At 44.0% G+C, this 144,179-nt stretch overlaps 3 protein-coding genes and 1 long non-coding RNA gene across 12 annotated transcripts; 2 read left to right on the top strand and 2 right to left on the bottom strand.

Annotated features, from left to right (window-relative positions):
* The first annotated feature begins 80,432 nt into the window (after positions 1 to 80,432).
* On the top strand, positions 80,433 to 86,586 carry LOC123403370 (protein Brevis radix-like 2). Of its 5 annotated transcripts, none has more exons than XM_045097312.1 (7): positions 80,433 to 80,773; positions 81,203 to 81,357; positions 82,959 to 83,144; positions 84,906 to 85,366; positions 85,465 to 85,603; positions 85,706 to 86,103; positions 86,193 to 86,586. In XM_045097312.1, exons 3-7 carry the CDS (start codon positions 83,040 to 83,042, stop codon positions 86,269 to 86,271), a joined length of 1,182 nt encoding a protein of 393 aa, XP_044953247.1. In that variant the 5' UTR covers positions 80,433 to 80,773; positions 81,203 to 81,357; positions 82,959 to 83,039; the 3' UTR covers positions 86,272 to 86,586. The 5 variants fall into 5 exon arrangements, with proteins under 5 accessions (XP_044953247.1, XP_044953244.1, XP_044953245.1 ...); XM_045097309.1 differs by having other exon boundaries at positions 85,703 to 86,103; XM_045097310.1 differs by having other exon boundaries at positions 80,447 to 80,773; positions 81,184 to 81,357; positions 82,982 to 83,144; positions 85,703 to 86,103.
* A 100-nt stretch (positions 86,587 to 86,686) lies between these two features.
* Positions 86,687 to 93,612, top strand: LOC123403371. Of its 3 annotated transcripts, XR_006611460.1 has the most exons (3): positions 87,242 to 89,162; positions 89,268 to 89,319; positions 93,249 to 93,612. XR_006611460.1 is itself a non-coding variant. In XM_045097313.1 (2 exons), the coding sequence occupies exons 1-2, from the start codon at positions 86,856 to 86,858 to the stop codon at positions 93,365 to 93,367; spliced, it is 309 nt and encodes a 102-aa protein (XP_044953248.1). In that variant the 5' UTR covers positions 86,687 to 86,855; the 3' UTR covers positions 93,368 to 93,612. The 3 variants fall into 3 exon arrangements, 1 of the variants encoding a protein (XP_044953248.1); XM_045097313.1 differs by lacking the exons at positions 87,242 to 89,162; positions 89,268 to 89,319 and adding an exon at positions 86,687 to 87,045; XR_006611459.1 differs by having other exon boundaries at positions 87,242 to 89,319.
* A 5,984-nt stretch (positions 93,613 to 99,596) lies between these two features.
* Positions 99,597 to 117,369, bottom strand: LOC123404346. 2 transcript variants are annotated; one of them, XR_006611750.1, is made up of 3 exons: positions 117,327 to 117,369; positions 116,893 to 116,959; positions 99,597 to 99,815 (listed from the first exon to the last, which is right to left on the bottom strand). It is a non-coding gene; the product is annotated as an uncharacterized LOC123404346 (long non-coding RNA). The 2 variants fall into 2 exon arrangements; XR_006611751.1 differs by lacking the exon at positions 99,597 to 99,815 and adding an exon at positions 116,638 to 116,680.
* A 1,882-nt stretch (positions 117,370 to 119,251) lies between these two features.
* Positions 119,252 to 125,015, bottom strand: LOC123406239 (cyclin-dependent kinase F-4-like). 2 transcript variants are annotated; one of them, XM_045099724.1, is made up of 17 exons: positions 124,759 to 125,015; positions 123,482 to 123,727; positions 122,833 to 123,184; positions 122,677 to 122,755; positions 122,516 to 122,584; positions 122,342 to 122,431; positions 122,120 to 122,258; positions 121,807 to 121,909; positions 121,671 to 121,723; positions 121,523 to 121,589; positions 121,287 to 121,395; positions 120,712 to 120,777; positions 120,558 to 120,626; positions 120,409 to 120,475; positions 120,216 to 120,329; positions 120,014 to 120,127; positions 119,252 to 119,911 (listed from the first exon to the last, which is right to left on the bottom strand). In XM_045099724.1, exons 3-17 carry the CDS (start codon positions 122,838 to 122,840, stop codon positions 119,673 to 119,675), a joined length of 1,386 nt encoding a protein of 461 aa, XP_044955659.1. In that variant the 5' UTR covers positions 122,841 to 123,184; positions 123,482 to 123,727; positions 124,759 to 125,015; the 3' UTR covers positions 119,252 to 119,672. The 2 variants fall into 2 exon arrangements, with proteins under 2 accessions (XP_044955659.1, XP_044955660.1); XM_045099725.1 differs by having other exon boundaries at positions 122,833 to 123,727.
* Positions 125,016 to 144,179: the final 19,164 nt, after the last annotated feature.

The following is a 144,179-nucleotide window of genomic DNA, read 5'->3' as shown; positions in this document are numbered from 1 at the left end:
CGAGGTTGATATAATAATCAAGACCGGACTAAGACAAGATTTTCAAGACCTCGGACGCAATGCAACTCTGGGTGAAGGACGGTTGATCGGCTCCCTGGAGGACCCAGTGGATGCCCGGGATGCTGGAGAGGCCATGTCATCCTGCGGAAAGCTTCACCCAGGCTCGAAGAGACGGACGGAGACTTCAAGACTCAAGGCTTACCTGCACAGCCACATGTCATTATGGGCTCTGGCTTGGTTGGATAACGCGGCGACTCTGGACAGGCGGTGCTAGCAGATGTAGACGAACGGTAGGAATGGATGGGCACCGACAAGGATTCAGAGGGACCCGTTGAAAGACCATGTTTTGATCATCCGGTCTTCAAACACCCTGAAGTGCGAGGACAAACCCGGAGGCGATCAAATCTTGTGGGGAACATGTGCAAAACTCTGCAGAGTGCCCAACCTAATCGATTAGCCGTGTCCACGGTCATGGACAACTTGAGCCGAAGGCATTGAATTTCCCCTGAACTCTCGACACAACTTAATAATGATGTGGGTGTTAACAACTATTCGGGTACGAGAATTGGTTGGCGGAACCATCTCGTTAACAACAAACATTGTAGTAATATTTTGCTTTCAACCCCTCTTGTTGTAGGATAAAACTGGCTTTATGCAAAACTTAGCTCCACCGGCCAAATATGCATGTAGAGATAGTTGATTATTTTTACTCCTATCTTTGATGACTTGCCGGCATATTCAATATGCTGACCTACACGGCTGCAACGTATCATGTTGCAGAGTAATTTTCCGACCAGGAGTGAGGCTACGATCTACGCTCAGCGACATGCCCTTGGAGTCGGATGGACTCGTCTACCTGATGCTTCCGCTTAGTCTTCGTTAGATAATCTCATGAGTTGGCCTTCAGCCACTTTATTGTAATCCTTTATTGTAATAAAGTACTCTTTATGAGATTTCGATTAATAAAGTTGTGTGATTGCACTCTTGAATATATACATTATGTACTGTGTGTGTACCAGCATGATCTTGGGATGGTATAGAAACACCAGAGGCTTGACTCGTCTTGAGTCATGTCGCTACACCGAGGAACCCTTGTATCCTGAGGGTCATCCGAAGAGAATTGAACAAGATTCTCAAGGAGTTAGCACTGATGCACCTAGTCATCCTAGGAAGAAGAAGAAAGATGATAGGAACCTGCACGCTAGCAACCCTGTTGCTGCTACACCTGAGACCAAAACAATGTCTCTGTCTTTGATGCTGAAACACAATCTGGTGATGAACATGAGCCTAATGATAATATCAATAGTGATGCTCATGATGATGCTCAACCTAGCAATGATAAGGATGTGGAGATTGAACCTGTTGATCTTGATAACCCACAGCCTAAGAGTAGAAGATACGATAAGAGTGACTTCGCTGCTAGGAAGCATGGTAAAGAAAGGGAACCATGGGTTCAGAAACCTATGCCCTTTCCTCCCAAACCATCCAAGAAAAAGGATGATGAGGATTTTGAGCGCTTGGTTGAAATGATCAGACCTGTCTTTCTGCAAATGCGTTTGATAGATATGCTCAAAATGTCTCTGTACGCTAACTACATGAAAGATATTGTGACTAATAAGAGGAGGATACCTGAGGTTGAGATTTCCACCATGCTTACTAACTATACCTTCAAGGGTGGAACTCCTAAGAAACTAGGTGATCCCGGTGTGCCCACTATACCTTGCTCCATTAAAGGCAACTACGTTATAACTGTGTTATGCGACCTTGGAGCCGGTGTTAGTGTTATGCCTCTCTCTCTTTATCGTAGGCTTGAACTGGATAAGCTGACACCCACTGAAATCTCTCTGCAAATGGCTGACAAATCAACTCCTATCCCTATCAGCATTTGCGAGGATGTGCCTGTTGTGGTTGCTAACGTTACTATCTTAACGGACTTTGTTATTCTGGATATTCCCAAGGACGATGCCATGGCGGTCATCCTCGGAAGACCCTTTTTAAACACTGCAGGGCTGTTATATATTGCAACAAAGGCGATGTCACTTTCCATGTCAACGGTAATGAGCATACGGTGCACTTTCCAAAGAAACAATATCGAGTACATTGCATCAATGTTATCAAAAAAACTTCATCGATTCTTATTGGGAGCTTTGAATGCCCTATTCCTCATGTTAAGATGAAGTATGATTTGATTGTTGGGGAGATACACATCCCCATTGAGGTAACCTGGTGACTATTCGAAAATTCTCCATCTTCTTTTGCGATTCGAAGAGGTTTGTCGAGGAGACTTGATCAACCTCATTGACGGATTTCTTTCGATGACCATGAGATGGATGAATCGAGGAGTCACAAACCTCTGTTCCAAGCTTTCACCTTCGGTTGCTTAGAAGAAAAATGATAGATTTAGTTTAGTTTTCCCTGTTTTCTGCTTTTAGCATCCCGTGGAAAAGTACCCCGAAAATAAAAGTTCTCCGAACGTCCTGAAAATCAAGTATGATTTTTTCCGGAATTTTTGAAAAATACTGAGACGAAGAGCTAGTCTGGGGGTTGCACCAGTGGGCCACAAGCTCTGGAGGCGCGGGCACCCCCCTTGGCCGCGCCTACCTGGCTTGTGGGGGCCATGTGCACCCCCTCCACTCATTCTAGCTCCCATCTGCTTCTCCTACCTCCACAAAAAATCGTTTCGCAACTCACACCCGTGTTCTTGCTCTTCTTGCTGGGATTTTCGATCTCCTTGCTCAAAGCACCATTCTCCGAAATGTTTTGGGAAAATTGCTCCTTGGTAAGTGACTCCTCCATTGGTCCAATTAGTTTTTGCTCTAGTGCCTTATACTTCACGTATTTTTGCTGCCTTGGTGACCCTGTTCTTGAGGTTTACATGCTATTTTTAGCTGGTCCGAATTAGTTTTGATGCGTAATATGGCCTCTAGGCACTTGTGGGAGTAGTTGCTACGAGTTTAGTTGAGCCTTGTTCACTTTTCCTTAGAGTCACTGAAAATTCCAGAAAAGGAAAATGTTCAGGAGAAACTATCGTGGTGGTTCCTCAAGCTAGAGAGGTCCCCGTCTTGCAATTCGGGAGCCCGATCCTTACCAACCGAGGAACGCACAGGTACAACCATGTGAATGGCCTTCTTATGAATTCATGATTGACACGGGTTTCAAAGACGAGTTTGATACACTTGTTCACAACGTCGGACTCAAAGAATTCATCTCTGATAAATGTGAACAGTATGTTTCTCTCACTGCCTCTTTTGTTCGTAGATTCAAATTTTGAGTTGGTCGTGATACATGTGTACTGTTTGATCTCTATGACAAATCGTATACCATGGATTTAGAGGATTTCAATAGAATTTGCAAGATACCTATTTGGGGTAGTCTCAATGATCCTCCTAAATCTTTGGTTAGAGCTTTTTTTCTCTGGTATAACTGTTGGAGAAACTAGAGATATTACAGAGGCTACCATGGGGAGCATTCATTTTCCTGCCTTGCATTACTTTGCCCTCTTCATAGGCAGATGCATTAATGGCAAGATTGAGCATTGTCACCTGTGCGCACCCGACCTTAGTATTCTTAAGAGCGCAGTAACGGGTGATAAAAGTTTCAATATGGGAGCTATTATAGCAAGGAGGCTAAATAATAATGCTAATGAAGGGGATTTCTTTGGTTGGATCTATGCCACTCGCATAGCAAATTTTCTTGGAGTACCCATCCGCGAAGGAGATCCCCCGCTCCATACAGCTTTCCTTGACGGCGTCGCTTTGACACGCTACCAGTTCCTTGAGAGGGATGATGAATCCCTCCTATACTGTTTGATATTTAACCGGCAGTGTGTTTTCCATATTACCCTTCCTGCTCCTCCCTTCTTTAACTTTCAGGTAAAACGGAGATATTGCATAACCAAAGGAGAGGCAGAGGTGTATGAGAGGGAGGCAAAGGCTGCTCGTCTCCGTGAGGCAGCTATTCAGGCAGTGGCTACAGCGCTCCCGTATAACCCCCATTATGATTTTGGGTATCGCCTGGACCATCCATGGGAGTAGACCAACTTAGGCCAAAAGCCTAAGCTTGGGGGAGTACGTGTTTCTCACCGACTTTACATTCTTTCTTATGCTTTCACTTTGTTCGTCGGTGTTCACACTTTGCCAGTGTATCATCCATGCAAGTTTTCTTTTTCTTGTTTTCTTTTCGTGTGTTTGTCTAGTTTGAGAAAAACCCAAAAAGATTTTCTTTTTCTTCTTTTGCTTGTTGGGAGCTTTCCCGTGTAAATAGTTTTCTTTTTCTTTGTGTCAAGGTAGAAGACCATGGTTACAATGTTTATTGGCTCTCGCATGCATATCTGTTTATCTATCAAAGAGCCATATTACTTTGTCTTCTCCTTTGTGTTTGCCTGCAGATTCCAGCGTAGTCCAATGCACGAGCACTCTTATTATTGTTCACATCGTTCGGTCGTGCAAGTGAAAGGCAATAATGACGATATATGATGAAGTGACTGAGCCTGGAAAAGCTGGTATGAACTCGATCTATTTTGTTTTTGTAAATATGACTAGCTCACTGTTCCTAGTTCAGCTTTGTTGTGAGAGAAACATGTTTGCAATGACAACTTAGAGATCATAGTTCATGATGCCATGCTTAATTAGCTAGGAGCTTATTATGGTTTGCCTTGGATGCCAACATGGATTTTGAGATGACTATGATGTAGTATAATAGGATGGTATCCTCCTTCGAATGATTCAAGTGGCTTGACTTGGCGCATGTTTATGCATGTAGTTGAAACAAAATCAACATAGCCTCTATGATATTCATGTTCATGGTGATTTATGTCCTACTCATGCTTGCACTCAATGTTAGTTAATCTCAATGCATTTTGATGACTGTTGTCGCTCTCTAGTTGGTCGCTTCCCAGTCTTTTGCTAGCCTTCACTTGTACTAAGCGGGAATACTGCTTGTGCATCCACTTCCATAAACCCAAAGTTGTTCCATATGAGTCCACCATACCTACCTATATGCGGTATCTACCTGCCGTTCCAAGTAAATTTGCATGTGCCACTCTCTAAACCTTAAAGAAATAATCTGTTTTGCATACCCGAACTGCTCATGTGGTGACAGGCGGCTATCAGTATCTTCCATGCTAGGCGTGTTATCCTCGATATGTGTGTATTCAATATCATTCACGAGAAAGGGGTCGGTAATTGGAATTCCCAGTTCCATGCTCAAATCGAAAAGATAATTGCAAACAAAACTCCCCCTGGATTTATGTTGGTATGGATGGTACCCGAGGATCCGGCTAGCCGTGGAGTGTGATTGATTGGGGGTGGGGGAGTCAAAACTTTACTTTTCTGTTTGGGAACCGCTTATAGCATGTGTAGCGTGGAACATGTTGAGAACTCTTAGTCATTGCGTTGACAATGAAAGCATGCCACCCAAAATTATCATCTCTGTTTTCGAAGCTTGAGCTCTGGCACCTCTGCAAATCAATGCTTCCCTCTGAGAAGGGCCTGTCTATTTATGTTCCTGTTGAGTCATCCTCTTCTTATAAAAGCACCAACTAGAGAGCACCTTTGTCATTTTTATGATTTGCTTTTAACTGTGTTGAGTATGACTGTGACTGGATCTTCTTTGCCATGAATTACAATGTTTAGTCAGCCCTTGGTCTTTGAAAGTGCTATGCATTTATGTTTTGCGGTCTCAGAAAGAGCTAGCGAGATACCATCTGTTCGTACTGCTTCACGATTGTGTTGATTGAAGTGTTGATGTTTGAGACTTGTTATTATTTTCTCGCTAGTTGATTATGCCATTGATATGAGTTTACCGTGAGACCTAGATGTCATTTGCTTATGTGGTTAGCTTCTGATCTTGCTGAAATTCTGGTTATGAGTTACACATAGTTGCAACAACAAGATCAAACAGAGTTCGTCAAAGTTTTTCTATTGTCACTTTTAGTTTGTCAACTGAATTGCTTGAGGACAAGCAAGGCTTTAAGCTTGGGGGAGTTGATACGCCTCCATCGTATCTAATTTTTCGAACTCTTTTGCCCTTGTTTTGGACTCTAATTTGCATGATTTGAATGGAACTAACCCGGACTAACGCTGTTTTCAGCACAATTGCCATGGTGTTGTTTTTGCGCAGAAATAGAAGTTCTCGGAATGACCTGAAAATTTATGGAGAATTTTTCTGGAATTTAGGAAAAATACTGGCGCAAGAATCAGCGAAGGAAGTGGAGCCGTGAGCCCACAAGCCCACCAGGTGGCCCCCTGGCCGCGCCTGGCATGCTTGTGGAGCCCACGACCCTCCACCGCCTCCAAATCCAGCTCTATTTAGTCCATCTCTCCCGGAAAAAAATCAAGGAGAAGAGTTCATCGCGTTTTACGATACGGAGGCGCCGCCACCTCCTGTTCTTCATCTGGAGGGCAGATCTTGAGTCCGTTCTGGGCTCCGAAGAGGGGAGATCATCATCATCAACCTTCCTTCAACGCCAATTCCATGATGCTCTTCACCGTTCATGAGTAATCTCATCGTAGGCTTGCTGGGCGGTAATGGGTTGGATGAGATCTATCATGTAATCGAGTTAGTTTTGACGGGGATTGATCCCTAGTATCCACTATGTTCTGAGATTGATGTTGCTACTACTTTGCCATGCTTAATGCTTGTCACTAGGGCCTGAGTGCCATGATTTCAGATCTGAACCTATTATGTTGTCGCCAATATATGTGTGTTTTAGATCCTATCTTGCAAGCTGTAGTCACCTACTATGTGTTATGACCCGGCAACCCCGGAGTGACAATAACCGGAACCACTCCCGGAGATGACCATAGTATGAGGAGTTCATGTATTCACCAAGTGTTAATGCGTTGGTCCGGTTCTTTATTAAAAGGAGAACCTTAATATCCCGTAGTTTCCATTAGGACCCCGCTGCCACGGGATGGATGGACAATAGATGTCATGCAAGTTCTTTTCCCTAAGCATGTATGACTACATACGGAATACATGCCGACATTAGATTGACGAACTGGAGCTAGTTACTTATCTCTCCGTGTTATAACTGTTGCATGATGAATCACATCCGGCATAATCATCCATCACCGATCCAATGCCTACGAGTCTTTTACTACTGGTCCTTGCTATGTTACTTTGCCGCTACTGTTGTCACTGTTGCTGCTGTTACTCTGTCGCTACTCGTGTTACTTTGCTACTACTGGTTATTGTTGCTACTGCTGCTATCATACTACTTTGCTACTCATACTTTGCTGCAGATACTAAATCTTTCAGGTGTGGTTGAATTGACAACTCAACTGCTAATACTTGAGAATATTCTTTGGCTTCCCCTTGAGTCGAATCAATAAATTTGGGTTGAATACTCTACCCTCGAAAACTGTTGCGATCCCCTATACTTGTGGGTTATGAGTGACATTGTTATATGTTTTGCTACACTTTTATACCTTTTGACACATATTTGGACTAACCTATTAACTCAGTGCACTCAGTGCCAGTTTCTGTCTGCTGGTGTCTTTTTTGCACGTACTTTTACCCAAATTTCTAGAGCCCCAAAAATCCCGAGAAAATATATAAAAATTAGTGTACGGAAGCGTCCAGAGCACCAAAGGTGGGCCAGAGGGGAGCAGGGCTTGCCCAGGAAGCCTCCCTGCACGGCGTGGCCCCTATTTTTACCCCCGTGGAGGAAAAGATGATTCCGGAGATCTTTTCTCCAGAAGCAATTCCGATCTCCGCCGCCATCGCCAACAAGTTTTGGGGGACCAGAATTCCTGTGCCGGCACCCTCCCGGGACGGGGAAGTGCTCCCGGGTTCATCTCCATGGACGTTGCTTCTTCCCTCCATGAAGCGGGAGTAGTTTCTCCTCGGGGTTGAGGTCTTCTACAGTACCTATGTGGTTAATTCTCTCTCCCATGATGTGATCTTGATTGTGATCATGGGCTATGTTAATCTAGGGTGATCCCATGATGTTTCCCCTTCTTTTGTGTTTTGGATTGATGTATTCACTTGATCTTATTTGGTATAATCCCCGAGACCATGGTGAGAGCGGTCTATTGGACATGGATTAGAAGAATGTTTTCATGAGTGATTTCCTCTTTTGTGAATTGATTCAAGATTGAGAGTCTCTTGGTGCTTGTCTTTGACTATCCTTGAGATACGTTGTGGTGATTGTGTTACTCTCTTTGGATGGCCGCGGTGACATTGGGAAATCCATAGATGAGAACTACGAACTCTGAGGTGTGCTTTTGTAGCCCTACATAATTCTCGTCCTCTCTTGATCACAAAGGAATGGCCTTCGAGTACGTCTCCATTGCATGTTTTAGTGGAAATATCATGTGATTAGACTATGTTAATGTTGTCGGGAGTTGCCACTAGTGAAAGTATGAAGCGTAGGCCTTGTTTCTCACCATTGTTACACCCTTTATGCTCAATTTTTTCACTTGCTACCTTGCTGTAATTTTTATTACAGACTTATATTACCTTGCTTTACCACACATATCACCCATATTTTACCATCTCTTCGCTGAACTAGTGCACCTATAAAATTTACCATTGTATTAGGTGTGTTGGGGACACAAGAGACTTCTTGTTTCTTAATTGCAGGGTTGCTTGAGAGATATCATATTCAACCTCTACTTCCCTGAGTTCGATAAACCTTAGGTCATTCACTCGAGGGAAATTGTTGTTGTCCTATAAACTTCTACGCTTGGAGGCCCAACATAGTCTACAAGAATAGAAGTGTGCATATACATCACAGGGTAATACCGCATATAGGTAGGTATGGTGGACTCATCTGGAATAACTTGGGTTTCAGGTTTTTGATGCACAAGCAGAGTTCCCACTTAGTACAGGCCAAAGGCTAGAAAATAGGTTAAGAAGCGGTCAGCTAGAGAGAAACAACGGTCATGAAATTGCATTATGCATAAGTAACATTGGATACTAGCATGAGTAGGATATGAACACCATGAACTTAAATATCATAGAGGCTATGTTGGTTTTGATTCAACTACATGCATGAACATGTGCCTAGTCAAGCCACTCGAACATTCAAAGGAGGATACCATATCATCATACTACATCACAATTATTTTAACGCCATGTTGATATCCAAGATAAGTCATTACTCACTCCTAGCTACTTATGCATGGCATGAGGAACTATAATCTCTAATTGTCATTACAAACATGTTTGATCGTAATAGGTTGAATCATGGATACTAGGTTAAACATATTTACAAAAACAGAACAAGTCGAGTTCATACCCGTGTCTCTCTGCCACGGCTAGTTCATCTCATATCATCATTATTGCCTTTCACTTGCACGACCGAACTATTTGAAAATAATAATAGTGAAAGAGTGTCATGGACTAAGCTGGAATCTGCAAACATTTTATTCAAGAGGAGAAGACAAGGTAATATGGGCTCTTTATCAGATCAATAATGGTGCAAATGAGGGCCACTCAATATTTTCAGCGTAGTCTTCTCCTTGGTATAACTTAATAAAAAGAAAGGAAATTTAGAGAAACACACTAAAATATTTTTGGAGTTTTCGGTTTTTCGCAAACGAGCAAATGAAAAGAGAAAAGCAAAAAACGAGAAAAACTATTTACACGGGAAAGCTCCCAACAAGTAAAAGAAGAACAAGGAAATCTTTTTGGGTTTTCTCAAAGTTTTTCGAACGCACAAGAAGAAAGCGAGAAAACAAATTAAATAAGGATGATACAATACAAAAAAGTGTGGACACCGACAACTAGGATGAAATGTGTGAACATGAATGTAATGTCGGTGGGAATACGTACCCCCTCCAAGCTTAGGGTTTTGGCCTAACTTGGTAATCACCAGTCGTAGAAGCCGTGAGGTACCATGTTGAAGTGCTGGGGAGCAGGCACCATAGGGTCCCATTGGTGAGGCTCCTCCTGTGCGGCGACTAGGTTGTTCCAGTAAGCGACAATGTCCTCAGGTATAATCTATTTGCACTCAGCTGCAATGAAGTCGGCGAGGCCGGCATTAGCAGCATATTGTGTGAACTCTTGAAGGATTCCAGCCCCTTCCATGAACGCATTATGCGGCGACTCGCACGGCCGCAGTTCCGCCAACCCTCGGGTATGGAGATCATTGTGAGATGACTCCCCAATAACCCCCTAGGAGTTCTTCTTGGAAGCAAACTTCCTAAAGAAACTCATCTTTTTCCTATGAACAAAATTCTGAAATTTTTAGTCCACAAAATGTTTCTCAACAGAACTTCACAAAAATGATAGCAACTACTCATAGGGATGTATAGAGGCCATAGCAAGCATTCAAAATACTTAGAACTCTAAGAATTCAACATGCAAGCTCATCTAGAGCAGCACCAAGAGTAGCTAATTATTCCAAATATAAACCACTAAAATAAAAACTAATGGTACACATGGAGGAGTCACATACCAAGCAACAAATTCCCGAAACAGTTTCGGAAATGGAGCTTCGAACAAAGAGATCGAAATCGGCAGTTTCGGGAGCAAGAACACTAGAGAGAGAGAGAGCGATAGTGATTTTTTTGGGTGAACGGAGTGATGTGGGAAGAAGAAGTAAGTGAGGGGCCCACGTGGGGACCACAACCCACCAGGGTGCGCCTGAGTGTCCTGGCGCGCCCAGGTGGGTTGTGCCCACCTAGTGCACCTCCCTCTCGTATTATTTGCACCAGAAATTCAGAAATATTGAGAGAAAAAATCATGCTGAATTTTCAGGGCATTCTAAGGACTTATATTTTTGGGTCATTTTTTAGTGCACGGAAAACTAAAAAAACAGAAAAAGCCTGGCATTTTATTTTATTTAACTAAGAAAAACATAAAACAAAAGGTAGGGACAGAAGGTAGTGCTCACTAAATTCATCAACTTCATTCCTCTCAAAAATGATCCATTAATAAGGTTGATCAAGTCTTATTAACAACCACTTTCGCTTAATATGAAACTTAAGAACTTTTGTAAATCACTAAGTTACCTCAATGGGGATATGAATGTCCCCCGCAATAAGCATTTCATATTTCTTTTGAAAAGTAGGTAGAGGCAGTTGAAAACTTCCAATATTGATTGTTGGAGATTTTTCAATAACATTAATACCATTCCTTGGAATTGTTTCTTCGGAAAGTGCATTGTATGCTCATTACCATTGATATGAAAAGTGACCTTGCTTTTATTGCAATCAATAAAAGCCCATGTAGTATTCAAGAAGGGTCTACCAAGGATAATTGACATGTTGTCGTCCTCGGGCATCTCAAGTATAACAAAGTCAGTCAAAATAGTAACATTAACAACAACAATGGGCACATCCTCACAAATAATGGCAGTTGATTTGTCAGCCATTTGCAAAGATATTTCAGTAGATGTGAGTTTATTCAAATCAAGTCTTTTATATAAAGATAAAGGCATAACACTAACACCAGCTCCGAAATCACATAAAGCAGTTTTCACATAATTTCTTTTCATGGATCAAGGTATAGTTGGTATTCTCGGATCTCCAAGTTTTTTAGGTACTCCATCTTTAAAAGTATAATTAGCAAGCATAGTGGAGATTTCAGCTTCCGGTATTTTTCTCTTATTGTTGATGATGTCTTTCATATACTTTGCATAAGGAGGCATTTTTAAGATATCAGTCAAGCGAGTTCGCAAAAAGACTGACCTCAACATTTCAGCAAAGTGTTCAAAGTCTTCATCATCTTTATTTTTAGTTGACTTAGGTGGAAAGGGAATAGGCTTTTGAACCCATGGTTCTCTTTCCTTTCCATGTTTTCTAGCCACAAAGTCTATTGTATCATATCTTTTATTCTTTGGTCGTGGGTTATCAAGATCAACTGTTGGTTCTATCTCAACATCTTTATCTAGTTCTTTATCATTTGTTTGAGTGTCTTCATGAACCTCATCATTATCTTTTTCATTATCAGAAGGTGAGAGATCATTACCAGATTGAGTTCCAGCATCAGAGATAGAAACTTCATTCTCATTATCAGGAGGTTTTTCTATTTCAGGTTCACTAGATGCACGCAAAGTCCTACCATTTTTCTTCTTCTTTTTCTTTTTAGAAGGACTAGGTGCATGAGTGTTAATTCTTTGAGAGTCTTGTTCAGTTCTCTTTGGGTGTCCCTCAGGATAGAGTGGTTCCTGAGTCATTTTACCTCCTCTAGTGGCTACTCTAACAGCAAAGTCACTTATATTATTGTTCATTTCATCAAGTAACTCCCTTTGAGATTTAGCAACTTGTTCTAATTGAGTTTGAACCATAGAGGATGCTTTCCTACACCTCTAACATCATTTGAGATTCTAAATAACAAGTCACTTAAGTGAGCAATCATATCAGATTTGTATTTCAATTGTTTCATAACATTTGGATTGAAGTGATCTTGCTTTCTAATGTAATTATCAAACTCATAAAGGAATTGACTAGGATGTTTATTACGAGGATCATCACTATCATTGAATTTCATTAAAGATTTTTCCTCTACCACCTTAGGTGGTGGTGGTGCTTCAAGACCATGTATTTATTTGATAGGTGGTAAACTTTTAACATCCTCGGCTTTAATACCTTTTTCCTTCATAAATTTCTTTGCCTCTTGCATATCTTCAGAACTGAGATATAAGATACCCCTGTTCTTCAGAGTGGGTTTAATAGGTGTTTCAGGAGGAGTCCAATCATGATAATTTTTCAATATGTTATTCAATAATTCTTCAACTTGCCCAATAGTTCGTTCCCTGAAAACACAACCAGCACAACTATCTAGGAAATCCCTAGAAGCATCGGTTAGTCCATTGTAGAAGATATCAAGTATTTCATTTTTCTTAAGAGGATGATCTGGCAAAGCATTAAGAAATTGGAGAAGCCTCCCCCAAGTTTGTGGGAGACTCCCTTCTTCAATTTGCACAAAGTTAAATATTTCCTGCAAGGTGATAACCCACAAGTATAGGGGATCGCAACCGTTTTCGAGGGTAGAGTATTCAACCCAAATTTATTGATTCGGCACAAGGGGAAGCCAAAGGTTATTCTCAAGTATTAGCAACTGAGTTGTCAATTCAACCACACCTGAAAGATTTAGTATCTGCAGCAAAGTATCAATAGCAAGGTAGTGTGATAGCAATAGTAGCAACGGTAACAGTAGCAGCAGTGGCAACAGTAGCGACAGAGCAACAGTAGCAGCAGTGACAGCAATAGCGACAGAGTAACAGTAGCAAGCACCAGTAGGAAAATCTCATAGGCATTGGATCGGTGATGGATGATTATGCCGGATGGTATTCATCATGCAACCGTTATAACACGGAGAGATATGTAACTAGCTCCAGTTCGTCAATGTAATGTAGGCATGTATTCCGTATATAGTCATACGTGCTTAGGGAAAAGAACTTGCATGCATCTATTGTCCATCCCTCCCGTGGCAGCGGGGTCCTAGTGGAAACTACGGGATATTAAGGTTCTCCTTTTAATAAAAAAACGGACCAACGCATTAACACTTAGTGAATACATGAACTCCTCATACTATGGTCATCTCCGGGAGTGGTTCCGGCTATTGTCACTCCGGGGTTGCCGGGTCATAACACATAGTAGGTGACTACAACTTGCAAGATAGGATCAACAACACACATATATTGGCGATAGCATAATAGGTTCACATCTGAAATCATGGCACTCGAGCCCTAGTGACAAGCATTAAGCATGGCAAAGTAGTAGCAACATCAATCTGAGAACATAGTGGATACTAGGGATCAATCCCCGTCAAAACTAACTCGATTACATGATAGATCTCATCCAACCTGTCACTGTCCAGCAAGCCTACGATGAGATTACTCATGAACAGTGAAAAGCATCATGGAATTGGTGATGAAGGAAGGTTGGTGATGACGATGGTGACGATCTCCCCTCTCCGGAGCCCAGAACGGACTCCAGATCTGCCCTCAAGAGGAAGAACGGGAGGTGGCGGCGCCTCCGTATCGTAAAATGCGATGAACTCTTCTCCTTGATTTTTTTTCCGGACGAAAGGGACTAAATAGAGCTGGATTTGGAGGCGGTGGAGCAACGTGGGCCCCACAAGCCTGCCAGGCGCGGCCAAGGGGGGGTCATGCCTCGTGGTCTTGTGGGCTCCACACTCCACCCCTCCGGTTGATTCTTGCGCCAGTATTTTTTATATATTCCACAAAAAATTCCAGTAAATTTCCAGGTCATTCGGAGAACTTTTATTTCTGCGAAAAAACAACACCATGGCAATTCTGCTGAAAACAGCGTTTGTCCAGGTTAGTTCCAATCAAATCGTGCAAATTAGAGACCAAAACAAGGGCAAAAGAGTTTGGAAAAGTAGATACGACGGAGACGTATCACAAGGTAGCTTGTTTCTTATGAGCAGGGAAATATTTTTCTCAGAAGTACTAAATCATATCCTGGGGATTGCGCACACAACCAGGAACAAGAGTATTGTACCAAGCTTTAGCATCACCCTTTAATGAGAATGGAAATAACTTGAGAATATAGTAATAGTGAATCTTCTCATCATGAGCAAAAAGGCTGGCTATATCATTCAACTTAGTAAGATGTGCCATAACAGTTTCACCATGGAAAGGATCAGATTCAACCAAAGTGATTAACTCTGGGTCAACAGAGAATTCATAATCCTTATCATTAATAAAGATAGGTGAAGTAGCAAACTCAGGATCACATTTCATTTTAGCATTCAGAGATTTTTCCTTATACTTGCATAATAATTTCTCTAGATCATCTCTATCCTTACAAGCAAGAATATCTCTAGTTTCCTCCTCACTCATAGTATAACCTTTCGGTACCTTTGGCAATTCATATCTAGGAGGACTAGTTCTAGTAGGTGTTTCAAGATTCTCAGTTTCAAGTTCATCATCATGTTCAAGAATATCATGTTGTCTTACTCTAGCAATTTGTTCATCAAGAAATTCACCTAGTGGCACATCATCATTAAGCAAGATACTAGCATCATCATGAGTAGTATTCATAGCAGAAGTAGCATCATCAATAACTCGCGACATATCAGAATTAATAGCATGTTGTGGTGTTACAAGTTTACTTATAACAGAAGGTGCATCTAAAGCAGAGCTAGATGGCGGTTCCTTACCTCCCCTCATCTTATAGGGAAACATCTTAGTTTTAGAATCCTTCAGATTCTTCATAGTGATAATATGATAATAGTCCCAAGTGAATCAACAAATATTGTTATGCTCCCCAGCAATGGCGCCAGAAAAATGTCTTGACAACCCACAAGTATAGGGGGTCGCAACAGTTTTCGAGGGTAGAGTGTTCAACCTAAATTTATAGATTCGACACAAGGGGAGCCAAAGAATATCTGAAGGAATTAGCAGCTGAGTTGTCAATTCAACCACACTTGGAGATTAATTATCTGCAACAAAGTGATTAGTAGCACAGTAATATGATAGTTTTGATGATAGTAGAAGTAGCAATAATAACGGTAACAGTGACAGCAGTGATTTTGTAGCAGTGACGATAGCAGTAGAAACAGTAGTAACTTAGCAAGAACAATATAAGGTAAATTCGTAGGCATTGGATCAGTAACTCCTTGGATGATATAAATCACGAGACAGTTATAACCTAGGGCGATACGGCACTAGCTCCAGTTCATAAATATAATGTAGGCATGTATTCCGTAATTAGGCATACGTGCTAATGGAAAGAACTTGCATGACATCTTTTGTCCTACCATCCCATGGCAGCGGGGTCCTATTGGAAACTAAGGGATATTAAGGCCTCCTTTTAATAGAGAATCGGAACAAAGCATTAACACATGGTGAATACATGAAATCCTCAAACTACGGTCATCATCGGGAGTGGTCTCGACTATTGTCACCCCGGGGTTGCCGGATCATAACACGTAGTAGGTGACTATAACTTGCAAGATCGGATCTAGAACATGGATATAATGGTGATAACATAAACGGTTCAGATCTGAAATCATGGCACCCGGTCCCAAAGTGACAAGCATTAAGCATGGCAAAGTCATAGCAACATTAATCTCATAACATAGTGGATACTAGGGATCAGGCCCTAACAAAACTAACTCGATTACATGATGAATCTCATCCAACTCCTCACCGACCAGCGAGCCTACGAAGGAATTACTCAATCCTGGTGGGGAGCATCATCGAATCGGCGATGGAGATGTGTTGGTGATGATGAAGTTCGAAGATCCCCCTCTCCGGAGCCCCAAACGGACTCCAGATCTTGCCTCCCGATGAAGAACAAGAGACGGCGGCGGCTCCATCTCGTGAAACATGATAATTCTTTCTCCCCAGCTTTTTCTGGAATAATGTGATTTTATAGCGTCGGTTTCAAGGTCAAAGGGGCCACCAGGTGGGGACAACCCATCGGAGTGCGCCTGGGGGGCAGGCGCGCCCTGGTGGGTTGGGCCCACCCAGGTGCCCCCCTCGGGTGGCTCTTGGCTCCAGAAATTCTCTTTATTGATATAAAAAATCCTCGCAAAGTTTTGTTCCATTCCGAGAACTTTTATTTCTTCACAAAAACAACACCATGGTAGATCTGCTGAAAACATCGTCATTCCGCGGTTAGTTTCATTCAAATCATGCAAATTAGAGTCCAAAATAAGAGGAAAAGCATTAGGAAAAGTAAATACGTCGGAGATGTATCATTCCTCATCTGAAGAAGAAGAATTTGACTGCAGTCTTGGTGATCCTGAAGAACTTGGTCACGAACTTGCTATGCTCGTGAGGAAATTCTAGAAGTTCACAAAGCGTGTCCAGTTCAGAAAGTCTTCAAGAAGAGATATGAGGAAATCAGAATATTCATCTGAGGACTACAAGAAGAGAAAATGCCATAAATGCAAGAAATCTAGTCACTACATTACTGATTGTCCTCGTTGGGTGAAGGAATCAAGGAAGAAGAAGTACACGGATGAAAGTTCCGACGACTCGAAGAAAAAGAAGAAATCCACAAAGTCTTCATCTTCAAAGTCCTCATCACACAAGACGACTAGTTTCAAAAAGGCTCGGGCACTCATTGGCAAGGAAATGGATTCTGAAGAAGAATCTGAGGAATGTGAGGAAGAGGAAGGTTCAGACCTCGAGTCAGAGTCTGGTGTGGCAAGTCTTGCACTCACTACCACATTCGTTAGCAAGTCCATCTTCAACCTTGAAGAAAATGACAACATCAACAACACTAATGACTGTGCTGATGACTTCACTCCCACCTATTGCTTCATGGCAAAAGGTTCAAAGGTACCAAGCCACACATCCTCTTCTGATTCCAGTGACTATGAACCTAATGATTATCAAAAACCCAGTTACTGTAAACTTGCTAACATTGCCACTAAGCAACAAAGTGCTATTGAAAATCTTCAGAAACTGCTAGACAAAAGTGATGATCTGTTGAATGATGAAATGAATCTTACTCAAATCCTCACTAAAGATGCTCAAAGTCTTCAGTCTATATTTGGTAGTCCTCATGATCGTTATGGTACACTCATAGCTGATCATGAGAAACTTTCCTATGAATTTCTTCAAAGGAAGCTTGTCCTATGATGATCTTCGACTGGAAAATGTTTCATTGCTTGCTCAACAGATCAGTACTACTCAGGAAGAATTCATTCCACCATGTCTGAAATGCATCGAATGTGAAACTGCTAATTCTTCACCTGAAACCTCAAATGCTTATATCACTACAAATTCTTCAAATGTTCCTATGGTATCAAATTCTTAACTTGAGGAAACCACAAATGCTACTGACGGAAATGTAGGACTGGAGAAATTGTATGTGACAGGTATATACAAAAGTCTCAAAGGGCATCAAACCCTTTGTGGTGTGCTCAAAAAGAAGATTCTAAATAGGAACCCGAGGAAAGAGGGCATTCCCTTTGAGAGGAAACTGAATGTTGATGGGTCATACTGGAAACGTGAGCAGTACCCCAAAACCTCATGGGTTGCTGCTAAAGAACCTCCCATTGATCCATCCACTCTAACAGGATTTGCATGTGAAATGTCTTATTCCTTTGATGAGTCATTTGACTCCAACTATAAACTATTCAAAAATCAATCTCGTGAAGTATTTGCTCGATATGTTGGAACTAACTGCAGGAATGGACCACCCCCGAGGAAAATCTGGGTTCCCAAAATCTGCTTGGAAAGTCTTCAGGTGAATGTTCTCATGACACCACAAGTGAGGAACAGGAACCCCAGATCAAATTCATTAGGTGGACCAAAGTCTTCACGACGATCAAACTCCTCAAATGGTCAAAATTATGCTCGTACTCGCACTAATGCTTCTGATATCCAGGGAAACTACAAGGGACATGAATATGTGCACTATTCTTCAAATCACTATGTTCATAAGTCCTCGAAGAATTTCTCTGTCTATTCATTTGAGTACTCTAACCCCCCTACTGTGAAAAGAAGTGCATTATCTTCAATGCCTCCATTCTCATACGGTGCTCGCGGGATGATGAACTCTTTACCACCCCTTCAGATGTGGGTGGTGAAGAAATCGAATTAATCACTTCTACAGATCAGGTCTCCAGATGAAAGTCATCGTCTAAAGAATTTGTTGGAGACCCGAGGAAATTTCTTTATAGGACGCAAGATAAATCATGATGAAATGATCTATCATTTCACACGTCCTCATTATCTCCTCAAATTTATCTTTCTGGTGAAATTCAAGTCTGATGAAACTGATATCATATTCTTCAAATCTGAAGCATATGAGATGGTAAGTTGTACTAATTCATCTACAGGATGATCAACCCAAGAAAACAGAGTGGGTTCTTGACAGTGGATGTACAAATCACATGACTGGTGATAAAAGCTTATTGATGAATATCCCACTGACTCCATCACCACTGAGGCATGTCCCCTACGCTAACAAAGGTAAAAGCAAGGTATTGGGACTTGGTAAAGTGGCTATCTCAAAGGATCAGGACATGGACAAAGTCATGCTTGTCGAATCCCTTGGGTTTAACCGCATGTCAGTCTCAATACTTTGTGATCTTCATATGATTGTCATCTTTGGAAAATATCGATGTGTATTCATCATGGAATCTGACAAATCCAAAGTCTTCGAAGGCTTTAGGAGAGGAGACTTGTATATTGTTGACTTCTCTACAGGTCCTGAACCAGCCAAGAGTCTACTAGCAAAAACCTTAGAAGGCTGGCTACGGCATCGACGACTTGGTCGTGCAGGCATGGGACATTTGCACACGCTGGCGAAGAAGAAGCATGTCATTGGCATCGAAATAGCTAAATTCCTCAAGGACCATCTCTGCGGGGCCTGTGAGTTTGGAAAGATGACCAGATCCAAACACCCCTCGAAGACTATCATGACTACTACTCGTCGTTTGAATTGCTTCATATGGATCTCTTTGTACCTACTCATTATGCTACTCTAACAAATGCAGCATCTCTATATGGCTTTGTCATCGATATACTTGGGTGCATATCATTCTGTATAAAACTCAAGTGCAGGAAGTCTTCAAACGATTTTTCTCAAGGGCCTTGACAATCTTCGACGTCAAGATCAAGCACATCAGGAGTGACAATGGGACAAAATTCAAGAATACTGGCCTTGATGATAATCTTGATGAACTTGGCATTACTCATGAATTGTCTACTTCTTATACTCCTCAATAGAATGGCGTCGTTGAGCGCAAGAAGAGGACTTTTGTTGAAATGGCACGGACTATGCTTGAAGAATACCAGACTCCTTGTCTCTTTTGGCCTGAGGCAATCAACACTGCTTGCCACATCATCAATAGGGTATATCTTCACAAATTCCTCAAGAAAACTTCATACGAACTCCTCACTGACAAGAAACCCAATGTAAGTTATTTCAAAGTCTTCCGTGCAAGATGCTGGATTAGAGATCCTCACCGTAGCTCAAAAATTGCACCTAAAGCACATGAGGGTTTTATGCTCGGTTACGGAAAGGACTCACACACCTACAGAGTCTTCAACACCTATCACAACAAGGTTGTTGTAATTGTAGATGTGTGGTTCGATGAAAATAATGGCTCGCAAAGAGAGCAACTACCTCCTGTGCCAGATAAATTGACTCGTGAGGAAGCTATTAAGCACAAGGCTACTGAAGATATCATTCCTACTGAGTAACAACCCCTTGTTGAAGAAGTCGTCCCCAACAATGATGAAATTCAAGTGGGTGCACCTGCGGAAAATCCTCTAGATCAAATTCCTCAGCCCAACCAAAGTCTTCAACCAACACATCCGAAGATTGCAAATGAAGTGGAAATTGACAAAACCCTTGATGACATCAATGCGTCGGGTCCCCTCACTCGCGCAAAAGCTTCGCATTTAGTTAACTTTTGTGGGCATTTCTCCTTTGTGTCTATCACAGAACCCTCAAAAGTTGTTGAAGCCTTCATGGAACCTGAGTGGATTCAAGCCATGCAAGATGAACTTCTTCAGTTCAAGCTAAATGATGTACGGGAACTCGTCAAAAGATGTAATCCTCACAAGCACAGCATCATCGCCACCAAGTGAATCTACCAAAACAAGAAAGATGTGGATGCTTAGGTTGTGAGGACCAAGGCCCGACATGTAGCCCAAGGCTACACGCAGGTTGAAGGGATTGACTTTGATGAAAATTTTGCACCTGCTGCTAGAATTGAAGCTATCCGTATACAACTTGCTTATGCTAACCATCACAATATTAGTCTCTATCAAATGGATGTGAAAAGTGCATTCCTCAATGGTAAGCTTGAGTAAGAAGTATATGTTGCCCAGCCCCCGGGTTTTGAAGACTCGAAGCATCCAGACAAAGTCTTCAGACTTAAAAAGGCACTCTATGGCCTCAAGCAAGCCCCTTGGGCGTGGTATGCTACATTGAAGGAATTCCTTGTGAAGAAAGGCTTCAAAGCCGGTTCACTCGATCCCACTCTTTTCACAAAATCCTATGATAATGAATTGTTTGTATGCCCAATATATGTGGACAATATTATCTTTGGTTGTACTGACAAACGTTACTGTGATAAATTTGCCTACATGATGAGTGAAGAATATCAAATGTCTATGATGGAGGAGCTGAAATTCTTCCTAGGTCTGCAAATCCGTCAACAATGCAATGGCATCTTCATCTCTCAAGAGAAATACCTCAAGGATGTCCTCAAGAAATTCGGCATGAATGAATGCAAAGGTGTCAAAATTGCAATGCCTACCAACGGTCACCTCTCCACTGACGTAAATGGTACAGATTTTGATCAGCAGGTATATCGCTCTATGATTGGCTCTTTATTGTACCTATGTGCATCTAGGCCAGACATTATGCTTAGTGTTTGCATGTGTGCATGTTTCCAAGCAAAACCGAAGGAATCACACCATAAGGTTGTGAAACATATTCTTCGATATCTAGCTCACACACCAACGCTTGGAATATGGTACCCCAATGTGGGGACACCGACTGGTAAGTCGAGATCGCAGTGCCTAGTGATCCCAAGGATCAATGCTCACTGAACACAGATACTGAATAATAGAGTCTTACATCCATACATACCGTTTGATACAATAAATGACCATTTCGGTCGAGTCTTACATATATAGGGCCTTAAAGGCCTACACTTGAAACTGAACCAATAACGGAATTATTGGTTGAAAGCGTGAACCCATGCCATCAGCCTTAACCTACAGGCATTCTGACTGGGAAACATCCTAGCTCGCAAGAACGTCACCGAGTTAATCTCCACCATTTCCTGTCTTTCACACCTGGTCAATGAAATAACCAGTGGCAAGCCAATGAGTACTTTGAATGTACTCGCAAACAGCTCATGATACGAACAATGAAAATGAAGGATAACAATATCATGCATCTCTAGTATAACTCATTTGGGTGGAATGATCATGGAAATGCATCAAGTTAAAGAATTACTCTTGAAGAACAGGTTACAAATACCAACATATCTGCTAAGGGTTGAACCATCCGGGTTCACCCTATATGTCAAGTCCTCGGACTTGTCATAACCTCAATACATCACCTGAGGGCTAAACCATCCGGGTTCACCCTATATGCCAAGTCACTGAACTTGGTCATATTATTATTATTATAACACCTTTTTAACACCACACACACACTCACACTTGGTTTATGTGGAAACGCTAGACGTAGTTTAAGCAGGATTACCCAACTATCCTTGACCGTGGACACGGCTATTCGAATAGTTTACACTCTGCAGAGGTAGTACGCTAGACCCACGAGATCCGGGAAACTTCCGTGTCATCGACGACTCGCGGTATATCACATATACCCGAGGTAAGTACCCGATCATCATCTTTCCCCTCACGATACTAGACACAGAGGTCCACTCGATTGGTACCCATCCCACATGTTGTATGTCTTACGAGACCGACTCTGGACAGTATCAACCATGTGGGGACCAACGGTGTGCCTGGAAATCATAATAATGGCATAGTCGTCCTACCTCGCATGACCCCATCACGAAAGTGACGACAATCACTCCCGCCACTAGTAATGTGGATCTTTGCTAGCACCGACCAGAGTAATCAACAAAGCCCCGTCCCATAAAGGGGTTTCGTGGCCGTACTGGTAAGGTTGGGACGATCGACACATCACAAATCTAATCCCATTTCCGAAACCATACTCACACAAAAACACCGGTGCATCACTTCACCAAAAGTGACCACCAACTCATCATCACCTTCGGGCATTAGTGGAACCCGACGGGGTTTTCATAAACTCTTGATTTAACTCATCATCATGCTCATGATAATATGCTTCTAACTTTACTTGTCAACATGGTATTAGCATGACCCTCAAGGGGTAGGGTCAAGCTCAATGCAATGGTCCTTTAATTCTACTAGTCAGCATGACAGTAGCATGATCCTCATAGATGGTAGGATCAAGCTCATCATGCTTGTGCTCAGAGGAGCCAAATGAATAACATCACCATCATGCAAGTGCTTCGAAGAAGCCTTCGGTACCCTCACACCAATGATGAACCGGCATTATGATCACATGCAACGGAAAAGTACTTGCTATACTAGCATGCATCAATGTATATGCTCAAGTCATGGTCAAAGGGTTGCTTGCCTTGCTCACGTAAGTCCTCGGGGTCTTCGAGGTCTTCCACTCCGACTCCGAATACTCCGTCTACCGTCAACTATCGTCGGAAACAGCCATAGTAAGCCACACATCAAGTAGAAATAAAAGTGTTCTAAAAATAGAAGTTTTATTTTTCTTGGACCTCTCTGGTCATCAGAAAAATACCTGAATCATTTTATAGGAGATTTGGGTCCTAAAGGATTTTTGAATGGATGGAAAAAAGGAATAGGTGACCATTGAAGAAGCCAACAGAAATCATTCTGGTAAAAATGAGTGGAGGCACCCATTTAACAGAGAATGATTTAAAAATTATTTATTAAGTGGTTTCACTGGATTTGGAGATGGTATGAATATTCTAGAGATTTTACAATGAGGAATAAATAGCAATAGGAGCTATCTATTTATTGCAACAGAAGTAAGTCACACGAAAATGTTGACCAGGGTTCTAAAAATAGAGAAGGATTTTAGAAGTCTCTGGAAGTTTGAATCACTCCAATTGGAGTTGAGTTGAGGCCTATGGGATTTTTGAAAGATGGGGCTAATACTATTCAGAGTTGGATTTTAATAAAACTCCACATAAACATGTCTTGGAAAATTGTGCAAAGCACAGATCTTGATAGGCCTCGATTTTAGAAACCTGTAGAATTTTGAATCAACATTTTTGGAGTTAGAATGAATTTATGGGAGATTTTTGAAGTTCGCAGATAAATGAAAAAGACAATAGGGGCCTCCAGACTTCACTATATTGCGCACTAGGTGCTAGAGAAGGAGGTGGGCCGGCCCGATTGGGCAGACCGCCTGGGAGGCTTGCTGATGTCGAAAGCGTACCCAGCTAATGCGCCTTCGCACGCGGGAGGCGCCAATCGGTCGGGGCACCGCCACTTAAAACTGGGGGCCGACTGGAGAGGGGCTGACACGGGGGCCCCGCCCGTCAGCTTTGTCTCCTACCTCGTGTTGGCATGGAAGAGCAGCAGGGGAAGGTGGCAGCATGGGCGCCGCGACTCGGGCCACCCCCTGCTTGGGCGAGAGCGCCGGCGAGCTCAGGAGGCTGCGCCGCCTCCATTCCCACACACAGCACCCACGGAGGGGCTGCCATAGGGGAGCCGGCGCGTACCTGTGGTCGACGACTCCACTGCCCACGGCAGCAACAACGAGGAGGAGGGGCTCGGAGGGGCTCGAGGGAGGAGATGTGGTGGCCTGGGGGGGTCTCCGGCAGGGCGGAAGGAGGCGAGGGGAGGCCCTGTGTATGCCAACCTGTGTGGAGGCCGGAGCTCTACCCTACGGCCATGGGGAGAGGAGAGAGCCCGAGAGGAGAGGGCTCGAGGGGGGTTCCTAGGAGGGGAGGAGGAGAGTCTGGGGGAGCCAGAGAGGCTCAGTAGAAGAGATAAGAGAGGAGGAGGAGGGAGGAGAGCTTGGAAGCTCTCGGGTGCACCCGTGGGCATGGGTGCCATACGTCCCAGAGGGACTTTGGAAGCTAGCCCGTGGGTGGAGATGCTTTGAATGGTCAAGGGGAGCCTCTGAGACACACTGGGGCATCTTGATTCAAAAAGGGATGGGCTGGAGGAAAGCAACAAAGTGCAGAGCACTCATATTGCAGTCCAGAGTGGTGGTCACCACCCCACCTGGTGTCCTGGGCCACCCCTTGGCCAGGCCAAGGTGTCAAGCATGCAAGGCATGCGTGCCACGAAGCACTGGTGGAGTTTGGAGCCAAGTGAAGAAGGTTTGAATGGGGTTTGACTGATGTAAACATTTCAGCAGGAAACTAGGGGCTGATACAAATGGTTTCCACAGGTAGAGAGGGGAGGTGAAACCATGTCCTCGAGCATGTGGTATGAAAGGACTACATACCTGCAAAAATTCAGCTCAAGAAAAGAAGTGTAGCTAGCACTTGTTGTACAAAGCTACTTTTCAGCCAGAAATGAACTTGGGGAGGTGCTGCTCATTTTCTCCACATGAGCATGCCATATTTTGGTTCTAAATGAAGCCTTGGCATATAATAGATGCTCTGAAAAGAGTTGGGGGTGATAGCATAAGCAGAAACATGCAAAGAGAGGTAAAACAGTGCTGCCAAGGGTGAAATTGAGAGAAAGCTACAAAGGAACCTTCTCCAATAATTGACCAGTGGCCATGGGGAAGTTACTGGAGGTAAAATATGACTATGTGAGGTTGTGGTAGAAAGTAGAGCTCAAGGGTAAAAGTAGAAGGGGCAAAAGAAGCCAAATTAGTGAGTGCACACAAGGTGTTTGATCTGTGGTTGGGATACCAGATGAATTCCAATTGCTATGAAACTTAAGAGGGTCAAATAATAGATGAAAATAGGCTTGCACACCAAATTTGGGATTTGCTGGAGAAATTTTCCAATGTAGACTTGAAAAACCCTAGGAATGGGTAGAAATGGGTTTCTGCTTAAACCTTATTCAAATAAATTCCCACAAATCCTATATTTGGTTTAGGAGCATTATTTGAACATTAAGGCATGCACAAAAAGTTTGAGCTCAATTGGACAAACTTTATAATGTAAAGTTTGTCAAAGTCAGAAATCAACAGAGAGGGTTTTGAGGGTCTTAGGACAAGTTCTTTTATTCTCCTTGATGTACCACTTTGTGTGGATTCCTCATTGGAGTATTACAATATGTCCACCAAATTTGAGCACAATTCGAGACACTTCACAATGTAAAGTTGCTCAAATTTGATTCTGGACGGGTAGGGTTTTAGAGTGGTTAGGGAAGCCAAATCAACTTGGATTGAAATGGAACTTGGCAAGATCATCAATAATATCATAGATGACATGCTAGAATTTTACTGCAATTTATTGAGAATATTTCTAATAGAAATATTTCAAAAGCTTGAAATAGGCAGGAATGGTTTTGAAGGGGTTTGCCCAATATTTTGAACATGACCATGTGTTTAAACTCATATATATGGAATAAATATATCCCATGAGTTTCCCTAAATTTTCTTAAATATTTTGGAAGCAATAAAAATAAATTTCCTTCATAAGAGGTCATTTCTCGCCTCACAGGAAGGCTTTTAAATAAAATACTAAAATAACTTTTAAAATAATAATATGATGGTTTTTTGAAGACATTTTGATAATACGTTTTAAATAAAAGTATTGGTGCAAAAGAAATTCCCTAATTTGAGGACTTGTAGTACAAACCTCATCTCACGGGTTTGAAAGTTTAATTCAAAGAAATGCTTTTTGGTGAAAATAATATTTGGTGAAAATAGTTATTTGTTTTAAACACATGGCATGATCATTAGGTAGGAGATTATGGAATGAGGAGGTGATTAGGAGGATGTCAAGAATTAATGGGGAGCAATCACATGCAATTAAACAAACAAGCAAACAATAGTCACTCCAAGCATCACAAGCATTCACAAAAAAAATTAATTGGTCCTAAATTTTGAAATAAGTTAATTAATTAGGGAAGCCAAAAAGAGGATGTGACAGGATCAAACAATGGGCAGGGTACTACATTACTATATTAAGGAAACACGTAGTACACCAATCCAATATCTTGTTTCCCTTCCTATGAATCCGATCAAGTGATCCACCAATCAGATCAATCATCACTGGATGTGTCACTCCTACGAATCCAACATTGATGGGGTTCTACATAGTCTCTTAGAGTCCTCATAACTCACATATTACTGCAAGAATTACGTCATCGTACATCCACCAACTTCAATAATCATGGCCATCTAATCTCCGAGGCCAAACCTCATAGGTTGTAAATCAATTTGACAACTCCAAGTATACGCACTCTATATCCACCGAGAAACATGGTATCATGATCGGGATTAACGAGCTAAATCCAATTTACTCCGAACCATGTGGTCTTTGTCATCCTTAATACTCTATTAAGATTACCTATTTAAATCCAAGACTCAAATCTAATAAGAAGTCTACTTGATATCCCGAGTCATCATGGTAAAGGCTTCAAATCATGCCAACTACTTGCTAAAGTCATGTATACCACCAAAATATTGTTGATCGCGATCAAAATCGTCGTACTAAATCCCATCTTACTCCAGATTATGTAGGTTATACTACTGTATCAACTCGTTCCACCAAATTCACCTACCTTTATAAGGGTCTCACGACCCACCAAAATAGTCTATCTATATCCTCAAGACACATATCATCATCACCATGACAGTCTTTAGTCTAATACTCTATATTCGAGAACGGTCCTCTTATGGCATCAAGGTTACAGTGCTAACTTACGATTGAAGGATACTTGTTCACGGTGATCACTCGTTCCATAAGGAACCTGGTGCTTAGCGGGGTTTATCGGGGACCTACACGAGTTTTGGCAAGTCCGTGTACTAGACACGTGACCAGAAAATCTGAGCCGGAAAGGCTTGTGGAGGTTAGTCTGGTCTAGTGTGGTTTTCTAATCTTAAGGGAAAAGCACACTCCTACGGGTTGCGTGTGATTAGGCATAGCACAGTCAGTGTCTTCAACGTCAGCCGTCCTTCGACGTGGGTCCTTGGTGCATCTTGTCTTGCTGTCTTGAGTTGTCGAGAGAGGTGAGAGAAAGAGAGAGAGCACAGAGGGGAGTGTCGAAGGGTCTTAGCGCAATCAAGCAAACATGGGAAAGTCAACTCAACAAGTGCCAGAAATCGCTTTGAACAAAAATAAGACGAGTGATATAACTGCATGCTTGTTGCCTAAGCAAAAGCGCGTCTCATATCAAGGCACAAACAAAAAATAAGCAACACACAACATGGTCCATCCGAACCATTCCACGGACTCGACTTCGCATAGGGAATTCACGACTTATCCTATCCTAGGTTCTGGGACTTGACAGTCGCGCTTGCTTCGTGCTCCGGAGAGGAGTCCGCTAACTCTTCTGGACCTTCTCATGGTGTTGTCACGCCTCTTGTTGTCGCTTGCTGAAGCAATTCGCTTGAGTTGTAAAGAACTCTTGTTGTCATCTTGTCTAGGAAGTTGCTGACGAAGGTAGTTCTTCATTGTTGTTGTTGACAGGGTCTTCTGTTGTCTTCATGATCTTGTCAGTGTCTTCTTGTCTTCCGAGGCTTCGAGAGTCGCAAGTGGACATCTTCATGCACCGATATTTGCATGACATGATAGAGTTCTGATCTGTCAATCATACCAATGCGATATCGACCCTTAAGAGCGGGGGATGAAGAGAATCGTTTTCCTGCTCACTAAGGTGAGGCGGACCAAATGGCAAGGTTCTCAGCCACCGGTGGTGGTCGACACAATTACTTATAACTCACGGTGTCGCTCTATTAATGATGCAGATCAAGGTTTTCATATATTATGTCCAGGTTATCGTACGCGAAAGTGGCATCATTCTGGAACAGTGCTTGTGGTTTCACCATTTCTAAGTCTCGATATCCTTGTCCCTCATGGAGGTACTTCTGTTGGTGCCACCTGGTCGTAGAGTTGTATTCTCTATCCTTCAGCACAGGTGTTTGCCTAGGAAGGTTACTTCCTTCCGGGCCGCCCACGAGGATTTCAATTTATCCCGTGGTCAGTGGGCATAAGGTACTAGCGACCATTTGCAAGTTTTGAAAAAGTAGACGAGGAGTGTTAAGAAAATAAGAATGGAAGGCTAGAGCATAACCTTCAATTTCTTTGAAAATTTAGGAGAGTCGAGAAAACATATAGGTTTTGTAAGTATTTTGAAGGATCTAGAAAGCGGTTTTATCCTAACTAACGTCCACGCTAACTAAGGGCTTCCTACAGTCAGGATGGCTCTGATACCAGTTCTGTGGGGACCCCGACTGGTAAGTCGAGATCGCCGTACCCAGTGATCCCAAGGATCAATGCTCACTGAACACAGATACTGAATAATAGTCACTCCAAGCCCAAGGAATGGGTAGAAATGGGTTTCTGCTTAGAACCTTATTCAAATAAATTTTGAACATGGGTTGGCCCAATATTTTGAACATCACCATGTGTTGAAACTCATATATATGGAATAAATATATCCCATGAGTTTCCGTAAATTTTCTTAAATATTTTGGAAGCAACAAAAATAACTTTCCTTCATAAGAGGTCATTTCTGGCCTCACGGGAAGGCTTTTAAATAAAATAACAAAATAACTTTAAAATAATAATATGATGGTTTTTGGAAGACATTTTGATGATAAGTTTTAAATAAAAGTATTGGTGCAAAAGAAATTCCCTAATTTGAGGACTTGTAGTACAAACCTCATCTGAGGGGTTTGAAAGTTTAATTCAAAGAAATGCTTTTTGGTGAAAATAATATTTGGTGAAAATAGATATTTGTTCTAAACACATGGCATGATCATTAGGCACGAGATCATGGAATGAGGAGGTGATTAGGAGGATGGAAAGAATTAATGGGGAGCAATCACATGCAATTAAACAAACAGGCAAACAATAGTCACTCCAAGCATCACAAGCATTCACAAAAAAAAATTGGTCCTAAGTTTTCAAATAAGTTAATTAATCAGGGAAGCCAAAAACAGGATGTGACACCCAAGGGCTCAAATCTTCACCTCGTTGAATATTCTGATTCTGATTATGCTGGTGACCATATGGATCGCAAGTCAATGTCACGCACATGTCATTTCCTCGGACGATCCTTAGTCTGCTGGTCCTCAAAGAAGCAGAACTGTGTATCACTCTCCACTACTGAAGGTGAATACATTGTTGCTAGATCATGTTGAGCTCAACTGCTGTGGATGGAGCAAACCCTCAAGGACTGCGGCATCAACATGAAGAATGTGCCCCTCTACTCCGACAATGAGAGTGCAATCAAGATCGCCTACAACACAGTACAACACTCGAATACCAAGCACATCCAAAGTTGTCATCATTTTCTTCGTGATCATGTACTCAAGGGCAATATCTGTTGGGTAACGTAGCAAAAATTCAAAATTTTCCTATGCCATATTCAGATCTTCCTATGGAGAGACCAGCAACGAGAGAGGGGTGAGAGCATCTTCATACCTTTGAAGATCGCTAAGCGGAAGCGTTGCTAGAACGCGGTTGATGGAGTCGTACTCGCTGCGATTCAGATCGCGGTGTGATTCCGATCTAGTGCCGATCCACGGCACCTCCGCGTTCAACACACGTGCAGCCCGGTGACGTCTCCCGCACCTTGATCTAGCAAGGAGGAGGGAGAGGTTGGGGAAGAGATCCAGCAGCATGACGGCGTGGTGGCGATGGAGCGACGAGGTCTCCCGGCACGGCTTCGCCAAGCACCATGGGAGACGAGGAAGAAGAGAAGAAGGGCTGTGCCGAGAGAGAGATGAAATTGTGTGTCTCCAATGGCCAAAACCCCCGCTATATATAGGGGGAAGGGGAGGGTGGTGCCCCCTTAGGGTTCCCACCCCTAAGGGGTGCGGCAGCCCTAGATGGGAGGCCACGGTGGTGGCCACGAGAGGAGGAGGGGGTGGCGCACCCCCTGGTGGGCCCAAGGCCCACCTGACTTAGGGTTTCCCCCCTTTTTCCGTCTCATGGCGCCTTGGGCTGGGTGTGGGGGTGCACGAGCCCACCCAGGGGCTGATTCCCTCTCACACTTGGCCGATGTAGCCTTCCGGGGCTGGTGGCCCCACCCGGTGGCCCTCCGGAACCCTTCCGGTGGTCCCGACACGTTACCGGTGGTGCCCGAAACATTTCCGGCGTCCAAACCCATCCATCCTATATATCAATCTTTACCTCCGGATCATTTCGGAGCTCCTCGTGTCGTTCGGGATCTCATCCGGGACTCCGAACAACCTTTGGTAACCTCGTATAACAATTCCCTATAACCCTAGCGTCATCGAACCTTAAGTGTGTAGACCCTACGGGATTGGGAGGCATGCAGACATGACCGAGACACCTCACCGGCCAATAACCATAAGAGGGGTCTGGATACCCATGGTGGCTCCCACATGTTCCAAGATGATCTCATCGGATGAACCACGATGTCAAGGATTCAATCAATCCCGTATACAGTTCCCTTTGTCTGTCGGTATAGAACTTGCCCGAGATTCGATCGTCGGTATACCTATACCTTGTTCAATCTCGTTACCGGTAAGTCTCTTTAATCGTTCCGTAGCACGTCATCCCGTGACTAACTCCTTAGTCACATTGAGCTCATTATGATGATGTTCTACCGAGTGGGCCCACGGATACCTCTCCGTCACACGGAGTAACAAATCCCGATCTCGATTCGTGCCAACCCAACAGACACTTTCGGAGATACCCGTAGTGCACCTTTATAGTCACCCAGTTACGTTGTGACGTTTGATACACCCAAAGCACTCCTACAGTATCCGGGAGTTGCACAATCTCACGGTCGAAGGAAAAGACACTTTACATTAGAAAATCTTTAGCATACGAACAACACGATCTAGTGCTATGCTTAGGATTGGGTCTTGTCCATCACATCATTCTCCTAATGATGTGATCATGTTATCAATGACATCCAATGTCCATGATCAGGAAACTATGATCATCTATTGATCAACGAGCTAGCCTACTAGAGGCTTGCTAGGGACACATTGTGATCTATTTATTCACACATGTATTACTATTTCCTGTTAATACAATTATAGCATGAACAATAAACTATTATCATGAACAATGAAATATGATAATAACCATTTTATTATTGCCTCTAGGGCATATTTCCAACAGTCTCCCACTTGCACTAGAGTCAATAATCTAGTTACATTGTGATGAATCGAACACCCATAGCATTGTGGTGCTAATCATGTTTTGCTCATGGAAGAGGTTTAGTCAACGGGTCTGCAATATTCAGATCCGTGTATACTTTACAAATATCTATGAGTCCTCTATGGACCTGGTCCTGGATGGAGTTGTAGCGGCGTTGGATGTGCTTGGTCTTCCGGTGAAATCTGGGCTCCTTGGCTATGGCAATGGCTCGAGTGTTATCACAGAAGAGTGTTATCGGACCTGACGTGCTTGGAACCACTCCAAGGTCGGTAATGAACTCCTTCATCAAAATCCCTTCATGAGCCGCTTCCGAAGCAGCTATATACTCCGCTTCACATGTCGATGTTGCCACGACGTCTTTCTTCCTGCTGCACTAGCTCACTGCCCCGCCATTCAAAACATACACATATCCGGTTTGTAACTTAGAGTCATGTGGATCTGTGTCGAAGCTAGCATCGATGTAACCCTTTACGACGAGCTCTTCGTCACCTCCATAAACAAGAAACATCTCCTTAGTCCTTTTAAGATACTTAAGGATATTCTTGACCATTGTCCAGTGTTCCATACCGAGATCACTTTGGTACCTCCCTACCAAACTTATGGCAAGGTTTATATCAGGTCTGGTACACAGCATGGCATACATTAGAGAGCCCACGGCTGAAGCGTAGGGGACAGTACTCATCTTCTCTCTATATGCTGCCGTGGTCGGTGACTCAGTCTTACTCAATCTATTACCTTGCAAAACTGGCAAGAACCCCTTCTTCGAGTTTTCCATGTTGAACTTCTTCAATATCTTGTCAAGGTATGTACTTTCTGAAAGACCTATGAGGCGTCTCGATCTATCTCTATAGATCTTGATGCCTAATATGTATGCAGCTTCTCCAAGGTCCTTCATTGAAAAACTCTTGTTCAAGTAGGCCTTTATGCTCTCCAATAACTCTATATTATTTCCCATCAATAATTAGTCATCCACATATACTATGAGAAAAGCTACAAAGCTGCCACTCACTTTCTTGTACAGACAGGCTTCTCCATAAACCTGTATGAAACCAAACGCTTTAATCACCTCATTAAAGTGAATGTTCCAACTCCGAGATGCTTGCACCAGCCCATAGATGGAGCGCTGGAGCTTGCATACCTTGTTAGCACTCTTAGGATCGACAAAACCTTCTGGTTGCATCATATACAACTCTTCCTTAAGATACCCGTTAAGGAACGCTGTTTTGACGTCCATTTGCCAAATTTCATAATCATGAAAAGCGGCAATTGCTAACATGATTCGGACTGACTTCAACTTCGCTACGAGAGAGAAAGTCTCATCGTAGTCAAATCCTTCAATTTGTCGAAAATCCTTTGCGACAAGTCGAGCTTTATAAACGGTCAGATTACCGTTTGCGTCAGTCTTCTTCTTGAAGATCCATTTATTTTCTAGGGCTCGCCGATCATCAGGCAAGTCCACCAAAGTCCATACTTTGTTCTCATACATGGATCCTATCTCGGATTTCATGGCCTCAAGCCATTTGTTGGAATCTGGGCCCGCCATTGCTTCTTGATAGTTCGAAGGTTCACCGTTGTCTAACAGCATGATTTCCATCACAGGGTTGCCGTACCACTCTGGTGCAGAACGTACCCTTGTGGACCTTCATGGTTCAGTACCAACTTGATCCGAAGCTCCATGATCATTATCATTAACTTCTTCTTCAGTTGGTGTAGGCGCCACAGGAACATTTTCCCGCGCTGTGCTACTCTCCGGTTCGAGAGGGGATACAGTTACCTCATCAAGTTCTACTTTCCTCCCACTTACTTCTTTTGAGAGAAACTCTTTCTCTAGAAAGGATCCGTTCTTGGCAACAAAGATTTTACCTTCGGATCTAAGATAGAAGGTATACCTAATAGTTTCCTTAGGGTATCCAATGAATACGCATTTCTCCGCTTTGGGTTCGAGCTTCTCTGGTTAAAGTTTCTTCACATAAACATCGCAGCCCCAAATTTTAAGAAACGACAGCTTAGGTTTCTTGCCAAACCATAATTCATACAGTGTCGTCTCAACGGATTTAGACGGTGCCCTATTTAAAGTGAATGTTGAAGTTTCCAATGTGTGTCCCAAAATGATAGCGGTAAGTCGGTAAGAGACATCATAGATCGTACCATATCTAATAAAGTGCGATTACAACGTTCAGACACTCTGTTACGTTGCGGTGTGCCACGCAACATTAGTTCTGAAACAATTCCACGTTTCCTTAGGTGTGTGCCAAACTCGTGACTCAAATATTCTCCTCCGCGATCAGATCGTAGACACTTTATTTTTCTGTCACGTTGATTGTCAACCTCACTCTGAAATTCCTTGAACTTTTCAAACGTTTAAGATTTGTGCTTCATCAAGTAAATATAGCCATACCTACTCAAATCATTGGTGAGAGTGAGAATATAACGATAGCCACCGCGAGCTTCAACGTTCATTGGACCACACACATCAATATGTATTATTTCCAGAACGTCGGTTGCTCTCTCCATTATTCCTGGGAATGGAGTCTTAGTAATCTTGCCCATGAGGCACGGCTCGCATGTGTCAAATGATTCAAAGTCAAGAGACTTTAACAGTCCATCAGTATGGAGTTCCTTCATGCGCTTAACATCGATATAACCAAGGCGACAGTACCATAAGTATGTGGGACTATCATTATCAACTTTACATCTTTTGGTATTCACACTATGAATATGTGTAACATCACGATCGAGATTCATCAGGAATAAACCATTCAGCAGCGGAGCATGACCATAAAACATATCACTCATATAAATAGAACAACCATTATTCTCTGACTTAAATCAGTAGCCGTCTCGCATTAAACAAGACCCTGATACAATGTTCATGCTCAAAGCTGGTACTAAAGAACAATTATTAAGGTTTAAAACTAACCCCGAAGGTAGATGTAGAGGCAGCGTGCCGACGGTGATCACATCGACCTTGGAGCCATTCCCGACGCGCATCGTCACCTCGTCCTTGGCCAGCCTCTGTTTATTCCGCAGTTCCTGCTTTCAGTTGCAAATGTGAGCAACATCACCGTTATCAAATACCTAGGAGCTACTACGAGCGCTGGTAAGGTACACATCAATAACATGTATATCATATATACCTTTAACGTTGTCGGCCTTCTTATCCGCTAAGTACTTGGGGCAGTTCCGCTTCCAGTGACCTTTTCCCTTGCAATAGAAGCACTCGGTCTCAGGCTTGGGTCCATTCTTTTTATTCTTCCTGACATATGGCTTACCGGGCGCGACAACGGCTTTGCCGTTTTTCTTGAAGTTCTTCTTACCCTTGCCTTTCTTGAAACTGGTGGTCTTATTGACCATCAACACTTGATGCTCTTTCTTGACTTCTACTTCTGCAGATCTCAGCATCGAGTACAACTCGGGAATGGTCTTCTCCATCCCTTGCATGTTGGACTTCAGCACAAAACCCTTGTAGCTTGGTGGGAGAGACTAGAGGATTATGTCAATTACACCGTCATCTGGAAGTTCGACTCCAAGCTGAGTCAGACAACCGTGCAACCCAGACATTCTGAGAATATGCTCACTAACAGAACTGTTCTCCTCCATCTTGCAGCTAAAGAACTTATCAAAGACTTCATATCTCTCGACCCGGGCATGATCTCGAAAAACTAGCTTCATCTCCTCGAACATCTCATATGCTCCATGTTGCTCAAAACGCCATTGGAGCCCCGGTTCTAAACTGTATAACATGCCACACCTAACCAGATAGTAGTCATCACTCCACGTTTGCCAGACATTCTGAACATCTTGGGCTACCGCGGGAATAGGGGGGGTCACCTAGCAGCGCATCAAGGACATAAGCCTTCTTGGATGCAATGAGGATGAGCTTCAAGTTGCGGACCCAGTCCGCATCATCTTTCAGCTTGTTTTTCTCTAGGAACGCGTTGAAATTGAGGTTGACAGGTGCGTTGGCCATTGGATCTACAATATTTGTAAAGACAACTTTTAGACTAAGTTCATGATAATTAAGTTCATCAAATCAAATTAAGTATGAACTCCCACTTAAATCGACATCCCTCTAGTCATCTAAGTATTACATGATCCATGTCGACTAACCCGTGCCTGATCATCACGTGAGACGAACTAGTCGTCGATGGTGAGCAACTTCATGCTGATCGTATTCAACCATACGACTCATGTTCGACCTTTCGGTCTCTTGTATTTGAGGTCATGTCTGTACATGCTAAGCTCGTCGAGTCAACCTAAGTATTTTGCGTGTGTAAATCTGGCTTACACCCGTTGTATGCGAATGTTAGAATCTATCACACCCGATCATCACGTGGTGCTTCGAGACAACGATCCTTCGCAATGGTGCACACTTAGGGGAATACGTTCTCGAAATTTTATGAGGGATCATGTTATTATGCTACCATCATTCTAAGAAATAAGATGAAAAACATGATAAACATCACATGCAATCATATAGTGACATGATATGGCCATTATCATCTTTGCTCCTTCAATCTCCATCTTCGGGCATCGCATGATCAGCATCGTCACCAGCATGACACCATGATCTCCATCATCGTGTCTCCGTGAAGTCGGCACGCCAACTACTACTACCACTACTACTACTACTACTACTACTACTACTACTATAGCTAACCGTTAGCAATGAAGTAAAGGTAGTAAACACATGGTGTTGCATCTCATACAATAAATTAAGACAACTCCTATGGCTCCTGCCGGTTGTCATACTCATCGACATGCAAGTCGTGAATCCTATTGAAAGAACATGATCATCTCATACATCACACATGTGACATCACATCCTTTGGCCATATCACATCAAATGTCAAACCCTGCAAAAACAAGTTAGACGTCCTCTAATTGTTGTTGCAAGTTTTACATGGCTGATTTGGGTTTCTAGCAAGAACGCCTTCTTACCTACGTGACAGCCACAATGATGATATGCCAAAGCTATTTACCCTTCATAAGGACCCTTTTCATCAAATCCAATCCGACTAGAGTGGGAGAGATAGACACCCGCTAACCACCTTATGCAGCTAGTGCATGTTAGCCGGTGGAACCTGTCTCACGTAAGCGTACCTGTAAGGTCGGTCCAGGCCACTTCATCCCACAATACCGCCGGAAAAGAATAAGACTAGTAGTGGCAAGCAATTGACAAAATCAGCGCCCACAACCTTTTGTGTTCTACTCGTGCAAAGAATCTACGCATAGAAAACCTGGGTCGGATGGCACTGTTGGGTAACGTAGCAAAAATTCAAAATTTTCCTACGCCATATTCAGATCTTCCTATGGAGAGACCAGCAATGAGAGAGGGGTGAGAGCATCTTCATACCTTTGAAGATCGCTAAGCGGAAGCGTTGCTAGAACGCGGTTGATGAAGTCGTACTCGTTGCGATTCAGACCGCGGTGCGATTCCGATCTAGTGCCGAACCACGGCACCTCCGCATTCAACACATGTGCAGCCCCGGTGACGTCTCCCGCACCTTGATCCAGCAAGGAGGAGGGAGAAGTTGGGGAAGAGCTCTGGCAACACGACGGCGTGGTGGCGATGGAGCGACGAGGTCTCCCGGCACGGCTTTGCCAAGCACCGTGGGAGACGAGGAAGAAGAGAAGCAGGGCTGCGCCGAGAGAGAGATGAAATTGCGTGTCTCCAATAGCCAAAAACCCCACTATATATAGGGGGGAGGGTGGTGCCCCCTTAGGGTTCCCACCACTAAGGGGTGCGGGCAGCCCTAGATGGGAGGCCAGGGCGGCAGCCAGGAGGGGAGGAGGGGGTGGCGCACCACCTGGTGGGCCTAAGGCCCACCTGACTTAGGGTTTCCCCCCTTTTCCCTCTCTTGGCACCTTGGGCTGGGAGTGGGGGGCGCACCAGCCCACCCAGGGGCTGGTTGCCTCTCACACTTGGCCCATGTAGCCTTCCGGGACTGGTGGCCCCTCCCGGTGGTCCCGGCATGTTGCCGGTGGTGCCCGAAACATTTCCGGCGTCCAAACCCATCCATCCTATATATCAATATTTACCTCCAGATCATTCCGGAGCTCCTCCTGTCGTCCGGGATCACATCCAGGACTCTGAACAACTTTGGTAACCTCGTATAACAATTCCCTATAACCCTAGTGTCATCGAACCTTAAGTTCGTAGACCCTACGGGTTCGGGAGGCATGCAGACATGACCGAGACACCTCTCCGGCCAATAACCATCGGCGGGGTCTGGTTACCCATGGTAGTTCCCACATGTTCCACGATGATCTCATCGGATGAACCATGATGTCAAGGATTCAATCAATCTCGCATACAATTCCCTTTGTCTGCCGGTATAAAACTTGCCCGAGATTCGATCGTCGGTATACCTATACCTTGTTCAATCTCGTTACCGGTAAGTCTCTTTACTCCTTCCGTAGCACGTCATCCCATGACTAACTCCTTAGGCACATTGAGCTCATTATGATGATGTTCTATCGAGTGGGCCCAGAGATACCTCTCCGTCACACGGAGTGACAAATCCCGATCTCGATTCGTGCCAACCCAACAGACACTTCCGAAGATACCCGTAGTGCACGTTTATAGTCACCCAGTTACGTTGTGACGTTTGATACACCCAAAGCACTCCTACGGTATCCAGGAGTTGCACAATCTCACGGTCGAAGGAAAAGACACTTGACATTAGAAAAGCTTTAGCATACGAACAACACGACCTAGTGCTATGCTTAGGATTGGGTCTTGTCCATCACATCATTCTCCTAATGATGTGATCCCGTTATCGATGACATCCAATGACCATGATCAGGAAACTATGATCATCTATTGATCAACGAGCTAGCCTACTAGAGGCTTGCTAGGGACACATTGTGTTCTATTTATTCAGACATGTATTATTGTTTCCTCTTAATACAATTATAGCATGAACAATAGACGATTATAATGAACAAGGAAATATGATAATAACCATTTGATTATTGCCTCTAGGGCATATTTCCAACAATAGCATCATCGACCATGTTAAGACTGATGGCCAGCTAGCAGATATCTTCACTAAACCCTTGGATGAGAAAAGGTTTTGCAACTTGCAGTGTGAGCTAAATATCCTAGAAGCTTCGAATGTTTTGTAAAAATGCACACATCCTAACACTTATGCAAAATTGATGACTTAGTTGCGCAACACACGAAGTAATGTTTTTTCTTCAACCAATGAAGAATAACACCCTAAGCATGAAGAAATTATTGAAGAATTTGATTCTCATGGACCTACGACAATTGTACGCGGCGCCAGAAATCACTATTCTTATACGGTGGGTCACGCCACCACCAAACATTGGAATTCGTGAAATTTTGAAATTCTTCAAAGTTGAAATTCTTTGAAACTGGGACTTTTTTGCAAATTCCTCAAATCTTTCAAAGTCTCCAAAATTTTCAATGTCTTCAAAAAAATGATTGTCTTCATTGACTATATATGAGCTCTCAAATGTCCTCAATAGCATTCACTTATTGCTAAGTTTTCAAGTTGGATTTTCATCTAAGTGAATGTGATCGGACCCGACTCCCCTCTATGCTAAGCTCAACCCAAACTATTCTCAATTCTTCATATGCGTTCTAACTGACACTAGTTCAAAGTCCTCACCGAGTCCTTGTCAGTTGAAGACTTTGCTACAAAATCCTCAAAAATTTCAAACTTCAATTTTTCTATCGTTACCGCTCTAACTGCACCCACTACTCACGATAGGATAACCACGATCTCCACTATCTCCACCGCTTCGTACATGGGTAACACGTATCATGCGGAGAGAAAAGAGCAGGGGCAATTCGGTCCGAAAGTTTCGCTTCGGACCGTTTTCACCTGAGCTACAAATAGCCCTTACCTCACCAGTGACATCTCTTCCCCTCGCTTTGATCTTCCCCCGCTCGAGCTCTACCCTAACGCCACCGCTGGAAATCTTAGTCGCCGATGAGGAAGAGCTTCGTTGCCTCGACTTCGCCATCGTCGGACTCATGCCGACTATAGTTCATCTCCCTCTGCCTTTGCCGTAGCTATCTTCAGTCGCCGAGTTAGGGCGCTCGAGATCTGAACTGACGAGCTTCATTTTTCACTTCCTTAGTTTGTCGTGTTCTTCATACACAGTAATTAAAATCTAATTTTACTGCCCCTGTTGATCCATTTATTTTCCTTAGATTTGTGAAATTTGTTATTCCTCGGAAAATCCTTCAGATGATCACAATCCATGTCTAGAACACCTGATGAATTTCTTTAAGTTACTAAATTCTTCACGAGATTCCTCAATTGTGTAAATTTCCAAATCTGCACAACTCTGGAACCAAAGATCATAATGCTTAGCAAAATTATTCAACACTGTATTGGTCAAATTCCTCACCATGGGTCATTTTTCAAATTCCTCAAATCTGAGAACGCATATCACGTCTCCAAGTTCTTCGCACCTATACTCTCTTCACGGGTACAAAATGTCAGCTGATGAATCACTAGGTTCTCATCAAGTTAACTCATTTGTGACGTTCCTTAAAGAACATATACCTGTGTCATCAGATTCCTCCAGAGTTCAAATTCCTCAGCAAAGTCCTCAACTGAAGAAAATAGAGGATGATAGGCAACAGAAGGGTGGCAAGAAGCCACAAAAGAATACTGTCTTTGAGATTCCCGAGGACATCTATGTTGACTATTGCACACATGATGAAAACATCTATGGGAAAGAAACATGTGCGAAGCGCAAGATCAGGCTTCAAAAGATTAAAAGGAGATGGGCTCAGGAGTGGAATAGATACATGTATGTCACCCCTAAGTATGCCAGGAAGTTTGCCGTCAAGCCTCCCTACTCCAGTCCCCCTGTGGAACAGCAACAAACTGCCCATCCCTCAAGCTTGCTCACAATTGAAGACTATCCCGATGAGAAGGCCAAGTATTTGGCAAAACTGAGGAAAACTGACAATGAAGCACCGAACAAACTCACTAAGGACTCTGCTGCTGCTGCCTCCTCCTCTGCTTTTGAGGCTTATGCCGCGGAACAACCTCCCAAGAAGGCACTGGTGAAGAAATCAGGTGTCAAACCAAAGTCCTCAACAACGCTGTCCAAATAGAAAATTCCTCACGCAGAATCAACTATGGCTGCAAATTCCTCAACGCCTGCAAAGTCATCAACTGCAACAAAGTCTTCACCTTCTTTGTAGCCCCAGACCAGTCAGCAACCACCAGGGACCTCAATTCCCTCAAAACCATGAGCCTCAAGTACTTCCCCTAAATCCTCAAGTGGCATAGTGAAGATAAAGACGACTGTTGGGCGAGGAATTAGGCCCAGTCCTAACAAAGTTGTCTTCAAGGTTCCCTTTGCATATGAGGGAAGTGATGAATATGATGAGGAAACCCTTCAAGCCATCATCAGAAACAAGCAAGAAAGGGTTGCACGGGCTAAGGGCTCCACCATTCCTCTTGCACTAGATCCAAAGGTGATACTGGATTTCATCGATCTATGGTACAGACATCCCAACACACCCATTGATAACTTACACCTTCCACCTGGACCAAGTCACATGGTGACTTCATTCATCAATGAAGAAAACTGGAAGGCTCAGCAAGCCAAACAAGCTCGGAGAGCCAAGGTTCAAAAGGAGAAGTTTTTGCAACAAAATCTTCTAACATTGACGCCAGAGCAACGTGTCTCCACTCAAGTTGAGATGAAAACCCTCACTGACAAATACACAAGTCTTCAAGCTAAAAGTAAAGGCGTCAAAGTGAGGCTTGTCAAGGCTACTACTGAAGCCATTGATGAGTACAACAACAGGGTTGCGGTCCCAGCGCAACCATCAATTCCTCAAACCAGATACACTGTAGACATGGCTGATGAAGATGAAGAACCTACAGCTGATGAACTTGTTGCTGATATACCCGTTGCTGATGCAACCGCTGTTGATGAAACTGCTAAAGAATTTGCTAGGCCTGCAACTGCCTATGCAACACCTGAAGAGAATCCACTATCACCAAAGTCTTCAAAGGTGAAGAAAGTCCCACTTCCTTCTGCATCAGAAGTGAAGAAAACTAAAGAAACGGAGAAAGAAGCTAAGAAGAGAAAGGCATCAACACCTTCAAAGTCTTCAGATGCAAAACACCTAAAGACTCTTCCTGCTTCTTCATCTGCTCCAATTGATGCAGCACCGAGGTGTTGCACCGTCATACATGATTGTACCATTTGGTGAAGAACAAGTCCTTCAACAAAGGGATAAGGAAATGGATGGAAACCGGTCTGCAGCATCCACACCCATAGATGAGGAAATTCAAGATGATGACATTCCTCAAGCATCAACTCCTCCTCTTCAGAACCCAGAGGTGACTGCTGAAGAAAAGGAGGATAATGTGGACATTGGCTGCAACACACCAGTGGTCCATGATGATATGGGAACAAACTCATCCAAATTCACCATTGGTCCCTCCAATTCCTCAAATTCCTGAATCCCCTGCTGTCACTGAAGTTCTGACTGGCTCTGAAGAAAAGAGCACTACAGCCAAGTCTGCACATGTTATGGAATCAGCTGCATCAGCTGATGACAATGACAATGTTGGAGGAACTGTTGAGCCTGTAACTAATACACTAACCCAGCACATTCCTTAGACTAGAGAACATGTGTGTGAAGAATCTGCTCCGTCACAAAATGAAGAATCTACTCGTGAACCACATGTTGCAAATCCTGAAACAGCAGTTGTGGTGGCTCAAATTCCTCAAGCAGGAAATACACGAAGACTTGGAAGCCACTTCAAGCCAAATCTTCAGCCGAAGGGAATCAAACACTACAAGGGAAAAAGGCCAAAGTTTGACAGGGCTCAATTCTTTGATGAACATCATTATTTTGTTGGCCCCAGTCCATATGAATATTCTCAATGCACACGCTGCAGATTTTGGACTCAAAGTGAGATGAACTAGTACGGTGTTGTGCTCTTTGACAGGGAAATGGTCTTTCCTCACATGCATATTCCTCATCCAGATATGGAGGAATTCCCTCATATGAACCATTCATGAGAGTTCTTCATGATTCTGGCCTGTTGCACTTTTACAATGCACATGTGGAGATCCTCAAGATGTCAACACATGGGTTATGGACTGGATGACACACACCACACACTTAAAAGCCCCTGCAACTGAATTACTTCAGGCTCTTCCTGTCCCAATACCCTCAGATGGTGCTAGATGTGTATATGATGAACCTGAACTAGGAGCTCACTATATGCAAGTCCTCATGAATCCATTGGCACCTAGTCATCCACCAAGAACCAAATTCCTTGCAAAGGAATTAATCTATGTGCCGAGCACAGTCTATTGCATTTTGGCCAGGACTTGTTGTCCAACCAAGGTTCATGATTGAAATGATAAGAAATAGTGGGCAGCATGAAGAATTTGCTCTTCAATATCATACATGGAATCCCCATAAATCTTCATGACTTCTTCCTGAGGACATTGTCCCACTCTACTCTCTCACAACTGGATTTGAAGCCTTACGCTCCCTCGATCATGAAATTCATGAGAAAGAGCTCAGGTATTCCATACAAAGCTGACATTCTGAATCATCAAACTTATATGCCTCCAACTGAGGTCGTCAAGAGCTCCTTTGATGAAATTGAAGGCAAAGGCAAATCAATGATTGATGAAGGCAAAAGGCCCCTTGATGGACAATTTTGCAAACCAGCGTCGTATTCTACCAATGATGACGCTCTATCTCAAGAACCACCAAGCCCAACTGCACCGCGTGTGATGACTGACCATTGATGTCTACTACACAACCTTCTTCTTGTAGACTCGTGTTGGGCCTCCAAGCACAGAGTTTTGTAGGACAATAGCAAGTTTCCCTCAAGTGGATGACCTAAGGTTTATCAATCCGTGGGAGGCGTAGGATGAAGATGGTCTCTCTCAAGCAACCCTGCAATCAAATAACAAAAAGTCTCTTGTTTCCCCCAACACACCCAATACAATGGTAAATTGTATAGGTGCACTAGTTCGGCGAAGAGATGGTGATACAAATGTAATATGGATGGTAGATATAGGTTTTTGTAATATGAAAATATAAAAACAGCAAGGTAACTAATGATAAAAGTGAGCACATAAGGTATTGCAATGCCTAGAAACAAGGCCTAGGGTTCATCCTTTCACTAGTGCAAGTTCTCTCAACAATACTAACATAGTTGAATGATATGTAAATACCTCTCGTGCGACAAAGAGTTCACTCCAAAGTCAAAAATAGTGGAGAACTAATGAAGAAATTATTGGTGGGTACGAAACCACCTCAAAGTTATCTTTTCCGATCAATCTTATGAGTTATCCCTATAAGTGTCACGAACAGCACTAGAGTTTTTACTAAAATAACACCTTAAGACACACATCAACCAAAACCCTAATGTCACCTAGATACTCCAATGTCACCACAAGTACCCATGGGCTTGATTATACGATATGCATCACACAATTTCAAATTCATCATGTTCAATTCAACACACAGAACTTCAAAGAGTGTCCTAAATTTTCTTCCAGAGAGTCAAGACAAAAACGTGTGCCAACCCCTATGCATAGATTCCCAAGGTCATGGAACCCACAAGTTGATCACCAAAACATACATGATCAAGTGGATCAATACAACATCCCACTGTCACCACATATATGCCATCGCAAGACATACATCAAGTGTTCTCAAATCCTTAAAGACTCAATCCAATAAGAAAACTTCAAAGGGAAAACTCAATTCATCACAAGAACATAGAGAGGGGAAAACTCCATACGGTTCATCTATATTAATAAAGCTCGTGGTACATCAAGATCATGCCATCTCAAGAACACGGGAGAGAGAGATCAAACACATAGCTACTGGTACATACCCTCAGCCCCGAGGGTGAACTACTCCCTCCTCATCATGGAGACCGCCGGGATGATGAAGATGGCCTCTCGTGATGGTTTCCCCCTCCGGCAGGGTGCTGGAATAGGCTCTCGATTAGTTTTTCCTGGTTGTGGAGGCTTGCGGCGGCGGAACTCCCGATCTAGGGTTCTTTTGGGGGGTTTTGGGATTTATAGGAATTTTTGGCGTCGGTCTCACGTCAAGGGGACTCCCGAGGGACCCATAAGTCAGGGGCGCGCCCTAGGGGGCGCCCCCTAGGCTTGTGGCTGCCTCGGGACTCCTCTCCGGTATCTTTTTGCTCCAGTATTTTTATATTTTCCAAAAATATTCTTCGTAAATTTTCAGCCCATTCCAAGAACTGTTATTTGTGCACAAAAACAACACCACGGTAGTTCTGCTGAAATTGCGTCAGTCTCGTTTAGTTCTAATCAAATCATTTCAAAATCATATAAAATTATTGTAAACATGGCATGAATACTTCATATATTATAGATACGTTGGAGACGTATCAGCATCCCCAAGCTTAATTCATGATCGTCCTCGAGTAGGTAAATGATAAAAGCAATAATTTATGAAGTGTGAATACTAGCGAGTGCACAAGTTTGATCAATGATACTTCCAATCACTTTTTGTAGCATCAATATAAATCATAAACAGTAGCTCATCTCATAAAACTTTTGATGATCAAGTAACAAGCTATTCACATGTTAAAGTATAGACCAAAAAGTTTCTTGAAAACTAACAAACCATAATCCTAGTCATCGAACAATTGCAATTCATCTTATTTTCACGAAGGGTCTATGTAAGAGCTTTGATTTAGCAAATTTCACATACTCAACTATCATATAGTCTTCCATGATTATTGGCACTCAAAGCATATTTTAAGAACAAATAGCATCCATCGAGCACAAAGAAAGATAGGGACTTAACGTTTTGCCTCCCAACTTATTTATCATATAGATAATTGTCAACAATAATAATTCATGATCAAATATATTTGTGTGGATATATATGTCTGGATCATTCTCAAACACAAGACGCTTGACAAGAGAAAAAGGCGAAATATAGGAAGTGGTGAAGATCACCATGACTCTTGCATAAAGGTAGGTGCTAGAAAGTAAAAGATAGGCCCTTCACAGAGGGAAGCATTGATTTGCACAGGTGCGAGAGCTCAAGCTTTTAAAACAGAGACGAATAATATTTTGAGCGGTATGCTTTCATTGTCAACATAACAACCGAGATATCTTGATATCTTTCATGCTAGATACATTATAGGTGGTTCCCAAACAGAATGGTGAAGTTTTTACTCCCCCTCCACCAATCAATCACACTCGAGGTGAGTCAAATCCACGGGTACCGTCCATACAAACAACAATCTTGGGGGAGTTTTGTTTCATTATATTTTGATTTGATTTATTTTAGCATGGGACTGGGCATCCCGAATACCAGACACTTTCTTGTGAATGATAGTGAATCAACACATATCATGAGAATAACTCACCTAGCATGGAAGATACTGACAGTCTCTAGTCACTATATTGAGCGATTCGGGCATACAAAACATAATATTATTTGAAGGTTTAGAGTTTGGCACATGCAAATTTACTTGGAACGGCGGGTAAATACCGCATATAGGTAGGTACGGTGGACTCATATGGAAGAACTTTGGGTTTAAGAGTGTTTGGACGCACAAGTAGTATTTCTACTTGGTGCAGAAGTTTTGGCTAGTATGAGGTGGAAGCAAACACCAAATGTTGGAGAATCCATAACAATATAACTTCCATACAAATATACTCAACCATAACTCATTACGTTGTCTTCCTTGTCCAACTTCAACTAATTTTCTCAAGTTTGAATATAATTAACGGGTATTCACAATCATAGAAGATTTTCAAGATAGTATATTTATATGTGAAATATCTCTTCCTTCAATATTCTTTCATGAATTGTTCAAGTGACCAATGCGGTGTTTGCTTACTTTCAATAAATTTTACCACCTATAATTCTTATATGTGAAGTCATTAATCCCCATGGGATAAGCATATAAAACATATATAATCTGATATTTATGATATTCAATTAATTCAACCATTTACTCATAGGATATAAGTGAAACGCGAAAGTAAATGACAAAACTACTCCAAAACATATAAGTCAAGATCAATGAGTAGTCAAACAATTAAGTAGCTATGTGAGGACTTTCTCTCTCTCTCTCTCTCTCTCTCTCTCTCTCTTAATAAATATTTTCATATCTGAGTATTTTATTTAAATATCAAATAAAAGAAAAGTAGCACTCCAAGAATAGGATGCATCATGTGAACGTGTAAAAACTTAGGCTCAACATAGGCTAACCGATAGTTGACGAAGAGAGGTGGGATGGGTAGCATCCCCAAGCTTAGATGCTTGAGAGTTCTTGAAATATTTACTTGTGGTGCCTTGGGCATCCCCAAGCTTGAGCTTTTGTATCTTGTTCAATCCTCTCGTATCCCAGTTTCACCTATTCTCAAAAACTTCATCCACACAAAACTTGAAAAGAACTCGTGAGATAGGTTAGTGCACATAATAATAAATCAACTCTTTATGTACTGCCAAGACAAGTTGCATAGTAATTTCAAACACCATCTGCTGTTTACTATCATTTCCACAATTTATATCTACCAATATAGGCTATGGAAACTATAAGATAACTAGATAACAAAACTATGACAACAATATGTCCAAACAAAAGAGGCTGTAGAAATTTATTAACCCACTGTACTTATGTAAATCACACAATTATGAAAAATTAGAAAAATCATAAGAATTTGTATGACAGTATTGTGTTAAAATTTCAGAAACTTTCCACGTTCCGGTAAAATACCATAATTCAAATACTACAACAAAAGTTTCTTATTTGTTAAAGCACACATCACACATGCAATTCAAGCATTCTAAATGCAATTCTTGGAAATTTTTATTGAAAAACACGATTATAAATAGCATCTAACAGAGAAAAACAAAATAAAATGAAGCTCCAAGAAAAACGCATATCATGTGATGAATAAAAATATAGCTCCAAGTAAGATGTACCGATAATGTTGGAGACGAAAGAGGGGATGCCTTCCGGGGCATCCCCAAGCTTAGACACTTGAGTATTCCTTGGAAATTACCTTAGGGTGCCTTGGGAATCCCCAAGATTAGGTTCTTGTCACTCCTTATTCTCCTCATATCGGTGTCTCACCCAAAACTTGAAAACTTCAATCACACAAAACTTAACGGAACTTTGTGAGAAGGGTTAGTGTAATAAAGATAGATCATTCACTTAGGTACTGTCAAGACAAGATTCATAATTGTTCCCACATGATACCTACTGTATTATACTATTCCCATAATTTATATCACTGAATATAAGCTATGGGAACACTAAAACAAGCAAACTATGCATGCAAAACCAAATCTGTAAAAAAACAGAACAGTCTGTGAAGATCTGTAGTGTAACCATACTTCCCTGTCTCTAAAAATCCTGAAAAATTAGGAAAATTCAGGAACTTTGTATATAAATCATGTGTAAAAACATAAAATCAAAATCACGTTCTAGTGAATTTACAAAATTCCCGGACTGAGAGCAAATGTTTCTGTTTTTCACAAAATCAAGTCAACTATCATCCACACTATCCCAAAGGCTTTACTTGGCACTTTATTGAAATAAAAGGCATAAAACATGATTACTACAGTGTCTTAATCATGTGAACACCAAAAAACAAAATTAAAAGTGTTTGATTGTCTCCCAATAAGCGCTTTTCTTTAATGCCTTTTAGCTAGGCATGATGATTTCATTGATGCTCATATAAGAATAATAATTGTAACATGCAAAAGAGCATCATGAATCTCATGACAAGCACATATAAGTCTAACACACTTCCTATGCATAGGGATTTTGTGAGAAAACAATTTATGGAGCAATAACCAACTAGCATAGGAAGGAAAAACAAGAATAACTTCAAAACTTTGAACATATAGAGAGGAAACTTAATATTATTGCAATTCCTACAAGCATATGTTCCTCCCTCATAATAATTTCATTAGCATCACGAAGGAATTTCACAATATAACCAGCACATAAAGCATTATTTTCATGATCTACAAACATAGAAAATTTATCACTCTCCACATAAACAAACTTGTTCTCATTCATAATAGTGTGAGCGAACTCAACGAAACAACTGTCATGAGGTACTTGATTGAAATAACCACTTTGAATATTAAAATCATGATAAAAAGTTTCATGGTTACTATCACTCTTTATAGCATACATGTCATCACAATAATCATCATAGATAGGAGGCATGCCATAATCATAATAGTTTTGCTCATCAAAACTTGGGGGAGTAAAAATATCATATTCATCAAAAATAACATCCCCAAGCTTGTGGCTTTGCATATCATTAGCATCATGAATATTCAGAGAATTCATACTAAGAATATTTCTATCATTCTCATCATTCAAGGAACTATCATCAAGTATTTTCATAATTTCTTCATCTACCAATTGAGCACAGTTTTCTGAATCCATATTTTCACAAAAGACATTATAAAGACGATACAAATGATGTAACCTAAACTAAATTTTTTCTATAGTTTTATTTTATAAAACCAAACTAGTGAAAAAACAAGAAACTAAAAGATTTAATTGCAAGATCTAAAGATATACCTTCAAGCACCCACTCCTGAGCAACAGCGCTAGAAAAGAGCTCGATGTATACTACACAACCTTCTTCTTGTAGACTCGTGTTAGGCCTCCAAGCACAGAGTTTTGTAGCACAGAAGTTTCCCTCAAGTGGATTACCTAAGGTTTATCAACCCGTGGGAGGCTTAGGATGAAGATGGTCTCTCTCAAGCAACCCTGCAATCAAATAACAAAGAGTCTCTTGTGTCCCCAACACACCCAATACAATGGTAAATTGTATAGGTGCACTAGTTCGGCGAAGAGATGGTGATACAAGTTTAATGTGGATGGTAGATATAGGTTTTTGTAATATGAAAATATAAAAACAGCAAGGTAAATAATTATAAAAGTGAGCACAAACTGTGTTGCAATGCTTAGAAACAAGGCCTAGGGTTCATACTTTCACTAGTGCAAGTTCTCTCAACAATACTAACATAGTTGAATCATATGTAAATACCTCTCGTGCGACAAAGAGTTCACTCCAAAGTTACAAATAGCGGAGAACTAACGAAGAAATTATTGTAGGATATGAAACCACCTCAAAGTTATCTTTTCCAACCAATCTTATGAGCTATCCCTATAAGTGTCACAAACAGCCCTAGAGTTCGTACTAAAATAACACCTTAAGACACACATCAACCAAAACCCTAATGTCACCTAGATACTACAATGTCACCAGAAGTACCCATGGGCTTGATTATACGATATGCATCACACAATTTCAGATTCATCATGTTCAATCCAACACAAAGAATTTCAAAGAGTGACCCAAAGTTTCTACCGGAGAGTCAAGACGAAAGCGTGTGCCAACCCCTATGCATAGATTCCCAAGGTCGTGGAACCCGCAAGTTGATCGCCAAAACATACATCAAGTGGATCAATAGAACATCCCATTGTCACCATGGGTATCCCATCCCAAGACATACATAAAGTGTCTCAAATCCTTAAGGACTCAATCTGATAAGAAAACTTCAAAGGGAAAACTCAATTCATCACAAGAACATAGACAGGGGTAAACTCCATATGATTCATCTATATTTATAAAGCTCATGGTACATCAAGCTCGTGCCATCTCAAGGACACGAGACGGAGAGAGATCAAACACATAGCTACTAGTACATACGCCCAACCCCGAGGATGAACTACTCCCTCCTTGTCATGGAGACCGCCGGGATGATGAAGATGGCCTCCGGTGATGGTTTCCCCCTCCGGCATGGTGCCGGAACGGGCTCCCGATTGGTTTTTCATGGCGCTGGAGGCTTGCGGCGGCAGAACTCCCGATCTAGGTTTCTTTCTGGGGGTTTTGGGATTTATAGGAATTTTTGACATCGGTCTCACGTCAAGGGGACTCCCGAGGGACCCACAAGACAGGGGGTGCACCCTAGGGAGACCGCTCCCTAGGCTTGTGAATACATCGAGACTCCTCTAGAGTATCTTTTTGCTCTAGTATTTTTTATATTTTATAAAAATATTCTGCATATATTTTCAGCCCATTCCGAGAACTTTTATTTCTTCACAAAAACAACACCACGGTAGTTCTGCTGAAAACAGTGTTAGTCTGGGTTAGTTCTAATCAAATCATACCAAAATCATATAAAATCATTGTAAACATGGCATCAATACTTCATATATTATAGATACGTTGGACACATATCAATCGTGAGCTCTTTCTAAGTGTTCATTAGAAATCAACTACAAAGAGTAATCAACACAAAACTCATCCTTGAAGGGAAGACAAAGAGATGGCGACTCCCACCTCCCACCTCCCACCTCGGTGACCCCATGGCGATCTGGTGCTCTAGCCGGCGTATCCACCCTCCTCGCCGCTCTTCTGCTCAGGTGAACCCTCCTGACCCCCCTCACGTGGTCGTGCATGGCTTGCATGGGTGGTTCTACGTTGGATCTGGATTTTTCTCATGGTTTGGCCTTCGCCGATGAGGTTTATCGTTATTCTCGTGTTACGGTGCACCCTATGAAGCACCGCCGCTCCTTCATCATGGTGGTTTCTTTTGGTCGTCATGTGTTCTGTCTCTCTGAGGACACGGTCGCCGCAGCTCTAGAATCTGTGATTGAGGGCTCTGCCATTGAGTTTCGCATCTCCCAAGTTACAGATTCAGTTTTCTCCTTCAAAGTGTCATGCATGCAAGTTGGTTTTCATATCTTGGACTTATGTTCATTCAAATGCTCCAATGTTAAGTGTTTCGTCCATCTATGGGGCCATGGTGGTCCGAATTGGCGTCGGGAATTCTCTCTATGGAAAAAACAATGTGATGCTGAATGGATTATTGTGAGTCCATCTAAGAGGAGAGCCTCACTAGGTCTGATGGCAATGCATTCCAGACCTCTAAAATCTTCTCTTAAAACTGGATCATCAGTTCGTAAGAAGCTCACATTCACATCCCTCCAGCAATATGAGGTTTGCAAGGGTTATAGATGTCCTGTTTCCCATGATGAGCTCCTCACGCTTGAGCAGGCTGGTTATACAGTGCCTTCTCCTGAACGTGTCATCATTTCTGTGCCACCGCCGGCGGAACTCCGGTGGACGACGGACACGCCGCATATTACGTTCGGCATTGTTTCTCGCCAAGAGTCACCCTCCGGATCTCCCAGACCTGATTTTCAAATTGCCAAGTGTAATGGAAATTCTCCCGTGCAACACGGAGCTGCAGCTGATCCCGCCGAGATTCATGGTGTTTCGAATTATGAGAATCAATTGTCGGTGGAGAGTTTGGATTCTAGGACGATTTCTATGCTCATTAATGAGCCTTCTGAGGTTACCTCCTTACCTCGGCCTGAACCCAATACTAGGATGGATATTCCCTCCTCACAAGAAGCCCATCTGGCCTTTTATGAACTTATTAATGGCATGGTTGAAGAAATCTTTTCTTGCTCTATTTTCAACGCTCGGGGACATCTAGCTGCCAACTGCACGGCTTCGCCTGGATACGCTGACAGAACTGTGGGTCACGCACGATCTAGAGGAACCTCTTTTATGCGTAATAATTGTCTTACTTGGAACTGTAAGAGACCCACCACCTCACATGTCACTAATATATCGGGAACTGCCGATACTCTTGGCGAAACCGCAACGCCTGCAGCACAGTTTCTCCCTGTCTCATCGCCGTCGCATCCTCAAACTCCCTTAGAGACACCGCCTACCACGCCGCCGCCGCCTCACACAATGGAGAACTTTGAGCTTGACCCGGAGTTCTTCCTCCCGCCGGGCCACAACATCATCGACGGTGGTCCTCACCGGCTGCCTTGGACCTGCACCACGCCTGCTGTCCCCATCACCAGGCGTCATGAGCGCTTCGTCATTGCTGATGTCCACCCTGCACCCCCGGCAGACAACTTGGTCTAGGTATGACAAGAAGTGGCCGCTCTTCTTCTTCACAGAGGACTTCATGTTCGATCAGCCCAGCCATGGATTGAGGGCGTGGGGTTGTTTGAACTTCGGGATGCGGCGGAGAGCTTCACTGTGGTTCAGATGGTTCCGCAGGAAGTTGCGCACAACTCTGTGGTTCGCTTCTTGCGGCATGATCAAGGCGTTGGCTTCAGAGGACAAGAGGGTTTTCGGCAGGGGTGTCTCATGCTCCTAGGGGTCCCTCTGGATTTCCGCAATACTTGAGACTTGCGGGCTGCTGTCAACACCTTCAGAGAGTTCCATCATTGGGTCAACGATGATCCTTACTTGGTTCGCTCCATTGTGTTTGCATCTTTCCCGGATGACCGATTCGTCCCTCACAGCATCAGCTTCTCTAAATATGCTGCTTGGGGGGCGAAGGTGTCCTGGTCCGCACCTGTCTACATCTTGGGAGCGGCGCCTGCTGAACTGCTGCCCAACGACGAGGATCCTATGCCCCTCAATGGCAACCCTCACCCGCTTCCTGGCCAACTGGTCAATGACAACCTGATGTTTGCTCTGCCCCCATACCCTGCTTTGGGCTGGAATGCAGTGCCGCCACCACCCAAAGAACCAGTGGCACCTGCTGCTGATGATGACGGTGGTTGGGGGCAGCCGCCGGCAGCTCCTGATGGAGGAGGATGGGAGCCTGAGGCGGCCCCAGAAGCACCACCTGCTGATCCTGTTCAAGACCAGGAGTCAATGGTGATTGATTAACTGAGTCCTTCTTCTTCCGACTCGGTTCATGAGCTTGTCGACTTAGACCCTCAGCCGCAGGGTGACATTGAGGCGGAAGCTGCTGATCTTGCTCCCCCTGCTCCCAACCTGGATGTGATAATGGCTGCTGACCCTGCCGCCCCTGACGTTGATATGGCACCGGTTATCCAGGCCCCTGCTGCTGAGCCGGAGGAAGAAGTGCAAGGGGAGGATGAGGCGCGGGACGACAATCCTCTAGCGATCTTCCCGTACAAACCTCCGCACGTTCAGTCTGACAATCTTTTTGTTGGGGGCTGCCAGGGTTTTTTATGGGCCCCCTCTGCCGCCAGTACTATCCTGGTCCCGAACTTTTGATGCTTTCATGGGAGCTGCCACCTCCATGCACGTCCCTCGCCAGCTGCAGATGCCAATGGTGACGCCCATTGTGATCCCCAAGCGATCCTCAGCGGTGGCTTTTGATACTGCTGCCCCAGAGCTGCCACCACCAGAGCCAGCAAGCAACACACTCTATTTGGATGAGGTAATCCCAGTCAGCCCCTCTTTGTCCGCAGAGGACTCCTTCTCCTTTCAATCTCCTGCTCCAACAAAGAAAGGGACCCGTAAGAAGGCCACTCCTGTCGTCGACTCCTCTGTTCGTTGATCTACCCGCGGCTCCATCAAGTGGGATGGCTTCAAACCGGTTTTGCAGGAGCTAGCGGTGCATGTCCCCAAGAAGAGGAAACCCAAGGCCAAGCCAATGCCTTCTCTGGTGCAGGAGTCTGCTGATGTGCAAATTCCTCCTGCCACTCCTATTCCGGTGATTCAGGCGGTCGGGCAGACGCTTGGCATCGCCCGTGAGAAGCTGACTGTGGATCGTCTTATGGAAGATCTAGCTGATCCCACGCCATCATCTGCAGATGTTTAGTCTTCTTATGTTAATTTGTTACTGTACTGGCTCCATGTACTGTCAGACTACTGTTTGCACTGTCTTTTGGTTAACTGAACCTCGGTTGCAAGGGCTATTACATACCCCTGCTTTTGCTCTATATATATCGTCCAATGGATAGTCGTTCTACGAGAAGTTGGCGTGTGCTGTGTTGGAATGTGCGTGGCCTAAATTCGGACCATGGACAACGTGCGGTTCGTAACAAGACTGATGAGAGCCTAGCTGTCGTGGTGTGCTTGCAAGAAACCAAAATGCAGTCTATTGTTTTTCGTACAATCAAGTGTTTCTGTCCTAAACGTTTTGACCAGTTTGCCTACTCTCCCTCCAGGGGAGCATCGGGGGGGCTTATCACACTCTGGAACTCATCCATTCTTACTGGTCTGTTAGTAGAATGCACACCTTATGGATTAATCATCTCCTTTACCTCAAATCATACTGGAGAATCCTGGACTTTGGTGAATGTCTATGGTCCTTGTCAGGGTGAAGCTAGAGATCTCTTTGTTAGATGGCTATATAATCTTCATATACCTACTGAGGCTAATTGGTTGCTTCTTGGAGACTTTAACTTCATTAGATCACCTGACAACAGAAACCTCCCTGGGGCTGATGTAAATGATATGTTCATCTTCAATGAAATTATTGGTCATCTGGGCTTACTAGAACTACCTATTAAGGGCAGATCTTTCACTTGGTCCAATATGCAAGATTCCCCTCTTCTTGAGCAACTTGACTGGTTCTTCACATCGGCCAGCTGGATCTCTTCATATCCTCTTACACAAGTGCTCCCCTTGCAAAGACAGCTTCTGATCATGTGCCATGTGTGGTCACTGTCAACACTTCCATCCCTAAGTGTAACCTCTTTCGTTTTGAAAACTACTGGGTTGAAATGGAGGCCTTCATGGAGTGTGTTCAACACTCCTGGGTCATTCCTTCCAAGAAAGCCCATCTTACTGCTGTCATTATGGATAAGATGAAACATCTCAGGCAGGCTCTGCAAAGATGGCAGACAAACTTATCCCAGCTGAAAATTTTCATCTCCAGATGCAATCAAGCTGTGTTATGTTTGGATGAGCTTGAGGAATTAAGGCCCCTTTTCAGACCTGAAGCTAACTTCAGGAGTATTATTAAGTTGCACTTGGAGCACCTATTGCATCTTCAGTGCTTATACTGGAAAAGGAGAGCCATTATCAGATTTGTTAAAGTTGGTGAGGAAAACACCAAATTCTTTCATGCTATGGCAACTGAGAGATATAGGAAGAACTCCATTGCCTCTCTCAAGCTAAATGATGGATCCATCATGTCTGGCCATGATCAAATTGTTGCATGCTTTTGGGCATATTTTAAGGATAGAATGGGAACTTCCCCTGGAATTAACATGGCCTCTGATTTACAATCTTTGCTTCAGAAGGTGGAGGGTCTTGATGTTCTCACACAACCTTTTTCTAAGTCTGAAATGGACAAGACTGTTCAGGAAATGCCTATTGAGAAAGCTCCTGGACCTGATGGTTTCAATGGCCTTTTCTTTAAGAAATGCTGGTCCATTATCTCTCCTGAGTTTTATCAACTTGTTGCTGCCTTTCATGCTGGTACTGCTCAACTTGAGAACATGAAGTCATCTTATATTACTTTGATTCCCAAGAAGAGATCACCTCAGCAAGTGGGAGACTACACACCATTATCCCTCACTGGGATGGGCCTCAAGTTTCTGTCCAAAATGATGGCCAACAGGTTGCAGTTGCAGATCATCAAGTGCATTCACAAGAATCGGTATGGCTTTATCAAGTCTAGAACCATTCAAGATTGTGTTGGGTGGACTCTGGAGTACCTGCACCAATGCCATCAATCCAAAAAACCAATAGTTATCCTCAAGCTGGATTTTGAAAAGGCATTTGATTCTATGGAGCATGAGTTCATCTTTCAGATTCTCAAACACAAAGGATTCAATGATAAATGGATACTTTGGGTATAGAAGCTCCTAACTTCTGGCTCTTCTTCTGTCCTGGTCAATGGTGTGCCTAGAAAGAAATTTATGTGCAAGAAAGGGGTCAGGCAGGGAGATCCCATGTTCCCACTGCTCTTTGCTATTGCTGCTGATTTTTACACACCTTGGTTAACCAACTGCTGATGGAGGGACTGATTCAGCTGCCCATCCCTTGTCATGATAAGGATTTCCCTATAGTCCAATATGCTGATGATACCCTTATCATCATCCCTGCTGATGAAACTCGGCTGTTGCAGTTCAAGAAAATGCTCTTGCTTTTCTCCCAATCCACTGGACTACAAGTGAACTATCACAAATCTGCCCTTCTGCCTGTCAACACTTCTCCACAGCAACTCCAAGACCTGGCAGACTCCATTGGCTGCAAAGTGGGATCGTTGCCCTTCACATACCTTGGCCTTCCAGTTGGGACAACTAAACCAAGAATCATTGATCTCATGCCACTGGTTGACAACATGGAAAGAAGGCTCAGTGCTAGTTCATCTTTCCTGGCCCAGGGGGGAAGGTTACAATACTTAAACTCAGCATTGTCATCTGTTCCTATTTTTTTCCTATGCAGTTTGGATATCCCACCTGGCATACTGAAGCAGCTTGAAAGAATTCAGAGGCAATGTCTCTGGAGGGAAAATGGGAAAGATCATGCACCCTCTCTTGCTGCCTGGAAACTGGTGTGCAGACCCAAAAATAAAGGGGGATTAGGAATTATGAATCTGGCAATCCAGAATGAAGCTCTGCCGCTCAAGAATGTTGATAAATTTCTGAACCATGCTGATATCCCATGGGTTCACTTAATCTGGAACACTTACTATCATAACACAGTACCTCAGGGAACTTCTCTTTGTGGTTCTTTTTGGTGGAAGGATATCTGCAAAAGGCTTGATAAGTTCAGATCAGTTACATATGTTCAGCCTAACAAGGGTGACACTTTCCTGTTTTGGTCTGACTCCTGGTTGGTTGGAAACTCTACTAGGCCTCTGGTTGCTAGATTTCAAAGGCTATTCTCCTTTGTTGCTGATCCTTTCTGCACAGCTGAGGAAGTTTTTAAACCTTCCTATGATGAAAGTATGCTCTCCATGTTCCACTTTACCCTCTCTGATCAAGCTTACCAGGAGCTACTTTCAGTCAAATCCCTCCTTCAAGCCATGGATATTGATCCACAGGCCTCTGATAGATGGGTATGGGGAAAGGATGCTAAGGCCTACACAGCCAAGAGATACTATATTCATATTCACAGGACTATAACACCAAACCCCTTGCTAAACTGGATCTGGAGGAGCTGTTGTACAACGAAGATCAAGATGTTTGCCTGGATGCTCATCGTGGATAGGCTTAACACCCAAGACATGCTTGAACGGCGTCACTGAAATGTTTCAGACTCCAATCTCTGTGTTCTATGCCATGCCAGCGTTAAAGAAGACAGAGATCACTTATTTTTCAAATGTCTTTTCAGCACCAGTGTCTGGACCTACCTGCAGATCACATGGCAGGGTCCTGTTTGGGAACGTCGCATGGGAAACAAAAAATTTCCTACGCGCACGAAGACCTATCATGGTGATGTCCATCTACGAGAGGGGATGAGTGATCTACGTACCCTTGTAGACCGTACAGCAGAAGCGTTAGAGAACGCGGTTGATGTAGTGGAACGTCCTCACGTCCCTCGATCCGCCCCGCGAACAATCCCGCGATCAGTCCCACGATCTAGTACCGAACGGACGGCACCTCCGCGTTCAGCACACGTACAGCTCGACGATGATCTCGGCCTTCTTGATCCAGCAAGAGAGACGGAGAGGTAGAAGAGTTCTCCGGCAGCGTGACGGCGCTCCGGAGGTTGGTGATGACCTTGTCTCAGCAGGGCTCCGCCCGAGCTCCGCAGAAACGCGATCTAGAGGAAAAACCGTGGAGGTATGTGGTCGGGCTACCGTGGAAAAGTCGTCTCAAATCAGCCCTAAAACCTCCGTATATATAGGTGGGAGGGAGGGGGCCTTGCCTTGGGGTCCAAGGACCCTCAAGGGGGTCGGCCGAGCCAAGGGGGAGGACTCTCCCCCCCCCCCAAACCGAGTTGGACTAGGTTTGGTGGGAGGGAGTCCCCCTTCCTTCCCACCTCCTCCTTTTTTTTTCTTTCTCTCTTGATTTTCTTCTCCTTGGCGCATAGGGAACTTGTGGGCTGTCCCACCAGCCCACTAAGGGCTGGTGTGTCTCCCCCAAGGCCTATGGGCTTCCCCGGGGTGGGTTGCCCCCCCCCCCCCCCGGTGAACTCCCGGAACCCATTCGTCATTCCCGGTAACTCCGAAAACCTTCCGGTAATCAAATGAGGTCATCCTATATATCAATCTTCGTTTCCGGACCATTCAGGAAACCCTCGTGACGTCCGTGATCTCATCCGGGACTCCGAACAATATTCGGTAACCAATCATATAACTCAAATACGCATAAAACAACGTCGAACTTTAAGTGTGCAGACCATGCGGGTTCGAGAACTATGTAGACATGACCCGAGAGACTCCTCGGTCAATATCCAATAGCGGGACCTGGATGCCCATATTGGATCCTACATATTCTACGAAGATCTTATCGTTTGAACCTCAATGCCAAGGATTCGTATAATCCCGTATGTCATTCCCTTTGTCCTTCGGTATGTTACTTGCCCGAGATTCGATCGTCAGTATCCGCATACCTATTTCAATCTCGTTTACCGGCAAGTCTCTTTACTCATTCCGTAATACAAGATCCCGCAACTTACACTAAGTTACATTGCTTGCAAGGCTTGTGTGTGATGTTGTATTACCGAGTGGGCCCCGAGATACCTCTCCGTCACACGGAGTGACAAATCCCAGTCTTGATCCATACTAACTCAACTAACACCTTCGGAGATACCTGTAGAGCATCTTTATAGTCACCCAGTTACGTTGCGACGTTTGATACACACAAAGCATTCCTCCGGTGTCAGTGAGTTATATGATCTCATGGTCATAGGAATAAATACTTGACACGCAGAAAACAGTAGCAACAAAATGACACGATCAACATGCTACGTCTATTAGTTTGGGTCTAGTCCATCACGTGATTCTCCCAATGACGTGATCCAGTTATCAAGCAATAACACCTTGTTCATAATCAGAAGACACTGGCTATCATCGATCAAATGGCTAGCCAACTAGAGGCATGCTAGGGACGGTGTTTTGTCTATGTATCCACACATGTAAATGAGTCTTCATTCAATACAATTATAGCATGGATAATAAACTATTATCTTGATACAGGAATTATAATAATAACCATATTTATTATTGCCTCTAGGGCATAATTCCAATAGGTCCATCCATGTGGAGCGCTGCTATAATTGCTAAGAGAGACTTCCATAACCCCTTTTTTGCTGAGGTGGTCTTCACTGCATGTTGGAACATCTAGACTGTCTGAAATGCCAAGGTGTTTAACCAGGAGCAGCCAGGTTCAGAAAATTGAGATCTGGGTTCATCCATGACATTTCCCTGTTAGCTCATAGGATTAAGGCTAGTTTCAGGGATGATCTCCTTAAATGGATTTCCTTTTTGCCTCATTGAGGTTTGTACCCATAGCTACCCATCCCCTTTGTACATTCTAACTTCTTCTTGTACATACTACTCTTATATATGGGAATAAAAGAAAAAAGGTTGTGGGGGAAAGTGTTCATCAGAAGGTTGATCGCAAAAACAAATGGGTCAAGCGTTAGGTTGGAGAAAATGTGAAAGACCTCAATGCAACCAGGAATGCAGTGAAGAAAAATCACTACTACGTGCATGAGATTTTTTGATCGCACATGGGCTATTTTGTCTCACCACAAGACTCCTGAGGAACTTGCGGACATGGAGTTCCAGCAAGACTTTGAATGGTCTTGGCCTCCGAAGAAGAAGTTCAAAACGATCCCTGTTCCCCAACTAGTGGCCAACTCCTTTTATTCAACACGCACACCCAATGAAGCTCGAGACGTTAATGACACTGCTACAACGGCCGACCCCAACGCACCTCCTCCAACTCAGAAGTGAAATTCTTCAAGGGCATTAGTCCTCAGTTGTTGTCCCTTTTTGTCACTTGATGACGAAGGGGGACAAATATGAGTTAGTTTTCAAGTGGGTCTACTTATAGGCTATAGTAAGTTACAAACTCTCGTTCTTCTGAAGTTTTGTTGTAATGAGTTGTAACTTAAGCCCTGTGGTGGTCTGACACTTTTAAACTTTTTATCGCATGCTTATTCCTCAAGTTGATTAAATTCATACATGCTAAAATTCGTCACACACCATTTTTCATCGTGCATTTAAAATTCCTCATACTATATGTTAAATGCATGCATGAATTACAATATATAGGGGGAGATCTCCATGATATAAATCATCAATGTGCATTTGCAGTTCAAAGAAAATTCCTCAAATATGCACATCTTCAGGGGGGGTTTCTCTATGTCTTGCAATCAAATTCCTCAAACTCTGTACTTACACCTCATATTTTTATCCCCGTTGAAAACTTAACCTATTTTTCATCAACCACCAAAAAGGGGGAGATTGTAAGTGCATCTAGTGCCCCTTAGTGATTTTGGTGGATTGAAGACTTATACGTTAAGAGATTGATATGTTTGTGAGTGTAGACAGGCTCTATAAGTTGTTCAGGAGTTTGAGTTATTCGATGAATATTGACCCCTAAAAATATATGTCTTCCGGTGAAGACTTTGATAGCGAAGAAATTGCGAAGAAATTGATATTCCTCTTGAAGACATTGAAGATGAGGAATTCCGTGTGTCCCGAAAAAATACTCTAAAGACTTTGAAGTCTAAAGATTTACTCTTTCTGTTTCATTTTCTTCATTCTTGAGTCATAGGAACACCGTACTGTTAAAGGGGGTCAAGGTAAAACTAAGGAAAGAATTTCCTCATGATGCTCAACTCAAACCTACACCTACCAGATCCTCAAAGTTAGGAACATGAGAGACCTAAGGACTTTCACACTTAAAAGTTTCGACCGTTGCCGCGCCATGCGCCACCTATCCCCAATCTTATCCACACAACGGTCATATCATTGGGGGCAATAATGTCATATCATGTCAGGATGCTCCCGGGCTATAAATAGCCGCCCCCCACAACCATTAGCTGGTTGGCTTCTCCGAGAGAATCTGACACTTGTCATTTAGAGCAACCCAATTCCTCGAGGACTTTGAGCGAAAATCATCAAGTGAGGAAAAACCCCAAACATCCAAACCAAAACCCAAAACCCAAAGTGATTGAGCATCATTGAAGATATTTTTCCTGTGTGGAACTAACGCTTGTTACCTTTGAGGACTATGCATCCTCCAGACGGTTAGGCGACATGGTCTAGAGCATCCAGCAGTCAACTATGGATCGCCGGGTGACCGAGTTTGTGAGGGTTTGGAAGTCTGCCCTGGAGATTTACCACTAGTGTTGGGCGAGGACTGTGTGTCCTTAGCTCAAGGATAATACGGTAGGGATTGTGTGTCCTTTGGTTTCAATACCAAGCCACCCCAAACCAGACGTACAACTATCACATTAGTTGGGACTGGGTCATCAACCACTATCTTCATCGAGCTATTGGTTCTATTTCTTCAACTCTTTTCATTTCCTCAATTGCATGTTGAAGACTTTCATCTGTACTATTTCAAGAATTTTACTGCAGACTTTCTCCTAATTCCTCACCTCAAATTATTCACCTGAGTAATTCATCACATGCTTATCCTGTATAAGTGACCCGTGCAAACCGAACCTATCCATTCACTCTGAGTACTTTGTTGTAGTCACTTTTGCACATCTGTATTAGTACTATTTCCGCTGCACCAAGTTCATGACTCAAGACTTTCTTCACTACGAATTTCCTTAATGATGAATTTGTAAAAATCGCCTATTCACCCCCCTAGTAAATATAACGCACTTTCAAGCGGTAGTACCGCTACAGCGGAAGTACCGCTTGTGCACAGCGGTACTACCGCCCTGGCACGTGCACCCTTTTTCTTTCCTGCATCTACCCATCTCTATTCTGGTTTACTATTTGACTCTTGCACTTTGTTTAGACATGGTTTCTTGCAGTTCTTCTTGTGAGTTCCAGGTGATAGCTCTGGTCCTATGAATCATTGCATGAACCCCAAGAGTGGCTCCAAGCGCCCACGTGCATCTGACGAGGCAGCTGCTAGTTCCAGTGCTCAACCACAAAAGCGGTCCGTGAGGAGGACAGCCAGCAAGAAGATGGGCCCCAAAGAGACCTAAGAGTTGCCCCAAGAAGAGTTCGTTGTGTTGCACAAGCAGAATCCCTATTCTATGCCTCGGGATGATGCTCTTGCAGGCCGTCCGTTTTGGAACAAGACTCAATCTCTTATCTATTCCAAGATCATCAAGACAAGGACCAACCTCTTTGTGGATGTCAAGAGCATTGATATGGGACACATGATCACTAATCCCCACACTGCTTACTTTGCTGACGCTTATGCTCTCTGTGAGAAGTGGGGTCTTGATCCTATCAGCAACTTCAACAAGGACTTTGACAACGAGATCGTGGCTCAATTCTATGTCATTGTTCACTTTTCATGACGGTGATCAAAGGCGCTTGACCTAGATGACTGGCACCCGTGTGTTGCACTCTAATTGGAAGACGTTTATGAACTCTCTAGGCATTGCTGACACGGGTTTGGATGAGCCTACTAGTCTGAGGTCTCACTGAGGGTATTCCTACTATTCATAAGTCCAAGCTCATTCGTTACTCGAGGATTGTGAAGAATGTCAAGGGTGACTGTACCGAGCTTATGCCTTTTCTAGACATCATGCACAAGATCTTTCGTAACTCTTTGTTTCGTCATGTTAGGAACAAGGACCAGGTGCACTCCTATCTTGTCAACCTCCTTCTTTTCTGGGAGAAGGAGCTCCACCACGAGTCTACCTTGGATGTTTCCCACATTATGTGGATGGAGTTGAGGTCTGTTGTGTTTGACAAGAAGAAGGTGCCCATCTATGCTATGTATCTGTTCAAGCTGATTGAGGACACCTGGAATGCCACCTTTCCTACTAAGTTGTTGGTGACTTATCACATGGTCTCTCATGGTGTGCCCAAGCTCCGTGTGAAGGAGAATTGGGGTGCCGCACGTGTTGTTCCAGAGATTGTTGTTACTGACTCAGATGACGAGCCTCAGCCCAACTATGAGTTTGTTCCCAGATCCGAGACTAAACCTTGTTGGGCCTCCAAGCTCAGGAAGAAGATGAAGGCTCTTTTCTACTTCCAGGTGAAGGGTCAGTACAAGGCGCATGTCGATGCCAAGAAGGCGTGTTCTCATGACAAGATGATCATGCAGAAGATTGGCCTTGATGTCTAGAGCGGTTTAGAGGGAAAGATCACTGATGAGGAGGACTGGATAAAGGCCAACTACCAACGGACGGAGTCTGAGGAGGAGGCGGCTACTGAGGAGGTGTCTACTCAGGAGGAGTTTGCTGCTTCAGATGAGTTTGAGGGAGATGATGAGGAGGACTACTGAGCTTCTCATGTCTCCTCTTTTTGGTGTCTCGATGCCAAAGGGGAGAAAGTATCTTAGTTTAAGATGGACTTGCCTTGCTGAGTGTGTTTATTTGCATTTTTTTCTCTATCTCGTGAACTCGTTTATTGCTTGCTTTGGTTTGCGTTTGTCCAAGACTTGTGTTTGAACTTATGTATGGTGTAAGACATATGCTATCCCATCTATCATGTTATGTCTTTACCTTTATGATATGCTTGCTTACTAATTTTCCCTATATTTTGTTCTCGCAAGTATATAGCCTTGTCTATAAAATATAGGGGGCGTATTGTTCCTAGTGTGTGCACTTTGCATTCCAAAAGCATATTTAAATAGAGCACACATCTAGGGGGAGCATATTTTGTAGGTTTTGGGATTGCATAAGAATTCTTAGTTCATTTTTTGGCAAATCCCGTATTGTCATCAACCCACCAAAAAGTGGGAGATTGTAAGAATGTAATTTCTCCTAGGTAATTTTGGTGGTTGATGATGATACCCTTTGCGGACTAATCGTGTGCGATGTGCTTTGAGAGAATTATCACGTGGCACGAGACGATTTCTTCCCCTCGGTAAGTAAAAGTGAAGATGGTGCTTAGCTATTTATTTAGGGTTGGTTGACTTGAGTCATAGATAATCCTGATATATCAAGAGGGGGTCCGCGTTTGGAAAAGTTGTGTGGAACACTTACTCTCATTCTTCTCCCCATCCCTTTCCGGAGCAAAGGCCTATTTTAAGTGCCAAGGAAGTTACACAAGCGGTAGTACCGCCCTGGTGAGCGGTAGTACCGCCCCAGGGGTACTGCCGCCCACCAGTGTCGGTCCATCTTCCACTTGTTTTTCTTCTCTCGTGTCGGGGGGCCTTGTCATTTTTGCCGAGCGGAATTACCGCCCAGGGGAGCGGTAGTACCGCTCCACCAGTGTTGCTGCCCCCTACTGCCGCGCCCACTTCTGCTTATTTTTTTCCTCTCTCGCTTCCTACCTCCCTTCGTCCTAGCTGAGCGGAAGTACTGCTCAGGGGGAGCGGTAGTACCGCCCTAGTGCACGGTATTACCGCTTAGTTGGGCGAGTAAGGGGCTGGTAACGGCCAGATCCCCCCCCCCATTATAAATATGGGTCTTCTTCCCCGAGGAGACTTCACCTTTTTGCTCTCCAACTCCAGTGTTTATCCACATGCTCAAACTTGCCCAATCTCCCTCCCTAGCCATCAATTCTTGTTGATCCTCTAGTGTTTGGAGGAGAAGGCCCTTCCCCACACTTCCACCAAGATAAAATTTGTTCCCCCCATTAATCCCTCGCGGATCTTTTTACTCTTGGGTGTTTGAGCACCCTATATGAAAGAGGTCACCTCGAAGCCATACTCCATTGTGGTGAAGCTTCATGGTCTTGTTGGGACCCTCCAATTAAGTTGTTGAGATTGCCCCAACCTTGTTTATAAATTTTCGGTCCTCGCCTTCCAGGGCACCACTTAGTGGAATCACGACACCTCGCATTGTGTGAGGGCGGGAGGAGAATACGGTGGCCTTAGTGGCATCTTGGGGAGCATTCTGCCTCCACACCGCTCCAACGGAGACGTACTTCCCTTCAAAGGGAAGGAACTTCGGAAACACATCCTCGTGTTTATCGGTTCCACTTGTGGTTATTTCTTACCTTTATTGTATTTACTTCTTGGTTATTATTGTGGTTGTTAACATCATATAGGTTGCTCACTTAGTTGCATATCTAGACAACATATTTGTTGTTAAATCTAATTTAGTTAAAGAAAAATTTAAAATATGTTAGTTGCCTATTCACCCCCCCCCCTCTAGTCAACCATATCGATCCTTTCACATGGTCCTTGCTCGTAGAATTCATTGCTCTCGGAATTGATTGATCTATTCATCACACTCTGAGAATAATCTGATGTAATCCAGCAATTGCATACACATATGAGCAATCACTCTATCAATCAAGTCAATCAAAAATTTAAAACAATAATGAATTCCAAAAGAATAAATCAAAAGGAAAACGCAAAAAATCATAACTGATGAAATCAGAGAATTCAACCATAGCGGTTTTGCAAAACTTGAGATCAAATCCAATAAGTCATACAAAAAGTTTCTGATACAAAAAGTTTTGTTAAGAGAAGATAATCAGTTGAAACACAAGTGAAGATAAAGTATTTTATAATATTTTTCGTTAGCAAAAGGAACGAACGTAAAAACTTTTATAAAACCCAAGTTATGAAGAAAACATGTTTTAGCACAAAACTGAGTAAAACAATTTTAACTAAATCTAGATTGTGTTTGTGAAGTCTAACAAAGACTTCAGTGTAATTAAATTAAAGTGGAAAAAGTAATTACATTTTAGTAAAACGAAACAATTGCTTTTCATTCAAATTAAGCATAACAAGGCCTTGTTTTGAATCTGTTTTAAACAAAACTAAATAGTTTTAAATTTCATTTTTATTCCTCTATTGGATAAACAAAAATATATAAAACATGAGCAAAAATATTCAAATGAAAACCTATTTTTAGATAAAAGTTATATCAAATAAGGTTTTAAGAAAATCTGTTCGAGCTCAAATTTTAAGAAGTTCAAAAATATTTTTATTTTGGTTCTCTCGATAGATGGGATTTTTATGAAACCGTAGGAAAAAGAGTCATCAAATATGGATCTGTAGATCTAAAGATACAATAAAACAAAATTGAAATCCAATCTGTAAAATAAAACTTTTCTAAAAATGATAGATAGCGACAAGGGGACATGTGGCAAGGTATTGTTGGCCGGGACTGTGCATTGTGGGATAAACCCGATGGATGGCTCGAATCTAAAGTGTTCATTTGGTTGCATTTAATTTAATGTAAAACCGCATGTTTGTTCATTCTAAACCAGAATAAACGGGAAAAACAAACTGATCTATTTAAAATAGAACCAAGAAAATAATTTTTTTATCAGGAGGAACATGTCGTGGTGGCTTACAGCGAGGGTGGCATCAGGGGTTGTGGGGCAAAGAGCTTCGCATCGATGACGGGGGAGGTCTGGTCATCGACGGCAAGGGAGATCGACACTGACAGATGCGATGCAGTGCGGGGGTTCCAGTGGTTCCCGTGATGGAGGTCGGGGACGGCGGAGTGAAGCGGAGCGACGGTGGTGAAGCTCGGGAGCTCTGGGTGCTCTCACGATGGCAGACGATGTCGAGGGCGAGTTTCTAGTGTTCCCTGGATGACGAAAATATGTCGAATGCTTGTGCATTGATGAGAACACTCGAGGGACGGATTAAGAGGTCGCGGATTAGCTCAGAGGCAACGGAATCTACGATGGAAGGTCATGGCCTCGTCGAGATTGGCAGGGGCATGCGTGCGCAATAGGTGGTCTCGGGTCGAGATTCTTGAGGGAATCAAACGAGGAGAGGCTTGAGGGGAAAGTCTTGGGTTCAAATCCCGGAAGAATTGAATGTGGCGGCGTCATGCGTGCACGGGGGGGGGGGGGGGGGGGCTCCTCACTTTCTTGCAGGAGGAGGAAGAAGACATGGGCCCCGTAGTCACAGACACAAAGAGGCGAGCGAGAGAAAGAGAGGTGTGCAGGCAAGTTATGGACAAGTTAAAAAGAGACACAAAATGAGCAAAACTAAAAATCAAACAAAAGAGCAACATTAAACAAATCTCTTTTTTATTTTGGACTTTTTAAAAACAAATCTATTTTCTCTTTCACATAACCATGGACAAAAAAGAGCAAAATAAAAAATAAAAAATAAAAAATCAAAGGAAAGTTATATATCAAAATTCTTAGAATTAAACATAGAAAAATATGAACTATTTCTAAGAACCAAAAAATACTTTTAAAGAATATTTTTGCAATAACTTCAGATTGGATATGAATTTGATTTTTAAATCTTTTGCAAATAGTTTTGTTTTGTTTCTTCAAAACTTTTCAAATGTTCCATGAATTTGAAAGGGCATGTTTCCTTCACTCAATATTTATTTTATCATGGAAGTTGAAAATATTTAAACTAAATTTTGAATAGGATTGAAATGAAAATTGAGAATCTTCATATGGAAAACCTAAAAGTGCTTCTCATTGAAAATTAAAAGACTTCAATTTGAAAAGTGCAAAGTTCACAAAATGAAAGAACGAATAATTTGGAAAGTCCTTTTATTCCCTCTCATTTAATTTTCAAAAAAATCACTCAAATTCAAACAACAATACCACACGCAAATCATAAATACTTAACTTTCCAAAATTTAGAATTTTGGGATGTTACACCTACTATATTGCTTCACCTTCCTTTTCCGTGAAAATCCCAACGCAACTCACAAGTAGAAAGTATCCAGACCTTACTGTACCCATGCATAGGTTGCCTTAGAAACACCAATGGGAATTCTGAACTCCCCGAGAATGCCTTACTCATGTGCTAGATCACTAGTTACTCAAGTTGTTGCTTTCTTATTACTTTTTATGTTGTTTACTTCTAGTTTGTACCGCATCACAACACTCATTTATCTTTTCCCTCACTTTGTCCAGAGTCTACAATTACTTGTAGGTACAAATCAATAATTCTCTACAAGAGGCAACATTTGATTCATGTCCCCCATGTGGGATCGATACTCTTACTTCAAAAAGGATACAACTAAACCATCTGGACCTAGACTATAAATACATTTCCCCTTGGATGTATTAGGGTTAACAAAGCATATGAGATGATATAGAGAGTTGTGCTCCTTACCTACCGCTTCAATGGATATCAAGACCTCCATGTGAGAAGATTCCTAGAGGATTCAAAGTCCATCTAATGAAAGATCCATCTTGGATTCAAGTCCCATCTCTCCTAGATATTTGGAAGAACCATCTCTCCCTTTTACTTTCCTCTTGTATGATTTGGATCTTGAATCTTGTATGTGTATGTGGATTTAGTGGATGTGTAACCATGGATCTTATCTTGAGTGTTTCTCTCTTTGTGTTTTGCTCTTGATTTCTCCTTCCCCACCTCCAAGTGTGAAGATGACCACCACCTAGGATTTCACCCTACAACACATGTGTTTGGCCTCCTTTTTTTATGGGGTTTGTTATGGCCAGTTGCTTCATTAGGTGTTTCATCTGAGTTGGTATGACTTTTAATTATATTTTGGGCTTTTTGTTGGCTTGGATCTTACCCAATGGAGGTGGTATGTAGTGTGCGAAGTAGACTAAGTTGTTTCGTGGGCGATTATTTGTTCTTACATTTAACACATAAACAAACATATGGGCATCATCTTCACCTCAAAGTAGACCCAAGCGCGTCACACATTAACGGCTCACTCCCTAACACGTGGACACCATTAACTCCCAAAGCCTCGACACACAAAGAGCTTGCATTCCTAGGAAGCTTAGCATCTTAGTAGATAGGCATAGTATGCACACCATGTTGGAAATATGCCCTAGAGGCAATAATAAAATAGCTATTCTCATATTTCCTGTTTCATGGTAATTGTTTATTATCCATGCTATAATTGTATTGAATGGAAACATAGATACATGTGTGGATACATAGACAAAAAAATTGTCCCTACTAAGCCTCTAGTTGACTAGCTCGTTGATCAAAGATGGTTAAGGTTTCCTAGTCATAAACAAGTGTTGTCACTTGATAACGGGATCACGTCATTAGGAGAATGATGTGATGGACAAGACACAAACTATAAACGTAGCATGTGATCGTGTTATTTTGTGGCTATTGTTTTCTGCATGTCAAGTATACATTCCTATGACCGTGACATCATGTAACTCACTAACACCGGAGGAATGCCTTCTGTGTATCAAACATCACAATGTTACTGGGTGACTACAAAGGTGCTCTACAGGTATCTCCGAAGGTGTCCGTTGAGTTGGCATGGACCAACACTAGGATTTGTCACTCCATATGACGAAGAGGTATCTCGAGGCCCACTCGATAATACAACATCACAAACAAGCCTTGCAAGCCATGTGACTAAAGAGTTAGACACGGGATCTTGTATTATGGAACGAGTAAAGCGATTTGTCGGTAACGATATCGAAATAGGTCTGAGGATACCGATGATCGTATATCGGGCAAGTAACATGCCAAAGGACAAAGGGAATGATATACGGGATTAAATGAATCTTTGACATAGAGGTTCAACCAATAAGATCTTCGTAGAATATGTAGGATCCAATATGGGCATCCAGGTCCCGCTATTGGATATTGACCGAGAGTGTCTGTGTCATGTCTACATAGTTCTCAAACCCGCAGGGTCTGCACACTTAAGGTTCGGTGATGTTTCGGTATAGTTGTATTATTGATGTTGGTAAATGAAGGTTGTTCAAAGTCCCGTATGAGATCTCGGACGTCACGAGGGTTTCCGGAATGGTCCGGACACAAATACTGATATATAGGAAGTATCCATTTGGCTTCCGGAAGGTTTTCGGGCATTACCGGTAAAGTACCGGGAATAACGAATGGGTTCTAGAGTTCTACCGCGAGAGGCCACTCACCTGGTAGAAGACCAAAAGGGGCCCAAGCGTGGCGTACCAGCCCCTACTGGGCTGGTGGCCTGTCCAAGAAGCCCTAGGTCGGCCGAAGTGTAAGGAAAGGCAAGGAGAGGGGCCAATCCGATTTGAGGAAGGAAGGACTCCTCCTTCCAAATGGAGTTGGAGGAGGACTCCTCCATATCCCTCTTGCACCGGCCGAAACCCTAGGGGTTTCCCTAGGGTGCCGCTCCCTCCCTCCCACCTATATATAGTGGAGGGGAGAGAGGCTTTTGGCACTCAAGCGAAAGTGAAGCTCTCTCTCCCTCCACAACTTCGACACCGAGTAGCTAGATTAATTCGGCAGGGCAAAGCCATGCCGGAGTGGCTCCACCACCATCACCATCACGCCATCGCGCTGCAGGAGAATTTAGCTACCTCTTCGCTCCTCTTGCTGGATCAAGAAGGCGGATATCTTCATTGAGTTGTACGTGTGATGAACACGGAGGTGTCGTTCGTTCGGTACTAGATCGGTACGGAGTTCATGGGATGGATCGTGATCGGATCGCGAATACGTTCGACTACATAAACCGTGTTTCTTAACGCTTCCCGCTTCCGATCTCCCCTCTCGTAGATGATCATCACCATGATAGGTATTTCCTGTGCGTAGGAAAATTTGTGTTTCCCATGCAACGTTCGCCAACAGTGGCATCATGACCTAGGTTCATGCGTAGATGATATCTCGAGTAGAACACAAAAGAGTTTGTGGGCGTTGATGTCTAATTTGCTTCCCTCCATAGTCTTTTCTTGATTCAGCAGTATTGTTGGATTGAAGCGGCCCGAACCAACATTACTCGTACGCTTAGGAGAGACCGGTTTCATCAACTAACATGCAACTTATTGTATAAAGATGACTGGTGGGTGTCTGTTTCTTCAACTTTAGTTGAATCGGATTTGACCGAGGCGGTCCTTGGAGAAGGTTAAATAACAATTTGCATATCACCGTTGTGGCTTTGCATAAGTAACATGCAATCATACTAGATACCCATAGCAGCCACGTAAAATTTGCAACAACAAATTAGAGGACGTCTAACTTGTTTTTGCAGGGTATGCATGTGATGTGATATGGACAAAGACATGATATGATATACTGGATGTATGAGATGATCATGTTGTAATATTCAAATATCGACTTGCACGTCGATGCTACGGCAACCGACAGGAGCCACGGGGTTGTCTTTAATTATTTTTGTGGTTGGTGATGCTTTTCTTTATCGCTGGTAGTAGCTTTAGTAGTAACAACATAGTTAGCGCGACAACCTCGATGGCAGCACAATGATGGAGATCATGATATGGCACCGGTGACGATGGAGATCATGCCAGTGCTTTGGTGATGGAGATCAAGAAGCACACTTATGATTTGCATGTGATGTTAATCATTTTATGCACCTTATTTTGGTTAGGACGACGGTAGCATTATAAGGTGATCTCTCACTTAAATATCAAGATAAAATTGCGTTATCCCCGACTGTGCACCGTTGCCACAGTTCGTCGTTTCGAGACACCACGTGATGATCGGGTGTGATAGACTCAACGTTCGCATACAACGGGTGCAAAACAATTGCACACGTGGAACACTTGGGTTAAACTTGACGAGCCTAGCATGTACAGACATGACCTCGGAACAAAAGAGATCGAAGGTCGAGCATGAATCATATAATTGATATGATCAACATGGAGATGTTCACCATTGAAACTAATCTCAACTCACGTGATGATCGGACTTGAGTTAGTGGATTAGGATCATGCGTCACTTGAATGACTAGAAGGATGTCTATTTGGATGGGATTTTATTAGTAATATGATTAGCTAAACTCAATTATCTTGAACATAGTCTAAGTAATCTTTGCGAAATTTTATGTTGTAGATCAATGGCTCGCGCAGTAGCAACCCTGAATTTTAATGCGTTCCTAGACAAAGCTAAGTTGAAAGATGAAGGAAGCAACTTTGTTGACTTGTCCCGTAATCTGAGGCTTATCCTTCACGCTGCCCGGAAGTCATATGTCCTTGATGACCGCTAGGTGATGAACCACCCCAACCTGCGTTGCCTCAAGTTTTGAACATATAGCTGACGCGCAAGGATGACCACTCGTTAGTTCAATGTGCAGTTCTATATGGCTTAGAACTGGGACTTCAAGGACATTTTGAATGTCATGGAGCATATGAGATGTTCCAGGAGTTGAAATTTATCTTTGAGAAGAATGCACGGATAGAGAGGTATGAGTCCTCCGATAAGTTCTATGCATGTAAAATGGAGGACAACGGGTTTGTCAGTGAACATGTGCTTAGAATGTGTGGGTACTCTAACCGTCTGGCTGAGCTGGGAATTGCTCTCCCGCAACAGGCTATCACTGACAGAGTTCTTCAGTCACTGCTACCAAGCTACAAAGGCTTTGTGTTGAACTATAACATGCAAGGGATGAATAAGTCACTCGCCGAGTTGTTTGCAATGCTGAAAGTCGCAGACTCAGAAATCCAGAAGGAGCGTCAAGCGTTGATGGTCAATAAGACCACTAGTTTCCAGAAAACGGCAAGGGGGAGAAGGGTAACTCCAAGAAGAGTGGCAAAGCTGTTGCCCCTCCGACGAAAAAACCCAAGTCTGGACCCAAGCCGGAAACTGAGTGCTACCATTGCAAGGGGACTAGTCACTCGAAGCGGAACTGCCCCAAGTATTTGGCCGATAAGAAGGTGGACAATGCCAAACAAGGTATATTTGAGATACATGTTATTGATGTGTACCTCACCATCTCTCGTAGTAGTGCTTGTGTATTTGATACTGGTTATGTTGCTCACATTTGCAACTCGAAACAGGAACTGCGAAATAAACGAAGGCTGGTGAAGGATGAAGTGACGATGCGCGCGGGAAATGGTTCCAAGGTTGATGCGATCACCATTGGCACAATCCCACTTCAGTTACCATCGGGATTAGTGATGAACTTAAATTATTGTTATTTAGTGCCTGCGTGGAGCATGAACATTATATCTAGATCTTTTTTATTGCAAGATGGTTACTCATTTAAGTCGGAGAATAATGGTTGTTCTATTTATATGAGTAATATCTTTTATGGTCATGCACCCAATGTGACGAGTTTGTTCATATTGAATCTCGAGAGTGATGACACTCGTGTCCATAACATTGAGACCACAAGATGTAGAGTTAATAATGATAGCGCCACTTTCTTGTGGCACTACCGCTTAGGTCATATTGGTGTAAAACGCATGAAGAAACTCCATGTTGATGGACTTTTGGAGTCACTTGATTTTGAATCACTTGACACATGCGAACCATGTTTTATGGGCAAGATGACTAAGACTACGTTCTCCGGAACAATGGAGCGTGCAAGTGACATGTTGGATATCATACATATTGATGTGTGCAGACCGATGAGCATAGAGGCGTGCAGTAGATATTGTTATTTTCTCACCTTCACTGATGATTTGAGTAGGTATGGTTATATCTACTTCATGAAGCACAAGTCTGAAACGTTTGAAAAGTTCAAACAATTCCAAAGTGAAGTTGAAAATCATCGTAACAAGAAGATCAAATTCCTATGATCTGATTGAGGAGGTGAGTATCTGAGTTACGAGTTTGGTGCTCACTTAAGACAATGTGGAATTGTTTCACAGTTAACACCGCGTAGAACACCATAGCGCAATGGTGTGTTTGAATGTCGTAATCATACTTTATTAGATATGGTACGTTCTATGATGTATCTTACCGATTTTCCATTATCATTTTGGGGCTATGCATTGGAGACAACTCATTCACTTTAAATAGGGCACCATCAAAATCCGTTGAGACGACACCATATGAGTTGTGGTATAGCAAGAAGACAAAGTTGTCGTTTCTTAAAGTTTGGGGATGTGATGCTTATGTCAAAAAGCTTCAGCCTGAAAAGCTGGAACCCAAAGCGGAAAAGTGCGTCTTCATAGGTTACCCAAAAGAGACAGTTGGGTATACCTTCTATCTCAAATCCGAGGGCAAAGTGTTTGTCTCTAAGAACGGAGCTTTTGTTGAGAAAGAGTTTCTCTCGAAAGAATTGACTGGGAGGAAGATAGAACTTGATGAGGTTGTAGAACCTCTGCTTCAACAAGATGGTGGCCAGGGCAGAAAGAAATTTCTGTCGAGGCAACACCAGTTGAAGAGGAAGCTAATGATGGTGATCATGAAGCTTCGGATCAAGTTGCTATCGAACCTCGCAGATCGACAAGGGCACGTACTCCTCCTGAGTGGTACGGGAATCCTATCTTCTCAATCATGTTGTTAGACAACAATGAGCCTGGGAATTATGGAGAAGCAATGGTGGGCCCGGATTCCAATAGATGGTTAGAAACCATGAAATCCGAGATAGGATCTATGTATGAAAACAAAGTATGGACTATGGAAGTATTACCTGAAGGACGAAAGGCTATTCAGAAAAAAATGGATCTTTAAGAAGAAGGTGGACACAGGTGTTAATGTGACCGTTTATAAAGATCAACTTGTCGCAAAGAGGGTTTTCACAAGTTCAAGAAGTTGACTACGATCATACATTCTCACCCGTAGCGATGCTTAAGGCCATCTGAATCATGTTAGCAATAGATGCATTTTTTGATTATGAAATCTGGCAAATGGATGTCAAAACGGCGTTCCTTAACGGGTTTCTTAAGGAAGAGTTGTATATCATGCAACCCCAAGGTTTTGTCGATCCAGAGAATGATAACAAAGTATGCAAGCTCCATCGATCCATTTATGGACTCGTGCAAGCATCTCGGAGTTGAATCAGCGTTTTGATAAGGTGATCAAAGCGTTCGGGTTTATACAAGTTCTTGGAGAAGCTTGTATTTGCAACAAAGTGAGTGGGAGCTCTATAGCATTTCTAATATTATATGTGGATGACATATTGGTGATTGGAAACAATATATAATTTTTGGGAAGAAAGAAGGATTACTTGAATAAGAGTTCTTCAATGAAGGACCTGGGAGAAGCTGCTTACATATTAGGCATCAAGATCTATAGAGATAGATCAAAGCGCTTAATAGAACATTCACAAAGCATATACCTTGATGAGGTTTTGAAGAAGTTCAAAATGGAACAATCCAAGAAGGGGTTCTTGCCTGTGTTACAAGGTATAAAGTTGAGTAAGACTCAATGCCCAGTAACTGCAGAAGACAGAGAAATGATGAGTGTCGTCCCCTATGCTTCATCCATAGCGTCTATCATGTATGCAATGTTGTGCACAAGACCGTATGTCAGCCTTGCCATAAGTATAGCAGGCAGGTTTCAAAGTGATCCAGGAATGGAGCACTGGACAGCAGTCAAGAATATTCTGAAGTACCTGAAAAGGACTAAGGAAATGTTTCTCGTTTATGGAGGTGACGAAGAGCTCATCGTAAAGGGTTACGTCGATGCAAGCTTCGACACTAATCTGCATGACTCTAAGACACAAACCGGATACATTTTTATTCTTGGACAGTACTATGGAGCGGCGCTGCACCGATGCATTACCGTGCAGCGGCTACCTAATCAGTTTCCAGCGAATAAATGAACGTCATGTGTCCCTGTAATTCCATTCCTACTTGCGCATAATATCGTTGTTCCACAAGCACGTCTTCGTGCATGCATGCATGCAAACCAATACATCAACTTGATGTAAGCAAATATTCCCCTAATTTTGAGTTTTGAAAAAGTTTTATCTCCTAAACCATTAATTTAATTAATGATCCGCTTTAACAATTAGGTTCCTCACGACAAGATCTTCGAATCTAGATCCCATATTGATATGTGTCAACACCTTTTTTTTCATCGGTAATTGCCAGATTACTATCACTTAGTTATCGGTATATTAGCAACTTAGTGACCAGTTTAAAAATAACTTAGTTGCCATCTATTTTTACATTTTAGTTGTGTCAAGTTATCATTTTTATTTCATGCGGCTTGCCAAAAAATAACATTACACACTAGTTTTAAAAATATAACTTGTTTGACACTTTTTAATGTTGTTTCATATAAAGCTTTGTAGCAGTTTTCATTATACATGATATAAAAAGCATGTCATAGATTGTGTTTGTCAATTTGAAAATATGCCAACTTGTCATATTTACATACAACTTTGCCAGAAAACTATTTTGTGTTCTTGTTAGTTTAACTATGCCAAGCTGTCATATTTACAAACGATGACCAAAAAAGATTTCTTGTGGTCACCGGTTTTATATCTGTTGAGTTGTCATATTTTTGCGTGTAATCGCCTAAAAAGTTGTTTCTACTTGTCAGTTTGATTATGCTAAGATGTCATATTTATACGCAATTTCCAAAAATATGGTAATTAAGTTATTTTTTATCAGACAAGTAAGTACTTACTAATATGACAAGTAAGTGCAACAAATGTGGTAAGTATGAGCAAAAAAAAATGTTGTCTAAACATGTCGACATGGGATCTAGTTTTGAAGATTTCGTCGAAACAAAGTCAATGGCGAAAACGGATCATCGGTCGAATTAACGGTTTAAGAGATAAAATATTTGAATTCTGGCCATATGAACGGAATCTAGCGTGCGTCCGCCGCACGGGAGCACCCCCTCTACGCACACTTCTCTTTAGATTTTCCCTTTATTCTTAATGGGGTGCGGTAAGGTGGTGCAGTTCCAAGCAAAGCGTCATAGATGATTCTATATGCGAAGCGGATTACATAGCTGCCTCAAAGGCGGCTAAGGAGGGTGTCTGGAGGAAGCAATTCATGACAGATCTTGGAGTTGCGCCGAGCGCACTGGATCCAATAAATCTGTTGTGTGACAACACTAGTGCCATTGCTCTAGCCAAGGAACCAAAGTTTCACAACAGGACCAGACACATAAAACGATGCTTCAATGCCATCTGCGAAGACATCAAGGAGGAGGACATAAATATTTGCAAAGTACACACGGATCTGATTGTTGCAGACTGCTGACTAAGCCTATTTGCAAAGTACACATGGATCTGAATGTTGCAGACCCGCTGACTAAGCCTCTTCCACGAGCTAAACATGACCAACACCAGAAGTGTATGGGTGTTAAATTTTTTACATTGTAAATCACATAGAGATGTGATGCTAGATTATTGACTCTAGTGCAAGTGGGAGACTGTTGGAAATATGCCCTAGAGGCAATAACAAAATAGTTATTATTATATTTCTTGTTTCAAGATAATCGTTTATTATCCATGCTATAATTGTATTGAATGCAAACATAGATACATGTGTGGATACATAGACAAAATATTGTCCCTAGTAAGCCTCTAGTTGACTAGCTCGTTGATCAAAGATGGTTAAGGTTTCCTAGCCATAGGCAAGTTTTGTCACTTGATAACGGGATCACGTCATTAGGAGGATGATGTGATGGACAAGACCCAAACTATAAACGTAGCATGTGATCGTGCCATTTTGTTGCTTTTGTTTTCTGCATGTCAAGTATACATTCCTATGACCATGAGATCATGTAACTCACTGACACTGGAGGAATGCCTTGTGTGTATCAAACGTCGCAACATTACTGGGTGACTATAAAGGTGCTCTACAAGTATCTCCGAAGGTGTCCGTTGAGTTGGCATGGATCGAGACTGGGATTTGTCACTCTGTATGACGAAGAGGTATCTCGGGGCCCACTCGGTAATACAACATCACAAACAAGCCTTGCAAGCAATGTGACTAAAGAGTTAGCCACGGGATCTTGTATTACGGAACGAGTAAAGAGACTTGCCGGTAACGAAATTGAAATAGGTATGAGGATACCGACGGTCGTATCTCACACAAGTAACATACCGAAGGACAAAGGGAATGATATACGGGATTAAATGAATCCTTGACATAGAGTTTCAACCGATAAGATCTTCGTAGAATATGTAGGATCCAATATAGGCATCCAGGTCCCGCTATTGGATATTGACCGGAGAGTGTCTTGGTCATGTCTACATAGTTCTCAAACCCGCAGGGTCTGCACACTTAAGGTTCGGTGATGTTTCCGTATAGTTGAATTATTGATGTTGGTAACCGAAGGTTGTTCGGAGTTTCGCATGAGATCCCGGACGTCACGAGGGTTTCTGGAATGGTCCGGAGACGGAGATTGATATATAGGAAGTATCCATTGGGCTTCCGAAAGGTTTTCACGCATTACCGGTAAAGTACCGGAAATGACGAATGGGTTCCGGAGTTCTATCGGGAGAGGCTACTCACCCGGGAGAAAACAAAAAGGGGCCCAAGGATGACGCACCAGCCCCTAGTGGGCTGGTGGCCAGCCCAAGAAGCCCAAGGTCGGCCGAAGTGGAAGAAAATAAAAGGAGAGGGGCCAATCTGATTTAGGAAAGGAAGGACTCCTTCCAAGTGGAATTGGAGGAGGATTCCTCCCTCTCCCTCTTGTGCCGGTCGAAACCCTAGGGGTTTCCCTAGGGTGCTGCCCCCTCCCTCCCACCTATATATAGTGGAGGGGAGAGAGGCTTTTGGCACTCAAGCTAAAGTGCAGCTCTCTCTCCCTCCACAACTTCGACACCCTGTAGCTAGATTAGTCCGGCACGGCGAAGCCCTACCGAAGTAGCTCCACCATCATCACCGTCACGCCATCGCGCTGCTAGAGAATTCAGCTACCTCTTCGCCCCTCTTACTGGATCAAGAAGGCGGAGATCTTCATCGAGTTGTACGTGTGGTGAACGCGGAGGTGCCGTCCATTCGGTACTAGATCGGGACGGAGTTCATGGGACGGATCGTGATCGGATCACGAAGACATTCGACTACATCAACCGTGTTTCTTAACGCTTCCCGCTTAGCGATCTACAAGGGTATGTGGATCCGATCTCCCCTCTCGTAGATGATCATCACCATGATAGACCTTTCGTGTGCGTAGGAATTTTTTTGTTTCTGATGCAACGTTCCCCAACACCAAAGACAAATAACACAAATCTTGAGCAACTGAAAGATAAATATTACAATGCAATATTACAGTCCAAACATGAAGTTTTGAAATAAAATAATTTAAATTTGAATTCCTCGGAAATGCCCAAAGATACTCGACGAGATCATGAGATGCCTCGGGCCCTATATTAATTCAACATTGCATGCCTCTTTATTGAATACGTGTAGTAGAACATGCTCCTCCATTCACACTACGTCTGCAAGAACCACTCACATCATCCACCCTCCATCCTCATATTCCTCCTCCTCATCCAATGAAGACGTCTCAATGAACTTGGTCTAGAAGTACTTTTCTTTCGTATCAATTTTTTTTTGCTTCATATTAAATAAAAAAGACACGTAAAAACCCCAGCAATGATGCGTCTATGCTGACTTTGACACATAAGAGTTCAAGTCTCAGACTTGACATTGGTACGCGCATTTTCATAAATCTATTTCAAACCTTTCAATGATGTGTGTTTAATGAAAATAGACGTCTTCATCGTCTATGAATGCGTCTATGCTGCTTCGACAATATAAGATGATATATAGATTGATGTATTCATAAAGATAAGACATGCGTGAATATGTTTATAGATATGAGTGTATGCATGTACGTATGAACGTCATCGTTCCGTATTGTGTTTAAAGAAAAATTGTATGAGGATGCCAATCCAAATAGTTAGGAGCAGTTTGCTGGATCGTCCCATATGTTTGCCGGGAGAAGCTGTCCTTAATTAGGGCGCCCTCATACTATTGAATAGCCATGTACGGTGATGGATTTGGCGTGGTTTTGAGATTCCCCGACAATCAACCTGTCCCGTCTCAACCTCAGCAAAGGGTGCACCGCCCCGTCGGCCCGTCGTGTGGCCGGCAGATACGACACTTTGTGCGTGCACCGCCTCGCCTCGCCTGAGACCGCCATCCCGACCGCCGTGCAGCCACGGCGGTCCGTCACACGCCCCGCACCTGCGCAACTTTAGCACCAACACGTTACGTACGGGTGCCATGCGTGGATAATGGGGCGGGGCCCTGCGCGGCGGCCCACCCCGAGCCCACGGTGCCGGCGCGCCACGCATGCAGGCGGGCGATACGGACGGCGCCCGACCGACCGACCTCGCCGGGGCTATATAAATTACTCGCCACTCGGGGAGGCGCACTGCTCGGTCGGCGTGCGCGTGCTTTGGCAGCGGCATTCGCTCGATTTCCAGGGCGGATCAGACGGCCGGGAGCGAATCCGGGGGATCCCGCCCCCACCAGCCCCCCTCTCTGCTTCCTCCCCTCCCTCCACCCTCTGCCCCTCCCCTTCTCGCCAAAAAAGGGAAGACAGAAAATAAACCTCCTCGTCGTCAGTTGCTCAAGGGGGCGTCATCCGATAGCTCCGCCGCGCGGCGTCGTTTCCGCGGCGATCCTGCAGCGGCTCCCCGCCGCCGCCGCGCCCGCGAGGATCCGTCTGTTCCTCGGCGCATTTCACCAGAGGAGGCAGCAGCAGCCAAGAAGAAGGTACTCCCTGTTTTTTTTTCTTTCCCGAGAAGATCTTCTCAGTCCTGGCCACGCATTCGGGCTCTGTTTTTCCTTTGCGACTAGTATACTAGGGCATCTTCGTCTGCCTGCTCTCCTTTGTCTGGGCGCCATCGAGTTCGTTGCGACGTTGATCATTGAGATCTCCAACCTCTCGCCCGGGTCCATCCATTCGGGGGGGCAATCCCATTGTTTCCCACTGTTACCTTTTTCCCGTGGCGTGGACGCCCTCCCACAGCAATGAGTGCTCCACCTCCTCCTCCTCCGTTTCTTTCCCGGGGGTTCGGCTCGTGCTGATTTGCACACCGAACCTTCACATTTAGCCGCTCACTTGCATCATCAGCATCATCATACTAACTGGAGTATAACAATAATCCTCCCCTCTTGCTCAGCTGCGTGTTGAATCTCCAGGATCATTCGGCGTCAGGAGCAGCAGCCAGTGAGATGAGATGACCATTCAAAAAAGGATGCAGCAGTGAGCGAGGGGGGTGATACGGACACCACCACTGTTGGTCCGTTGCCGCGTGGCCAGAATCGCTGCTGTGATCGGGACGTCTTCGGAACTGGTAAGTGCACTGCCTTCATTTGGCATTATGCATATCCGTTCTTCTTCTTTTGTTAACACATACTATATCATATATCCGTTCTTCTTCTTTTGTTAACACATACTATCTCATGCATATCCGTTCATGATCTGCTTATTAGGGAAACGTCAGAATAGCTGGTGTTAAATATCTGTGTGACACTGTTACCTTCATCTTTTCTGAGATGGCGACACTGTCATGTTAGCTAGCTAGCGGGGGCAGTGGCCATGTTGGATTTGTGTCGTTGGTTCGCACTTCGATTTTCATAGGGACCCACTGCCAGTGACCGAGAGCTTCCTCGGGGTCCTGGGCCTTAAAGGGCCTCATGGACCTATCCAGGCAGTATGTTAGCTGACCTGCTGTCTCTCAAAGCAGACAGAGGAGCGACAGGGATCAACATACAGAGAGGGCGGGTTGTAGTTGTACCGCTCGTAGTTACTGTTACTGTTCTTTATCTGCGAGAATTACGTCCGTGGTCTTTAGACAGCGACGATACATACATACACTTACACACAAGATCTACGCAGAACCTTCTCTGCGCCCACTGTACTTGCAGCAGCGCAGATAAATTCATCGTAGTATTTGAATGAATACTCTACCGAGCCTACCCGTCCTCTAGCTCTAGCCCGCCGATCCCACCGGCGGCTCGCAGCATCCACCAGCGATCCAGCAGCACCCTATCACCATCCTCAGCCTTGCACCGATACATGCATGCAATCAACCTACCGGCCTACACCACACGCCGCAGTTCTCTGTCCATAGCCTGCAGTACAAAGCAGCAGCCCCCTACGCTGACGCCCCGCATTGACTCGGTTCCTTGCTCCGCGGTGCCCCTACCGCGCAGGCCTAGGGGGGGGGGCAGCCCCGCCGAGACAAGCATGGCATTGCGACAGTGCCCTGCAGCCCGAGCGACATGGATGAAGCTGGCTAGCTGCTAGACCCGGGCGCCCACCCCGGCGCGTGCAGACATGCATGGGGGGGCCCGTCGCGCGCGCGTGCACGCTCCCGATCGGCATCGCGGGTGCCCGCCCGCGCGCCCTCGCCCGTACGGCGATGGCTGTTGCTGCCCCCGCGCGTCGTGTGGTTGCTGTCCGTCCGCGTGCGCGCGTTTATGGAGTCCCCAAAGGCTGCGGCCGGAGGCAACAGATGCCAGAGTAGCGGCATGCATTAGGCTTAGGGTGGCCGGCGCGCGCACGTCGTCGGCACTGGCTGACTGACCAGGAATTTATGCCGGCCGCGCGCGCTCTCGCCCAAACGGCCGGCTGGCAATGCTTTGCTTTGCATGGCCCGCAGTGCACGTGTCCCTGCTCTCGTATGGACGTGACTGGTGTTGCTGCTTTAGTATTGGATTTGTATTAACTTACTGTTAAATTTTAAATTTGTGATACTTATTTTGAGATGAAGGGAGCACCACGTTCGATGCTGAAATATTCATTTAATCCGAGAAGAGACCCTTTACTTACACATGCTGCCCACTGCATTGGAGCTTCTTAACCACTCATTGCATTTCAGTTGCATTTTCTTTTGCATGAAGCTTGATGTCACTCAAGATAAGCATCAACCAACAATCGTTTTATATGCAGTGTGATCTGGTCTGTCCAAGCAGGGGAGAATTACGTGATCGACGACAGATCGAGTGGCGGGCGTGAAGGAAAGAAGCGAAAATGCTAGCATGCATCGCCTGCTCGACCAAGGACGGTGGAGAGGACGGCTCCCGTGCTGTCGGCGCACCCAACGGCAGGGACGCCGGCAAGTCTCTCACCTCACAGGTATGCCTGTCGTGCAGTAGTACCGGCTACCATCTGCATCTTCACCTACTTACTTACTCCGGTGCTTTGCCACTGCGTCCCAACAAATAAACGCAGTATCCCCTCCCGTGGAAGAATAGATAGCTCAGAGAGTACCACGTACGCATGCACTCATCAGTCGATTGAATGCCCTCTGCAACTACTCGCCGCCCCCATGTATGTCCTCCACATTTGAAGAAGAAGACGAGGGAGCACAACAGTACACTACACACACACAGCCAGCACGGCATTCCAGTCTGGTTTTCAAATGAAAAGCGAGAGAACGGGTTTCCAAGTGGAAGTACACATGACACATGACAGTGCACTCACATTTCCAAACATTCTTGGGCAAAGTTGGTCAAGGCCCAGGGGGAATATGAGTGAGTACTAGACGTGGTGCTGCTTTTGCTTGCTAGATCGACCCCCACGGCGCGCAAGCTTGGGAGTCTGGACGAAGGATGTGATTTGTTCTCGTCGCTTTTGCTCCCCCACATTCCCCTCGCCACCTTTCGCTTCAAAGAAAGAGCAAATCACACAAGATGGAAGATGCTAATGGGGCCTTTCCATCCTGGAAAGACGCTCTTTGGTTGATTTAACCCTGGGCCTTACTCTTCCAAGCCAATATTATACTACTCCTTCCTCTGTCATCTTTTTTTTTTAAATAATAACTCCTCTATCATCTTTCTTTTACACGAGTTTCAAATGTTGCTGCTCACGCAAGGAATAAAGGTGGGCCGTAGCCCGTAGCAGCGGCACTCATTCCGTGTGGTCCTTACATGGGCTTGGCTATGCTAGGCCTCTGAGATAGGCCCGGGCCTCTTCCTCCCTGCGCCATCCATCCGGCCTCTCTGCGTTATCATGGCACGCCTCGAGTGTCCACTGTCCCCCTGCACACCTTGGCCTCCTGCACGCTTTGCCTTTTGCAATCTTCCAAAGTGCACAAATCTTACCCTAAGACAAAAGTAGTGCAAATCTTAAGCAAAAACACGCTGGCTTATCATGATCGGCACCAGCTGCGGTGCCGCTTTGTGTTGTGTTGGAGTAGCACGCAAGTGCTTGTTTGTTCCTTGCTTCAGACAAAAGATGTCCTCGCTGGACTAATTAGGGCACGGTGGTGCGCTTGGCCTTTGTATCATTTCTGCTTCGTACGCTTCTGCTAGGCAAAAGTGTGCCGTCACTCTATGTCGTTAGTTGCTACTAGTTAGAACAGCGTCTATCATTAAACACCCACACCCGTTGTTATGATTAAGGCTTTGCTTAAAGACTGAATCATCGGGTACTAGGCTTGATTGATCTTGATTCGTGGTGTCACGCCACACCATTCAGAACAAACTAATGCACATTCTAGACCTAATATTTTGGATGTATTGGTGCCTTGATGGATGGTATAAGTATAGCAGAGCATGTACTAGCAGAAGAAAAGAAAGAATAAATGAAGTAATAACCGTGATGGATGGTATATCACACTAGAGCGAGACGTTTGATTGCAGGGGGAAACAGATTCGTGACACTGATATGGTGATGTTGGAAGAAACGTGTGCCTGAATATTCAGCTACGCCCCGGCAATCTAACGTGGCGTTCCTTTCCTCCGTTGTTTTTGTTGGGTCCTAATCGAACAGTATCAATTGATACGCGCTAGTACTATATGCTGCTAACTAATTCGAGTCACAAACTCACAATTGATATCCCTACCATGAGTGTTAGTGATCTGACTGACGGAGCTCCTGCAAATGTGCTTCCAGCTCAAGGACATGGTGCTCAAGTTCTCCGGCTCCGGCAAGCACTACAAGGCCACCGGGAGCCCATCCTTCAGGGGCAACCGCTTCCACCGCTCCAGCAGCCGGCTGGCCGCCTACCCGGGCATCGTGGACGACTCGGGCTTCACGTCCGACGGAGCCAGCGAGGCGTACAGCTACACGAGAACAACGTCGACCGCTGGCGCGCGCACCGCACCGTCGACAACGTGGGACATGCCCAAGATCAACCATGGCTTCCTGCCGCACGTGAGGAACCCGAGCGCGAGCTGGATACCGAGCATCGGGGAGGCGGAGGAGGAGGACGACGATGACGATGAGGAGACTGTGGTCCTGGAGGAAGACCGCGTGCCGAGGGAGTGGACCGCGCAGGTGGAGCCCGGCGTGCACATCACGTTCGTCTCCATCCCGGGCGGCGCCGGCAACGACCTCAAGCGCATCCGCTTCAGGTTTGTGCCGATCGATCGATGCTTCGATGACGGTATCGTGAGTTGAGACTCGTTCAATATTGATAATGAACTGATGAAGCAACAACAACAAAATGCAGCCGGGAGATGTTCAACAAGTGGGAGGCGCAGCGGTGGTGGGGCGAGAACTACGACCGCGTGGTGGAGCTGTACAACGTGCAGACGTTCCGGCAGCAGGGCCTCTCGACGCCGTCGTCCTCCATCGACGACGCCATGCAGGTCAGTCGCCGCCCGCCATGTATTTATCTAGCGGTGAACATCTCACTTCATCCGTGTGATGATCGATTATCATTTGAAACTGTGGGTTTGCATGACAAGCAGAGAGAGTCATTCTACTCCCGCGACGGCTCGACGAGGGATAGCCCGGTGGTGACGGCGGTGAGCAGGGGGGAGCGGCCCATCACCCGGACCACGTCGTACAAGGCGGCGTGCCACCCGTCCACGGCCGTGCCGGACCCGTCCGACCAAGTGTGGGCGCACCACTTCAACATGCTCAACTCGGCCGCGGGCGCGTCGTCGATGCCGTCGAGCGCCGGCGCCCCGGCGCCCTACGACGCGTCGCGGGCCACCACGTCGTCGCTGGACGAGGCGTCCGTGTCGGTGAGCAACGCGAGCGACCTGGAGGCGACGGAGTGGGTGGAGCAGGACGAGCCCGGCGTGCACATCACCGTCCGCGAGCTCGGCGACGGCACCCGCGAGCTCCGCCGCGTCCGCTTCAGGCACGCCCACCGCTGGCCGACCACCTTTGCTGTTGCTGAGTATCGCGTGCTTCCGTGAATTAACCGATGGTGTGCGTGTGTGGTTGCAGCCGGGAGCGGTTCGGCGAGGAGCGGGCCAAGGTGTGGTGGGAGCAGAACCGGGACCGGATACACACGCAGTATCTGTAGCGGCGGCCGAGACGCCGCTCGAGTGAAGCAGCTAACACGTACGTACGTTACGTCAGGTCCAGTCCAGTCCAGTCCAGGAGGAGTCTTAGGTTAGAGTGATGGTGTGATACTTACTGTACTAAGCTAGTGCTGCCGTTAGTTCATTCGTCTTAAGAAGCAGCAGTTTTTCTTTTCTTTTTTGGAACTTGAGAAGCAGCAGGTTGATGGTTCAGGCTGCTGCGCCTTGTGTAAAATGTGATTACCGGATAGTTACCGGTTCTTTTGTTTTTCTTGGATCGGTTTGTATCTTGCTGAACAGTGTGATTCGTTTGTTTCTTTGTTTTCTGTACTCTAGAACCTGCTTTGTGGAGCTACGACCGCGTTGTCCCCCGGCGGCGCGCTCTCCCCCGGCGGTGCGCTCCCTCCCGGCGGCGCGTCTCTGCTCGGCGGCGCGGTCCCTCACGGCGGCGCGCTCTCTCTCGGAGGCGCTACCTCCCCGACGCGTGCTCCTTCGGGACGGGTGATAGGCCTCGTCTCGGCGGCGTGCCCTTCCCGCGGCGAGCATCAGGCGCTCCGTTTTCGGCGCCGCACTCCCTGGCGGCGGGATGTGCGGGGTGGCGGGCGGTATGCGGTGGCGGGTGCGGTATGCGGCGGATCTCGTCTCCGCCAGTCAGATCCGCCTCGATGAAGGGGTCCTATGGCTTCGATTGGAGGCGATGAGGATGGTTCTTCTCGATGCGGACGGGAAGACGGTGGATGCTAGATTTCTCAAGGATGGAGAGCGGATTGACATAGGTGAGATCGTTTCATTTCCATGTCACTTTGCTAGGGTTCATGATAGAATTTCGGTCACCGGAGTTGGTGGGGAGGACCCTGACGGATTCATCACTCCGGTGGGCGGCGGCACAGTTGGTGGGGGAGACGACCATGGTTCTGGCCCACCGTGGCGTCCCCCTCCCCCGACAGGTGGGCCTGGGCCGGGGGGGGGGGGGGGGGGGGGGGGCGGACCCGTTGCAGACGGTGTGGATGGACGACACGTGGACCTGGAGGGATCGAACCGCTGCGAGGCGAACGTGACTAGGGTTTCAGGATCTCCGGGTATAAAACAAAGGGCGCCCCCTCCTTTGCCCACTTTCGATCTCGAGGATAGTCTTGCGCATTTCTGGAGTGTCTCGTGCGGCGCTCGCGCTAGGGTTAGCCAGAACTTCTCCTGGTGGGAAGGGAAAATCGGGGGGGGGGGGGATCCCCGCTCTTATGCGCAAGTAACTGTTGCTCCTCCTCCTCCTCTTGTTCATCCTCTACCCACCCAGAAATCTAAGATGAGAGGGGACGGTTTTGGTGCGGGGCGCCATGGTCGTGGTGCGGGGAGGTTCAATCGAGGAGCCGGACGGGGTTTCGACTCCAACGTGTGGTAGCGCAAATCAGAGACAGGGGCTTCTTCGACCAGAGCCTCTGGATCTGATGCGTCTGGATTTGACAAGTGGGATGCTGCGGCAGGAGGAGAAAAAGAAGATCGCGACCACGAGGAGTCGTGGAAGGAAGGGGGTGAAGGAAGATCTTCGCCCCATCATGATGGCAAGGCTACTGCAGACAGGCAGGCCGCCCCTCCTCACCAGGAGAAGTGGGGAGGGGGGGATCTGATGCTGGGGAAGGAATGCCCCTGTGAGAGATCGGGATCTTCCTGCTAAGCCTGGTAACATCATCCCTTTTGCTTCTCCTTGCCAGATCTGTCATGCGATGGGACATACTACTGCTAGATGTCCTCAGGCCATATGCGATAGATGTAAGAAAAAAGGTCATCTGTCTCTGATATGTGCAGAGTTCATTCCTTGGGAATGTATGCCTGTGATGTGTGCTTTCCAAGCTAAGGGGCAAGGTTTCTTTTACATCCTTGATCTTAATGTTGAGAGACAGTCTAGGGATAGAAATCACAACATCATTGTTACTATCACTGAAGGGTCTGCACTCACAAAAGATATTGAGGCTGAGCTGAGTGTGTATGTAGGCCAGGGATGGAGATGCTCTGCTAAATTCTTTGCTCCTCAGAGATTTGTTATGAGAATGCCTAATCCTAGGGAAATAGAACATGCTTTGTTTGTAGAGCATGTGAAGCTTAAAAAATGTGGGGTTAGTGTAAAATTCTCACCTTGGTCTGATTATTTGGAATCCGAGGGGTTACTGGAAGTGGCTTGGGCTAGGATTGGTAGGATCCCAATTAACAAAAGATGCAACAAGACTGTTACTTATGTTGGAGGGCTTGTGGGAATTACCTTAGAGGTGGATATGTCAACCCTCAATCGACCTGCGTCGGTTAGAACTAAGATTGGCTGCAGGCATGTTGATCAAATCCCAACTTCTGCTGAGGGGGTATTGGGGAGTCGTTTTTACAAGTTTACTTATGAGGTGGAAGAAGTGTTGATTAAAAACACTGTCACGGAGGAAACCGCGGTGCCTGTTGCACGCGATGATGCCTCTAAACAGAACCTGACACCTAAGCGTAAACATGAACATCGTGATAATGAGAAAGATGATAGTTATTCTGAATCCTCGGGGGCTAATAGATTTGGCCAGTCATATAGGGGGGAGGGGGTAAAAACTGTCGTTTGCCCTCCCCGGAGAAGGAAGTGTCAGGATCTGAGGAGAGCGAGGAAGATAATGAGCTGCTAATTGAGTCAATGCAGTTGGATCATGAGAAGTACTTAAAAGACTCATCTAAGTGGATTGTGCCTGTTCAACTGGATAGAGGAAACAATACCCCGGAGACACATAATGATCTGAAGGATGTCTAGGTGACTTTTAGTTCTGTTGTCCGAAAATCCCTGTCATATGCAGATGTTGTAACTAATAATTGGCAGGTGTCGGAGCTGGAAGGGGAGGCTGATCCTAACATGAAAATCTCGTGTGATTATGTGGTACTGTCACCTAAAACTGATCACAATGTGGATGTGATTCCTACTCCTCCCATTGCTTTTGAAGCTGCCACCAGGTTCAGTAAGAGAAATACATGTGGGATGCAGGAGAAGGTGGAGGACAGAGCGAGGAGGTTGGCTAGTAAGAGAGATCTGGAAGGTAATCCTCAGCTTCGCAATAACTCTTTTAGTGTCCTTTCTGATGCTGAGTTGATTAGTAGAGCTAGCAATATGGGGGTGATTATTCCTGATGATAGCTTTGCTTGTATTGATGTGCTTAGAGAGCTGGAACAGGTTAGAGAAGAGCTTGACCTTAAGAAGAAAACGAGCCATGAAAAACAGGAACATGACATGTTTATCACCAATGGCTTGGGACATAGTACCCCTGTTAGCTTAGAATGGCTGGACCAAGATGAAACAATTTATGAAAATGAATCTATTACTAAGTCTAAAAGGAAAAAATAATAGAAAACCTACTGTGAAGATTTCTAGACCTGTGACTAGAAGTCAGAAAAAGAAAGAAGAGAATGAGGGAGGGAAATGTAACTCTACCATGTCCCCTGGTGGAGTTACTCGGGGCAAAATTCCACAAGAAGCGTTCCAAATGAGAGGTCTCATTTGGAACTGTCGGGGGGTAGGCAAGAAAGGAATAGCCACCTGCCTCACTGACCTCATTCGTGATCATTCCCTGGATTTCATGGTCTTGAAAAAAGATTTGTCCCCTAAATGCCTCAGGAGGCTGGACCCCTTTGGTCTGTTTAACTGGGAGTGGATTCCATCCAGAGGTAAATCTGGAGGGGTTTTGTGTGGAGTTAGGCACGACACTCTGGACATTATATCCTGCACCAAAGGCAAGTATATCTTGCAAATGGTACTGGATGATAAGAGAAAAAAGATAGTATGGGGTTTGTTGGTGGTATATGGATCTGCTCATGAGGAATCCAAAGAAGAATTTTTGGTGGAGCTGGCATCTATGTGCAGTAATATGAAAGTACCGTACATAGTGGGTGGTGATTTTAATATTTTGAGACACTCCGGGGAGAAGAATAAGAGCTTCTCTATCTGCAAATCCACGAATCTTTTCAATTCAGTTATTAATACTTTGGCATTGAGAGAGATCCATATTAGTGGGGGTAAGTATACCTGGACCAATAATCAAGCTCATCCTACTTTAGAAAAACTTGATCGTATTGTGATGTCTGAAACATGGGAAGACTTATTTCCTCTTGTTTCGGTCAGGAAATTGGTTAGGGAGATTGCTGATCACAGTCCTCTATTGCTTAGTTCGGGGGAGGAGGGGAGGGATGCGCCTAAACCTCGTGAATTTTGGTTTGATCTATCTTGGATCAAAGATGATAAGTTCATCCCCGCTGTTAGCAGAATCTGGTCCAGGCTTGTGCAATCTGTTGATCCCATAGATATCCTGAACATTAAGTTGAAAAGGATTAAAACCTACTTTAAGGGGTGGGGCTCAGATAAGTTCGGCCGTGATAAGAAGAGAAAAGAAGAGCTTAGGAACGAACTAGCTCATCTGGAAGAATTGGAGGAAGAGGGTCCGCTGTCGCCTGAGTTATATAATAAGAAAGTTGACGTCGACTTCGAGCTTCATGAGTTGTTGGTTAATGAAGAAATCTACTGGCTGCAGCAATCTCATGAGAGATGGTTGTTGAAAGGAGATATGATACGAGTTACTATCATAATATAGCTAACGGCCATAAACGGAAGAACACGATTCACTCGCTTAAGATGGGGGGAGAAGTGATTGAGGGAAATGAAAATCTTATTGCTCACGCCACTGAGTTCTACAAGGAACTATTTGGTCCTGGTCACGGCAATATTTTTCATTTGGATCCCGAGACATGGTCGCAGGAGGAGAAGCTGAGTGATGCTGATAACGATACCCTGTGTCGAGATTTTACAGAGGCTGAAGTTAAAGATGCTTTATTTGATATGGCAGCAAATAGAGCTCCTGGTCCAGATAATATACCTGCTGAATTCTACCAGGTGTGTTGGGATATTGTCAAGAATGACATTATGTCACTGTTTCATCACTTTCATAGGGGAGCGCTTGACGTTAAGTCTTAATTACGGAGTGATTACCTTGCTGCCTAAGGTCTCGGGAGCTGATAGAATCCAACAATTTAGGCCCATCTGCTTACTAAGATGTCCCTATAAGCTGATCACGAAGGTGCTGGATAGACGTGCAGCTTGTGTAGCTGATGCTTTGATTAGTTCCACACAGAATGCTTTTATAAAAGGGAGAAACATTACGGATGGAATTTTGGCTCTGCATGAGATTCTTAACTATACTCATGTGAGTAAAAAAGTTGGCATTGTACTGAAGCTTGACTTTGAGAAAGCTTATGACAAAGTTAACTGGGACTTCCTTTTGGAATGTCATAGCATGAGAGGCTTTAGTGAAACTTGGTGTGGTTGGATTAAAAAAATCTTATATGATGGTAGTGTGAGCATTAAGCTTAACAATTGCGTGGGGCCTTATTTCCATAGTGCAAAAGGGGTGCGGCAAGGTGACCCGCATTCCCCGTTTCTTTTTAATCTTGCTGCGGAATGCCTTGCGAAGATGATTAAGAATGCTCAGCGGAACAAGCTTATTGTTGGCCTTGCGGCAGATCTTATTCCTGATGGTATTGCTGTGCTGCAATACGCCGATGATACAATTATTTGTATCGAGCATGATGTAGAAAAAGCAGTCAACCTGAAGTTGCTGCTTTACATTTTCGAAATGATGTGTGGCCTTAAGGTCAATTATCAGAAAAGTGAGATTTTCACTGTTGGAGGGGATGAGAATGTGATTAAAACCTATGCTAATCTGTTTAATTGTGATATTGGTAAGTTCCCTATCAAATACCTTGGGATGCCTGTCAGTTATACTGCTTTGAAGAATTCTGATTGGGAATTTATTGTGGAAAAATATATGAAGTGGTTCGAAGCCTGGATTGGCAATGCTGCTTCCATGGGTGGTAGACTGACTCTCCTGGATTCTGTTATCACCCAGATCTCCATTTATCACATGTCTATGTGGCTCATGAATAAAACATTCATAGAGAGGCTGGATAAACACAGACGTAGTTTTTTCTGGCAAGGCAACAACAATAAGAGGAGATACCATATGGTGAAGTGGGGTAGAGTATGTAGATCCAAGCAGAAAGGGGGGCTGGGGGTTAAAGACCTTCGCAAACAAAATATTAGCTTGATGGTGAAGTGGTGGTGGAAATTGGAGACAAAGAAGGGTGTCTGGCAAGATATTATCAAAGCTAGATATCTCAGAAATAAAACTGTGACAACTGTTAAGCCCAGATTCTCTGACTCACCCTGTTGGAAATCTATTCTTAAGGTCAGAGAATTTTACTTAGTAGGGAGAAAAGTTAATATTGAATCTGGGGATATTGCCAGGATCTGGCATGATTCTATTGTGGGGCTTCCTCCTTTCAAAGTCCAATTCCCTATGTTGTTTGATATTTGCAATGATACAGAGTGTACGGTGAATAGGTTATGCCAGGTTGATGATCACTCCTTTTTTAGGAGAAGATTAAACCCTGAACTTAAAGACCAATGAAGGGAGATGCATAGGACTATCTCTGGGATGGTGCTGACCAGGGACAGTGACAAAATTACCTGGGGTATGACTGGGAATGGGAAGTTTAGCACTAAGTCCATGTATAGGTGGCTAGAGAAACCACTACATGGGTGTCATTATAGATGGATTTGGAAGGCAAAAATGCCTTTGAAAATTAAGATTTTTATGTGGGCCTGGGAATCCTTGCTGTTCTTTTTGTCATCAAAAGGAAACTTCCCAACACCTTTTCTTTGCATGTCCTGTTGCTAGGGTCGTGTGGAGGTCGATTGGGGTCACCTTGGGGACTGACAGTTGTCCTAATTCCTACTGGCAATATTATTCTTGGTGCAATGTTTTTTTACCTGCTGGTGGAAAATATTATACGGTGGGGCTTGCAGCTGTATGTTGGGCTCTTTGGTTGGCCAGAAACAGGGCTACTTTTGAAAATAAATTGATCAAAACTCCCTTTGAGATTATTTTTTTAATGTGTTCGTTCCTTCTATATTGGGCAGGATTGCAGCAGGAGGGCGACGCAGGAGAGCTACGTTCTGGTGCGGAGTTGGTAAGGACTAATACCATGCAGTTGATGAAGCTCTGCGAGACAGCGAGGCAGGGGATCACAGGAGGATGAACACGTTGTCCTTTGATGATCTCTAGGGGATATCCTGCTAGTTGTTAGCTCGTATATTTGGTCAAGTTCTATGCATACGGTTTTGCTGTATTAGAGACTACTTTTCCCTGCTCTGCTTTGATTAGTGGCTTTCAGGCTATGGCAGTCGGTTCGATGGCGAGCGGCTGTTCCATAGATGAAAGTTGGTAGTCTGCGAGAGCATGTTGTCGTACCCAGTACTTTTCTCTGTTTTTCTGTTGGCAAAACGTTGTGATACTGCTGTATTTCCGTTCGAAGTAATGAAAAGGGGTGTTATGCTCGGTTTAAAAAAAATAGAACCTGCTTTGTGTAAGGTGAGTGCTAGCAGCCGGCCCAAATTTAAGCCGGTCGAGCGCTGCCCATCCGATAAACGTGATTAGCATCGTCTGATCTACGCATTTTCGTGCGTCTCTCTCCTTCCTTCTATTTCTCCTTAATAATAAAGTATTGCTGGCTTTTATGGTTCTGTAGTTTTTTTAATTAACCCGCAGTCCATTTATAAATGAGACCAAACTGTTTTTTCACATTTTACACAAGACCCCCTTACTTTCATGCTAAATAACTCGCGGTCTAAATTGTACTCAGAGTGAATCATTTCTTTTTTACGTAAATCCCTTATATATGCGTTAATAACCCCGAAGTCCATTCGAAATAAATATGTATCTTAAACCGTAAATTCAATTTAAACATGTTATATATGAAACTTGATTAGAAAAATGTGTAGAGTTTGAATATGTTGTTATTTTACATGTTAAATATTTTAAAATACTATATAGGATACAATGCTAATCAATATTTGTTTTTGTTTCGTACATACTATCTGTATTGTAACATGTAAACTTAAGCATCAATATTTGAGAAATGATATAATCTTTGGACATGATGTACTTGCATTAGGTTCTTTTTTTACATGTTTTATAATCTAAGATCTTACGCACATGCTTTTTTTATAGTATCCACGCGCGTTTTTATCAATGGACTATACTTTTTTTAATATTTATTTGTGCTAGTCTCTCTTAGTATCTCTAAGAAAGTCAACTGCTCCTTTCGTTGCACGCATAAATCGCCGACACCGTGGTCGCGAAGTCTGATGCAGTCGCGAACTTCATCCCCTTCGCAGATCGACAGCTCGCGCCACCGCCGCTGGAATTTTTGTCCAAAAGGACCCCTGTCGAACGAGATTGCCAAAAGAGACCAGCTGCGAATGGAAAGGAGGGAAAGGACCCCCACCCCGGGTGGCGGCAGGCGCGCCATGCGGCACATGGCACCTGCCGCCACCGCACGAGGCGGCCGTGGGGCCCGCCGCCACCGCCCGAGGCGGCTGGGGCCTGCCGCCACCGCATGAGGCGGCCGTGGGGCCCGCCGCCACCGCCCGAGGCGGCTGGGGCCTGCCGCCACAAGCTGAGGCGGCCGGCTGGTCACCCCGTTCCCGCCACGCCTGCCCGTAACGGACAGCGCTGGGTGGGCCCTGCCGCCACCTCCCAAGGCGGCCGGCCGCTCTGTGCTGCTCTTCCCGCTCGAGGCATGCGGTATTGGATGTATTTCGCTGACTACGAGGCCGCGCTTCCCGCTCGAAATTTTGCCGCTCTAAGTTGCATGCGGTATTGGATGTAGTCCATCCGTTCCAAAATATAAGACCTTTTAGGTATTTCATTCGGAGACTACATACGGAACAAAATGAGTTAATTTATACTCTAAAGTATATCTATGTACATCCATATGTAGTTTATTGTACAATTTCTAAAATGCCTTATATTTAGCAACGGAGGGAGTTTATTTTTTACGGAGGGAGATTTCCTAAATATAAGTTTTTTAAGATGTATTTCCTAAATATTTGTACCAGAAGACTACATATGATGTATATGGACTCATTTTAGAATGTAGATTCTGTCATTTTGCTTTGTATATAGTCATGTGCGCCTAAGTTTCCCGCTGCAGTTTCCCGGCTAAATTCCCACGCGTTATTTTCCCGCCTAAGTTTCCCGCCAAATTTTCCCGCTGCAGTTTCTCGTTTTCGCGCCCTTTTTTTCCGCGTAGACATCCGGCAGGGCCTATAAAAGGAGGCAGGGAGTGAAACTCTCTTCACCATCAGCCAGACTTCAAAGCACCTGCACCTCCATAGTCAGTATGAGTTTGCCTTGTTCGGATCAGAGCATTAGGCCTAGGAAAATGCAGAGTGCAAGCTTGCCTCGGGGGGTGGAAGCAGTTCGATGTTGGTGCGGAGATGTCTGCAAGGTGAAGGAGGTGACGGATTTTTCAGATTGGTTGGGCATGAAGTTTTTCATGTGCGCCAATTATGAATCTGATCCACCCGAATCTATTTCTGCGTACGTCAGGCCTCCGGTATGCTCAAGTCATCCAGATTATTGTTATTTGATATTATTGTTTACTTGAATCTGATCCATCCTTTAGTCTCCTCCTCCTCTCTGCATGTACTATCGTTGGATTGACACGGAAATGCCGGACTGGGCGGTGACCGAGATTCGTGAAAGAGGTCGTCGTGCATGGGCTAGCTTGGACTTGGAAGAGCGTCGTGAGAAGGCTGAAGCAGAGGAGAAAGCAGAGCAGAAGAAAGAGTGGGAAGATTACTGTGTGGAGCAGAGGGCTTTTCTTGATGAGATGAAAAGGAAAAATCAAGAAGAGAAACTTCGGTTGGAGGAGGTTTACAGACAGCGGGAACAGGCCCGTGAAGCTGACAGGGAGAGAAAGAGAGAAAGGGCTCGTGCCGCCAAGGCAGCAGAAGAAGCTGGTGATGGAAAAGGAAAATATCCACGCTGGACTCAGTAGATTTATTTTATTGTATGTTAAGTTGTCTTAGTTGTATCTTAATTTCTGTAAGATGTATCTTAATTTCGGCAAATTGTATCTTATTTTCAGTAATGTGTATCTTAGTTTCCGCAATGGGTATCTTAATTTCAGCTACGTGTATGTTCATTTTATCCCGCCATTTATTTTCCGCCTCGCTTTCCCGCCATTTTATCCCGCGTATAGCTTTTCCGCCAATTTGTTCCCGCCTCGCTTTCCCGCCCTCGCTTTCCCTCCCTCGCTTTCCCGCCTCGCTTTCCCTCCTCGTTTTCCCGTCATTAGTTATTCGTCTCGCTCTGCTGCACCTATAAAACCCCCTCCAGACCAAGGTGGGTAAGGAGTGTGCTGAAAATGTCTCATTATCCTTTCGATCGTAGTTTTCATAGTGGTATGTCCGAGTGTGTTGTGCGCTTAGCTAGCAATTTCAAGATAGATAATAGAATAGTTTCATGGGACGAACTCATCAGTAGTGACACGCTACTGAATGAGGTTGCCGACGCATTAGCTAGGAAGGGGTGGCCTGCAAGGACATATGAGGAGATTCGAAAAGAACTTCTGCGGTTGAATGAAAGATGGAAGAAGAAAGGCCAACACATACGCGGTGGAGGTGGAGTAAAACATCCTTCTTATGGATTGACGATAGTGAGGACGAAGACGATATCTTCATGCCAAGTACCAAGAGCGCGTCATCGACGAAGGCCAAGAGCGCATCATCGACGAAGGCCAAGAGTAGCGCTTCGTCAAAGGGCGAGAGCTCTGCATCGTCGAAGGATGACGACGACTTTATGTAGTTTTTTTATGAACTCTACATCTTAATGTATCTTATTTTATGTATGCTATTTTATGTATGTTATTTTATGAATCTTATTTTATGTATCTTATTTTATGGAAGCAACTTCAAACATATCGAGAACTTTTATTTCATGAAACTACATAGATGTCTTGTACGTACATCTGAAAGTTTGAAACTGACATAGAGAGATGCAATTGTTCGCACACATACATAGACGAATCACCCTATGCGACGACGACCAGCTGGCCTTGCCCGACGACCGGAGGGTGACAATCGATCAGGGGGTCTGTGTTCACGAAGACCACGACCGTACTGTCTCTCGTGTTCCTGTGTCTGCGACTCATGCATAGGTGGTGGAGTCTGAAATCCATATTGAGATGATGATTCTAAATTGTAGGTGAATGGCTGTGACTCAGAATTGATATAAGATGGACCAATAACGTCCTGCCCGAAAAAATCATTTATCATTCCTCGGAGCGTGCATTGAGTATCATGGGTTTCTGTGAGTATTTCTTTCTGTACGCCACGCTGGGTATGTTCATCTCCCCATGATGGATCATTAATTTCCTGCTCCACGAAAAAATGTTTTTAAAATAAACTGTGTGTAGCAAAAAGATGTGTAAATAGAAGTTATGTAATTGCTTATTATAATTGTACATACCTGACCGCTGTTGTAGCTTTGTGCTCCCTCGCTTGTCTCAGCCCAACGATTCTCCTCGGGCATCCTAATCCCTCGCGTGGGCAGATATGGCTGAGATCCTTGAGTGTGTGCGCCATATGCTGTATATGCATCCTGCTCCACGAAATGAGTCTGTTCGGGCGTCGAACCTAAATCTGGAGCATTTACCTGTGATGTCTGCCCATGTATTGGTAGAGATGAGTCATGTCGTGGAAGTGTCGGCGTAGTATTAGGACCCTCTCTCCCCACCGCATGGACGACGACGGCGCCGCACTCGGTCTAGCTGACCTCGGTTCCGGAATGTTGTACGCTGCAGTGACAACGTCGTTCTCTGTACCGCATCTCGTAAACCTTGTGCTGACGAATTCGCTAATTTTTTTAAAGAATGACCTGCCTTTAGGATCAATTCCCTGGGCTAGCATTCCTTCCCTCGCCATCGCTTGTACTTGCGTGCAAATATCAATCTGAAAAATATCGTTGTTCGTTGGTTAAATTGTTCATGAAATGATGGACCTAAATAGCAAGATGTTGATTATTACCGCGGAGTCACGATAGTAAGCTGATGATGTGTCCATCCGTCTCTGCAACTGTTCCATATGCGTTGGATGTGTTGGCATCGTACGTGGTTCACTCGTCAGTCTAGTACGCGTGCTCATGCGATACCAATTATAGTCCGCTTCTGTCGTAGTTGCATCGTACGTTCTGCATAAATAAATTAACATTACTAAATTGACATCACATTCTGTATTTTATAAGCACATAATTAAATTAACATTAGTAAAATTACCGTTGCTGAGGCACTATATTTTGTAGAGCTTCATTATTCCACTGATTTATCCATTCAATGTTTTCTGCATTCCAGTCCACACCAGATCTGCCCATATTGCTCATCCTGTAATTATAGATAACAAAAAAATTCAAGAATAGTTGATGGAATATCTATTTAGCTAGGTCACATCTTACTTACTTATGAGTTTCTTCGTCGATACATCTTGGAACCGATGGTGGAATATCTTGATATAGACCGAACTGTCTCATGACACGGTCAGGATTATACGGTTCCACAAACCATAGCTAGAGTAAATTGCAGCGAGTCATCCAAAAGGCACTATCTCTCACGCATTCCACTGGCATGTGTTGCGAACCAAATACCATATCAATGTGCGCCTCAGTCCACGGGTTCCATGTTATTAGTGAGTCGTTAAGAAGCTCAAACTGATCATGGTATATGGGGTAACAATTTTTTGCAATTTTAGTAGACCATTTTTTCGACCCAGCATCCACCGACTGGACATAGTTACAACACCCTCACCATAGTTGTACGGGGTTGCGGGTTCTACTATCTGCGGTCGTCCTACAGGTAAGTATTCCCAGGACCACAATTGTAGAAACTCGTAGGAGACACAAAGTAATGGAGCTTTAGATGTGAATGCAGTTTTTTGTGTGGCATCACACAACCCTCGGTATGTGTGAGAAAGCAAAGCAGAACCAAAGCTATATGGTGGATTTTGGGGTAAAGGTTCGTCTACTATCTTTGCGGCAAAATAGATGAGACCAGGCAAAACTACCTCCCCGTGAGAATTAGGAAACATCACACCGAAGAGCCACAACAAATATGCAAACAAGTGTCTCTTCGTTGTCTCAGGATCAGCATGGGTAGATAAAATTTCGAAGTTAATACGAAGCCAGCTGAGTGGGACACCTCGAGGCGGACCAGAACGATCTGATATGGGCATTTCGAGCCTCAGACGGACAGAGACATCTGCTGGCCAATTAGGAGAAACTCGTGGATGTACCACTGGCACACCTCTAATTGGTAAAGCTGTGATCATTGACACATCTTTTAGAGTAGGTGCAAGCTCTCCACATCGAAAGTGAAATGTGTGGGTCTCCGGTCTCCATCTATCAACGAGCGATGTCAAAAGGGATGGGTCGGCAGTAAAACTACCTCGACGAGCTGCGATGTTCGCAAAATGTAGGAGTCCATAAGCCTCAAGGTGTTCAAGGAACCGATTATGTATTGACCAGGGCGTCTTTACAGTTCGAAGCCGGAAGGTCTGAGGAGGATTTTCATGATTTGGATTTATGAAAAGCTGGCAACGGTGGTGGTTGTCGTGATAACCATTCAAAAGCTGGGGCATTTCAGCCATAACCTGCAATCACGATGAAATTAAATTAAATATTCCGAATATTACATCACGATGAAATTAAAATACATATTCCGAATATTACATCACGATGAAATTAAAATACATATTCCGAATATTACATCATGATTAAATTAAAATACATATTCCGAATATTACATCACGATGAAATTAAAATACATATTCCGAATATAACATCATGATTAAATTAAAATACATAGCATGATTACATATCACGCAGTGTTGTTGTTACGATACGGACACTCCCTACGCGGGTGACCAGCACACCTACATACGCGGCATCGCCTTGGTTCTCCCAACTGGCTGTGGTCCATGTCATTGCAATGACGCCTAGACTGACGCCGTCCCTTGCTGGTTCGCATCAATGCGGGATCTGGAACCCATGTGGTGCCTTCTGGCCATAATTGCTTGTAGTTCGTATCAATGCCCCATGCCCAAAACTAACCGTTCCAAGTGTTGTACAAATTGTGCATGTTAAAGTATGGTGATACGTATGGCTTGTGACGCCCTCGGCTTAATCGTACGCTAACCATACACGCAAGTGCGTACGATCAAACCCAAAGACTCACGGGAAGATATCACAACACAACTCTAGACACAAATAAAATAACATCAGCTTCATATTACAAGCCAGGGGCCTCGAGGGCTAGAATACGAAAGCTCGATAAACACACGAGTCAGCGGAAGCAACAAATATCTGAGTACAGACATTAAACATGGGGTGCATTAGAGAAGGCTAGCACAAAAGATACAACGATCGAACGAGGCGAGGCCTCCTGCCTGGAAACCTCCTAACTACTCCTGATCATCAGCGGCCTCCACGTAGTAGTAGGCACCGTCGGGGTAGCAGTCGTCGGCGGCGGGGACCTCCATCTCCTGGGCTCCATCATCTGGTCGCAGCAACGGATCAAGGGGACAAGGGGGGAGCAAAGCAGCGGTGAGTACTCATCCAAAGTACTCGAAAGTCTTACATCAGAACTATTCTAATATGCATCAGTCTCAAAGAAGGGGGGTATATGTGGACTGACTGCAACAATGCGAGAATAGAGAGAGAAGGCCTAGTCCTATCGAAGACTAGCATCTTCAGGGTCTTGCAGCAATAGACGAGAGTAGAACAGGGGGGGTAACATTAATAGTCATATTGTTGTAGCAATATTAAAGTGAGGTCACGCCTAAAGATCCTCCCTCGACTCCCTACGAGGAAGCAATCCCGAGGCAAACTAATTCCAGTTAAGTAACAATTGTAGTTGTAAAAGACCGGGGCACAACTCCAAGTCGTCCTGTAATCGTGGACACGGCTATCCGAATAGTTAATTTTCATCCCTGCAGGGGTGCACCACATGTCCCGTCACGCTCGATAACACTCTGGCCGGACATACTTTTCTGGGTCCTGCCCGGCCTCGGAATATCGACACGTCGCAGCCCCACCTAAGACTAATCAGAGAGGCCAGCCCGCCGGTCCAAATCCTAAGCACAAAGGGTTCGTGGGCCCAGTTCCCCTTCACGCTCCTGCACATGGCCTGGGCGGCCGACGTCAGTCCTAGCATCCCTTAATCACAAGCGCGATATATCTCGGGACCACTCGGGCGCGCGCTGCTACATTGCTGGCATCTGAAAAGCTTCGGCTGATACCGCGACGCCGAGTACCCATAATTCTTCCCGCGTAGCCGGTTAGTGCGAAAAGGTCTCCGACCAACCCAGATCAAATACCCAAATCCATTAGCATTTTAATTAGGCCATCAACACAATCTCACGGGAATCCACCCGTCTTACAACTAATCACCAATGATCCCAGTAACATGGTCGAGTAACTGTGTGGTTGTAACATCGGGGGAATCCGAGGTATCACCCTCGTTGGATTCCGAACGATGTACCCGTCAAGGTGGGCTTAGAGGAATCACCCTCGGGGGTCCCACACTTGAGGGGTTGCACGACAGAGGCGTCATCAGGAATGGTGAAAGAGGAATCACCCTCGATAACCACGACCGACTAGCTATACTACAGAGATATCATCAGGAGTACTTAGCGAGGTGTCACCCTCGGTACCCGATAGTATCTCTGTAGCGTCGTACAACGAAGGGGGGGTGAATGTGCTGTGTCAGGTCTGGCTCGTGGATCAGAGATCGAGATTTGAAAACAAGCGGGGCAACTGAACTACGGGGTCAGAGGGGATGACTGCTCCACCTATACTAAGCAGGTTAAAGGTACAGGACTAAAAGTAGCAGTTCATCAAAAATAGGCTATGCATCAGATATAGGAGTTAACTACAACAGTAGCAAATACTAATGCAAGCAGTAGGAAGAAAGACATATGCGATATAGGAATGATCAAGGGGAGTTTGCTTGCCTTGCTGCTCTGCGGCAAAGGACTGATCGGCAGGGTCGTAGATGTACCTGGCAGCAGCATCAGTCTCGGGGTCTACCGGTAAGAAGAGGGGGAAGAAACAATAAATAATAGCACCGATGCAACACAAAGCATGACATGGCAAGATGCAGGCTAGTCATGAGCTAACGCAGCAACATCCGTCATAGACGGGTCGAAAGAATATCCGATGATATTTTCCGGGTCTCGAGCTACTACCGGTTATACTGGAAACGATGGAAAAGTTCCAAGTTTGCTATGCTAGGGACGCGTGACAGACGAATGGACCGTGTATCCGGGTTCGTCTCGCTTTGCTGATCAACTTTCATGTTGAAATTATTTTGATCTGACTTACGGATTATTTTATATTAATTTTCAAAGTTTTATTAATTATTTAGGAATTAAAAACACATTTAGCTATTTTTATAAAATCCTATTATGACATCATCACGATGTCATGCTGACATCAGCAGTTGACTGGTCAACTGACCAGCGGGTCCCGAACGTCATAGGCACAAGTTTTATTTAAGATTAAATATTATTTAATCAGATTAATTTAGTGGGGGACCCACGTGTCATACTCTAATTAGGTTAATTAATTATTATATCTATTTATTTATTTATTTAATAAAAACATTATTTGTTGTTTTTATTTTAACTATCGCGTGGGGCCTCCCTGTCATAGACAGCGGGTCGATGGCCCCACCGGTAAGTGACCCTAGGCCAAAAACACCTTTTTTAATCACAAATACATAACCATACAAAAGTCATATTTCTCCACATGCCTATATACGCAAATACATACATAAATACGGGTATCAAATACATACATACATACATACGGAATACAACATTTATTTCTTTATTTTCTCTCAAAACTCTCATCTCCCTCTCTGTCAACAGACAACACAGAAACAACTCTGTGCTAACTCAACATAGAAGAACCAAAAGTTCAATCCTTCCTACCGGAGTCTACCGTCGACGGATCGGGGTCCCGTTTGCCGGAACGGAACCGGGGCGGCGAGGAGAACGACATGGTGGGAGGAGCCCGAGGAGGGGCTCACCGACGTTGACGGGAGGGGCCGGTGAAGCCGGAGTTCGCGGGAAGGGGCGGAGGAGACGGCGTGGAGGCGGACGAGGCGGTGACGGTGACGATGATGCCGGTCACCGGAGAGGTCGTGCCGGCGAGGGGAAGCCGGCCGGATCCGGCGAGGCGAAGAAGTCTTCCTGCCCGGTCCCTCCTGGACCGAGCGGGAGGAAGGCCGACGGGGGCGGGGTTGTAGGCCGGCGAGGTGGAGGGCCGAGGTGGCCGGGGCCCCTGCCGGCGGGGTGGAGGCCGAGGGGGGGGCGGCTCGCCGGCGGGAAGGAGGAGGCCGAGGGGCTCGCCGGCCGGGATGATGAGGCCGTGGGGGGAACTCGCCGCCGGAGGAGGAGGAGGCCGTGGGGGGGCTCGCCGGCGGGAAGTCTCGCCGGCCAGGGGAGGAAGTGGATCTGAGGGGGGGCGAAGGAAGGAGAGGAGGGCTCGTGGGGGGTGGGTCTGGTTCGTGCGTGGGGGAGTGGGAGGGAGAGACGCGAGGGGAGGGGTCACGAGAGAGAGAGAGATGGAGGCGCTGTCGGTGGGGGGGGCCCACGAGGGGAGGTTGGCGGCGCTAGGAAAACGGGGGGAGTAGCGAGGGGGGGCTCCCTCGCCTGGGGGGAGGCGCTAGGGTTTTGAGGGATGGGGTGGCCGGCTGGGCCTTTTGGCCAAGTTGGGCCGGTTGGTTTTTCCTTTTTTTTATCTTTTATTATTTAATATACTATTTAACTTTCTTTTTAAATACTTTTCTTATACTTTCTTTTACAATTTATTATACATACTTCTAATTCTTTCTTTTATTTATTTATTTTTATTTACTATACTTCCTTTATTCATCTTATTCAATATCCACATTTAAATATATAGTGTTTACCGATAATCCCTAAAGTGCCCGATTCGATATTATAATCCGTTAGGGAATTTTTTTTGATAACTCCCCCACGTTTTTATTTCAACAACACCAAAATCTTTTCTCGGCTGACTTTATTTTAAAGCTTCGAATTTGATTCGGTTTCAACCAACACGAGATCATTGATATCACTTCCGATGACGTGGCATCATTAGCGCGGGATCAGTGTCGCTTAATTACAATCATTACTGTAGCAAAAGTCGAGGATGTCACAATTCCCCCCTACTAACAAGAATTCTTGTCCCGAGAATTAAGAGGTAGAAGGAAAGAGCCCGGGGTATTCATCACGAAGATGATCCTCGCGTTCCCAAGTGGCTTCATCTTCAGAGTGATTTGACCACTGTACCTTAAGGAACTTGGTGACCTTGCGACGAGTCTTACGTTCAGCTTGGTCGAGAATGCGGACCGGATGCTCTTTATAAGAGAGGTCTTGTTGTAGCTCAAGCATATCGTGATCCACTGCTCGAATAGGGTCCTTGAAGCAGCGACGGAGCTGAGAAACATGGAAGACATCGTGAACCTGAGAAAGGTTCGCCGACAGTTCCAATTGATAAGCCACTCTTCCACGCCTTTCGAGAACAGTGAAAGGACCAATATAACGAGGAGCTAACTTGCCCTTGATTCCGAAACGGTGTGCACCTCTCATGGGTGTGACACGAAGATAAGCCTTTTCGCCAGGTTGATAGGCCATATCTTGATGATGACGGTCATACTGACTCTTCTGACGAGACTGAGCAGCCTTCAGATTCTCATGAATAATGCGGACTTGATCTTCGGCATGTTGAATTATATCCGGACCGAAGAGTGATCGTTCCCCAGTTTCTGACCAATTCAGAGGAGTTCGACACCTTCGCCCATACAATACTTCGAAAGGGGCCATCTTCAGACTAGCTTGATAGCTATTGTTGTAAGAGAACTCGGCATACGGGAGAGATTCCTCCCATTTCTTACCGAAAGAAATGACACAAGCTCGAAGCATGTCCCTGAGAATTTGGTTGACTCGTTCAACTTGTCCCAGGGATTGAGGGTGAAATGCAGTGCTGAAGGACAGATGAGTCCCCATAGCCTTCTAAAAACTTTCCCAAAATTTTGAAGTGAACAAGCTGCCACGGTCCGAACTGATTACCAACGGAATACCATGAAGTGAAACAACTCTTGACATATAAAGATCTGCCAGGTGACTAGCATTAATCGTTTCTTTGACGGCCAGGAAATGTGCAACTTTGGACAGTCGGTCAATGACGACAAGAATAGCATCATTACCTTTCTGAGACCTGGGAAAACCAGTGACGAAGTCCATTTCAACGTGGTCCCATTTCCACTCGGGAATAGAGATAGGTTGTAGAGTTCCAGCAGGCTTTTGGTGTTCTGCTTTGATACGCCGGCATATATCACATTCTGCCACATAGCGTGCAATGTCTTGTTTCATATTGGGCCACCAGAATCTTTGCCGGATGTCTTGGTACATCTTGGTACTACCCGGGTGAATAGACAATGGTGTGTCATGAGCTTCTTCCATCACCTTCCCAGTCATCCTGAGATTTTCCTTCTTATTTGGGACGAATAGGCGACCCTTGAAATACAAGGCGCCACCTTCATCAACAGTGAAAAAGGAGGGTTTACCCTTCGCAATATAGCTCTTAATCCTGTCGACATCATCGTCAAAGTCTTGCAGATTCTTTATGGAGCTCACAAGATCTGGTTCAACCACTAGGTTACTGAGGGAACCCTGATTAACAACACGAAGGTTCATCTTTTGACACCCTTCAGGAGGGGGAACAAGGTAACCCTGAGGAACAATGTGGAGGTTCAGCTTACGGAATTCCTCTTGCAGACGATCGTGAACCTGATGAACCTGGAGGTGGTTGCAGTATGACTTGCGACTTAAGGCATCAGCCATTACATTAGCCTTGCCAGGGGTATATGATATACTACAGTCAAAATCTGCTATACGCTCCATCCATCTTTGTTGACGCAGGTTCAGCTCCGGTTGAGTGAACAAGTACTTCAGACTTTGATGGTCGGTGTAGATTTCACAGCGATTACCGACAAGGTATTGTCACCATTCCTTCAATGCATGAATGACTGCGGCAAGCTCGAGATCATGAACTGGGTAGTTATCTTCATGAGCACGCAGTTGACGTGAAGCATAAGCGATCACCTTGCGATCCTGCATTAGGACACAACCTATTCCTTGACGAGAAGCATCACAGTATATGACGAAATCCCTTTTCGTATCTAGAGGAGCAAGTACTGGAGCGGACGTCAGTTTGTCCTTGAGCGCCTGGAAACTTTCCTGACATTTATCAGTACATTCATACTTAACACCTTTGTGAAGCAGGTTGGTTAAGGGCTTCGCAATCTTGGAGAAGTTCTCGACGAATCGACGGCAATAGCTGGCGAGTCCGAGAAAACTTCTGACTTGCTTGACATTCTTCGGGGGAGTCCAGTCAAGAATAGCTTGAATTCGTTCGGGGTTGACCGCAATACCATCCTTGGAAATCACATGACCAAGGTAAGTCACTTCGTCTATCCAGAACTCACATTTGGAATACTTCGCATAGAGTTTATGCTCCCGAAGCTTATCCAGTACAAGACGAAGATGTTCAGCATGCTCTTCTTTGTTCTTCGAAAACACCAGAATATCATCCAGATATACCACGACAAATTTGTCGAGGTAGTCCATGAATATATAATTCATCAGTCGAGAGAAGGTTGCCGGTGCATTGGTTAAGCCGAAGGACATGACGGTGTACTCGTATGATCCATATCGAGTAACAAAGGCGGTCTTTGGAATATCCTCCTTGCGAACACGGATCTGGTGGTATCCCAATCTCAAGTCGAGCTTAGAGAAAACGGTGGAACCAGCAAGTTGATCATACAAATCATTTATCCGAGGGAGAGGATATTTGTTCTGAATAGTGGCCTGGTTGATAGGACGATAGTCTTGGACCAATCGATTTGTCCCATCCTTCTTCTTAACAAAGAGAGAAGGTGCTCCCCAAGCAGAGGAACTCGGACGGATGAAACCCAGACGGAGCGAGTTGTAAATTTCTTGCTTAAGTTCAAGGAGTTCATGTGGTGGCATTTTATAAGGACGCTTGGCAATAGGAGTGGTACCGGGTACCAAGTCAATGACAAACTCGACAGCTCGAGCAGGGGGAATCCCCGGAAGTTCTTCTGGAAAGACATCTTGAAATTCTCGGACCACTGGTATGTTTTCAATCCCTTCAAGAGGCGACGCATTTAATGCATTCAAAGCATACAGTCGTGCCTCAGCATTACGGACGAGATGCGCATGGTAGCTTATTACTTCATCTGAAGGGTGTAGGAGGTGGACGGTCTTGGTGGCACAAACGATCGATGCCGTATGAGCTTTCAACCAGTCCATCCCCAATATGAGATCAATGTTGGATGACTTTAGTAGGATGGGGTTGGCAAGGAATTCTAATCCTTCAATTTCAACTGGAACATGGGGGCAAACCACAGAGGTTCGGCATTCGCCCCCAGGGGTGTTTACCACTATCGGGATGTTCATCTCTTCGCTCCTAATGTCATGCATGTATGCAAAATTTTCCGACATAAAGGAATGTGATGCTCCTGTATCAAACAATACAGAAGCAGGTACTGAGTTAACGAGAAGTGTAGCCATCATGGTAGCAGGCTGGTCTTGAGCTTGACCCATATCAATGTTGTTGGCCTGACCACGAACATAAGCAGGCTTAGTGTTGAAGTTGCGGTTCTGGTTGTTGCCACTGCCAGTTGCCAGAAGTGTCAGCTGATTCGGTTTCTGCCTGCAGTCTCTAGCACGGTGACCTGGACGGCCACACTTGAAGCACAACCCGTCCTCAGGGCGGGAAGGAGGAACTCGAGGCAGTGGAGCTGGAAGCCTCGGCTGCCTAGGTGGTGGAGGAGGCAGGCGAGGTGCAGCATAGGACGGCCTCGGAGTAGGAGCAGGTGCATGATACATGTTGTTGGGAATCCAGATCTTCCGCTTCTGTGCAGATGAGCCCGAAGATGAGCCCATGTCACGGTTGCGCTTGCTGCTATCTTTGTATTCCTGCAGACCAGTCTCAACCTGAATAGCCTTGTTCACCAGGGTGGCGAAGTCAGCATAGTCCTGAACGAGGAGTGTCAGCTTGATATCAGGGTGGAGGCCTTCACGGAACTTCTCCTGCCTGCGTGCATCAGTCGCAATGTCTTCTTCAGCATAGCGAGATAATTCCAGAAATTCCCGCTGATAAGCATCCACAGTCTTGTTGCTCTGGACCAAGTTGCGGAACTCACGCTTCTTCCGGTCCATGATTCCCTGGGGAATGTATCGAGCACGGAAAGCAGCCTTGAACTCTGCCCAAGTGATGATAGTCCCATCGGGCTGAGAGCGCCTGTGACTGTCCCACCATTGAGCAGCGGGACCCTTCAGAAAGTAGGCGGCAAAGTTGACATAGCTCGCCAGGGGCACATTGGCAGACTCCAGCTCATAGGAAATGTCATGGAGCCAGTCATCAGCATCTAGAGGCTGAGTTGAGCTGCGGTAGATCGCAGGGTTGAGACGGCAGAAGTCTTGCAGTGTCACGCCTTGCGGTTGGTTCATGTTCGGCCTTTGGAACTGATCCATGAGCCCTTGCATAAACTGGCGGTTCAGCTCAAACTGTTGGATCATCCCCGCCATATACTCAGGAGGCGGGGGTGGTGCATCGTTGGTAGGGGCACGCGGGCGGCTAGCTGGTCTAACCATCCTGTTAAATATTTAGCAGGGGTAGTTTAGCTTAAAGTAATTGAAAGGCATCGCACGCATTCATGAAGTGATTAAGCATAATGAAAGGGAAATGGGATAGATACTCCATAGTAGTTGAGTTCGACATACAGACCCATACATAAGTTCGATTACAGACTAACGATTACAAATTCGAAATTTGGCGATAGCCCGGACGCATTAGACGATATCCTGGACTCACTAGGCGGCGCGCAGGCACGCGGTGGAAGAGTACCACAACGAGATGTAGCGATAAGGCTACATCAACGTCGGAGAGGACGATCGAATCCTGGTAGCTGGCGGTGATAGAAGGTAGGGACAGGACCCTGTGTCCCGTGTGACTCTGGTGAGGGTACCGCATCCAGTTGAGCAGATGAGGTCCAAGTGCAGGGGTTCTACCCCCAACATCAGTCCACTTGGGAGCTGATGGTAGCTCTGTCCTGCTCGGCTCGCGGATGCGCATAGGTGGAACCCTCGGACAGTGTGATGGCTGCAGCTCTGTCAACGCGTCGTAAAGACGAGCGCGCGTAGCATACAACTCCACAATCAGAGCTCGGAAAGCACGATCCATTGCCTCAGTGTACTGCACCAGAATCCGCGCGTCGTAGCGACGCGTCACGTAGGGGGCGCAGACAGCGACGTAGGAACGGTCGCTGCGCTCCCGAACGTCAGAAGCGTAGGCAGTGAGATCAGACCCAGTCTCATCCCCAGCAGGAGCATGCGGGATGTATCTGAAAGGGCTCTCCTCCAGGTGAGGGTACGCTCCACGGAGACGGGTGATGGCGATGTAGGCCGCATCATGGACGGCCATCTCGACCGACACTCCAATACCACAGAACACGTGGCGCTCGAGGGTCTCGCCGCCCCTCTGGTCGAAGATGCGAACCTCAGCCTGGTACTGGTACTGGTTGTACTCGCGGAAATCCTCGAACACAGTGTACTCGGGGTACCAGCGATATCCCAGCCTGGTCAGGAGATCGACCAAAATGGCCGGGAACCCAGTCGTCTCAGTGGCCTGTGTCAGGCGCACGTGCTGTCTTGCGGGACGCATCTGAAAATAAGATTGACGGATGTCAATGACAGTGTGTGTAATACATATTCAGGAGAAAAAGAGTAGATAGTCCAGCGCTCCGGATCAATGTGATTCGAGAACCTAATGTTAGAGTTAGTAAAATCTTTGACCCAAAAGAGAAGAGAAAGTAGAGCCCAGAGTATAGGAAAGGAGTAAAAGATACTAATACCACCCAATTGAGATGTGGGCCCGTAAGCCACAACATCAGTGTTAGTAAAGTTTTTCAAACACTAGACTCAACTTCGGCCAAGGAGTTGGAAAGGGGGCTACCTACAGGCAGTTGGCTCTGATACCAACTTGTGACGCCCTCGGCTTAATCGTACGCTAACCATAGACGCAAGTGCGTACGATCAAACCCAAAGACTCACGGAAAGATATCACAACACAACTCTAGACACAAATAAAATAACATCAGCTTCATATTACAAGCCAGGGGCCTCGAGGGCTAGAATACGAAAGCTCGATAAACACACGAGTCAGCGGAAGCAACAAATATCTGAGTACAGACATAAAACATGGGGTGCATTAGAGAAGGCTAGCACAAAAGATACAACGATCGAACGAGGCGAGGCCTCCTGCCTGGGAACCTCCTAACTACTCCTGATCATCAGCAGCCTCCACGTAGTAGTAGGCACCGTCGGGGTAGCAGTCGTCGGCGGCGGGGACCTCCATCTCCTGGGCTCCATCATCTGGTCGCAGCAACGGATCAAGGGGACAAGGGGGGAGCAAAGCAGCGGTGAGTACTCATCCAAAGTACTCGCAAGTCTTACATCAGAACTATTCTAATATGCATCAGTATCAAAGAAGGGGGGTATATGTGGACTGACTGCAACAATGCGAGAATAGAGAGAGAAGGCCTAGTCCTATCGAAGACTAGCATCTTCAGGGTCTTGCAGCAATAGACGAGAGTAGAACAGGGGGGTAACATTAATAGTCATATTGTTGTAGCAATATTAAAGTGAGGTCACGCCTAAAGATCCTCCCTCGACTCCCTACGAGGAAGCAATCCCGAGGCAAACTAATTCCAGTTAAGTAACAATTGTAGTTGTAAAAGATCGGGGCACAACTCCAAGTCGTCCTGTAACCGTGGACACGGCTATCCGAATAGTTAATTTTCATCCCTGCAGGGGTGCACCACATGTCCCGTCACGCTCGATAACACTCTGGCCGGACATACTTTTCTGGGTCCTGCCCGGCCTCGGAATATCGACACGTCGCAGCCCCACCTAAGACTAATCAGAGAGGCCAGCCCGCCGGTCTAAATCCTAAGCACAAAGGGTTCGTGGGCCCTGTTCCCCTTCACGCTCCTGCACGTGGCGTGGGCGGCCGACGTCAGTCCTAGCATCCCTTAATCACAAGCGCGATGCATCTCGGGACCACTCGGGCGCGCGCCGCTACATTGCTGGCATCTGAAAAGCTTCGGCTGATACCGCGACGCCGAGTACCCATAATTCTTCCCGCGTAGCCGGTTAGTGCGAAAAGGTCTCCGACCAACCCAGATCAAATACCCAAATCCATTAGCATTTTAATTAGGCCATCAACACAATCTCACGGGAATCCACCCGTCTTACAACTAATCACCAATGATCCCAGTAACATGGTCGAGTAACTGTGTGGTTGTAACATCGGGGGAATCCGAGGTATCACCCTCGTTGGATTCCGAACGATGTACCCGTCAAGGTGGGCTTAGAGGAATCACCCTCGGGGGTCCCACACTTGAGGGGTTGCACGACAGAGGCGTCATCGGGAATGGTGAAAGAGGAATCACCCTCGATAACCACGACCGACTAGCTATACTACAGAGATATCATCAGGAGTACTTAGCGAGGTGTCACCCTCGGTACCCGATAGTATCTCTGTAGCGTCGTACAACGAAGGGGGGGTGAATGTGCTGTGTCAGGTCTGGCTCGTGGATCAGAGATCGAGATTTGAAAACAAGCGGGGCAACTGAACTACGGGGTCAGAGGGGATGACTGCTCCACCTATACTAAGCAGGTTAAAGGTACAGGACTAAAAGTAGCAGTTCATCAAAAATAGGCTATGCATCAGATATAGGAGTTAACTACAACAGTAGCAAATACTAATGCAAGCAGTAGGAAGAAAGACATAGGCGATATAGGAATGATCAAGGGGAGTTTGCTTGCCTTGCTGCTCTGCGGCAAAGGACTGATCGGCAGGGTCGTAGATGTACCTGGCAGCAGCGTCAGTCTCGGGGTCTACCGGTAAGAAGAGGGGGAAGAAACAATAAATAATAGCACCGATGCAACACAAAGCATGACATGGCAAGATGCAGGCTAGTCATGAGCTAACGCAGCAACATCCGTCATAGACGGGTCGGAAGAATATCCGATGATATTTTCCGGGTCTCGGGCTACTACCGGTTATACTGGAAACGATGGAAAAGTTCCAAGTTTGCTATGCTAGGGACGCGTGACAGACGAATGGACCGTGTATCCGGGTTCGTCTCGCTTTGCTGATCAACTTTCATGTTGAAATTATTTTGATCTGACTTACGGATTATTTTATATTAATTTTCAAAGTTTTATTAATTATTTAGGAATTAAAAACACATTTAGCTATTTTTATAAAATCCTATTATGACATCATCACGATGTCATGCTGACATCAGCAGTTGACTGGTCAACTGACCAGCGGGTCCCGAACGTCATAGGCACAAGTTTTATTTAAGATTAAATATTATTTAATCAGATTAATTTAGTGGGGGACCCACGTGTCATACTCTAATTAGGTTAATTAATTATTATATCTATTTATTTATTTATTTAATAAAAACATTATTTGTTGTTTTTATTTTAACTATCGCGTGGGGCCTCCCTGTCATAGACAGCGGGTCGATGGCCCCACCGGTAAGTGACCCTAGGCCAAAAACACCTTTTTTAATCACAAATACATAACCATACAAAAGTCGTATTTCTCCACATGCCTATATACGCAAATACATACATAAATACGGGTATCAAATACATACATACATACATACGGAATACAACATTTATTTCTTTATTTTCTCTCAAAACTCTCATCTCCCTCTCTGTCAACAGACAACACAGAAACAACTCTGTGCTAACTCAACATAGAAGAACCAAAAGTTCAATCCTTCCTACCGGAGTCTACCGTCGACGGATCGGGGTCCCGTTTGCCGGAACGGAACCGGGGCGGCGAGGAGAACGACATGGTGGGAGGAGCCCGAGGTGGGGCTCACCGACGTTGACGGGAGGGGCCGGTGAAGCCGGAGTTCGCGGGAAGGGGCGGAGGAGACGGCGTGGAGGCGGACGAGGCGGTGACGGTGACGATGATGCCGGTCACCGGAGAGGTCGTGCCGGCGAGGGGGAGCCGGCCGGATCCGGCGAGGCGAAGAAGTCTCCCTGCCCGGTCCCTCCTGGACCGAGCGGGAGGAAGGCCGACGGGGGCGGGGTTGTAGGCCGGCGAGGTGGAGGGCCGAGGTGGCCGGGGCCCCTGCCGGCGGGGTGGAGGCCGAGGGGGGGGGGCTCGCCGGCGGGAAGGAGGAGGCCGGGGGGCTCGCCGGCCGGGATGATGAGGCCGTGGGGGGAACTCGCCGCCGGAGGAGGAGGAGGCCGTGGGGGGGCTCGCCGGCGGGAAGGCTCGCCGGCCAGGGGAGGAAGTGGATCTGAGGGGGGGCGAAGGGAGGAGAGGAGGGCTCGTGGGGGGTGGTCTGGTTCGTGCGTGGGGGACTGGGAGGGAGAGACGCGAGGGGAGGGGTCACGAGAGAGAGAGAGATGGAGGCGCTGTCGGTGGGGGGGGCCCACGAGGGGGAGGCTGGCGGCGCTGGGAAAACGGGGGGAGTAGCGAGGGGGGGGGGCTCCCTCGCCAGGGGGGAGGCGCTAGGGTTTTGAGGGATGGGGTGGCCGGCTGGGCCTTTTGGCCCAGTTGGGCCGGTTGGTTTTTCCTTTTTTTTTATCTTTTATTATTTAATATACTATTTAACTTTCTTTTTAAATACTTTTCTTATACTTTCTTTTACAATTTATTATACATACTTCTAATTCTTTCTTTTATTTATTTATTTTTATTTACTATATTTCCTTTATTCATCTTATTCAATATCCACATTTAAATATATAGTGTTTACCGATAATCCCTAAAGTGCCCGATTCGATATTATAATCCGTTAGGGAATCTTTTTTGATAACTCCCCGACGTTTTTATTTCAACAACACGAAAATCTTTTCTCGGTTGACTTTATTTTAAAGCTTCGAATTTGATTCGGTTTCAACCAACACGAGATCATTGATATCACTTCCAATGACGTGGCATCATTAGCGCGGGATCAGTGTCGCTTAATTACAATCGTTACTGTAGCAAAAGTCGAGGATGTCACATGGCTCAACACTAATTTGTTGATCTGGAGCTGCCCGCAATACGTGACTGCAAGGATATCCCAGAAGCTTGGGCTTGTTGCAAGTGCACTCACACGAGGTCGCGCCAAGCGTCACAGCTTGTTTTTTTGCTCCCCTGTGGTGACCCTTCACAAACTTTGCTCGCACACTAACTTCCCATTTATTCCTAAGTGCATCTACCTGCCTGCACCCATGTCTTTGCGACTTCTTTGCTTTGTCATCAAGATGTCTTTGCATCTTCTCAGACCAGGTCTTGTTCAAATCAACTAGCGCCTTGGCAACGGTGACTCTATCAACAAAGTATGACACAGTCCGGTTCCAAGTTTCATCAATTAGTGCTGTGATAGGTAGTGCCCTCACCCCTTTAAGAACACCATTGTACACCTCGGACATGTTGCTTGTCATTATACCGTATCTAGCGCCAGTGTCATGAGACTGCGCCCACTTGTACAAATTAGGACAATTCTCATTAATCCACTGGCTCAAATTTATTGCTGTTCGACGACCCCTCCGGTCTTCTCTCGCCGGGAGGGATGCGCGCTCGATCTGACCATTGATACCTGCCCAGATAGCATTCATTTTTGCTGTAGTTTTCTGCATGCACATCCTCTTGAATAGCTTGAACCAATCTTTGTTTTTGAATTTCGAATAAAAATTAGCTGCCAAATGCCTCATGCACCACCTTGTCTCCAGATCGGCCCACCCCCAATCTGGATCTTGTGAGGCCTTAATTATCTCAAGCGCGCTTAATAGTCCGGTGTTGCGATCAGAGATGATGCAAACCCCTTCCCGATCTTTGATGACACCCATCTTCAGGCAACACAGGAACCATAGCCAACTATGTTTGTTTTCGCTCTCCACTAGTGCATAGGCAATAGGAAGAAGTTGATTGTTTGCATCAGCTGCCATCGCCACTAAGAGTGTGCCCTTGTACTTTCAAGTGAGAAATGTACCATCAATTGATACAACCGGACGACAATGCTTGAATGCTTGTATAGTCTGGGCGAATGCCCAGAATAAGCGGTCCAGGATTTGCTCGTCCGGGTTCAATGGATTTGGACGTTCTTTCCGGAAAACTTGAGTCCCCCTGTTAGCAACTGAAATCTGATGCAACATTCTAGGGGCAAAAGAGTACGCCTCCTCATAGGTTCCATACCACCTCTGAAATATCTTTTCCTTTGCATGACGAGCCTTGCTATAGCTGACAGGGAAACCAATCAGATCAGATGCAGTTGCACGCAAAGCCCTAATACTAATATTAAGACTTTGCTGCACAATGGTTTGCATCACCTGTGACACATATTCTGCAGTCACATTGCGGTGCTCTAAAAGAGTGACGGTTTGCTCACAACCATGTTGCTCTATTTTTGTGACATGCCATGGCTGACATACCCCAGGCTTCTGGCGAGCAATAACTCTTCCGCGGCAACCCGCTTCGCGATGGATGCATATGAGCTTCAACTCCTTTTTATCAGACTGCTTCACTCTATGTTGCCTGTGTATAGCAATTGCATAGCTATGTATTGCTTGTTTAGCAGATTTCTTATCTGGGAAAATCTGTCCAACGGCTAGACTCCCCGTGTCTAGGCCAGCAACAGAGTGAAATTCATTGGTGATGCTCATAACCTGTAAAAACTCTCGGTTGATTGCTGCAGTGACCGCATTCTCAGGAGGAACAACTTCATCATCATCTGATTCCGAAGACGCAGAAGAATGACCATCATCGTCATCATCTAGCGCCTCCGGCAATCCCTCGACATGTTCGCTCATGTCAACGACCGCAGACCAATATCCCGTGTCATACACTTGTTGGCCACCTGTTGGTTCCGTTGGGCCGGCGTCGGGGGCTACAGTTATGGCCACTTGTTGGCCACCCCTTGGTTCCGATGGGCCGGCGTCGGGGGTTACAGTTATGGCCAACTCGGCCTCACCGGCACCGCTACTGCACTCGGCGACATCACTGGCAGAAATGAACTCCACATAAACCATGGGTTGTCCATACATGGAGTTATTGGGATTGCTTGCAAAACCCATGTACGACGCCCATGCTCTTTCACCAGTAACCCGTCGCAGAACCCAACGATTTCCTCCCTCAACCACGAAAGCCTCCAGGGTCATTTTTTTTCCATTCATCGCTGAACCAAACACCGATCAGATGCACCTTCTAACTGCCGCATACTCTACATTAACCATGTCTTTCACTACAACCGTAGTCATCCCACACCTAGACACATCCACACCAGAAGGACCCTCACGTACGATGTGCCCATAAAACACTAACAAATTTTCCATAGTACCTAACGAGCAGCCATATTTACATCGTTAGTCCAATTAAAAATCATATTTTTATATTTACATTGTAATAACAACACCCATTACTTATCTTTTTTACATATAACAATTTAACAACATCCATTACATCTACGCATAATAATTTATATTGTATCATTTATCTTGACACTACATCTATAAAATAAATAGAAGATGAATTACAATATGTCATTCATACCTCTGGTTTAAATAAGGATATCCTTCCGAATATAATATATCACCAGAATAATATCAGCGAATTCCACCTATTTTCATATGAACAAAAATATTACACACATAATTATTTCCGTGCTAGCAAAAGTCTAAAAATACATACTGCGTGCATATATATATATATATATATATATATATATATATATATCACGAGTCATATTTCTACGGGGTTGACAAATTATCAAATAAACAAATATATTACACACGCGTCTTGCATGTAATAATACTAATGGAGCTAACATATTATTACATGTTTTTTACAAAAATGCTAGTTACATAGGCATTTTTCCGGCTCCTTTCTAAATACCAGTTGCATGCAAACACGAACAAATCATCGGTAATATATGAACATAGTCGACCTATTATCACATGAACACAAATATGAACAAAGTCTCATACCTTGATCTTCAACTTAGTAGTTCATATCGCATGACAAAATAGTTCCACAAAAGTGATAATACGCTCCCTAAGACAAAAGAAAACACATACTTAGAAACTAATCAAACAAAATAAAAACATCATGCATGCAAACACGACCAACACAAATGGAAAGCTCTTACCTTGATCTATCTTTTCTTCAACTACAACGTCTTCAAAATAGTTCCACAAAAGTGATAATACGCTTCCTAAGACAAAAGAAAACACATATTTAAAAACTAATCAAACAAAATAAATACATCATGCATGCAAACACGACCAGCAGATATGGAAAGCTATTACCTTGATCTATCTTTTCTTCAACTACAACGTCTTCAAAATCTAACTTTAAACCGTCCTAAATCGCCACTTAAACATTCATACGGAGTAGCTCTTGAGAGAAAGAGAAGAGAGTGAGAAAGAGAAAGAGAAGAGAGTGACACGGGAGGCAACGGCAGGAGAAGAGAGTGAGAGAGGAGGCAGCGATGCGGTTCGCTTATAAAGAAGAAGTTTCGCACTGTTTCGTCGGTGGGAGGGGGAAAAATTCCCACTGTTTCGTCGGTGGGAGCGGGAAATATCTGTCTCAGCCTGGGAATCAGCGCGTATGGAAATCAGCGCAATCAGCAACAGTGTCGGCCGGTCTGCCGCGCGGAAACAGTGTCGGCCGCCTCCTCCCGAGGCGGCAAGGCCCGCCTGGCCGCCTGCTCCCGAGGCGGCAGGGCCCACCGCTCTGTCGCCGTTACGTTGCAGCCGGGCGGGAACGGGATCTGGCGTCGGCCGCCTGGCCTCGTGACGGCAGCCCTGCCGACCGCCTGCGCCCGTGGCGGCGGGCCCCAGCCGCCTCGTGCGGTGGCGGCAGGTGCCACGTGCCGCCTGGCGCGCCTGCCGCCACCCGGGGTGGGGGTCCTTTTCTTCCTTTTCATTCGCAGCTGGTCTCTTTTAGCAATCTCGTTCGACAGGGGGTCCTTTTGAACAAAAATTCCCGCCACTGGTACTGTCTTCCTCGTGGTCACGCACAGAAACGTCCGTGCAGCTCGTTGTTGTGCCGGCAATCGGTGTGGTAGCGGCCGCAGTTGCTAGTTGCAGCAAAAAAACATTCCCCACCATCGCCGAAGGTAGCTGTTGTTCTCGTCGGTTGCAGCAAAAATACGGCAGCCTCCATCGCTGGTAGCTGTCGTTGTTACCGGTTGTAGCAATGATTTGGCCGGTTCAAGCAAAAAAAAAAAAAAAAAAGGTCGTCGCCGCTGCCGTCGCAACTCGGCCATTGCTGATGGTAGCAAAAACAGCTGCCAGTTGTAGCATTCGGCTGGGTCGCAACTCGGCCATTGCCGACGGTAGCAAAAACAGCTGCCAGTTGTAGCATTCGGCTGGCTGATTGCAGCAAAAGAAAGCTGGCACTACCGTCGTGGCAACACGGCCGTCGCTGGTGGTAGCTGCCGCTGTCGCCGGTTGCAGACCTGCCCTGGCCGGTTCCAGCATCTGAGTTTGCCGGTTCCTCCAGCTGAAACCGCGCGCTACCTAATCCGACCTTGGCTCCTGCACGGTCCCGGCTCGGCCTCGGCCCTCGGGGCAGAGTTTTTGCCTCCTTCTCTTCTCCCAAATAATCGACTTGCAGCATTTATCTTTTGACAGTGCAACCTAGTCAATTTTTCCGGATCAAATGGTGGAAAAAATCACTTACACCGTTTCACTTTTTTGGAACCCGTTACATTTTCTCGGATCGAATGGAAAAAATAAATTGACTTGCACCAATTCAATTTCAGGCAAACTTACCAATAGCAAATGCTATAAAAATCTGTTCAGACAAAGAGACCCTAAACACTGAAAATGTAAGGGAGATACCTGTCATGGTGCAACGAAAAATAAGAACGGACTCCCCAACAAATTTAAAATTTGACCAGCCAGGATACACTAACATGCTCTATAAAATCTCAGCAAACTGTACAAGCGAAACCAAGTTATCCTCTTCATTGGAGGGTTTGTTGACTGTTAGATTGCACATGAACAGGACAATGGTCCGCGATATGAACGAATGATAAAACTAGTTCACAAACTCAGGACAAACAAAGACCACACATGTTTTGTTCATAGACAGGACAAACTCAGGGCATGGGCAAATTCACACCCCAGTACAGCGAAAGATCAGCAGGCTCGAGCCCATTCGCAACACATTCTCTACCGTGGCACCTGAACGAAGCAAGCAGGGGGAGGAAACAACCAGAAGGACCATGAACAGGCAAAACACTCGGTCGGCTCTGAGGCAAACCTGGTTTTAGCTCCGTAGCCTACATGCCTCTCTGCAGCCGATCGGTTCTTCACTCTACTCCTTTAGCTCACCAACTTTCTTGTCAATCTCTTTGCCGGAGGGATTTCATCGGATTTCCCAAGGAAGTCTGACTTGAGATGCCCAGCCTTCAACAGCGGGACAGGGGGCTTCACAGTCGTGCGTGTTCGAGAGGTCACAGACATATGAGCAAGCCTTTCGGTGATACTCGAAACCTTATGAACCGTTGCCCGACCAGTTTCAGGTAAGCTGCGTGAATGCCTTAACATCGGGTTTGCGTTCACTATAGTTCCAATGAAAAAAAAGACAAAAGGTCTTCATAATCAGATCACAAGCTTTGGGATGGAAATTTCACAAAGCAAGCAGCTTTATATACGAAACTTGCCTGGGCTATTCCTTGCCGGTACTCGACTAGTAGTTTGTTTGGTGTTACTCTCAGCGGGCCGTGTACTTTTTTTCTCTGGTGCCTGGCGATCCAATTGAAGTTTTCTTTGCACACCTGGAAGATGGATAAACAGATTTACGATATAGCTGGTAATGCTAGGTAATTATGAGCACTTCATGAAAAGAGAGAATATATATATTACCGATCTTAGATAAGCTGTTCGGTTTTATAGAAATGTTGCCAGCAGGTTTGCTTGTGGAGAGAGCTCCAGTGGAGTATCTCCGAGCAATGTGCCCTGAAACTCCTCTTACTCCAACTGAAACAAATGGACCGATCATAATAAAACAAGGGCTTTAAGAACAAACATGCTATGGGGCGAAAGTGTGTATACTAACCACCCGGAGGAGTTTTAGGGGGACCTGCAACTTTTGGCCGGACAGAAGCTGGAACATATGTACAATCCTAATGGTTGGATGACAAGAAGAAAACCGATCAATCTCCAGAGCAAAGACAAAGCAACATAGTAATCAGAAGAATAGTTTACCTTGAAGAAGGCATGCTGGAGAACTTCCGCAGCTTTCGGTCTCTTGCAAGGATCCCACGAGCACAAAGACTACAAAATGTAGAAGGAAAAGGAAAATCAGGAAATCCAATGATTTTGGGAATGTCATCTAGGACAAAAGATTTGAAGGACTTACGGATATAAGGTCGACTGCCTCACTACTGGCTGATTTCATTACCTCCGACAGTTGATTGCCTCTGATCTGCATATACAAACCACTCAAGATTGTTAAATTAAGCCCAGAACGAGTATCCATGTGCATTCATAGTGCACGAGATCACATATAACCTAGGTTAAAGTCATGAATCAAGTTAGAATAGGATGTTGACTCATGTATTGTTTCAAATCTAACAGAGTTGCACTGCATAAACCATGCATAACATTAAAAAGGTGTGAAAGCTACACAATATGCAAAGTGAAGCAGCCCCGATACTCTCAAGAAAACAGGATCCACATGATTAACATGAGGACGTAAAATGCACGACGACGAAGAAAATAACACAGTTCACAGATGCTAGTAACTTACAGATACTCAAATAACAGGTACTCCCTCTGTAAAGAAAATATAAAGCGTTAGGTCACTAAAGTAGTGATCTAAACACTCTTATATTTTTCTACAGAGAGAGTATTAGTTATACTGCTTACACAAGAACGGCTGACCCGGACAACCACAACAAAAAGTACTAGAGACAAGGAAAGATGAACATTGACCTGTGGGAACTGATACTTCATCGCTTCTGCAAGAGACAATCCCTGGGGCCATGTTTGCTCGTCTGGACTACCAATAACGTTGCAAATCTTGAGAATTTCATCCGCTTCACTAGATGAAATAAGAAACAAGAAGTGATCAAAGACGGTAACTACGAGGGGAAAGGAACGGATACAATCATACAAAGTATGGAGAGAGTGCCAGTCACAATAGCAGAAGATATGGTAAACCATGTTACCTTGTGCCAGGGAAAAGAGGATGGAGTGTCAACAGCTCGGCCATTATGGCACCCATTGCCCACATATCTACCAAGTTTTGAAGAAGGTCCATTTATTAGTTGGTAGCATGTGTAGGCAAGCACAAAGTAGAAAGTAGTAGGTTCTTACCAACTGCAGAATCATAAGCAGATGACTGGAGCAATACTTCAGGTGCTCGGTACCTAAGGCATTGAAACACATAGGGGTTAAGAAAAAGTATATCATTGTTGTTCTCTGCGTGTGGGGTTATGGGAGCAGCGCTAACCAGCGTGTTGACACATATTCTGTGTATGGTGGTGCAGATGAAACTTCTCTTGCTAGACCAAAATCTGCTAGCTTTAGGACATCTTTGCTAACCAGCAGATTCTCTGGAATGGTATAGCAATATAGTTAACAAAACAATAAAATATAAATGAATGAAGAAAAAAATGCATCAGTTGATCTGCAAAATTGGAACGCCTATAGCTGCTAGAAGGCTTTAACAAACAACTCACAATACACTAGTGTCAGACTTCCATTTACTTTGGCTGGTAGAGAAATACAGGGAAGGGGATAGATGAGAACATAAGAAATCCTACCTGGTTTGAGGTCACGATGAAAGTATCCCCTCTGGTGCATATAAGCAAGAGCCTGGAAAATCTGAAAGCACCAATTACGGACATCTGACTCCGCGAAAGGCTTGACTCTGTCTTTCATAAGTTGGTAGAGATTGCACTCCTAAATGAAACAATGGACAACATTCAACAAAAGCATGATATGTGGTAGTTATAAAGGTTGTTATCAATCACATGCCCAAGTACCATGTATTCCATTATGAAGTATAATATATCATTTTCCCTTATGACCTCCTTGAGCTTCACTATGTTAGGGTGATTCATGCGCCGCAAAGACTTCAATAAAGAAGAGATGTTATTTGAAGGAAAGTAATATGCTAGAGAACATCAGAGAGACGATTACATGTCTGGTTAAAGTACCTTTACTTCACGTAAACTCATACATTCCTCGAAAGAATAATATTTTCTCTTCATTTTCTTAACGGCCACCTACATTAGATTAATATAAAACATTCACGTCAACTTCATTGTTTCAGAGTTCAGGTAAAGATAACAAGAGTGATATATCATAGGATACGTACAACTTCACCATTTTGTTTATTTATAGCGCGCCATACGCTCCCGAATGTCCCATCACCAACTTCTTTAATCAACTTAAATCTGCAAAGATAAGGCGCTCTAAGAAAAATGCAACCCAAACTGTTATCCAGAGGAGAGAAAAATACAAAAAAGTTTACCTATCCATTTTTCCGGTAATTTTGTTGCCTGATAGAAGCTTTTTTCCTTTGGGACAACTAGGTATCAAGAAAAATCAACAACAAGCACAGAGAAGTGTTTCAAAGTCTAAGCGACCAATATCTTGTCTATCAGTTCGCGCAAACAGATATATTATCCGTCAATTGAACAGTGGGCCTCCACTAGCTTGTGCTGTCTTGGATTTGGTCCCCTTACGAAGATCCCACAGCAACCATAGTAGAGTCGCAGAATATAGCAAGGATGAGCCTTGACCTCAGATGGTATACAGCAAAGCAAATGGCAACTAACTAGAGAGTGACAGATGGAGACTGAATGCAGTAAAGATGATTCACCCTGCATATAATAGCAAAGAGAGAAAAAAAATTAGAATGTTTCAAGAGATATGGTTGATTTAGTTTTTCACATGCTAAGACATGGGTGAAAGAACAGTCTGAACTCCCAAAAGTAGAATTTAATTATTCTACAAGCACATCATTAGCCAGTTTACATGGTCAGCATCTACTACTGAATTTGACTACAATGAGAAGTTACTCTGGAGATGATGTACTGATAGACAGAGAATACAAAATGGGATGATAAAAAACTTAGCAAATAGAACAAAAGAAAGGAAAAACAAAGCAGGTATTTTACATGTAAATGTGGAGCATGGACTGGAGTATCGCTTCAGGATCGCCTCAGCCCGCTGTCGTTGAGCATAGAACCACTATGTGCAGTTCACCAGAGAGAAGAGTTGGGTGTTCCCACCGGCTAAAACACGCCAATCAGAAGTTTCTTCGGAAACAAATAGCTTGCACTGAAGGTGATATGCCCAGAAGACCACTTTTCCCATGTCTTTGATGGAACACTTTAAGCTCCCAGGATCACTGCTGGTGCAATCTGATACAATGTATTTGAATCAGAATGCTGTGGTACATTCCAAAACTTTTTGTACTCAATGACATTGCATAGTGTATGCCAAAGGAACTAAAATCATTTCCATGAAGCATGAACATTGGTGCACCACAGAACCATTTGGATCATATATAATGCAGACGACTGACGACCTCAATTAGAAAACAACACAAATTTAGCAACATTTCCAAATCTTGTTTTTGCTAGAACCAACATGAATGCGCATAACGAAACCTAGTTCTCAGGGAAATATCAGAATTAGATATAGCACTCTTTTACCTAATCGCATAATACCAGGCATACATTAATACCAGGGTAGAAGTGTATAACATTGGTGGAGCTGGACATTGCAAACCATATCGATATCAATGATGCTATTCATCAATCACAATAACGACCCGGCATCTCAATTGGCATGGTGATCAAGCTATACCGGTGCTTGAAACATCGAAATTCGAAAATAATGTTGCTATCTCATATTACTGGCTCAAACGGTTTTATGTAGCAAAATCCACACATATATGTAGAAACATCCCCCAACTGAAAATATCGCCTGAGGTTGGGATTGATGGGGAAACGCCAACATTGCTACCGTGTTTTTTTCTGAGTTTCTTCTCTGTCAAACTTGTGCATTGCAACCTTAATACAATTTACATTGCAGGCACAAAAACAATCACATAGACTGTTTTTCTCATCTATAGGAAGAAAAAAGACGCCTTTTAACGGGAAAAAGGGGACCTTTCCGCGCAAAAAACTAAATCAGCCAACAAAAGGAAAGAAGAAAAATCCGAACAGAAAAGCACCGCAACATAATCCTGAAAACAAGCTAACGCAGCACCGCGAGGCACAAACCTAGACATGGATTCGCATTGGATGGAACGCCCGCTGGCCGCTCAGATCCGGCGCCTGGGACACAGATCCGGGGCAAACCGCTGGGAGCAAGCAAAGCGAGGAGGGAGAGGGACGGAGCGCGACGCGAGAAAGGCGGAGGCAATGGAGCGGAATCGATGCCATACCTTACCAGGCGGGCAAAGGAGCATAGGGTGGTGGTGGTGGTGGTGGTGGCTCCCCACGTGCCGCGTGTCGGCGCGGCCCACCTCAGCCCAGCCCCGAGCGGCGCGGCGCAAAGGAGGAGGCCTGTGGGGCGCGGCGCCGGTGATTGTGTCGCCGTGGCGGCGGCGGCGGCGGCGTGGAACGGCGCGGGCGGAGGCGGGGGGGAGAAGAAAGAAGGGAGAGAAATGAGCCGCGGCCTGCCTCCCACCGCACCCTCCCCTGGCTTTCTACCCGCGACGCGCCCCGTTACTTTTTATAACCGTGGCCAACGTCCATCCCCGGCAGGGCACCGCGTCGCCTCTCGCGCTCCGCCGGCCTCCACCCCCTTTTTTTTAACCTCTCTCTCTCTGGTCGGCTGACCAAGCCCCTTTTCGTTTGGGTTTGTTTGCCCCAGCGGAGGGGAAGCGAGGCAGAGTATTCCTGTCTTTTCACCCGCCCCCTACCAGCCCCGCCCTCGGATTGATTGCCATTGACGCTTTGGGGTGGGCGAGGTGAGGTGAGGTGATGGGGAGTTCGTAACCGTGTGGACTTCTCGTCACGTCCCCCGCCCGACGTTGATCGCCGGTGGTGGTTACCGAATGCGGTGCAACGGCGACGGATGCCCCTGCCTCCACAATTCCACATGTCCATCCAACGTTCCAAGCTGCGTTGCCACTAGCTGTTCTTCACTGTAACGGATCCCGGAGGACCCAACCTTGCCCACCAGTCGCCACCACCGTGCAAAAAAGGTTACAACTAAAGGTGATCCGGCCATTCGGGTAATCACGAGCAACAGCGCACGGGGCCAGGCCATCGGCCATCGGCCATCCATCAGCGCTGTCTCTACATTCCGTGCCATTGACAGCATCATGGGGGGCTGGTCCCCAGCCTCGCTCGCTCTAACTCTACCCACCACGGCGCCGAGTGGTGCGCGTGTTTATGGCGTTTGGATTGGACCGGACGCAAGCTAGCGACTCCATTCTCTCCGGTTGGTGGCCGGTCACATGGGCATGATGCTGATCGGCGTGGTGTGATCCCAATCTGTTTTATTCAGGAGCAGGGCGGGCACGGTGTGTTTGCTTATAGAATGGCTCTTCTGCTCCGGAGCAGTGGTATTTGATCATTGGGTTGGTTCTCGGCGTTTTTGTGTTTTGTTCTCTTATGGAACTGGTACAATGATTCATGTCTTCGATTATTATTGGAGCGCCCGAAGTGGTGAAGTGACAAAAATGTTTGTTGAAAGATTGCGGTCTCTTCTCTTGTGACTTGTGAGGGGAGAAGTTTTTGGCCCACATTTCGTTGGGGCGGACCTGAATAATTTGGGTGTCGACTAGACCGGATCTTGTAAACCGTGTGAACTCATTTGGTGAAACTTGGTCAGTGTGGTAATTTTCAAGTTTTGTAGAAGTTGTAGGAACAAAAATTGATGCACATATTAAGTGACTACAAACTTGTGTGTGACAAAAAAAATGGAAAACAAAATAAAATAGCTAGTTTTTTTTTACAGAAAGGCCTTCGGGGTAGCTTTATTAACATCAAACCAGTAAGCTTGCATGTGCAAGTGCATATCTCTGAGTAATATTACAAAGATATGTTAGAATTGCTTCCTTAGCTGGCAACCATCATAATGAGAATAACAAGTCATTATCTTGGGATTTTTCGCTTAGTAGAATGTAAAATCATGAAACAATGAATATTGATCGTGCAAATTGGTTGATTTAGTTATTCCCTGTACCATTGGTGCACAATAGTAAATGCAAAAGAATTAATTTTTTTGGCAATGTGCTGATACACAATTATTTACTTCCTTAGCATATCTAACAATATGAAGACACCATTTTAAGATTGTCTCGCGATGTGTTAATGCACAATCTAATGACCTACCTATGTATGTTGTCTCTTATAAGAAAAACTAATAAACGAAGTTAGGTAGGGTTCCTTCGATTCAAGAGTTTCATTCGATTTTTCGAGGATATGAATCTTAAGGATTTTTTCCCTACGGAGATGGTTTGATATTTTTATGAAGGATTCTTTGTGCTCTATTTTGGGATGTCTCTCATAATAACAATATATGAATTACTACATAGTTAGATATATACAAGGATCCTTCGGTTCTAAAGAGTTCCATAGATGGATATCAAGCACGACGATGTTTTCCCAAAGTATTCTTTTTACTCTATATTGGAGAAAAAAATCCATCGATCATACCTCTATTACGAATTCGTCTGTTAAAAACTATTACATATGCCTAAAAAGAGGGAGGAATAGAACTAAAGAGAGACTATCGAATTTTGTAGGCTTAACACGACAATAGATAAAACGCAATTACGTGGTACCTAGGTTTTTCTTAATCCCTTATTTTGATAATCAGATTATAATGTCAATCAAAGAGACATGATGCTTTAGGGACTTGAATTTAAAACATATGGCACCATTCAGTCTCATCATGTATACCACACAACTCTTTACCTTTAAACCCACACAAAGACGCCACATAAAATGAACGGAATTGAAGGATATAATATGTCTTTTCTTATAAAAGCATCATCAAAATCATCCCACGGTTTCCCTAAAAGAGAAAAAAAGAAAGGCGTAGAAGTTACAAGAAAGTGCACACATGCAGGATTAGCCAGACACATGCAACTTTGTTTTTTTAAAACCACTATAAATTACAGTGGCATGAAACAGTTTCACTGCTATACAAGTAAGTGTCCAGACTTTGTTGCCTACAGAACTTACAAACCCGAACAACTTAACCAAGAAAATGTTTCTCTTCAGTGCACTTATCAAGCTTTGTGTCTAACGTTTAGAGCGTATCATGCAGTAGCAAAAACGTATATTTCACTCTCTTTGATTTCTAGCAGAAATGACTTATATAGGTACTACACTAGCACAAAACCAGAGTCACAATGATAATAAACGTCGACCAGATCATTATACTGTCCAACAATCTAAAAGAAGAGAAGGAGCAGATTTGTATTAGAAAATACAGAGAAACATACCATAGATTACAAATTAACTTTCATGTTTAATAGAGCTTCATCCATTACTGCACCACCATTATGTCATCTGCTTTGGACATAATAAATGATGGACGTAGTCGTCACGACCATAATCCCAAACCTTTAAAGTTTTTAGTTCAAGTGAAATGTTGAGCTCGGTTTCTCTCCATTATTCAGTAACATGATTGTCGAGATGGCATGGAGTGGGGGTGAGGCGCAACAATTATCCAAAATACCACATGCTATCAACTAATATTAATAAAGCTTGTCGGAATAAAGATGTGCAAATGACTTTGGTGTATCAACCCGCATGTAAAACATACAAGATTAGTTCTGCCCTATAGAGATCAAACCAATGTGATATGTGTAACACAAAAGGTTGTACATTTATCTTTATGAATACAGAGACAACTGCTTAAATGGAAATACGAAACACAAGCATTAAGCAGGGAATCAACTAAATCAGAATTCTTTAACGTGGAGCAAGGAGAGATCAAATCTGCGTATTTTATCCTTTCTCAAAGCGCAACTTATGAGGCTTGAAAATTATACTACTCACTTTGTCCGAAAATTCTTGTCACTTGTCTAGCACTGGAATATGTGTAGATACATCCATTTGTGCGATAAGTATTTCCGGACGAAGGTAGTACTATTTTCTCAAAAATGAGCTCAACGGTATAATGTTTATTAGGTATAACCCACATTTTTTTTCAAATTGATGGTTAAAGTTAGATTTTGAAATGTGTGTCCGCCTTATTCATTTAAGTGGAGGGAGTAGTAAACTTATGTCAGACGTCATGAATTCCTCCATGTACTTGTGTGAGTGTGAGCCCCCGGCTGAATGATCTATCAATGATTCCCATCGGCAAGCAGCTAGCAATTCAGAGTCAGTATAAATGTCTCACATGCTTTCACAATATCAGTCTTTTCATTTCACCCTTTTGCACACTATCCGTATTCACAACAACTTAGACAACTGAGAACACAATCCACAAACTTACATGAATTGGAGGGTTGCAATTATGCGACGTATCAACAGCCATGAGGCTATCGCCTCCACACACCTCAAACCTCACGTTGCAGCCATCGCTACAGCCAGTGAGCCTCCACCTGATCCCTTCACGTATCCATTGTCCGCACCCCATGCTATTTTGTCCCAACTGAGTGCATGTTCTCACTGAATCATGTAGTGTCATAAAATAATATCTCTGTATAAATTAAAAGTTGCTACCTAGGAATGACAATAGTTTACCAAATGTACACAATTCTGAAAGATAATTCTTCACCTTCAAATAGCATGGACAATATAAACAAGATGCAAATAGTTTGATAAGAATCCTCTTGCCAAGTCAGTAGACATCATTGTAAGTCATTGCAGTCTACCTACTGCTCCATGATCCTTATTATAATCTGGAAACTGGAATTGCACGATAACACTCATGGGTCCCCGTCTTCGAAGCATGCTAGTTTATTTCTTATGACTTTTTTAAGTGGAAAAGAACGAACCAATACATGACTACATATTACATACCCATCCTTCTTTATTGGAGCTCTATACACACAAACCACGTATGAATGGAAATTAGCACAAACAGTTCGTCTAATTGGTTCAAACTGAATATTGATAGAAGGAAATGCCACAATACGTGCTTATCATGCACTGAATAAGTGAATATTGATCTGAAAATAGAAATCTGACAAAACCAAACTTGACAATTGAATGCCTTGATGACACATGATATTCACTGACACTAAAAATCAACAAGTCAACCCACATTGTGTAAATATATGCATCTAATACAATAAATTAACCCCTCTATAAACCATAAAATTAAGAACAAAGCCTCGCTACTATCTCACGTCTGACAAATATACAAATGAAGAAGCCAACTTCAGTTGGATGACTCATAAATACTTGATTATCCTTGTAGCGGCCACAAAGTTGGGAATGTTAAGTGAAGTCTCACCGTTAGTGGCTATGATTTGATTACGACAGGGGACGGGAGCCCAAGAGAGTCTGGCACGCCGACGCCCTATCCTTTTGCTCCTTGTGTGTTTCCTGACGCCGTGGCTAGGACGTTATGACATCCCTGAGGTCGATGAAGTGCGGTCGTTATTGGGTAGAGAGGCACGGATCTGGTGTAAGCAAGGCAGGGGAGGCCAGATCGGCACCATGACATTGCCACAGCTCGACTTCTTCCTCGTCTTGTCTAGTTTGGCCGCTGGGCAGCTACGAGAGGGGAGAGGTGGCAGGGCCATGCGGGGCAAGCAAGCTGCAAGCCCGATTAGGGAGTCTGGGACTAAGGGGTCCTCGGGTCGCCGGCCTATCTCTATGGGCTGGACTCATGGGCCACTTCGGGCAACCGATGACATATACAAGGAAGATTCCACAAGACTTGGTGATCAAGACAAGGACTTCTCTCCACCGACGTAGCCGACTAGGACTGTTGTTATCCTAGGCCTCTGGTGTGTTATATAAGCCAAGGCCACGCTAGTTATTTGACACATTATGATATTAAGATCATTACTCCTAGGATTTTAGACCACAACATACGATCTCGAGGTAGACCAATGAGAGATTGATAGAAGGGGTGAATAGACTACTTGCATAATTTAAAATACTAGCCTTTTCCCAATTTAATGGTTGGCAGATTTTGGCGATTCTAACAATTCTAGCGCACCCTAACATGCTAGTCAACAAATATGGCAGCGGAAAGTAAAGACTTTAAACATGTTGTAAGGACTAGAGTTTAGGAAGATCGAACGCGAAGATGTTGACACGACGATTTTTGGCATGGTTACGATAGGTGGCGCTATCATACGTCCATGTTAGTGGAGACTTCAACCCACGGAGGGTAACGGCAGCAAGAGTCCAGGAAGGGCTCCACCCACAAGGGGTCCACGAATAAGCGGCCTTGTCTATTCCACCACGGCTTTCATCCACACAGGACTAGCCTCACTCACGGTAGATCTTCACAAAGTAGGCGATCTCCTTGCCCTTACAAACATCTTGGTTCAACTCCACAACACGAAGTAGGACGCTCCCAAGCGACACCTAACCAATCTAGGAGGCACCACCCTCCAAATGGTAATAGATGTGGTAGAACGATGAACTCCTTGCTCTTGTGCTTCTAAAGATAGTCTTCTCAACACTCAATCATTCTCTCTCAGATTTCGTAGGGGTAGGAGAGATTGATCTTGTGGAAAGCAACTTGGGAGGCTAGAAATAAAGGTTCAAATGGTTGTAATGGACTCTTGATCTCAACACATGAGTAGGTGGCTCTCTCTCAGAAAAATGGATCTGGCAAGTGTAAGTGTGTTCTAAGTGCTTCCTCTACGAATGAGAGGTGGGTGGGGGTATATATAGGTATCTCCCAAAATCCAACCGTTACACCATTATTGGCAAACTCGGTGAAACAGAAATGTTAATCTTGGTGGTTGATACGCCTCCAACATATCTATAATTTTTGATTGTTCCATGCTATTATATTATCTGTTTTGGATGTTTATATGCCATTTTATATTATTTTTGGGACTAACCTATTAATCTAGAGCCTAGTGCCAGTTTCTGTTTTTTCCACGTTTTTGAGTATTGCAGATAAGGAATATTAAACAGAGTCCAAACGGAACAAAATCTCTGGAAAGATTTTTCTTGGACCAGAAGACATGCAGGAGACTTGGAGTAGGGGCACGTCATCTGCCGGGAGGCCACAAGCCTACAGGGCATGACCTGGGGGGGGGGGTCACGCCCCTGGCTTGTGGGCCCCCTGCAGGTCTCCTAACCCTATTCTTTGGCCTATAAATTCCCAAAATATCCCCGTATCGCCAAAAAGAGCCACAAAAATACGTTTATGCCGCCGCGAGCCTCTGTTCCTATGACATCCAATGTGGGAGCCTTTTCCGGTAATCTGTCGGAGAGGGAATTGATCACGTAGGGCATCTACATCAACTCCATTGCCCCTCCGATGATGTGCGAGTAGTTCACCACAGACCTATGGGTCCATAGCTAGTAGCTAGATGGCTTCTTCTCTCTCTTTGATCTTCAATACCATGTTCTTCATGATCTTCATGGAGATCTATCTGATGTAATACTCTTTTGAAGTGTGTTTATCGAGATCCGATGAATTGTGAGTTTATGTTCAGATTATCTTTGAATATTATTTGAGTCTCTTCTGAATTCTTATATGCATGATTTCATATATTTGAAAGTCTCTTTGAATTATTGGTTTGGGTTGGCCAACTAGATTGGTAATTCTTGCAATGGGAGAAGTGCTTAGTTTTGGGTTCAATCTTGTGGTGTCCTCACCCAGTGACATAGTAGGGGTAGCGAGGCATGTATTGTATTATTGCCATCGAGGATAAATAAGATGGGGTTTTCATCATATTGCTGGAGTTTATCCCTCTACACCATGTCATCTTACTTAACGCGTTACTGTGTTCTTCATGAACTTAATACTCTAGATGCATGCAGGAGTCGGTCGATGTGTGGAGTAATAGTAGTAGATGCAGAATCGTTTCGGTCTACTTGACACGGATGTGATGCCTATATGCATAATCACTGTCTTAGATATATTCATAATTATTCGCTTTTCTATCAATTGCTCGACAATAATTTGTTCACCCATCGTATTATTTTCCATATTATACTTTCAGATCTATAAGTCAAAAATACCAAAAATACTTTGCTGTAATTTATTTACTTTTGTTTCCGCAATCTTTTATATCTATCTGTATCAGATCTCATCCTTGCAAATAACTCTGAAGGGATTGACAACCCCTTTATAGCGTTGGGTGCAAGTGTTTGATTGTTTGTGTAGGTACTGCTATTGGGGCCTTGCTTGTTCCTCCTACTGGATTGATACCTTGGTTCTCAAAAAACTGAGGGAAATACTTGTCTACTTCGCTGCATCACCCTTTCCTCTTCAATGTAAAACCAACACAAGCTCAAGAGGTAGCAAGAAGGATTTCTGGCGCCGTTGCTGGGGAGGATACATGGCAAGATCAAGCCTACCAAGTACCCATCACAAACTCATCTCATGCATTTACTTTATTTGCCATTTGCCTCTCGTTTTCCTCTCCCCCACTTCTAAAACTATTTTCAGAAAATACCAAAAAGATTTGCCCTTTTTTGCGCCTTTTTAGTTTTCCTTTCTCCTTCCGGATCTCTTACTTGTCTCTATGACTAGCATTACCACTTCCCCTTTGTCACCATATTTTGAAGTTTTATACTTCAAATAAAAACAAAGGGGGAATTTGAAAGATTCCTGGTACAGGCTAATGGAATCCTATCATATCTTCAACCTAAAAGGAGATGCAAAGGTTTTGCTCAGATTTTTTTTACATTGGATTGGCTTTACATCATAGAGAACTTTTAGATTTTCCACGAAAGGGAATTTCATTGAGTTAAATACAAATGATGCTTATGAAGTCTTGGAGGGGATTTTGGGGGTTCCTCCACAAAAAAGGGGGTTTAATTTTTCAGAATAGGGAGTTCAAATTCTCGACAAATTGAGTGACTTAGATAAGCAGTTAATCGAGTTACAACAATATCACGAACCCCTTAAACATGAGTGGAAACCTCAACCGTTTGAACACTTTGATTAACCTTTGCAATAAGCGTTTGGATGTTTTGGACAATAAGGTGATTTCTGCACCTCAAACCCAGGGAAGAGGAAAGAGCCCCCCGGATTTGAGAAGGGCCTCACGAAAATTGTCAATACCAAAGATGACAATACCTAGATCTATTGACTTATGCCTAGCTAGGGGCGTTAAACAATAACGCTTGTTGGGAGGCAACCCAATTTTATTTGTTTTGCTTTTGTTTTTTGATTTTGTTTTTGAGTGATGTACACACTATTACCTCTGTAATAATTGTGTTTTCTTGTTTTAATTAGTGTTTGAGCCAAGTAAGACCTTTGGGATGGTCTACGGTGTTTGCAAGTTGATTTTGCCAAAAAACAGAAACTTTCGCTCATAGTCCAGGAATTTTATAGATTCACTGGAACATGATTTTGATCTAAATATTTTACACAATATTGGTTTACAAATTAAGCAGATCTTCCTAAGTTTTCAGAATTTTTGGAGTTACAGAAATATTCGAAGTAAACAGATTGCTACACACTGTTCTGCTTTTGACAGATTCTGTTTTCTTTGTGTTGTTTGCTTATTTCGATGAATATATGGGTTGTATCGGGGGTATGAACCATGGATAAGTTGGAATACAGTAAATATTACATCAATATAAATAAAGAATGAGTTCAAAATAGTACCTAAAGTGGTGATTTAATTTTCTTATACTAATGGATCTCATGAGTTTTCTGTTGAGTTTTGTGTTGTGAAGTTTTCAAGTTTTGGGTATTGATTTGATTGACTACGGAATAAGGAGTGGCAAGATCCTAAGATAGGGTATGCCCAAGAGACCCCAAGTCATATTCAAGGATACCAAAGAGCCTAAGCTCGCGATGCCCCGGAAGGCATCCCCTCTTTCGTCTTTAATCCATCGGTAAATTTACTTGAGGCTATATTTTTATTCACCACATGATATGTGTTTTGCTTGGAGCGTCTTGTATGATATGGGTCTTTAATTTTTAGTTTGCCACAATCATCCTTGATGCACACAAATTTTGAGGGAGAGACACGCTGAATCGTGAATTTATTAGAATAGTCTTTGTGCTTCACTTATATCTTTTGAGCTAGGCAATGTTGCTCTAGTACTTCACTTATATCTTTTAAAGCACGACGGTGTGGTGTTTTATGGAAATTATTAAACTCTCGTACCTCACTTATATTATTTTGAGAGTTCTTTAAACAACATGATAATTGGTTTAGGTTATGTATTTAGTTCTAATATAATAGGCATCCAAGAGGAATATAATAAAAACTTTCATATTAAGTGCATTGAATATGATGAGAAGTTTGAATCCTTGCATATAGTTTTGAGATATGAAGATGGTAACATGAGAGTCATGCTAGTAAGTAATTGTGAATTAGAAAAAATAATTGTGTTAAAGCTTGTGATTCCCGTAACATGAACGTATGGTGAACTGTTATGTGATGAAGTCGGAGCATGATTTGTTTAATGATTATCAACCTTTGTGTGGAGGTCGGGATCATGCGATGGTTAGCTCATACCAACCCTTCCCCTAGGAGCATGCGTCTAATACTTTCCTTCAATGACTAATAGGCTTTTGCAATAAGTATGTGAGTTCTTTATGACTAATGTTGATTTCATGGATTATACGCACTCTCACCCTTCCACCTTTGCTAGCCTTTCTAGTACCGCGCAACTTTCGTCGGTACATTAAACCCACCTTCCTCAAAACAGCCAGCATATCTACCTATTATGGCATTTTCATAGCCATTCTGAGATATATTGCCATGCAACACCACCGTCCGTTTTTATGACACGCACCATCACTTCCATATTGTTTATAGAGTCATACTTTGCTCTAGATATCGAGTTGTAAGTAAATAAAAGTGTGATGATTTGCATTATTAGAGCATTGTCCCATGTGATAAAAGTATGATGGAAGCTATGATTCCCTCACAAGTTGGGATGAGTCTCCGGACTTTACAAAAAATAAAAGAGGCCAGCGAAGCCTATAAAAAATAAAAGAGGCCAAAGAAGCCCACCAAAGAAAACAAAAAAATGAGAGAAAGAGAGAAGGGACAATGCTACTATATTTTTCCACACTTATGCTTCAAAGTAGCACCATGTTTTTCATAGAGAGTCTCATATTTTGTCACTTTCATATAACTAGTGAAATTACATCTTTTTGCACAACCACTTAGCTTTCTTTTTGAGCTTCCATACACCTATAACTCTATTGCATTTGTTGCATGGCAATCCCTACTCACTCACATTAATATCTATTGATGGGCATCTCCATAGCCCGTTGATATGCTTAGTTGATGTGAGACCATATTATTCCTTTATTTTTGCAACCTCCACCATACTCTATTTCACCTATAGTGCTATATCCACGGCTCACGCTCATGTATTGCGTGAGAGTTGAAAAGGTTTGAGAACATAAAAAGTGTGAAGCAATTGCTTGATTTTCATCGGGGTTGTGCATGATTTAGATACTTTGTGTGGTGAAGATGGAGCATAGCCAGACCATATGATTTTGCAGGGATAACTTTCTAAGACCATGTTATTTCGAAAGGAAGCAATTACCTTATTAGTATGCTTGAAGTATTATTGTTTTTATGTCAATATTAGAATTTTGTTTTGAATCTTATGGATCTGAATATTCATGCCATAATAGAGAATATTACATGGATAAATATGTTAGGTAGCATTCCACATAAAAAATTCTGTTTTTATCATTTACCTACTCGAGGACGAGGAGGAATTAAGCTTGGGGATGCTTGATACGTCTCCAACGTATCTATAATTTTTTATTGTTACATGCTATTATACTGTCTGTTTTGTATGTTCTGTATGCATTTATATGATATTTTATACTTTTTTTGGGACTAACCTATTAATCTGGAGCCTAGTGTCAGTTTCTGTTTTTTCCATGCTTTTGAGTATTGCAGATAAGGAATATTAAACGGAGTCCAAATGGAACAAAATCTCCGGAAAGATTTTTCTTGGACTAGAAGACACCCAGGAGACTTGGAGTAGGGGGCAGGGCATCTGACGGGAGGCCACAAGCCTGCAGGGTGCGCCCTGGGGGTGGCCGCGCCCCTGGCTTATGGGCCCCCTGCAGGTCTCCTAACCCTATTCTTTGGCCTATAAATTCCCAAATATTCCCATATCGCTAAAAAGAGCCACAAAAATACTTTTACGCCGCGAGGAGCCTTTGTTCCCGTGCGATCCAATCTGGGAGCCTTTTCCGGTAATCTGTCGGAGAGGGAATTGATCATGAAGGGCATCTACATCAACTCCATTGCCCCTCCGATGATGTGTGAGTAGTTCACCACAAACCTACGGGTCCATAGCTAGTAGCTAGATGGCTTCTTCTCTCTCTTTGATCTTCAATACCGTGTTCTTCATGATCTTCATGGAGATCTATCTGATGTAATACTCTTTTGCGGTGTGTTTGTCGAGATCCGATGAATTATGAGTTTATGTTCAGATTACCTATGAATATTATTTGAGTCTCTTGTGAATTCTTATATGCATGATTTCATATCTTTGCAAGTCTGTTCGAGTTATTGGTTTGGTTTGGCCAACTAGATTGGTAATTCTTGCAATGGGAGAAGTGCTTAGTTTTGGGTTCAATCTTGCGGTGTCCTCACGTAGTGACATAGTAGGGGTAGTGAGGCACGTATTGTATTGTTGCCATCGAGGATAAAAAGATGGGGGTTTCATCATATTGCTTGAGTTTACCCCTCAACATCATGTCATCTTACTTAATGCGTTACTCTGTTCTTCATGAACTTAATACTCTAGATGCAGGCAGGAGTCGATCGATGTGTGGAGTAATAGAAGTAGATGTAGAATTGTTTCGGTCTACTTGATATGGACGTGGTGCCTATATGCATAATCATTGCCTTAGATATCTTCATAACTATTCACTTTTCTATCAATTGCTCGACAATAATTTGTTCACCCACCGTATTATTTTCTTTATGAGAGAAGCCTCTAGCGAAACCTATGCCCCCCGGGTCTATTTTCCATATTATACTTTCAGATCTATAAATCAAAAACACCAAAAATACTTTGCTGTAATTTATTTACTTTTGTTTCCGCAATCTTTTATATCTATCTCTATCAGATCTCATCATTGCAAATAACTCTGAAGGGATTGACAACCCCTTCATAGCGTTGGGTGCAAGTGTTTGATTATTTGTGTAGGTACTACTATTGGGGCCTTGCTTGTTCCTCCTACTGGATTGATACCTTGGTTCTCAACAAACTGAGGGAAATACTTGTCTACTTCGCCGCATCACCCTTTCCTCTTCAAGGGAAAACCAACACAAGCTCAAGAGGTAGCAGTGCTACTCAGTGCACTAAATGTGGCAACTTTGAATTCTCGGTAAGACTGATATATGAATCTCGGTGGTACCGATACGATGACCTAGACTGTATTTCCGAACTAGGTGAGACCAACTCCGAACTCGGAATTTACGAAACTTAAAATTAGCTTAACCAAAAGTTGGTGACCCAATCTCGGTGGCACCAATAGGAATGTTGGTTGTACCGAGATGGTGGTATTGACATAGGATCTGTCTAAGTGTAAAATCGGTATAGCCGAGTGAGAAATGTTGGTGGCACTGATTTTACATATTTGGCTCGGGACAAATATATTTCGTGGGAAAATGGTTGAGCATTTTTTGGTGGCTATCTCTCAGCACTTGAGCAACCAATTCATCATAATACCTCATCCCCTTTTAATAGTGTTGGCTTTCCTATGGACTCAAAATGATTTCTCACAAAATGTAAAATTAAGAGTCTTCTTGCTTGAAGCTTTAGCCAATCATATTCCTTCCTTCATCAAGGGGCTTCTCCTAACAATCATATAGCCAAAGCTCTATGTGGACTAAACCGGAAATATATTAGGTAAAAGTGTTAGTCCAAGAGACAATGTATGTTGTCATGAATTATCAAAACCGCCAAGGGAGCATATGTGCTTTCAATCTCCCCCTTTTTGGTAATTGATGAAAACATACAAACAAAGCTTCAAATAAAGATAAGCATTAGAATATGACAGATTTGAAGGAAACATGACTAGTACAAGCTCCCCCTAAATGTGTGCAATCCCTTTTTAAAGGATGGTTGCTTTGGACTGCATGGGCACACACATGGTAGAAGGACAAGACAAGTCATATAGATCTTGGCTATATGCATCAAACATATATGAATGAGGAACTTCCATGTCCATGACTCACTCTTGCAAACAATATGTGCAAGAGACAAGAGATCATCATGAACAAGGATAAGATGCATATAATTGCCTTGAGGTTCTTGAGCGTCTTAGCAGTAGGAGTACACTTGGGAAAACAAATGTTAGATAACACAATAGTAATCTATTGTAAAGATGCAAAGAACTGAAAAAGTACCAAGATATTGAAGACATATGAGAAATCTGATTTGATGATAGATATGTCTCCAAGAGAATTAAGAACTTTCTCCCTTAATAATGAATATGTAAGAATTTCCTCTCCCCCTGAATCATAGCATGTAGATATTGGGAGTAGGTAGGGTAAGAAAAAGTTCAATCAGAAGATAGTTAAAAACAAATATATTTGAAACAATTTTATCTCTCTCCCCCTTAATATGCCAGGTTTGATACAACTCCCTTTTGGTAGATCTCCCCTTAGGCAGAACTTCCCTTAGGAACATATATCTCCCCTATTGACATTTCTCCCTCTTCATATAGCTTATTGGTGACATTTCTCCCCCTTTATATAGGTTTATTGGAAGCTTTGATATTTCTCCCCTTTTGTATTAATTGGCAAAAAGGTTAGAGGGTAAGGGCCCATTGAGAGAAAGGGATCCTTGATACTTCTCTCTTTGATAAGGCTTCCTTGAAAGTTATCCCCCTTAGGTAGTAGGTAAGGGTCCATTGAATGTTCTCCCCTTTAATATGAATAAGAGTTCCTTCAACTATCTCCCCCTATGGTAGGGATCTTGGATGATTCTCCCTCTTTAATTGTGGAATCATTGAGGTTTTCTCACCCTAGAAAATAATGTAAACTGATTTTGTTTCCCAAAATGTTCAATAAGATCTTAGAAGGATCTGAAACATGCAATCATTGATAATCTTTCTCCCCCTAAGGTAAAAGTCTAGAAAATATCAGAAAAGCAAAGGCAGTGATAATATCAGAGTCGCCGCGGCAATGTGTTTCCGTAGAACCGAGAATAAAAATCAGGCCTCTGGGAGAAATCGGTTGGACCGAGTTTCCCAGATCGTTGAAACTCTTGCATTGAAAATCAACTCCTTAATTGGAAATAGACAGATAATAATCTAAAGCTTGTTATAAGATACCAATTGTGAAAGAAAACATAAAACATCACCAAATTATAAGTTTTTTTGAAAATATATACATATATATAGATGAGAGTTGTATGGTTCCAAGGAAGTTTGCAATGAAAATGTGAACCATACAAGAATCTCCATCTAGATGTGGGCGGTGACTAGGTCACCTATATTAGAGTATTTGACTTGAGGAGTCAAGAAAGAATGCTTGATCATAGGTCATACTCATCTTTAAGCACAAAAATGGGGTTACCATTTTTTTGATTAAGCCTTTTAATGTCTTCATATCACTTGGGTTGCTTTAGCTCATGACTTGATGTAAAGCTTTATCAAGGATATGAGTACATACCTTCGAATGATGTTGATGACGTGGCATGTAGGTGAACTTGTTGTGGATGCTCCAAGTTGATGAAGATCATCTTAAATTGGGAGCTATCCTTGTCGTTTTGGTTCACTTTTCACCTACAATGGTTAGTCATGCAAGGAAGAACATAATATATCCAAATGACATGAGTGGGTTTCATCATCATATAATTGTCAAGGATATGATTTTGTTGTCTTCTTCCTCCATCTCCGAAGAAGGAGTTGTTGATACTTGGCCATATCAAGATTGCTATTGATGTGAGTTGATGGCAATCTTGCGGAGTGCATATCTTCCAAGTACGTACAAAAGGTTAGATGCAATACAAGGGAGCATAGTTTTCCAAGATATAAGATAGTGTCAAATCAATAACATCAAGGAATAGACAATCAAGCTCATACCCTTGCATGCATCCGAGTGAGTCTAGCTCAAGTTTGAAGAATCAATGATGTTCAACTCATTCCTCAAATGGCAAAATACTTTCTCAGCAAGTGGTTTGGTAAAGATATCAAATTAATTATTTGTTGGTACGAACATGCTTAAGATCTATATCTCCTTTACCAACATGATCACGAATGAAATGATGTCACACTTGAATATGTTTTGTTCGAGAATATTGCACATGGTTATAGGAAATTTTAGTAGCACTTTCTTTGTCACACAACAATGAAACATTTTTAACATGAATTCTATAATCCTTTAGAGTTTGAGTCATCCATAGTAATTTCGCACATCATGATCCAGTGGCTATATATTCAGCTTTGGCAGTAGATAAAGATACCAAGTTTTATTTCTTGGATGACGAAGACACAAGATATCTCCCAAGAAATTGGCATGTACCCGAGGTGGATTTTCTATCAACTTTGTCTCCGGCATAGTCCGAGTCGGAATATCCTCAAGATTAAAAGAAGATCCCTTGGGATACCATATGCCAAAGTTTGGTGTATGTATTAGGTACCTCACGATTCTTTTAACAGCCAATATATGACACTCTTTAGGTGTCGCTTGGTATCGGGCACACATGCAAACACTTAACATAACGTCTGGATGGGAGGCACATAGATATAGCAATGAACCAGTCATTGATGATAAACTCTTTGATCAACTGGTTTGTCCTCCTTAATGAGGTCAATATGTCCACTTGTAGGCATGGGGGTTCTCATACCTTTACACTCTTGCCTATTGAACTTCATGATTAAGTCCTTGGTGTACTTGCTTTGCGAGATAAACGTACCTTCTCTTGATTGTTTAATTTGCAATCCAAGGAAGAATTTCACCTCGCGCATCATTGACATCTCATATTTCTCTGACATCAACTTTCCAAATTTGTCACTAAAATGTGGGTTAGTAGAACCAAAGATAATATCATCCACATATATTTGGCACACAAATAGTTCTCCATTAACACTTATAGTGAATAAGGTTGCATCAATTTTACCAATTTCAAAACTCTTTTCTATGAGAAACTTTGTTAGGCATTTGTACCAAGCTCTAGGGGCTTGTTTAAGACCATATAAAGCTTTTACAAAGTTTGTAAACATGATTATCTTTCTTAGGGTTCACAAATCCGGGAGGTTGTTTGACATAAACCTCCTCCTCAATTTCAATATGCATTTGGTAAAGAGATATACCATGGTGATTGGCATAAGCAAGAAGAATGTGAATGGCTTCAAGTCTAGCCACGGGGGCATAAGTCTCACCATAGTCCATACCTTTGACTTGCGTGTATCCTTGGGCTACGAGACGCACCTTGTTGCGTACAACTTGTCCATCTTTATATTGCTTGTTCCGAAGCACCCATCTTGTACCGATGATGTTTTGCTTGTCTTCGGGCTTTTCAACAAGTGTCCACACTTGATTCCTCTCGAAGTTGTGTAGCTCTTCGTGCATGGAATTCACCCAATCCGGGTCTTGAAGGGCTTCTTCTACCTTCAAAGTCTCAATGCTAGAGACGAAAGAATAGTGCTCGCAAAAGTTAGCTAAACGAGATTTAGAGCGAGTGATTCTCCCAGTTTGTAAGTCACTGAAGATTTGATTCAGCGGATGATCTTTGTCCACTCTTGCTCGAACTCGTGATAGCTTCTTCTTGTTGGATGGTGGAGCTTCATCATCATCATCTTCTTGCACGTTGTCGTTGACGGTGTCAACTCCTTGAGGTGGTGGTGAGGAAGGTTGAGGTGGATCATCATGATGCACTTCTTCCTCTTCTTCATCATGTTGTGTACCGCTTGTGGATGCCTCCATGTCGTTTTGTGGTTTGCCTTGACGCGAAGTAGGAGCTTCCACTTGAATTGATGAAGTATTTTCCTTCACCTCCATGGGATGAATCTTGCCGATAGGTATATCTTGGATGTCTTCCGAAGGTTCCTTATCTCCTACATCATTTGGCAATTTTTCGACTTGCGAACCATTAGATTCATCAAACTTCACATCTACCATCTCTTCAACTTTTAGAGTGAAGCTATTGTAGACATGGTACGTGTGAGAATTTGATCCGTAACCAATTAGGAAACCTTCATGAGATTTAGGAGCAAATTTAGTGCGACGATGCTTATCAATAATGCATCACTTAGAGCCGAATACTCGAAAGTATCCAACTTGGGGTTTGTTACCGGTGAGTAGCTCGTATGCCGTTTTACCGAGAAGCTTGGGTAAGTAGAGTCGGTCTATGGCATGACAAGATATTTCCACAGATTCTTTCCAAAAGTGTCTTGGCGTCTTGTATTCGTCAACCATCATTCTGGCCATCTCTATGAGAGTTCGCTTCTTCCTCTCAACAACTCCATTTTGTTGAGGTGTGTACGTCGCCGAGAACTCATGTGAGATGCCTTCTTCGTCTAGAAAAGTATCCACATTAGTGTTCTTGAACCCCGTTCCATTGTTGCTCCGAACTTTCTTGATCTTAACTTCAAATTGATTTTGAGCTTTCCGAGCGAAGTTCTTGAAGATCATTTGTACATGTGACTTATCATCAAGAAAGAATACGCACGTAAATCTAGGAAAATTATCAACAATGACTAAACCATAAGAATTTCCACCGAGGCTCTTGTAAGCATTGGGACCAAAGAGATCCATGTGAAGTAGCTCGAGTGGCCTTCCTGTAGTCATGATGTTCTTCACGGGATGACTTCCACCAACTTGCTTTCGTGCTTGACAAGCACTACAAAGTCTATCTTTATCAAATATAACATCTCTAACACCAAGAATATGATCACCTTTGATAAGCTTGTCAAGGTTACGCACACCTACATGTCCTAACCTTTTATGCCATAACCAACCTTTAGAAGATTTTGCAATAAGACATGTACGGGATTTGGATTTTTTAGTGAAATCGATAATGTATAGATCACCTCTACGGATACTAGTAAAGACCATGTTATAATTGTCACTACGAAACACTTGGCATTCAACTTTCATAAATAGCACATTGAAACTACACTCTTCTAGTCTAGATACGGAAAGAAGATTGTAGACAAGGGATTCAACAAGCATGACATTTTGAATGGAACTATCATGAGATATGGCCACCTTACCAAGACTAAGTACCTTACCCTTGGAGTTGTCTCCAAAGGTCACATACCTTCGAGGTGCATGGTTTGGTGTGATCTCATGGAACATGTCTTTATCTCTGGTCATGTTATCGGTGCATCCATTATCAAGAACCCACTCCTTTCCTACACATGCTAGTCAACAAATATGTCTTTATCTCCGGTCAAAAAGGCATTTATCAAAATTAGGATGAGTTGGCTTAATTTTGTGAAAGGCAATGCATTTATGGAAAATGATCTCAAGATTTTTCAGTGAATAGTTGGGATATCTTTTCTCTAAGTCTTTCCACAAAGTGTGAGCACACTCAAAATTGTGCAATTGATTAAGCACATTTCTTGGCAGTCCTCTAATGATTAGATTTACAATTTTGAGATTACCAAGCATATCAAGTTCTTCATCATGAGAAGGATGCAAATGATCAATGGGAGGCTCATAGGGATATTTAACATACCTGCGCAAATGGAATTTATCAAATATATCAAGCATTTCATATTTCCGTTGTCTAAAATATTCCCCATCATGAATAGGCACTCTACAACTAATATTCCCCAAACTAGGCACAT

This window comes from Hordeum vulgare, chromosome 6H, assembly GCF_904849725.1.
Source record: "Hordeum vulgare subsp. vulgare chromosome 6H, MorexV3_pseudomolecules_assembly, whole genome shotgun sequence".
NCBI classification, from domain to species: domain Eukaryota; kingdom Viridiplantae; phylum Streptophyta; class Magnoliopsida; order Poales; family Poaceae; genus Hordeum; species Hordeum vulgare.
This window is presented reverse-complemented; position numbering and strand designations above follow the sequence as displayed.

Coding starts and splice junctions, on each gene's coding strand:
- LOC123403370 (XM_045097309.1), top strand. CDS start 83,040: ATGCTAGCATGCATCGCCTGCTCGACCAAGGACGGTGGAGAGGACGGC. Junction 85,367..85,464: donor CTCAAGCGCATCCGCTTCAG/GTTTGTGCCGAT, acceptor AACAAAATGCAG/CCGGGAGATGTTCAACAAGT. Junction 86,104..86,192: donor CTCCGCCGCGTCCGCTTCAG/GCACGCCCACCG, acceptor GTGTGGTTGCAG/CCGGGAGCGGTTCGGCGAGG.
- LOC123403371 (XM_045097313.1), top strand. CDS start 86,856: ATGTGCGGGGTGGCGGGCGGTATGCGGTGGCGGGTGCGGTATGCGGCG. Junction 87,046..93,248: donor TGGAGAGCGGATTGACATAG/GTGAGATCGTTT, acceptor TATATTGGGCAG/GATTGCAGCAGGAGGGCGAC.
- LOC123406239 (XM_045099725.1), bottom strand. Junction 122,432..122,515: donor TGAGTTTACGTGAAGTAAAG/GTACTTTAACCA, acceptor TCTTTATTGAAG/TCTTTGCGGCGCATGAATCA. Junction 121,724..121,806: donor GAATATGTGTCAACACGCTG/GTTAGCGCTGCT, acceptor TCAATGCCTTAG/GTACCGAGCACCTGAAGTAT.